This window comes from Plasmodium malariae (assembly GCF_900090045.1).
Source record: "Plasmodium malariae genome assembly, chromosome: 8".
NCBI classification, from domain to species: Eukaryota; Apicomplexa; class Aconoidasida; order Haemosporida; family Plasmodiidae; genus Plasmodium; species Plasmodium malariae.
In genome coordinates this window covers 790131-912586 of record NC_041782.1, presented here as the reverse complement: position 1 = coordinate 912586, position 122456 = coordinate 790131, and the positions used below count along the sequence as shown (strand labels likewise).

At 25.0% G+C, this 122456-nt stretch overlaps 30 protein-coding genes across 30 annotated transcripts; 18 read left to right on the top strand and 12 right to left on the bottom strand.

Annotated features, from left to right (window-relative positions):
- Positions 1-3305: 3305 nt before the first annotated feature.
- Positions 3306-4943, top strand: GMPS (GMP synthase [glutamine-hydrolyzing], putative; the record flags this gene model as incomplete). Its single annotated transcript, XM_029004443.1, has 1 exon — positions 3306-4943. One exon carries the CDS (start codon positions 3306-3308, stop codon positions 4941-4943), a length of 1638 nt encoding a protein of 545 aa, XP_028861132.1.
- Positions 4944-8290: 3347 nt separating this feature from the next.
- PmUG01_08028500 (phosphoglucomutase, putative) lies at positions 8291-10072 on the top strand (the record flags this gene model as incomplete). Its single annotated transcript, XM_029004442.1, has 1 exon — positions 8291-10072. One exon carries the CDS (start codon positions 8291-8293, stop codon positions 10070-10072), a length of 1782 nt encoding a protein of 593 aa, XP_028861131.1.
- A 2108-nt stretch (positions 10073-12180) lies between these two features.
- Positions 12181-13463, top strand: HGPRT (hypoxanthine-guanine phosphoribosyltransferase, putative; the record flags this gene model as incomplete). Its single annotated transcript, XM_029004441.1, has 3 exons — positions 12181-12200; positions 12430-12523; positions 12879-13463. 3 exons carry the CDS (start codon positions 12181-12183, stop codon positions 13461-13463), a joined length of 699 nt encoding a protein of 232 aa, XP_028861130.1.
- A 3011-nt stretch (positions 13464-16474) lies between these two features.
- Positions 16475-17446, top strand: QCR7 (cytochrome b-c1 complex subunit 7, putative; the record flags this gene model as incomplete). The annotated part of the gene is made up of 2 exons (XM_029004440.1): positions 16475-16682; positions 17076-17446. 2 exons carry the CDS (start codon positions 16475-16477, stop codon positions 17444-17446), a joined length of 579 nt encoding a protein of 192 aa, XP_028861129.1.
- A 1122-nt stretch (positions 17447-18568) lies between these two features.
- PmUG01_08028200 (conserved Plasmodium protein, unknown function) lies at positions 18569-19702 on the bottom strand (the record flags this gene model as incomplete). The annotated part of the gene is made up of 2 exons (XM_029004439.1): positions 18569-18802; positions 19103-19702. 2 exons carry the CDS (start codon positions 19700-19702, stop codon positions 18569-18571), a joined length of 834 nt encoding a protein of 277 aa, XP_028861128.1.
- Positions 19703-21751: 2049 nt separating this feature from the next.
- PmUG01_08028100 (conserved Plasmodium protein, unknown function) lies at positions 21752-22915 on the top strand (the record flags this gene model as incomplete). Its single annotated transcript, XM_029004438.1, has 1 exon — positions 21752-22915. One exon carries the CDS (start codon positions 21752-21754, stop codon positions 22913-22915), a length of 1164 nt encoding a protein of 387 aa, XP_028861127.1.
- Positions 22916-24790: 1875 nt separating this feature from the next.
- On the bottom strand, positions 24791-28479 carry PmUG01_08028000 (E3 ubiquitin-protein ligase, putative; the record flags this gene model as incomplete). The annotated part of the gene is made up of 9 exons (XM_029004437.1): positions 24791-25253; positions 25496-25596; positions 25679-25762; positions 25892-25929; positions 26110-26171; positions 26345-26455; positions 26595-26655; positions 26823-26964; positions 27223-28479. 9 exons carry the CDS (start codon positions 28477-28479, stop codon positions 24791-24793), a joined length of 2319 nt encoding a protein of 772 aa, XP_028861126.1.
- A 1384-nt stretch (positions 28480-29863) lies between these two features.
- On the top strand, positions 29864-31978 carry HO (heme oxygenase, putative; the record flags this gene model as incomplete). Its single annotated transcript, XM_029004436.1, has 6 exons — positions 29864-30147; positions 30321-30447; positions 30586-30744; positions 30873-30954; positions 31316-31455; positions 31853-31978. 6 exons carry the CDS (start codon positions 29864-29866, stop codon positions 31976-31978), a joined length of 918 nt encoding a protein of 305 aa, XP_028861125.1.
- Positions 31979-34337: 2359 nt separating this feature from the next.
- PREBP (PRE-binding protein, putative) lies at positions 34338-37472 on the bottom strand (the record flags this gene model as incomplete). Its single annotated transcript, XM_029004435.1, has 1 exon — positions 34338-37472. The coding sequence occupies one exon, from the start codon at positions 37470-37472 to the stop codon at positions 34338-34340; it is 3135 nt and encodes a 1044-aa protein (XP_028861124.1).
- Positions 37473-42186: 4714 nt separating this feature from the next.
- RAD23 (DNA repair protein RAD23, putative) lies at positions 42187-43389 on the bottom strand (the record flags this gene model as incomplete). The annotated part of the gene is made up of 1 exon (XM_029004434.1): positions 42187-43389. One exon carries the CDS (start codon positions 43387-43389, stop codon positions 42187-42189), a length of 1203 nt encoding a protein of 400 aa, XP_028861123.1.
- A 2820-nt stretch (positions 43390-46209) lies between these two features.
- On the top strand, positions 46210-47856 carry PmUG01_08027600 (conserved Plasmodium protein, unknown function; the record flags this gene model as incomplete). Its single annotated transcript, XM_029004432.1, has 1 exon — positions 46210-47856. One exon carries the CDS (start codon positions 46210-46212, stop codon positions 47854-47856), a length of 1647 nt encoding a protein of 548 aa, XP_028861122.1.
- Positions 47857-48340: 484 nt separating this feature from the next.
- PmUG01_08027500 (conserved Plasmodium protein, unknown function) lies at positions 48341-48856 on the top strand (the record flags this gene model as incomplete). Its single annotated transcript, XM_029004431.1, has 1 exon — positions 48341-48856. One exon carries the CDS (start codon positions 48341-48343, stop codon positions 48854-48856), a length of 516 nt encoding a protein of 171 aa, XP_028861121.1.
- Positions 48857-51243: 2387 nt separating this feature from the next.
- PmUG01_08027400 (proteasome subunit beta type-5, putative) lies at positions 51244-52062 on the top strand (the record flags this gene model as incomplete). The annotated part of the gene is made up of 1 exon (XM_029004430.1): positions 51244-52062. The coding sequence occupies one exon, from the start codon at positions 51244-51246 to the stop codon at positions 52060-52062; it is 819 nt and encodes a 272-aa protein (XP_028861120.1).
- Positions 52063-53198: 1136 nt separating this feature from the next.
- Positions 53199-55040, bottom strand: ARV1 (the record flags this gene model as incomplete). The annotated part of the gene is made up of 1 exon (XM_029004429.1): positions 53199-55040. One exon carries the CDS (start codon positions 55038-55040, stop codon positions 53199-53201), a length of 1842 nt encoding a protein of 613 aa, XP_028861119.1.
- A 1292-nt stretch (positions 55041-56332) lies between these two features.
- Positions 56333-57181, bottom strand: PmUG01_08027200 (conserved Plasmodium protein, unknown function; the record flags this gene model as incomplete). The annotated part of the gene is made up of 4 exons (XM_029004428.1): positions 56333-56416; positions 56514-56588; positions 56735-56791; positions 57050-57181. 4 exons carry the CDS (start codon positions 57179-57181, stop codon positions 56333-56335), a joined length of 348 nt encoding a protein of 115 aa, XP_028861118.1.
- Positions 57182-59236: 2055 nt separating this feature from the next.
- PmUG01_08027100 (conserved Plasmodium protein, unknown function) lies at positions 59237-61919 on the top strand (the record flags this gene model as incomplete). The annotated part of the gene is made up of 2 exons (XM_029004427.1): positions 59237-61407; positions 61685-61919. The coding sequence occupies 2 exons, from the start codon at positions 59237-59239 to the stop codon at positions 61917-61919; spliced, it is 2406 nt and encodes an 801-aa protein (XP_028861117.1).
- Positions 61920-65143: 3224 nt separating this feature from the next.
- Positions 65144-66271, top strand: ISP1 (inner membrane complex sub-compartment protein 1, putative; the record flags this gene model as incomplete). The annotated part of the gene is made up of 4 exons (XM_029004426.1): positions 65144-65216; positions 65475-65548; positions 65774-65848; positions 66059-66271. The coding sequence occupies 4 exons, from the start codon at positions 65144-65146 to the stop codon at positions 66269-66271; spliced, it is 435 nt and encodes a 144-aa protein (XP_028861116.1).
- Positions 66272-67381: 1110 nt separating this feature from the next.
- On the bottom strand, positions 67382-69135 carry PmUG01_08026900 (conserved Plasmodium protein, unknown function; the record flags this gene model as incomplete). The annotated part of the gene is made up of 5 exons (XM_029004425.1): positions 67382-67444; positions 67643-67691; positions 67762-67857; positions 68154-68908; positions 69070-69135. 5 exons carry the CDS (start codon positions 69133-69135, stop codon positions 67382-67384), a joined length of 1029 nt encoding a protein of 342 aa, XP_028861115.1.
- Positions 69136-70632: 1497 nt separating this feature from the next.
- PmUG01_08026800 (50S ribosomal protein L22, mitochondrial, putative) lies at positions 70633-71499 on the top strand (the record flags this gene model as incomplete). Its single annotated transcript, XM_029004424.1, has 1 exon — positions 70633-71499. One exon carries the CDS (start codon positions 70633-70635, stop codon positions 71497-71499), a length of 867 nt encoding a protein of 288 aa, XP_028861114.1.
- A 495-nt stretch (positions 71500-71994) lies between these two features.
- On the bottom strand, positions 71995-74047 carry PmUG01_08026700 (dolichyl-phosphate-mannose protein mannosyltransferase, putative; the record flags this gene model as incomplete). Its single annotated transcript, XM_029004423.1, has 7 exons — positions 71995-72057; positions 72251-72356; positions 72505-72650; positions 72819-72940; positions 73182-73242; positions 73720-73771; positions 73989-74047. Coding segments are annotated over 7 exons (609 nt in total), but the record flags the coding sequence as incomplete, so codon positions are not given.
- Positions 74048-75977: 1930 nt separating this feature from the next.
- Positions 75978-76839, top strand: PmUG01_08026600 (eukaryotic translation initiation factor 2 subunit beta, putative; the record flags this gene model as incomplete). Its single annotated transcript, XM_029004421.1, is given in 3 exon segments — positions 75978-76067; positions 76081-76568; positions 76764-76839. The coding sequence occupies 3 exon segments, from the start codon at positions 75978-75980 to the stop codon at positions 76837-76839; spliced, it is 654 nt and encodes a 217-aa protein (XP_028861112.1).
- A 1283-nt stretch (positions 76840-78122) lies between these two features.
- PmUG01_08026500 (ankyrin-repeat protein, putative) lies at positions 78123-80015 on the bottom strand (the record flags this gene model as incomplete). Its single annotated transcript, XM_029004420.1, has 8 exons — positions 78123-78172; positions 78361-78433; positions 78573-78623; positions 78897-78944; positions 79127-79324; positions 79610-79677; positions 79852-79888; positions 80007-80015. The coding sequence occupies 8 exons, from the start codon at positions 80013-80015 to the stop codon at positions 78123-78125; spliced, it is 534 nt and encodes a 177-aa protein (XP_028861111.1).
- Positions 80016-80456: 441 nt separating this feature from the next.
- On the top strand, positions 80457-82980 carry PmUG01_08026400 (conserved Plasmodium protein, unknown function; the record flags this gene model as incomplete). The annotated part of the gene is made up of 6 exons (XM_029004419.1): positions 80457-80634; positions 80872-81606; positions 81782-81904; positions 82113-82202; positions 82430-82536; positions 82879-82980. 6 exons carry the CDS (start codon positions 80457-80459, stop codon positions 82978-82980), a joined length of 1335 nt encoding a protein of 444 aa, XP_028861110.1.
- A 34-nt stretch (positions 82981-83014) lies between these two features.
- On the bottom strand, positions 83015-84060 carry SDH4 (succinate dehydrogenase subunit 4, putative; the record flags this gene model as incomplete). Its single annotated transcript, XM_029004418.1, has 3 exons — positions 83015-83037; positions 83287-83345; positions 83789-84060. The coding sequence occupies 3 exons, from the start codon at positions 84058-84060 to the stop codon at positions 83015-83017; spliced, it is 354 nt and encodes a 117-aa protein (XP_028861109.1).
- Positions 84061-89100: 5040 nt separating this feature from the next.
- PmUG01_08026200 (DNA2/NAM7 helicase, putative) lies at positions 89101-94845 on the top strand (the record flags this gene model as incomplete). The annotated part of the gene is made up of 1 exon (XM_029004417.1): positions 89101-94845. The coding sequence occupies one exon, from the start codon at positions 89101-89103 to the stop codon at positions 94843-94845; it is 5745 nt and encodes a 1914-aa protein (XP_028861108.1).
- A 977-nt stretch (positions 94846-95822) lies between these two features.
- Positions 95823-96683, bottom strand: PmUG01_08026100 (conserved Plasmodium protein, unknown function; the record flags this gene model as incomplete). The annotated part of the gene is made up of 1 exon (XM_029004416.1): positions 95823-96683. One exon carries the CDS (start codon positions 96681-96683, stop codon positions 95823-95825), a length of 861 nt encoding a protein of 286 aa, XP_028861107.1.
- A 1470-nt stretch (positions 96684-98153) lies between these two features.
- Positions 98154-99062, top strand: PmUG01_08026000 (ribosomal protein L43, mitochondrial, putative; the record flags this gene model as incomplete). The annotated part of the gene is made up of 2 exons (XM_029004415.1): positions 98154-98489; positions 98757-99062. The coding sequence occupies 2 exons, from the start codon at positions 98154-98156 to the stop codon at positions 99060-99062; spliced, it is 642 nt and encodes a 213-aa protein (XP_028861106.1).
- Positions 99063-99383: 321 nt separating this feature from the next.
- On the bottom strand, positions 99384-102160 carry PmUG01_08025900 (conserved Plasmodium protein, unknown function; the record flags this gene model as incomplete). Its single annotated transcript, XM_029004414.1, has 3 exons — positions 99384-99485; positions 99782-101069; positions 101169-102160. 3 exons carry the CDS (start codon positions 102158-102160, stop codon positions 99384-99386), a joined length of 2382 nt encoding a protein of 793 aa, XP_028861105.1.
- Positions 102161-105097: 2937 nt separating this feature from the next.
- On the top strand, positions 105098-115276 carry PmUG01_08025800 (conserved Plasmodium protein, unknown function; the record flags this gene model as incomplete). The annotated part of the gene is made up of 3 exons (XM_029004413.1): positions 105098-114705; positions 114888-115013; positions 115180-115276. 3 exons carry the CDS (start codon positions 105098-105100, stop codon positions 115274-115276), a joined length of 9831 nt encoding a protein of 3276 aa, XP_028861104.1.
- Positions 115277-116883: 1607 nt separating this feature from the next.
- On the top strand, positions 116884-120844 carry PmUG01_08025700 (conserved Plasmodium protein, unknown function; the record flags this gene model as incomplete). The annotated part of the gene is made up of 2 exons (XM_029004412.1): positions 116884-120470; positions 120757-120844. The coding sequence occupies 2 exons, from the start codon at positions 116884-116886 to the stop codon at positions 120842-120844; spliced, it is 3675 nt and encodes a 1224-aa protein (XP_028861103.1).
- Between the last annotated feature and the right edge of the window lie 1612 nt (positions 120845-122456).

Below are 122456 nucleotides of genomic sequence, written 5' to 3'. Positions count from 1 at the left end.
ATATATCAAACACGTGATACAGCAAACAAGAAATATAACGAACAAGTAATATAACAAACAAGCGCTATAACAAATAAGCGATATAACAAACAAGCAATATAACGAACACGTGATGTAGAGAACAAGGGATGCAACAAATATGGGAAGAAGCCCCTTTTTATATCATAATAATGAGTATAAAAATATAAAAAAATTTTACAATATAATCAATTCATTATTATTATTATTATTATTATTATTATTATTATTATTATTATTATTATTATTATTATTATTATTATTATTGTTATTATTATTATTATTATTATTAGTCTTAGTATTATTATTTTTATTATTATTATTATTATTATTATTATATATATATATATGTTATAGTAACAGTTAAAAGAAATAACAAAAAAAGAAAAGAGATATTATATTTTCCCCATATTATCAATCATATTATTTTATTACTTTTTTTTTTTCTGAAAAAATTTAAATAAATAAGCGCCCTTTTCTGCGGCTAATATTTTAAATTTTTTGTTTTCAATAAATTCTCACTGTTTTAAATTTATGCATAGTATTTTTCAACTTTGCAATCATTGCAAAATGATACTAACATATTAGATATATATATAATATTTTACATTCATATTTTATAAAAAATTTCAGTATTTTTAAGAGCATGACAACTTTTTATATTTTCTTTTTTTTCTTATTTTTTTTTATTTTATTTTTTTATATAACCTTCCACCTTCCACGTTTTAAGTTTTTTGTTATTTTTTAATTGTAATTTTTTATTATTTGTAATTTGTAATCTGTAATTTATTTTTTGTTTCCTGTTTTTTGTTATTTTTATGTTTTTTTTTTGTTTTATGTATTTGACCTGTTTTTTGTTTTTTGCCGGTTTTATGATATTTGATTGCTTTTATTTGCATATCCTTTATTCTTCTTGTATATTGCTTTTTGCATGCTACTGTTTATATTTTTTTTCTATATACGTTAATTTTCTATTTTAGTTCTTGCTTTTATTTTTGTTTTTATTTTTGCTTTTATTATTGTTTTTATTCTTGTTTTTATTCATGTTTTTATTCATGTTTTTATTCTTGTTTTTATTCTCGTTTTTATTTTTATTTTTGTTTTTATCTTTGTTTATCTTTGTTTATCTTTGTTTTTCTTTTTCTTTGTTTTTTTTTCGACTTATATGGAATAACAGTTTTACAATTTACTCCTTTTTAAAAGATTAACCCACGGGTTTTTTTTACTCTTTTAGTATGTCTTTGTATTTTCATTGGAACTTAAATAGTTCAAGAGTTGGTAAACTTTAGTATTCCCTAATTAGGGTCTACATATTATATTATTTTTACATGTAATTACATTTATATATATATATTTTATATATGAACATGTTATATACACAACATCGCTCATTTTTTTTCTTTTTTTTTGATATAAATACTTCACATATATATATGAAGACACAGTCCAGGGGCATATATAATGTTGTTATTATCATTCTTTCCTTTTCGATATATAAATGAAAAAGAAAAAAAATAAATATTAAAAATATTAGGTACCAAAAAGAACAATGTCCTATTTTTCCATACATTCTTTTGTTTTTTTGTAATTTTTTTTTTACTGTTATCTAATTATATATCTTGTATAATAAAATATTACTTTTTAAGTGGTATAAAATTTTAGGAAATAGGAAAAGACCCTATTTTGGATATCCTAACATAAAGTTTACGTTTTATGATTCGTATTTTTATTTTGTTTTTAATAAAAAAAAAAATGACAAAATAGGAATATAAGGCAAATTTAAAATAGAGATAAAATACTAAATATAAAAATGTATATATAAAGGCTTTTTTTTTTTTTTTTAATATTTTTGAATAAAAAAAAATAATTATTTTCTTGCTTTATTTTTTCACGTGTCTTTGCTGTTACGCTTTCCTTTTCGTTTAAAAATAATTTAAAAGACCAGAGAAAATAAAAGAAACATTCGCATATATTTAAAAAGTATTTGAAAGTGGATTTTTTATGTTTTAATTTACTACAAAATATATGTGTTTTTGAATATACATATATATATATTATTTATATAAGAAATATTAGCAAGATTAACCTCTTTTACCTCATTAGAGTATGTTTTCTTTTGGAAAACGAAAAAAACGAAAGAATGATAAAAAAACAATGGGAGTACAGAGTCACTCGGTTGTTGTATTTACATGTACATATAAAATATATGTTTCTAAAGCACATGGATGATGTATTTATAAAAAATTATCTAAAAAAATAGATTAAAATTACAAAATTTTCACGTCGTTTTTAGTTTCCTGTACTGAGTGATGTTAAATTAGGACAGCACAATATATATGTAGCATATATTAAAAAAAAGGCAAGTTATTTTTTAAGTAGACTCAATTTATAATATTAATATATATAAATAATAATGTAAATATTAACACGAGTACACCTGTAATGTATCATACTAAAGTTAAGCGCGTGTGTAATATAATTATTTATAGGTTATTTACCTTTCTTTTTTTTTTTTTTTTTTATTAATAGTATACGTTATAAAGCTGCTTAAATTTGTTTATTTAAAATAAAAATATTGAAATCGATTCAAAAATAAAATTAAACTATGTATTCAGGATTATAGGAGATAGTAATTTTTATTCATTTCTTATAATTTTTTTATTTTGTGTTTTTCTATTATTTTAAAGCAATATTAAGTTAAAAAAATTTTCTTTATTCATACAGAATTTTTTTTTTTTTTTTTTTTTTTACTTTTTTTTCAATCATTTTATTGCCTCTTTTTTTTTTTTTTTTTGACTAATTTAATGCATCTTATTTATCATATTTAAGATACATCTGAAAAACATGAAATTTGTCTCGCTTTATGCATGTATGTTAGAAATCTTTATGCCATTTCACTGATTATATTTACTATACTTCATAAAAAATAAAAGATAATTTTTTTATAATAAAATAATTTTGTAGAAAGGTAATTAAATTTTTGTGAAATTCGGAGATTTGTTTTCTATTCGCCAAAAATTTAGTTAAAAAGCGATCCTACCGTATAGTAACGTAAATACATACATAAGTACGGGGATAAACAGGTATGCACACACATACATAGTAACGTACACAATTGCGTACACAATTACATACACAATTACATACACAATTACATACACAATTACATACACAATTACATATACAATTACGTACACAATTACGTACACAATTACGTACACAATTACGTACACAATTACGTAAATATAAAAATTCAAATCTACCTTATAATATACGACGTATGCATAATGGGGGAGGACGCGTGCGATACAATACTAGTTCTGAACTTTGGTTCGCAGTATTTTCATTTAATAGTAAAGCGATTAAATAATATAAAAATTTTTAGTGAAGCAAGGGACTACAATATAGATTTGAAGGATGTTGAGAGTTTAAATGTAAAAGGAGTTATCTTATCAGGGGGACCTTACTCTGTTAATGAAGAAGGGGCACCACATTTAAAAAAAGAAGTTCTAAAATACTTTTTGAAAAAGAAAATTCCAATTTTTGCTATTTGTTATGGTATGCAAGAAATAGCTGTACAAATGAATGGTGAAGTGAAAAAATCTAAAAATTCTGAATATGGTAGTTATGAGATAAATATAATAGGACAAGAAACTTCTTCCAGTGAGGAAAAGTATAACAAGTTTAAATTACTTGAAAATAATAGTACATGTGTTTTATTTGATGATATAAAAAATAAAGGCACAACGACAGTATGGATGAATCATACGGAAGAGGTAACAAAAATTCCTGAGAGTTTTTACATAGTAAATTCAAGTGAAAATTGTTTGGTATGTGCCATATACAATAAAGAATATAATATATATGGTGTTCAGTATCATCCAGAGGTATATGAGTCAGTAGATGGGGATCAGATGTTTTATAATTTTGCGTACAAAATATGTAAATGTACAAAAACATTTGACCCAATTAGATATCACGAAATGGAATTTAACAATATAAAAAAATATGCACATGATCATTATGTTATTGCTGCCATGTCTGGTGGAATTGATAGTACTGTTGCTGCAGCTTTTACACATAAAATATTTAAAGATCGATTTTTTGGATTTTTTATAGATAATGGATTATTAAGAAAAAATGAAGGAGAAAAGGTTTATACTTTTTTAAAAAAATTATTTCCTGGTATGAACTTAACCAAAATTGATGCTTCCGAAATTTTTTTAAATAATTTAAAAGGAATTACAGACCCAGAACAGAAAAGAAAAATTATTGGAAAACTATTTATTGATGAATTTGAAAAAGCAGTAAATAATTTGAATATAAATATTGAAAAAACATTTTTATTACAAGGGACCTTATATCCTGATATCATAGAAAGTAAATGTTCAAAAAATTTGTCAGATACTATTAAGACACATCATAACGTAGGGGGATTACCAAAAAATTTGAAGTTCAAATTATTCGAACCTTTTAAATACCTGTTTAAAGATGATGTTAAAAAATTATCGCAAGAATTAAATTTGCCTCCAGAAATTACTAACAGACATCCATTTCCTGGTCCAGGTTTAGCTATACGTGTTATTGGAGAAATAGATAAACATAAACTAAATATATTAAGAGAAGTTGATGATATTTTTATAAACGATTTGAAATCGTATAATTTATATAATGATATTAGTCAAGCTTTTGCTGTACTACTGTCTACAAGATCTGTGGGTGTACGAGGAGATGCAAGATCATATGATTACGTTTGTGCCTTAAGAGCAGTTAAAACATCCTCTTTCATGACGGCTAACTGGTATAAAATTCCTTATGATATTCTGGAGAAAATATCAACACATATAGTGAGTGAAGTGAAAGGTGTCAACAGAATTCTATACGACATTTCTTCTAAGCCCCCATCAACTATTGAATTTGAATAAATACGAGAAATGAGAAAAAAAAAAAAAAAAAAAAAAAATAGCAAACAATAAATGGTGAAGAAAAAGATGAAGCGGTCATTTATGTGCTCTATTCAATGTATATAATTCTTTCTATAATTCTCATAATACCTTTAGTATAATATCTATGAAAAAAATTTCTAAGCTTATAAATGCCTTGAATTAAATAGTCTACAATTTTTAAATCATTATAAGCCTAGCGCTGTGGTGGTAGCCCTATTTTATCCCATCTGGTTTATACCTATCCCGTTCCTTTTCTTTTTGGCCCATTTCAATTCCTCATAAATTTGGTCTTTTACCATTTTACATAATTATATTCTTTTTCCATTACCATTCATTTTTTCCTTTTTTTTTATGCTCATCAGTCTTTATCTTCCCTATTTTTCCCCTGCCTTTCGCCTTTCACCTTTAATTCGTAAACTTTCGATCATAATTTTCATAAAAGAAATCCTTTACCATTTTAGCCCAACTTCGTTAAGCATTTAAAGATAGCGGCTTAGCAGTATTAGCAATAAAACAATGTAATTGTGTAAATTTTGGAATTTATTAAAATTTTGCTCTACCTTTTGTACTTAACAGAGGTGGTCTACCCCTCCGATATTAACTTTTTACACTATCACCTTTTATAAACAAATCATGAGTATTCTCAAAATAGCACTGTTAATAATGAATATTTATTTTTAGCGCATTTGCGTACATGTTTATATATATACGTATGTACATATATATATGTGCCCGTAAAAATATGTATTCTAGTTGTACGTTGTTGTCCAAGGATTTACTTCCTGCTGATGGAATTTAAGATACCATGGAACTACTTACTTATATCGAAGGGGTAGAATATTAAGCTATAAATGTATAGTACATAAAGTTTTCCATTAATCGGCTTAGATATGTAGTTGAGAATAGAATTAACATTAAAAGTATTGCCGAAAATATCAAAGGACGTGTACTTCTTTTCAGTATAAGAAAATTATTCACATTTTAATAATAACGCAAAGGAAATTTTGCTAAAAAGATTAAAAAAAAAAAAAAAAGTAAAAGTAAAAGTAAAACGGATAGATCGTATATATATATATATATATATATTCGTTACTGTTAAATATCATTTACAATGTATCACCAAATTATAATTTGTTAAAAGTTATATGCGTAATGCATAATTAAACTCCCTAAAATTTTAAAAAAAAAGAACATATATACGAACTATTAGAAAGTTTTTAGAAGGACATTTTAAAATGAATACATATTTTTTTTTTTTTTTTTGTTTTACATTCTTCTCAATAAGAATGGAAGTTTGTGTATAACCAAAATAGTTTTTAGGTTAATTTAAGTTAACTATTCCGAATATTACACAATGTATTTTATTGTAATATAATGTATAAACGTATATTTATAACACCGGTAAGAATATTTTATTTTTTTTTTTTTCGTTGGTTTATTCCTGCAAGCATATAGAACCATAAAATTATGACAAAAAGGATCGTTTTTGAGAATATATATATATATATATATATTTTTTTTTTTTTTTTTTTTTTTTTGAAAACTATTAGAACATAAACATTTTCCTTGTATTAAGTAAAAATTAGAAAGAAAGAAATAAAAAGAAGGGAAGTAACGATGAAATGCATGCAATTAAAATATAAGGGCTGAGTAACACTTTTGTTATTTATATTAATATACTTCAGTTGATTCATTGTTGGAAATACCGAGAAGAATTATAAGTATTTTATAGACATATGTGTACCTATGTAACGCACAACTGTATAGATTTATAATTCAAGAAAATTGGAAAAAAAAGAAAAATAAATATATTTGTATATACGTATACATACATACATACATACATACATACATACATACATACATACATACATACATACATACATACATACATACATACATACATACATACATACATACATACATACATACATACATACATACATACATACATACATACATACATACATACATACATACATACATACAAATATACATATATAATATATATAGGTACATACCGCATTTAATGCATGAAAAAATTTAAACACCTTGACGTATAGTAGATCATTTCCCGATAATTTTAAACTTAATTTAGTTTAATGTAATAGCATTAAGAGTAGATGAAAAACTGCCATTATATTTCCCCCATTTAAATCTATGCTTATACATTTGTATGGACATCATTATTTGTGCACATGCATATGTATAAACATTAGCATTAACTATGTGCATGGGTGTTTGTGTGTGTGTGTGTGCGTGCGTGTATGGTTATATCTTTTTGTGCGTATACGTATATATGTTGTTTTTTATATCATGCTAGTAGTGAACGTAATTCTAAGCACTATAACTTTTATAAAATATCAATGTTAAATAGAGTATTTCTACAAAAAGTATGCATGCTTGTCATACTTTTTGTTGTACGACTTTCTCAATAAATCATAATTTAATTTAAAAGTGAATAAAATAAAACAATTAAAAATATATTAACTTCTAGAATGGATAATGAATATAAACATAATAATGTTTTTTTGAACGAAATTACATATGCTAAAATAGTAAATAGGAATGTAAAACTGTTTTATCACCTCAGCTCTGCATGCGAAATTTCTATATCAGTAATTAACGTTGAATTATTTAGCATTTCCTTCCTTTTTTTTTTTTTTTTTTTTTGTATTATTTTATCCATTTGACATTCCTAAGCATACATATATGTATATACACGAGTATATAAGCATGTAGTACATGTGCACATAATTATATATGTCCGTATGTATGTATGTATTTATATAGGCCGCATATATATACTTATTTATGTAGGGTGCATATATGTATGTATTTATGTGCACTTGTACATATATGCCCATATATATGCAATATATCTTATTTACCGCTCATATTAGTTGGAAGCCTCCATTTCGTTTAATTTTTTCATGTCTGTGTGGTACTTTTTATTTTTTTTCCTTTTACTCACCAAGCCTTATTAATTAATAGCCCTTATTTACTAAGCGAAAGCTTATAATTCGTTAATTGAAGTTTTTTTTTTTTTTTATTTTATTTATTCCAACTTGATATATATTTCAAAAAATTTTACATACTTTTATTTTTTTGAGAAAAAAATTCGTAAATTGAATTAAGTCATTCTTATTGCTTTTCCACCCATCGGTTTGCCTATATTTTGGTTGTAGTACTTTTAACAAGGATATTTTTTATGTATCCATATTTTGTCCGTTTCTATTTTGGTAGTATATTTTGTAAGTTTATTTTATTTTATGCTTTTTTTTTTTTTTTTTTGCAAAGCTTTTAAATAAATAGAAAAGCTCGAAATGGATAGGACAAATAGTGAGGAATTGGCAACAATGCTGAATTTATGGGATGTGTTTAAAAAGCCAAAGTATTTAGTTGATAAAACTGAAGAAGTTATAAATAAATACAATGAGGATGAATTAAAAAAATTATTTCTAAATAGGCTAAATTTTGGTACAGCTGGTTTAAGGGGTAAAATGGGAGTAGGTTTTAATGCAATGAACGTAGTAACTATAATGCAGACAACTCAAGGATTATGTACATATTTAATTAATACCTACGGATTGAATTTATGTAAAAACAGAGGTATCATTTTTGGATTTGATGGAAGATATCATTCAGAATCCTTTGCACATGTCGCTGCAGCAGTTTGTTTATCTAAAGGATTTCGAGTATATTTATTTGGTCAAACAGTTGCTACACCTATTTTATGTTATTCTAATTTAAAAAAAAATTGTTTATGTGGTGTTATGGTAACAGCTTCCCATAATCCTAAATTAGATAATGGTTATAAAGTATATGCAGCAAATGGGGCACAGATAATACCTCCTGTAGACAAACTTATCTCAGAGTGTATATTAAATAATTTAAATCCATGGTGTGGAATATATGAATATTTAAATGAAGAATTTTATTTAAAAGATACTTCATTAGTTGAAGATATTTATTTCGAAATGTATGATTCGTTTATGTCTGATATGAAAAATGAGTTTAATTTTAATTGTTATCGTAATTCACGTACAAAACTTGTTATAGTATATTCACCTATGCATGGAATTGGTAGGAAATTTGTACAAGGTATTATGCACATAGTTGGTTTTAATAATTTACTTACAGTACCTCTACAAGCTTTACCTGATGCCGATTTTTCTACTGTTACATTTCCAAATCCAGAAGAAAAAGGTGCTCTTGATTTATCTATGCAGTTAGCTGACCTTGTCAATAGTCCTATAGTAGTTGCAAATGATCCAGATGCAGATAGGTTTGCTTGTGCGGAAAAATTTAATAACAAATGGTATGTTTTTTCTGGGGATGAATTAGGAATTATCTTTGCTTATCATTTAATGAAACAAAATGAAAAAAAAAATATAGATAAATCAAAACATGTTTTTATTTGTACTGTTGTTTGTTCCAGAATGTTAAAGAAATTATGCGAAACATATGGATATAGATACGATGAAACTTTAACAGGCTTTAAATGGTTAATTAATAAGGCTATAGAATATAATGATAAGAATTATACTACACTATACTGTTATGAAGAAGCTTTAGGACATGCCTTAACACGTCATGTAATGGACAAGTGTGGAATATCAGCTTTAGCTTATTGGATAGAAATAGCAGTATATTTATATGAAAATAATTTAACGTTTCATGATTACTTAGAAATTGTTAGAAAAGAAATAGGTTACTTTGTAAGTAATAATGGATACTACACTGTTTTAGATCCAAATGATATTGTTAGTATATTTAATGAGTTTAGATCTAATGGGTCTTATAAAACATCACTAGGTTCTTATAAAATTGTACGTATTAGAGATTTAACGACAGGGTATGATTCTACAACTCATGATAAAAAATCATTAATTGCACCTACACCAGATTCTCAAAATATTACACTGCATTTTGAAAATACAGCTGTACTTACAATAAGGGCCAGTGGAACGGAGCCCAAGGTCAAATGGTACAGTGAAATTTCAAGGGGCAATTACGAAGAAGCGAAAAAAGAGATTGACGCACTAATAAATGAAGTTTTGCCAGTGTTCATGCAGCCGCACAAGTTCAATATTAAAAAATGTTAAAATGGATTTACACAAAATGGGCACACGCAAAATGGAAATTCTTCACCATTTAAATTGAATTTAGTGCGCACAGTTATAGCGCAAGTATACATACATACATGGACGCATATACATATACGTTCCTATACATGCACACATGCGAATATATATATGCAGTTACATATATTTGCAATTATATATATAACAGTTCTTTCCAAAATGCAAGAACAAAAGTACCAGTAAAAATTTATAAGCAAACATGCAAAAAGCCTATGCTCTTTTTTGACAGTTTGTTTAGCCTTTAAAAACAATTTTGTTATTTTGTTCTTTTTTTTTCCCTTCGTCATGTAGATTCATTGTAACTCGCATTTATATTCAAATGTGAATGATTAATTTAAAAAAAAAAAAAAAAGAATCTTTAAAACCATTAAAACATAACAATCGATATAGGCACTGTTTCGATATCAAAAAAGCTGCTACCTAATTATGCTCATCAAAACAAATAATACTACAGTATTCTTTGGAAGGTTTTCATAAGAACGAGAGGCAGTTTATCCATTTTACTATAATACGTATATAATAACTCTAATATATAAGTTAGGGTTATACACTCGAAAAATATGTAAAATCGTTTATTTGCTTTTTGTTCTTTTAAAATTTACACGTTCTTTTTCCATTCTATTGTTTTACCTTTTAAAATTTTTTTTCTATTTTCTTAAAAGTTCAAGGTAATTTACAAAAATTGGTTATTCACTACTACCTACAATACTTATTTTTTTATTGGCAAGTTATGCTAGAGTGATGTTTCGCATGCTACAGCCCCGTATGCATTCTTTTATTATAACAGTATGAAAAGTAATGTGTTAGTAGTATTACACTTTTTTATGGAGTTACTATATGGTATGGTAGTTTTTACATATAGAATGTCACTAATAATATACAAATTAATTAAAAAAATATACAATAAAAGTAATTTTTTTCATAACAAAGAAGCGATATTTACTGTTCAGAAGGAACATATAAAATAGAATTTATAGATGACAAAAGAAAAAATATGAAAGAACAATAATATATGAATGCAATTATTAGTACCTCCTTCAACATAGGATTTTTACATAAATATTTATGTGCAAATTTATACACCTTGAGAATACATAAGAAATATTTTTTTTTGAAGTTGACATTTAATAAATTAATTTATTTCTGAAATCGAGAAATTTGTTTTAAAAAAAAAAAAAAAAAAAAAAAAAAATTGTTTCGCTAAAAAAAATTATTTTTTCATATTACTTTTTGTCGTAATAAACCACAAAGTAATTAAGAGCTAGAATACGTAAATATATCATATGAATACCCTTTTATTAATTACATTTATTATTTTTATATTTTGAAGTAAAAATTCAAAATAAGTAAATTGCTGTATTTTGAAAATATCATTTAAATTTGTGTCCTTTTTTATTTTCTTATATTATTTTGTATGTTTTTAAATTTCATTTAAATTTAAGAACGCACGATATTAAAGAAGTAAATTCCTACGAAGTTTTTAAAACATATATAATATATATTATATATTTTATATTTTATATTCGTACACAGATATATAATTATACAATAACTATTATATTCGTAAGCACATATATATATATATATAATATATTCCTACATAGATATATATATGTAATTTTACATAAAATCACAAAATGTAAAAGGCATTATTGCATAATATAATAGAAATTATTGGCTTCTTTTAAGATAACATTTCACTGTCAAGTATCTATAAAAAATTGAATATATTCATATAATAGGTTTTCCCACCCAAGTTCATATCAAAAAAAGAGAAAAAAATGAAGATGAAAATTCCAAATAAGTACAGAAAAAAATAGAGAAAAAATGATAAAAGAAAAATTATGTACGTATTTTGTATTTTATAAATATATATTATACATTTAGTACGTATTTATTCTGCATTTTTTCAGCATTTTACATGTGCATATTACGCATTTATTACTTATTTATTCTTATTTTTTTAGTATTGTACATGTACTTATTACTTATTTTTTATTCATTTTTTTAATGTGTTTCTATTTATTTTATTAGTTTCATTCGGTGTAAAGCACAAATTAAAAAAAATAATGTTTATGAAAAGATTATTGTTTTAAACACTTTTCATGGACATATCTGTACCTAATATGTGCGTTTTTTGAATTACACATGTATGCTTATGAACAAACGTTTATGTACATATGTATGTTTATATATATGTATATACCCTTATACATGTTAACACCTCTATATGTATTTTTCATCTATTTGACGTATTTGTGTTTGTACTTTTGTGATGTGTTATTGTTACAATGGAAAAATACATGTTTTCTTTATAGTCCAGGAGCAGGAGAAGATGCACTCGACCCAATTTACATAAAGGATGATGATGGTTACGATATTGATACCTTTTTAGTGCCTGTTCACTATAAAGTAAAAACAAAACTACGAATGAAATTTATTAGAACATTCGAATGGAAGTATAACTTTGCATTATACCAAATTTTTACCTACCCTCATATATTACATCGTTCATACGTACATATATACATACAAATATACATACATATATACATACAAATATACATACATATATACATACATACGTACATACATACATACATACGTACATACATACATACATACGTACATACATACATACGTACATACATACATATATACATACATATATACATACATATATACATACATATATACGCACATATATATATACATATGCATAGTTTCTGGTTCTCATATGGTACATGGATGTTTTTTGTATTCGTAGAGCTATCTGACGAAAGTGTTAATTCCAAATGGAATTTTAAAAAATAGAATAGAAAAATTAGCTTTTGATATAAAAAGGGTATATAGAAACGAGGAGTTTCATGTGATTTGCTTATTGAAAGGGTCAAGAGGATTCTTTAGTGCTCTCTTAAAATATTTAAATAGAATTCATAATTACAGTTCGAGTGAATCACCAAAACACTTATATATTGAACATTATGTACGTGTTAAATCGTATTCTAATGATCATTCGTCGGATAGACTTGAAATAGTGAGTGAGGACTTATCTTGTTTAAAAGATAAACATGTTTTAATTGTAGAAGATATAATAGATACAGGTAAAACATTGTTAAAATTTTGTGAATATTTAAAAAAGTTTGAAGTTAAAACAGTTGCAGTTACTTGCTTATTTATTAAAAGAACACCTTTGTGGAATGGCTTTAAGGCAGACTTCGTTGGGTTCTCTATACCAGATGCTTTTGTTGTAGGATATAGCTTAGATTATAATGAAATATTTAGGGACCTTGATCACTTATGTTTAGTTAATGAAGAGGGATTAAAGAAGTTTAAAAATATGAACCTTTGAGGACGCATCTTTTTAACAAATGCTTTTTCCTAGTTAGAGTTTAGGTTTTGATGGAATTTTCAATAAAATGTTTTCGCCTGGAACTATAGTTATCTTGTATATATAAATGTACGTATATTTACACACATATACATATTTACGCATGTCCTTATACCCGCATACTCCCGTACCCACATACCAGCATTTACGCATATGCACATGTACATATGTATCTCCTCATATGCGCTTATATGTTTGCATTTACTTATTATATATACAAATTTGATAACTAAACATATATGAAAATTTAATTACCTACGAAGTTTTAAAATAACAGTACATTTTTCATATATATGAATTCACGCATTTTGACAATTCAAAAAATTATAACGTTAAAATTAACCTTTTATTTTTAATTTTTAAAGCGTTGCCTATTTTATATTTAGTGCAGATACAGTATTTTTATGAGTTTAATTAAAAAAAAAAATAAATAAAAAAAATTAAATGAATGAATAAATAAATGCAGAATAAACATATTAATTAAAATCAACAAAATTGGCAGTACTGATAAAATTGACAGAAGGATAGTACTATAAAGTATAAAACTAGTTACACAGTGCATAAAATGTAGTTTTCTCTTAAAAACAAATTATACATTTTGCACATTGAAATTCTAAGTTAACATATAGTTATCAATTTTCGTATTAGTGTAATATTACATATATTTTTATATTATTCATTATTAATTTGCTTTATTTTAATTTTACTCATACTCCATTTTATGTTACTTCATTTTATTTTTTTCATATAGCAACCAATAAAAAAAAAAAAAAAAAAAAAAAAAAGCGGCCAACACAAAAAGTAGTTAAGTATGAAATACCAGGTTTACCATGTTAAAATTTTTATGTGAAAGTGTATTTGTAAAAATATTTGTAAATATTTATGAACGGAAACAAAATTGTAAATTATTAATTTAACATAATTGAATGTCTTTTCATTTTTTCTTTTTTTTTTTATGTATGCCACTTATATAACCTTTCACAACTGTATATCTTATATTATTTTATTTTTCTTCTTATTACGTTCCTAAAAATTTTGCGTAACTTGACAGACATATATTTTAGTGTTAATGTGCATCAAATTTTCCACTGAGGTATGTAAAATGACAAATGAAAAATTTTATTAGGTAAATAATTTGAACCTTGACTGTTGTTGTGTTGGTAGTTTTATCTGTTTTTTTATGTCTTTTTAGACGTCTTTTTATCTGTCCTTTTTTTTTCATAATTATGTGCTATGAATAAAACAGCTTCCATTGAACAAGTTGTATTCTTTTACGGTAAAACATAACACCACATGGTACCTATTTTTATAACTGTTCAAAATATACACAAAGAAAAAAATGTTTTTGTGTGTGCCTTTCTTTTCTTTTTCATTGTTTATTTGAAATGTTTTTTTATCCTTTTTATTTACTGTTTTGCTTTTAATTTTTCGTAAATGTTAACTATACTTTCCATTGAATGAACCATAAAATAAAAAAAATATATATATAAATAAATATACATATATATACAAATAAATATACATACATATATATATATATATATATATATATATATATATATATATATATATATATATATATATATATATATATATATATGTATAGCAATAGAATGCACAGCGCTGAATTTGTGGCTTTTCAAAAGTTCTTTTATTCATTTCGTCTTTTTAGCTATTTTAATAACTGTACCTATTAAAGGTTATTTATAAATATACAGAAAAATAAAACTTTATTAACAAAATTTTCTATGGACGAATTTTATGTTTACATTATATTATATATTGTTCATATTTAATAATTTTAAAATGTTCTATTTATATATAATAAGTTGTATAAATAGTTCTTTAAAAATCGGGAATAGCAATTTCAAAAATTGCACAAACTAAAGCATTTTGGAATTTATCAAAAGTTTTTAAAGTACATACGGGCATTAAATACAGTACACATCATTATGACATTGTGAAAAAAGGTAGATGATTATGCCTAAATGAAAATAACAGATAGGATTAAAATGTGCAAAATGTGTTTTATATAATATGCATATGTACATATGGACGTGATTATGGGCACATGCTCATATATTTACATGTACATGTGTATGTAACATATGGAAATGTGTCAATTTATTACAGATTTTGTACAACTTAATTTTCAAAAAGAAAGCAAAATAAACACTTTATATTTAGAAGAGTAACCCCGAATTATAGCCAATCATAATTTTTTTTTTTTTTTTTTTTTTTTTTTAATTAATATTTTAATTTATTTGCCTATGAATTGTATTAAAACATTTCAGTATGTACGAACTTGTTTACGCAAATGAGTAAAAGTGTATCGTATATGCATATATAAGTAAATCTATGCATGTATGTACATATACATTTTTCAGTTTTCTTTTTTTTTGAAATTTATTATGTGCTATTTTTCATATTAAGTAAAAAAATAAAATTTGTACAAATAAAAGAAGTTTTGTGAAAAATATGAATTATGAAGAGGGCTAAAAAATTTGGAGATAATTAAAATACATTGTTGTCATTATATAAATAGCTTATTTTAATATTTGAAGAATACTGTTTTTTTTCAGTTTTTAATTTTTATTATTTTTTATTTTCCATTTTTCTTTTCTCCTTTTTTTTTTCTGCAGTATTTTTTTGGTATTTAATTTTATCAGAACGTTTTTGAACATTCTATTGAGATGTTAAAGGTGTGTATATACGTATACATAAAACAAATACGTACATAATGCTTATATATATATGTAGAGGAAAAGGAGAAATTGTATCGAGATTTATTGGATGAAGTGTTTTATTACAATTTTTGACAGTACTCTACGACCGTTTATTCAGAATTACTTTTAGTACTAAATATAACGTAGTATTACATATTAAGTATTAACTAATCATTGTGTGTACTTATATAAAGTGTAAATTCAAATAATGAGTTAAACTGAAAGTATAAATATGTACAAAGAAAGATGTCTCTGCATAAAGAAATTTGTAAATATATTATAAAATCGGGTTCAAAACCTATTCAAAAATTTGAATATGAACCTACTAAGAGAAAAACTAGCAAAATAACAGAGCTTTTTAAGAAATTTATTTTTCCTTCTTATTTTAAATTTATCCGAGCTCCATATGAAAGGTGGCAATTTTGTGCAACAACAAAATTTTTAAGAGAGCATGGTAATTGGAAAAGCCCTCATTATGTATATGTGTGTAATTATGTTAACTTGTTTATGTATATATAGATTTATACCCACAAATAAACATATATATATATATCATACCCAATTGTTCATTTTGCTGAGTTCCACTTTATCATTTTTGTATGGATGCAAAATTTGTAAACAGTAAAAAGGAACTCAGAACTGTATAATAATAAAAGACACTATTGAGCATTTACGAACATCTAACATTCGAATGATTAGGAATAATTTATTTGTAATGGTTACCGTTTGATGTATAACAGTTGTTTTTTCCTTATATTATATAACATTTATTTATTTTATTCTAATAATTTTATATTATTTTTTTTTTTTCTTCTTTCTTCTTTCTTCTTTCTTCCCTTGTTTTTAGGGTTGATGTATGATGATATGTACAGCGATAAAGACCCAGTTATTGAAAGAGCAATTTCTTTATTACCAAAAGATATACAAATAAAAAGATATAGAAGAATGTTAAGGGGTACCCATATAAATTTTCTAAGACTATATTTACACCCCTCAGAACAAAATTACGACCCATATATACCTTACCTTGCTCCATATATTGAAGAAGCAAAATTTCAATTACAAGAAGAAGAAGAATTATTGGGTTATCATCCTTACGATAGAAGGTTATATACTGGTGGTACAACTGGTTTCGGTGATTTGGAGCCTGGTATGCATTTTCTCGTTTCAATTCCGAATCTTTATGGAGCAGCTATTCCTCATACGAAAAAAAAGTAAAAGGTGCATCTCTTCTGTCATACATATGTATGTATCAGGTATATGTATATATATATATATGTATATGCACAAACTGCTATTCCTTTAGTACACAATTTTCCAAGTGCAGAAAGTTATAATTTACATGAGGCTACGTTCGTTATGTGTACACATTAACTTGAGTACACCAGTTTTTTTAGGTAAATATGAGACTACACATACATACGTGCAAATAAAAATGCACAAGAATACAACTGAGAATATATACTGTGCCTTACATATATAAACATGCCATGTACATATATACATATATATATATTATTATATTTGAGGAAAGTTGCAAAATTTTGTAGTGTTTTTTCATTTTCTTTAGCTCTTTTTTTAGCCATTTTTTAACATCTTTTGTTTTTTTTTACGAATAAGAAATTTTTTAATGTGTACATTTTCAAATAAGTAAGTATATGCGTATAAGGATGTACATATGCATATATGTATGTACGTATGTACATATACATATATACACCTTTTAAAGGAATGTGACATTACAAAAAAAGGGGAAAAAAAAAGAAAAAATTTTAACTTCAAATATTTGAGCATTTTTTAAAAATTATGAATGAAAATGCTAAATATTCATTCAAATCATATAAAATCTATAACAGTTATAATTTCATAAATCGATACAAAAAAAAAAAAAATTAGTGAAGAATAATAATAAAAATAAATTTAAATACACCTTTTTGAAAAAATAAAAAAAACAAAAAAAAAAATAAAAAAATCAAAAGCAAAAAAATATAAAAAAAAAAAAAATCAAAAGTGGTTATATCCACCTCTTAGCACCAAAAACATATGCATATTTGAATCATATGGATGTGGGAAAAAGAAGCATTTTAAAAAGCTGTATATAGAGATGTATGTGTGTATATACGCATACCTATATCTGTGCAAACTTGTAGTGATACATGCAAAAAAGCGAATAAGCTGTTTGAAATAAATATAATTAATAGAAAAAGGGTATACTTAGGTATGATAAGAAAATTTAGAAGGGGAAAAGCCTAAGATACAAAATTTAACTTACGTATATAAAACTTCGAGTTTTTTCTTATTTTTTCTCTTTTTATTCCTTTTTTTTTTTTTTTTTTGAAATCACTTATCTGAAACGTATATGAACTTGTTTAACTTTGAATTAAGGACAATTATGGTCATAGTTAATTTTTCTATTGAAAAAAAAATGTTTTGACATTCGGTACTAATATCTTTTAAGTACACATTTTTCGTATCTACTTTTATATACTGTGTGGATAGCTTCGATTCTGGTATAAATTCTAACGTCTTCAAAATATGTGAGCATCCTATTTTCAGGTAATTTGACGCTCTTTCCTGCGCAGTGGAATTAAAAAATGTATATATATATATATATATATAAATATATAGTATGTGTTGGTCTTCATCTTAGAATGTTTTTTCCTTCGTTTTTGTTCTAAATAAGCACTTATTAAATGTACATTATATTTCATTTAACAAATTATGTGCATATGTATACGAAAATGAGCAGTTAGTACCACGTAACTTTTTATCTCAATAAATAAAGACATTTACTGTAGCATTAATGCTGTGTAATAATATATATATATATATATATATATATATATATTAATATGATCAATTCAATGATATTACCAAAGAATTATTTATGGAAAGGATTTCATCTGTTAACGTTTTATAGGAAGGAATAAAATTTCCATCTTTGTCATGTGTACCATATTCTAATAAATTATCTTTATTAATTTTTTTTTCTGGTGGTAAAGATTCATTTGTTTGTTTAGAACTATTTTCTTCATTTTTTTTTTCATTTGAATTATCTTCTTCTTGTTTCTTTTCATTTGCATTATTTTCCTCGTTTTTTTTTTCATTTGCATTATTTTCCTCATTTTTTTTTTCGTTAGAATTGCTTTCTGCATTTTTTTTATCGGGTCCGCTAACATTATTACTACCGCTATTATTATTACTATTGCTATTATTACTATTATTACTGTTATTATTATCGTCTCCTTCCTTTTCTTTCTTTGTGTTATTATTACTATCATTATTTGTTTTTTCATCATTTTCTTTATGTAACATTAGAAAGCTGTAATTACTTCTGTTGTCATTGTTTAAATTGTTTCTTTTCATTAAATTCCAATGTCTTTTTCTCTTAGAATTTGTGTATATGGACGATTTAACATTATTAGTCCACATTATGAAAATACAAATAGCAAAAAGTACAAGTAGCCTTTTCATTATTATGTTTTTATTTTATGTGTGTGTCTTTATCTGCGCATATATTTGTTCTCCCTTTTTTTTTTTTTTTTTTTGTCTGCTTCAAGGGGGGCAGATTATATGTTAATCTGTTTTACTACTTCAAACAAATAATTATACTGTATTTATTCCTCCTTCTTCCTGCGTTTTATACTATGTTTATGCGTTACGTGTTATGTGTTATATGTATATTAATTATGTAGAACTATCTTAATATGATGCACAGTTCAATTTGTTTTTTCGGCATGCAAAGAATAGTTTTGTTCTTTACAGAAAGTTACATCTTTATAATTTTAATTTTAGTTTTAGTTTTAGTTATAGCTATTGTTATAGTTATAGTTATAGTTATAGTTTTATTTTTAATTTTTTTTTTTTTTTTTGTTTTAAGTATTTAATGTCCTTCAGCTATGTCTTTGTCTTTATTTAATAATGAGAAAACGAAAAAAGAAAAACTAAGGATGCACAATGAAATAAAATTATTTTTACCTGTTTTATAATATACTTAAAATATCTTAATAAATAGACAACCTAAACATTTAAAACATAAGGAAATTTTGAAAATACCTCCGAAGTAAGATTGCACTATAATTAAGAAAAAAAAAAAAAAAAAAAAAAAAAAAAAAACTAATAAATGAAGAAGCGAAGAAATGGAGATGTGAATAAACGAGGAAAAAACAAACAAATAAATGAGCAAATATTTTTAAAGGCAAAAGTGCAGCTGTTTTGTTGCAATAATTTTTTGTGTGTAATATGAAACTTGTTATTCCATTTGTTTTTTTAATGCTGTACATTGGTGCATGTATTTTTTGACGTATGAGAAACAAAATTTACAATACCATTTTCCCTTCAAAAAAAAAAAAAATAAATAAATAAAGCAAAAAGATGGAATATTGTAAAGGTGTACTTGTATAACGATGTAATGACTTAACAATGAAGTAGTACGATGGCGCAATACCACATGACGTAAGGAAGGAATAATATGTGAAGATAAAATCGGAAGAAGGACTTATTAGTTATTCACAGTGTTAAGCAACTGAATATATGATACACTGTATAAAAAAAAAAAAAAAAATTTCTAATTTACAGTTAGCTTATTATATATATTATGATTTAAGAGAAGGACGTATTGGCTTTCGTATATTTTACATATATAAAAACAAGCTTTAGTGTTATATGTACATATATGTATTCGTGTATGTATATATATATCTATGTATGTGTGTATATATACCTATTAATGCATTTATATGTATGTATATTCGCGCGTTCACCGCTGAGAATGCTAAAATATTTTTCATATAAATATACAAGTACAACAAATGCACTAACCACGAAATGTAAATATATAAAAAATAAATTCATCCAATTTTAGGAAACAGTTTTAAACTGAAAAAGTTAAGAAAATTGTGAGTGCTCATCCTTCTTATGGTGAAACAACTCTTATATACCGACAATAACAGAAAATGGTATGATAATGTAGAAAATACAATTTTTATAATTTTTAAAAAAATGAATATATCTTATGTACAGTGAATTATATTACTCACTGATGTGAGACTGAGTTAACTGGTTAATCAACAAAAAATTGCAATTCCTCTTTAATAAATAATTCAAAGTAGTATCCTATAATATTGTGTAATATATTATAATATGGTATAGTACAATAAGGTATGGCACCATATGGTACAGTATAATTCAGTATACTATAATGTACTCTTATATAGTATACATGCAAATGACATAACCTCTGTGTATATAAATATTTATGAGTAGGTATATGTAGATATAAGTAGGTATATGTAGATATAAGTATGTATATGTAGATATAAGTAGATATAAGTAGATATAAGTAGTTATAAGTAGATATAAGTAGATATAAGTAGATACACGTTTATATAAATATATATATGTAGATATAAGTAGATATAAGTAGATACACGTTTATATAAATATATATATGTAGATATATGTATAATTGTGTACATATATGTAAATACATGTGCAGTACAAAGCAGGCCCCTTGAGAACACAATGAGTTATATGAATAACTTTCAAAGGGTTTTGTACGCGTCGAGATTTATGAGAGTATTTGGAAAATTCAAAAGAGCGCAATTACGAGAAAAACCACAGAGAAAAATCGGGCCATTCAGCAACCCAGTAAAAAGGCTAGTAAGATTAAAAGAAAAAGAAAGATTATTTTGTGATATTGGTATGCCTCGTATAATTCCAAGGGCCAAGTCAGGAAATAAAGAGAAAATTTTAGAAGTAATAAAAGCCCCAAAGGTAACAAAAGAAGTGTTAGATAGAAGATTAGAATTTTTATTATCAAATGAAAGTGTATATCAACAACTGTATAATAAGATGTATAATGGAATTACTCCTTATCAATGTGAATTATACATGTGGGAAAGACAAATGAGAGATTTACGTAAAATATACAGAGCACAATATTTACATAAATTAAGTGAAGTTACAAATGAAGAGAGAGATAAACAGCTGAAATTATTGTTACAAACAAAAGAAGATAAAAGAAAAAGAAGAGAAAATATTAGAAATAGAATATTAGAAGATAAAAAAAGAAGAGCTATTTTAAAAGATCGTTTATCACTGGAAAAAAAAGTTACACAATCTATTCTATTTAAAAGACAATCTGATATTAAAAAAAAAAATATTTACTGGCTAGCTAAATTGCAGAAAAAAAGTGTATACTCAAATGAAGAGGATTTTAAAAAAAAAATAGAGGAAAATAACCCTCTTGATGATCATTTATTTAATCGTAATATTTCTACAAGTAATTTGTACAAGGAATTAGGGTATGAAGTAAGGGGCGAAAAAAGTGATAATACTAAAATTTTTAAAGTAGACAAAGTTTACAGAAAATTGGTGGAAGATTCATTTGAATTCTTAGGAGAAGATGAAGAACAGTTTGAAGAAAATGTTCAGGAAGATGGTGAAAATATAACACAAAAACAAAGGGCGCATATATTATATTCCTCTTTTACGAATGAGGAAAAAATTAAGCTTCTTGATGATAAAATAGCAATACTTGGAAAAAAAATTGAAGAAAAATCATTTGCAAAAGGGCTGGAAAATAATAACATTATGTTTTATATTCAGCTGAAGGATAAATTGGAAGCCTCAAAGCAGGCCTTTTTAGAGAAAAAACATTTAGAAAATATTGGCAAGTCGGACTAACTGTGTACTATTTTTACCATGCATACCATTATACGTGAACAAATATATAATATACACGTATTCGTTCCCATTTACTACGAACATGCATTCTTGAATTTTGTTGTGATTTAAAGAATTAAATGTGTACTGTGTATACGTATATATATTCACACGTAAACTTATGAGTTATGTAATATTATATTTTAGCTTCATAATATATAACACCGTTTAACGTTTATTCGAAAATTAATATAAACAATTTTTGTTTATACTGTTATTTAGATTTTGATTATTTAACTAATTACTGTTTTTTTTAATTTTTTAAATAAAAATAATGACCTTTTTTTTTTTTTTTTTCTCTTTTTTTAATTTTATGAAATTTGGAGAAATATACTCTAACTATAAAAATGAATTCTTATTCTATATACCCCGGATTTGCGCTTTTTTTTTTTTTTTATAAACCGTTGAAAAGGTATGACCTGTATACTTTTAGCATTGAACGAAGAAAATATTTATGAAAATATAGTTATACATAAGCGATACTGTTATATATATATGTATATGTATATGTATAAGTATATGTATATGTATATGTATAAGCATATGTATATGTATATGTATATGTATATGTATAAGTATATGTATAAGTATATGTATAAGTATATGTATATGTATATGTATATGTATATATATATGTATATGTATATGTATATGTATATGTATATGTATATGTATATGTATATGTATAAGTATATGTATATGTATATGTATATGTATATGTATAAGTATATGTATATGTATATGTATAAGTATATGTATATGTATAAGTATTTTTTTTATTATTTTTTTTTTAATTCTCATTTGTCCTATTTTTTAACAGTTAACGTCTTCCATTTTTTTCTCCTCTAATTCTGTATTTATTAACCACTTAACCGCACTTCTTATTTATTCGTTTTCCTTATCAGCTATGACAAAAGGATTTGGCTAATGCTGCAACGTACATGATGTTCAAGTATGCATTGGGTATCTTTTATCGGGAAACATAAATATTCCGCATTTTTTTTTTTTTTTTTTTCTTACTATTAAAATATGTTGCATATTATGTTTTACACATAAAATAAAAATTTTTCTCGATGTAATTAAAATTTTACCGTTTACAAAAAAGTCATATGTTGTATAGCGTGCGAACACGCCCACACACATACATATATATGTATTTATATGTATATATATGTATATATATGTGTATATATGTGTGTATATGTATATATATGTATATATAAGTGTATATATGTGTATATATGTGTATATATGTTTTAAAACACATTACACAAAAAAGACAGATAATAAAAAAAAAAAAAAAAAAAAAAAAACAAATTGCAATTCATAACTTTTAAATATTCCATTCATAAAGAAAAACAGATGTATGAAAAAACAAATAACATTATGATAAAAGGAGAGAAGCAGAAAAATAGAAAGAAATTTATGCGGCAAAGAAAAATTAAGACCTTGTTTGTAATTCAAAATACATGTCAAAAATAATAGTATGAAAAATGGTGTATGAGGTTAAACATGATGAGTATCCTGTGTTAGGATCTAATAATTTTAAAACAAAAGAAAAAGACAGTAAAAATATATTTATTTATAAAATATAAAAAGACAGGCATAAGGAAAAACATAAATACTTGCGTGAGCAAAGCGAGTTAGCCAATTGAGAAGTAACAATATTATATATTTACATACACGTACATAAGTACAAATATAGACTTATTCGTTTACGGAAAAAAAAAAAAAAAAAAAAAAATTAATTTAAAAATGCAAATTATTAAAATACAAATAGAGATATTATTTTCAGATGAAACAACAGTAATACCTTGACATTCTTTAAAAAATTCCTTATTTTCTTTTTTTTTTTTTTGATGTTTTGTTATTGATTAAGTCTATCAAATTAATGCTAAGTGAGCCAGAGCCAATGGATAACTTTTGTTCTTTCTCTTGGGGAATTTCACATTTTATATTATTAATATCACATTTTTTTTTAGCTATTTCAAGAAAACTCCTTTTTGGCAATTGATTATTTTTGTCCTTTACGTTTAATGGTTCAGAGCTATTAAAATCAGTTTTAATATTCTTATGCTTTCCATTATTCTTATTTTCATTTTTTTTTTTAGAAGTATTATTTATATTTTTCTTAATTGCATTATTTGGAACATAAACCTTATCTTCACTTTTGTGCTTCTCGTCCAATGCGTTCATATTAACCAATCCTTTACTCATTATACAGTGATCATATTGTAACATTGCATCAGTGGGTAATTCTTCATGGATATATTTTTTTTCCTCCATATAATTTGAGTATCTTATTAAAATTCCATAAAAAAGGGAAAAAAACAAATTGTACTAAATATTAACAATATCAGATTTAATTAACCTTGTTGATAGTAATACCCGCATTACTATTCACAAGCACATATATGTGTATAAATGTACGTGTGGGTATATATATATATTTGTTTGTTAATGCATGTATATATATATATATATATACGAACAAACATATATGCATATACTCAGATATTGTCTCTTCATATTCTTCCATACCTCAGAGAACTAGAACTTGCGCTGAGTGAATCATTTTGTATGCTTATTGTGTTGTTGGGCAGGTTCCAGTAACGTTTCTCTTTTCTGTTAATTTCTTCATCCTGTTGAAAACATATTCACGTATTTATATATATGTGTTAAAATTTTCGTTTTCTTTTTTCTTCTTTTATTTTAATTAATTACGGCTAATAGTTTGAAATATTTCTCCTCCTTAATTTTTTTTTTCAAAATGGTAAGGTGTTTCTTTTTCCTTTCAGATATTTCTTTCTAAATTATGTAGACACAAAAGTGACAAATGGATAGAAAAAAAAAAAAAAAATATTATAATAACAAAAAAATGTAAAAAAAAAAAAAAAAAAAAATGACTATATTCTTTATCATAATTTTTTAAGTTACTGAAAAATACGTTTTGGTTCTTTTGGACAGGATATCATCTAAGGAAATAGAAAAAGAAATAACATCAAATACATAATACGCGTTTAAACACTTACATATATAAACATATAAATTGCCTACAAACATATAAATATATCTTTACACATATGAACATATATTCACATGTTCATTCATATGGTAGCAAAATAAAAAAAAAGAAACCTCCTAAATAGTATAACCTATATTTAACGACACAAACAAAACGTTAACACCCAACGGTAAGTGCGATAAAATGGTATTCCTGTTATTACAAAAAAAAAAAAAAAAAAAAAAAAAGATTGTTAATAGAAGGAAATGAACGGAAACTGAAAAGTACATATATATTATATATACATATATACATATATATACATATATACATATATATATGTATGTACGTATACATATACACGTATGTGCATAATTAAGTGATACCTCCTTCGGATTTTTTCATCTAGCTCAAAGGACTCAATGTACGTAATTTGTCTGTTGCACAAGAATTTTGGCATTCTGTTCATGTCATTATCACATTCAAAAAAGAGCAATCTTGTAAAAGAAAAATGGGAGATGTGCAACATAATCAATCTGAATAGTGATATTAAAATGTACATATTTGCATACTTACGCGAATATAAAATCATATATTACGGTATACAAATTGTTACACCATTTCTTCAAAATTTACTTCAAAATAAACGGGTCTAGAAATATACACTGACCATCTATACACTGATAAAAATATATTTCTATAAATAAATGTAGTAAAAATTTTAATATGTGCAAGTATCAATTTTTTGGTGATGCAAATTTTGATACATTAATAAACATATAGCTTTTACTTTACTATAATTTGCTTTAATACAGCTTTTTTTAGCTATATTTTCTTATGTTTTTCTTTCCTTTTAACACTAACGATCTAAATATTTTAAGTTCTCCGACTTTTCGTTATTATTTTTCTCAATTTCCACATTGCATCTGTTATCTGTTAGCTCTTTTTGGTTCTTCAAAAATTCAACTTCTAGCATCATTTCTTTTTTTATTTGTTCAATGCTATCCTGTAAATAACAATGGAAAGGACAAACTATGATATAATAATGGTTAAATAATGATACGAATAGGAAAAATAAGCATGGTGCACCATTGTTAGATCTGCCCTGGGTTACTTCAAATTATGCACATATATATATATATATATATATATGTATATAAATATATATGCATATAAATATATGCATGTACGTATGTGCAAGTTTTTCCTATGTGCACTTCTTTCCGTTTCTTCAAAAAGCACAAAGAGATAAATAGTGTATTACGTAAACGTCATGTGCCAAGTTATCATATAAATAAAAGCAATCGAAGGAGTTTTCATCGATATTCAACTGTGGATTCAATTTGTCTATCGGAATATTTAGGTACTCACTGATTTTTAATTTAATATTTGATATAGCCTTTATTATAACATTTTCATCTGATGCAAAAAATTTCATTTTTTTATTTGTCAGAATAAAATTAAAAATTGTTAAATCCTTTAACCAAATAGAGAGAGGGTTATATATATAAAATAGTTTCGAAAACTGTATGCCTAAATTTAAATTTAATTTTAGTATTTTATCCGAATGATTTTGACTATAAGTAGTTAAATTTTTGTTCATATTATCAATGTTTACAATATATTTATAATCTATATTTTTATTATTTTTTACAAAATTATTATTGGTAATTTTAAAAGTGTTATTGAAATATAATCTATCTGATTTTAAGTTAATTTTCTTATTTTCTGTATATAATAAGCACATATTTATATTATCCTTAATCTTATAATTCTTGACATAATGAAATTTAACAACACGCAAATCATTCTCATTAATTATTTCAAAGCAGATTGGGCATTTTTTCCATGTTTTCTTCTCTTCATCAATAAAATATTTCAAAATACAAAAAAAGCAAAATATATGTCTACATTTTGTTATTCTTGGAGATATAATATTATTTTCAAGACATATTGGACAGGTTAAGCAGGTATTATCAAATGTGATATAATCAACTTTTTCGATTTGTTCCCACTTTATATTATCATCTATATTTTGCATTAAATAATTTTTTTCTTTTACATAATATCTGAAATTACAATTTATATATTGATTTGTATTTTTTTTTACAACAGGGGTATTATTATTTTTTTTAGAAACATGTATCCTCGTAGGTTTATACCTGTTGTATTCAACTATAAAATTTACATTTGTTTCTTTTTTATTTTTTTTCCCTTTTTCGCTAGTTAAGTTTTTATCTTTACTGAGACTTTTATTCTCTTCTTCATTTGGATTTTCCAAATTTTGAACTTCTTCCTCGTGTGTGTTCTCTTCTTCATTTCTATTTTCCATTCTATTTTCCCTTATATTTTTATTTTCTGTCCTATTTAACAATCCACTATTCAAAATTTCCCCATGCCTAACCTGTTCATATTTTTTCAGCTCTTTAACCTCTTCATTTACCTGACCTGTTAATACTAAAATATTATCACTTTGGTTTAAACAATTTTTCTTGTCCTCTTCTTTATTAAATTGAAGCATGGTAAATTTGATATTGGCTTGGTTTTCTTTTTTGTTTTTTTGGTCAAAAAATATTCTTTGTGATTTATAAAAGGGTGTAAATGTCGAAGTTTTATATTCTTTTTATATTTATGGGATTGGCTTTGTTTATAAATATGAACTAATGTGTATTTTAATTTTTTTTTTCTGATTAAGTAAATCCCCATTTTTCATGTTTACCCTTTCATCGTGCATTGTCAAATTTGTGTGCGCTCTTTTTACTGTTTTTGTAACAACTCTAAATGTGCACTGTGCAAGTAGTTTCCCCTTTTTGCTCAGCTGCTTTTTTTGCGTTTATTTTGTCCTTTCTCTTCTGTTTCTACCTTTTGTTCCACTTTTCCTAATTTTTTGGTACAAGGAGTAACTCGAATTGACTGCGTGGAAATGTTTTACCCTGTAATGTAACTCAATTTAATATAATTAAATATCTTAGATTTATTTTAAATCAGGTAAACAGGGGCCTATGCACACTTTCAACAATTGGCTAGAACAAAAACATAAAAAGAAAGAGGATGCATATAAAATATAAATACAAAAACATTAAATAAATTTTTTTGTGTATCTATATAAACTAGATTTATTTTCTTCTTTTCTATTCCTTTCTTTCTTTTTTTTTTTTCTTTTAATCCTTTCCAACATATTGTTATTCGGCATGTTCTAAATTATGTTAAAATAAAGAGGAAATAAGATCAAAATAAAAGCATATAAATTGTGGCTTTATGAAAAAATCAAAATGGAAACAATAAAAATGAAACACGAATGTACTTATATGGAAGAACTAAAATAATGAATTACAAAACAAGTAGCTTTTAAAATATTATTATAAGAATTTGCCTTGAATGGAATATACCATGGTACAAATATATATATATATATATATGTGAATATGTATATACATGAATATGTGTTATGTATACTTAAACGTATTTTCATAGTGAGAAATAAAAAAAAAAAAAAAAACTTGTAATAATTTTCGCATTAAGCTATATATTCAAATAACTGTAATTATTTCAAAATTTTGATGAGCGTGAAAATCAATTACGCAGTACTCTTTACATAATTTATTAGGAAATGGTTACATAAAGATTGAATTGTATGAAAATTAAAAATGAAAATGTATACATATATTCTTGAAAAATCATAATTTCTTACTTTAGTATTTTTAAAAATATATACTTGGAAAAGTCAGAATAAATGTACATTTTTTTTATGGTACAAAAAATGAAAAATTAATATGCCAAGATATATGCTGACATGTTTGAAGTGTCAACAAATTTATTATGCTAACCAATTAACATGCTAACACATTTAAAATGCTAACACATTTAAAATGCTAACATTTACAAGACCAAGGAGAAATTAAAACATGATTAATATAATATTATTTCAATTCTTGATTATTACACTTTTTTCTAATGTACATAATGAAAAGATTTACTATAATTTACATAAAGAAAATACCAAAAAAACTTTACTTTTCATAAAAAAAAATTTTGAATGTAGGAAAAAATATCGTCTTAAAGCAAAAAAATTTATTAATTTTAGAGATATACAAATACAAAGAATAAATGATTATAGAAAAAGAAGTGGGAATGATAAAAATAATATCAACTATAATATAAGGGATGCTTATAATTACCATGAAAATCTGTGAGTTTTTGCTGTAAATATTCTGTTTTGTGTATAATAATGAGTTATAATAGTTCATATTCAGGTTATGTTTCGTGTATGCATATATATATAATATATATATATATATATATACAATTATGCCCATACGTGTGTCTGTGTTATTTTCCCCTTTTTTTTTTTTTTTTTTGAAGCCTTTTCGTTAGAAGTGAAGTACTTCCAAAGCTAGCCAAAATAGAAAATGAGAAATTAAAAGAGAGGGAAAAATTTCGAGAAATATTTAAACACATTAATGATTATAATTCTAATTTTAGCAGACAGGTATATATAATTTAAAGAAAGACCACTTTTTAAAAAAATATGAATATATATATATATATATATATATGTATATATATTATGCACATTTCTGTTAGAAGCAGTTAACTCATCTTCATTTATCTTCCATTACTTTCACAGATCTTTATGCAATTCCTCATAGACTTGTATAACATTTTTTTAAAAATCGATGAATTTTTCCTAAATTGCAAGGACTTTTCTCTCCTTACGTACACAGGACCCATGTTACTAACGAATCATCTTTACGATGATATCATGTATTTGACATCTGTGGTTGAAGTAATGCTTTTTTTTTTGAAAAAAAAAAAAGGATTTCTTCATGAAATTATGTGCACGTGCATTCGTGTGTACGCATATATATGCATTTGTGTTCCTATATAAGTTTCATTTTGTTACCCCTTTGTCAGAACTCGGACGATATAACCGTTAGCCAATATGGTCGAGAATACATTGCACATCTGGAAGAACTATTTAAAAGGGATAAATTAAGTAATAATAAGAACAATATATATATATATATATATATATATATATATATATATATATATATATATGTATATATTCGTATACGTTTATGTATACATGTGTACACATATTAAAAAAGAGCATATTTTAGAAAGACTAGCAAAAAGTTTGCCGGTGATAGGATTGCTATCAGTTCATTTTCATAAATAATTTTTAATAAAGTTTAGTTACACAAAGTTATGTTAAAAATATATAACGTAGACAAAACAGTGGAAAAGCCTTAGTACCCCATTCAAATAATTCATAATTCATAATTCATAATTCATAATTCATAGTTCATAATTCTTAATTTTTTCTTTTTTTCTTTTTTTCTTTTTTCTGTCAGAATTCTTAGCCCATTCATACTTATTCTACAAAAATTTTCATTTAACAAAAGAGCATTTACTGAATAGTATTTGTAATTATTTAAATATAATTAAAAAGTTAAAATCGTCGAGGTATATTCCTGATGTATCTAATTTCGAGGTGACCACATACATATAATATTAAACATTAACAACGTATATGTTATGTTATATAAATGTGTTATAATATTTATGCAGTTATGTTTTTGTTCATGTTGAACATACGAGGACTTTTTTATAATATGAAGTTATTATGGGAAAGTGTATTAAAAAAAAAAATATATATATATATATATATATATATAATCTTTAATTGTACAATTTTAAAATTTATATATTAGTACGATTCATTACCCGCATATATAAATACATGTATATACAATAATGTGTCTATCATTTTATATTTATATATAAGTGTATAAAATTAAGTGCAAATAATGTAGGGGTCTAAATGTGTACATATTTGGTAAACCTATTTCTTTAAATGAAAATATATTTATTATTTCTCCCATTTTCAGTTTTGTCTAAATAAAATGAGTAGAAAATGGAGCAGGTGGGACAAAGACAATTTTTTGGCTAGTCTTCATGATGCCACTGATAAAATGATGATATTAACGAAGCATTTTCAGCACGTTAAAAAATAGCCAGCAATTTTATCAACGCTTTTTATATTCCTTCATTATCAAACATTACTGTGCTTTATTTTATTGCGTTTTGTTGCGTTTCAATATTTTTAAATATATGTTTTAATTTTATTCTTATTTTGCATTATAACTAATTGGTTTTTTTTTTTTTGGTTAATTTGTTTCTAGTTATAAATATAAAAAAAAAAAAAAAAAAAAAATGATATCAGCCAAATATTTTTTCCTCTTTATTTTTAAAAAATTATAACAATAAAAGATAGTGTGCGCTATTTATATATACTAGTTATAATTGCTACTATCCTATACTGTTGTTGTAAAACTTACATTTTTTTTTAATATTTTAATTAAACTTAATTTGCGTTTAAAAATGTTTTAAAAAAAAAAAAGTAAAAATGAAAAAAAAAAAAAAAAAAAAAAGAAAGATAGATAGAAAACTACACAACATATTTTAATTTACTATTTTAAAATACGTATTTTTATATAATAACACCATATTTTTATTTTTATTTTCTAAGTTTATTCCGTTTACTACTTTTTAAAATTTCAAAGTGCGCATAAGTGTATATGACACATGTTTACATGTATACATAAGGTAGTACATATAACAAATTTATAAAATTGTCAGACACCTCAAAAGAGTAAACACATAACAAAAGAGTGTATATCTATATATAAATAAGTATGCATATGTATAAGCATGTTTAAATGTGTAAGTACAAACGTATTTTAAGTTTTCATATCTTTTTACGTGCTTCACTTCTTGAAATAGTGAACCAAAATAAAATATAAAAACGTATGCTGCCAGGTGTCACAGAGAGTTGTGCAAGCTTACATATAAGGATAATACGTAAAAGTATATATACATACATACATATATACATACATATATGCATACATATATACATACATACATATATACATATACATACATACATACATACATACATACATACATACATACATACATATACATACATACATACATACATACATACATACATACATACATACATACATACATACATACATACATACATACATACATACATACATACATACATACATACATACATACATACATACATACATACATACATACATACATACATACATACATACATACATACATACATACATACATACATACATACATACATACATACATACATACATACATACATACATACATACATACATACATACATACATACATACATACATACATACATACATACATACATACATACATACATACATACATACATACATACATACATACATACATACATACATACATACATACATACATACATACATACATACATACATACATACATACATACATACATACATACATACATACATACATACATACATACATACATACATACATACATACATACATACATACATACATACATACATACATACATACATACATACATACATACATACATACATACATACATACATATTGCTTTTTTTTTTTATTTTAATATTTTTCGTAAATTGAATAAGCTCATAATTCTGTATGGAAAAGTTGAAAATATTCTAGTTCAAAATTTATTTTAGTATAAGAATTTATTATAAAAAAAGTGCATTTTTAATTTAAATGTTTAAAATTAAAACAATACAATAAATAAATATGGAAAAGAAATTTATATATATATTATATGTATACATTATGTGTGAATATGGAATATACAAACGCACAGGCCCTTACACACAGCTAAATATATATATTATTTTTTGCTTTTTGCGTTTTTTTTGTTGGCCCTAGCATGTACAATATTTTTGTATTTATACTATATATATAATCTTTTTCGTTTTTTCTATATTTCAATTTTTAATTTTTAACATTTTTTTTTTTTTTTTTTTTTTTTTCATATTTTAACTTTTTTTTTTTTTTTTAATTTTTTTTTTTTTTTTTTTTTTTTTTTTTTTTTTTTTTTTTTTTTTAAAGTTTTATTGCTTTTTCTTTATAGAATTCTTGTTTTCCACTTCTGGTGCAATAACTCAATACGCTTGTATAAAATGAATTGAATGCACATATATGCCCTAAATTTTAAAATAAATAAATATTAAAAGGAAAACACACGTACGTACAGACATATAGGCATACACGGATACACGCACACATACATATACGCATACATGCATACTCGCATACATACGTACGTACATGTACGCACCTATAACAAGTAGTAGCATATATTGACGTATCCACATGCACAAGCATGTGCGCACATATATATGAGGCAACTAATATAAGCAAGGATGTGTAGCGAAGAAAAAAAAAAAAAAAAGGCTAAGTTAGGGAGGGGGAGTGTGTACGCGTATGTGTAATAACTATTTCTGATCAGTTCTCATTAGTAACTTCTGCTTGCTGGTCGTCCTGTCTTTTTATATTTGCTTGGTTAATTGCTTTTTTTGTTTTTTTGGACTGAATATTAGTTACATCGTGAAGACTTGGGAATGCCTTTTCATCACTGGTATTTATATATACACCATTTTTGGATGAGGTGGATCGATGATTTGACCTTCCTCCTCCTCTTTCTGATGATCTTGTGCTTTTGTTATGTGTCTTTCTATGTGATGAGGGGGAATTGTTGCTAGAAGGTTTATTATTATAACGATCATAATAAGCATTATCTTCTTTACTTCTACTTAAAATTTTCAAAATTTCTTTTTGTGCTAAATCTACCGTTTTTTGTGTCCCATGTATGAAAATTTTTTTATTTTCTTTATCAATATGAATCTTTTTAGCTAACGTTTCTTCTTGTATTTTATTTATTGTTCTTCCTTTTCTTCCTATAATACTACCAATTTGTTCTGTATCAACATTCATTTCTACAGTTACATATAAATTATTTGGAATGTATTTAGCTTCTTTCTCTTCTGACTGAACGAGATTTTCTAAAATATCCTTTGCTAGGTGTATGTTATCTTCATGCCCATAAATTTGAGCTACATGACTAGTTTTATTAATTTGTATACTTGTAGATGTATCTTTTTCAATTTCTTTAATTTTTTGTGCTTTGGAGGAGAGTAATAAAGCAATAACTTTTTCGTTAATTTCGACTTGGGTGCATTTCCTTTTTTTTAATAAATCATCAATCATTTGTATTGCATTATCAATATCATTTTTATTACCACTTATATTTAATTCTTTATAATTACTTTTATTAAATATTTTTACCTCTGCACCAGTTTTTGTTTTTATCTGATTTCTATAATTAGCATTAAATAAAAAAGCTTCTTCCTCTGTAAGCTTTTTTTTAACTGATTTGCTTGAAATAATATTTTTTGCATAATCTAAAATCTCTAATGCTTTTTGAATATTCTCATTTTTACCTACTAAACTAATACCATTATCATGACGAATAACAAAAAGATTTAAATTTTTTCTTATTTCATTTAATTCATACGTGCATTTTTTATATAAGGCAAATATTTCTCTTTCTTCAAATTCTACAAATTCGGAATCTAAACTTTTAAGAATATCATTTAATTTTTCTTCTGCTTCTTCAATATCACTATTTTTAGTTCCTTTAATTGTAGCTGAAGCGTCAAAAGTTTTTGCATCATAATTCATTCGTATTAATGTATTAGTTTTATTCTCTATTTCTTTTAATAAACCTTTGTTAAATCCTCTTGCTAAAACTGAATCTAGCTTAATAGTTTTAAATACATTTTTCGTACTAGTATTTTTCTCATTTATAGCTTTATCTATTAATTCCTTTAAATTTTCCACATCATTTTTCATACCACAATAATATAAGGTATCATTATCTATATGAATAAATACATTCGTATCTTCTTCCAATTTTTTAAAACTTCTATCACATGAATTTAACATTATTTTAAATACTTTATTACTTAATAGTACACAATTTTTTTCCGTAAAATCTATATTCTTTATATAGGATATAAAATTTTCAATATCGTCCTTACAACCTGATATATATAAAGATATCTTGTTTTCATAATTGTTGTTATTTACTTTGTCTACATATACAAAATATTTACTCTGTATTCTATTAATAAAATTGTATGGTTTAACTAAGGTAGTATATTTATCATTTGAAAGAGAAAATTCTTTATTAATTATATCTGATTCTTTTATTACGATATTTTGTTTTTCTCTTTTCATTTTTATAATTTTGTCTACATATTTTAATTTTTTTTCTTGCGTTTTTATTTCATTTAAACTTTTTAAATTTTCTTTTAATTTTTCTTCACATGATTTTTTCAATGTATTTAAACGATTTTGAAAGTTTTTAAAATTTTCATAATTTTTTGTTAAATTCAATTGTTCTTCTAAGTAATTTATATATGTATTTACTTCTTCCATTTCTTCAACATTTTTTGGATTTATTTTCTTCTTCTTTAATTTTGCTTCCTTACATTTATTCTCAATGTCGGTTGAAGATAGTTTTACGTTAGTTGGCCTTGGTGTTTGTGTATTGATTTTTAATATGGACGTATTTATACTACTAATAAGCGTTTCAAATTCGCTGTTCCTTTTGACCTCCGCTTCGATTTTATCATTTATATTTTTATAATTATCTTGTTTTGTTAATTTTAAAAATTTCTTATTTAGCTCATTTTCAATCTTCTTTCTTTCATCTTCTTTTAATTTCAGTTCTTTTTTCATGTCCTTCTTATTTCCATCTTCCCTTTTTCCCTCTTCTTTTTTATCTTCCTTGTTCTTTTCCATATTATTCTTATTACTACCTGTACCGTTCATATTTTCATTTTTCTCTTTCCTCCTACCCTCCTCATTTTTCTTCGAATTCTTATTACCTTTCGATTGGGATTGATCTTCATTTATTTTCTTCTCCTCCCCCCCATCTTCATTTGGTTTGTTCACACCTTCGTCCTTCTTTGCATTCTTGTTCGTTTTCTTCTTCTTTTGCGCGGCGTTATTATGTTGAGCGTTGACGTCATTGTTATTACTATTACTATTGCTATTATTTCTATTATTGCTATTATTTCTATTATTGCTATTATTTCTATTATTGCTATTATTGCTATTATTATTATTATTATTATTATTATTGTTATTATTTTTATTATTTTGGTTGGTGCTCTTATTTCTGTTTCCTCCTTTGTCCTTTGCCTTTATTATGCATTTTTCCTCCACGTTATTATTAACTTTCTTTCCTTCTATATCATTCTCTTTTTTTTTCTGAATACTTCCATTTAGTTGCACATTTGCCGTTAGCTCGGTTCCTTTGTTTGTCGTTTTCTTATCATTCTTCATACCCTTGTCATTCTGCATATTCTTATTGCTCTTAGCACTCTTTTCGTTCTTTTCGTTGTTTTCATTTTTTTCATTTTTATCGTTTAGTTTCGATCCTCCTGCTTTTTTATCATTTGGTGCATTTTCTTTTATGTTATTTGTCAAAGTTGCATTTTCATTCTCACTCTTTTCCTGTACTCCCGTTGCAGCGGCTTTTGCCTTTCTTCCCATCTTAGTTATGAAATGCATTCTATAAAAGAGAACAGAAAGTGAAGGATAAACAGATAAATACTTGAAAAATTATTAAAAGAAGAAACAGCGAGTGTACATATGTATACATTTCCACATGTACATGCCAATCTACATCGGTATCTGTATGTATGTATGTATGTTGTGTGCTAATGAGATTCAACTTGATGTTATAACTAAGTACAAAAAATTAAATGGTCAATAAAAATAAAAAATTAACACATTAAACATAATTTCTAATGTAAATATGGAAAAACACATTTAAAACAATTAAGCTCAATGATGGGGTAAAAACAGTGCATTACAAAAAAGATGAGATTCGATTTTCTTTCATTTTTGTAATTACTTGACTACGTTTTGCTTCCTTTAATTAATAATGTTTCGTTTATTTTCTTTCGTTTTCTGTACTTGAGAATTTATATCTTCAGAAGTTATAATTCTTCCTTCGCGTGAGTATATTAGTTAATTATTATAGCTGGAACAAATACTGTAAATTTCCTGCCTGTGTGTGCGTACATATACATATATATATAACTATATATATATAACTTCTGTGCAGACTAACTATGCTCTTTTCTTTCCTTTGCAAGAAGTGAGAAACCTTCATAAACATTTATATATATATAAATATATACATATAATGTCCTTCCTTTTGAGTATAATTTAAACAAAAGAATTATTATTTAAACACCCTTTTTAAAAATTAACTTGAAAAGCAACTCTTTAAATTAACTCTTAGAACAGTTAATTTTTTACAATATTTATAATAAAAGGGACAAATTATTTTTTCAAAATAAGATAAAAGCACAACTGAACATGAAATTAACTATCAACCTGTGAGGGGATAAATTTTTCAGCAATGTATGTTCATTTTAATTTAATTTTTTCTTCGTTTTTTCTTTTTTCTTTTTTCTTTTTACTTTTGTTCTTTTGTTCCTTATATTTGTTCTTTGCTTTTATTCTTTACTTATCTTCCTTATTTTTCTTTATTTTATATGCTCACTTTTTTTTTTCCCCTTCAAATAAGTTCAATTACTGCATAAATATATATAATGTGAAAGAAGGCTGTACACAAATTTTGTTCAATGATTTAACATTTTCTATTTAAAAAAATTTAAATAATAAAAAAAAAAAAAAAAAAAAAAAGTGTATATAAATATAAATATATTATTTTAATATATATTAAAAACAAATAGAATAATTTTTACTACAATTTTTTTGGTTTCTCCATTATATTTAAATTTATATGATTCGTTTGTTGCTTGTTCTTTATTTATAAATATATGTATATATATAATAATATATATAAAATAAAAATGACAAGTGGTGATAAGTTATATATGTATAATATATATATTATAATTTACTTAATTTTTCTTATATTCTATTAAATTCTTTTTAGTATTAATATAAATGTAAGAATTTTAACATATAACTAACAATATTATTATACAAAATTACTTTAAATACTATTTTTTCTTTAAAAATATTTTTTTTTTTTTTTTTTGAAAATGTCGAAGTATAAATTAATCTATAATATATTGATATTTTTATATTGCTTACATAATTATTTTTTTTTTTTAAATTCTCTATATATTACATATATAGCAAAAATTTATTCGTATGCGTTTAATTATATATATATATATATATATATATATATATATATATATATATATGTATATTATATATAAACGTATACCATTTGTATGTACGAACACATATTTAACTTTTATATAATTTCAAAAAAAAAAAAAAAATTATATATAAATATAAAAATGCAATATCTTTTGTTAGTTAAAAGGTGATATTATACGTAAATGTGTTAGATAAAAGTGAATGATGAATATATATAAAAAAAAAAAAAAAAAAATGGGGCCTAAAACTTAAAAGCACACATGTTATATATCAATATCATTTTCATATCCGCATTATATACATATTATTATTATATATATATATATATATATATGTAATATATATTATGTATAATTATTAACTGTATATTGTATGTAGCACTTTTTTCAGTATTATACGTAATATATTTATATATATTTTATATGAAATTTATATAAATATTATATGTAATGAAATTAAGATTTTCCCTTAATTTTATTATATTCATTTATTTTTAAAAATAAATAAATGCTTTTTCGTTTATTTATGTCCTTTTCAAAATGTAAAAATTTCAAGATGTCAAAATAAATTTTTTTTGTTCAATTTAATTTAGGTTATTTCGTGAACAATTTAGTGTATAACAGTAACATGTACAAGATGCTTACATGAAGCATGTGTTATACATTTATAAGCATCTTAATATGCATATGTATATTTATATATACACATATATAATAATATATATAAATACTCATAAACACGGAGTTACGTATTTATATGTATATTATAAATGTGCATATTTTGTATGTACATATATAATGCATATATACATACATATATATATGCAATTCTGCGTCAAATAAGAGCTACCAAGAGTTTGTATATACCTTTATGTACAATGACAAATTTTTAAAGGGTTAAGGAAAATATTATGAAAAAAAATATTTATATTTTTTGTTATGATATATATATATATATATATATATTTTTTTTTTTTTTTTTTATAGCGCTATATATTCTTTGTTTCCATTGTTATGGAACGAAACAACTAAGAACTGCTTTGTTAAAACAAGTATTTTCCTTAAAGAAAAAAGAATGTATAAATCACAATTAAAACTTGAAAAAACATATGTTACAAGATTAAATAATAATATTGCTATGTTACATAAGTATATATATATATATATATATATATATATATATATATATATATATACGTAATTATTTTTTTTTTTTAATACCAAATTAAAAGTCATATACATTATTAATATAGCCATAGCCACGTCAACACAAAAGGTGCACTTTGTCACTTATACTTTTTAGCTGTAAAAAATGAAATGTCAATAGAAAAAATAATATAATAATATAATATTATAATATAATATATTACGTGTTGCTTTCATAACATGTGTTGCTTTACCATCACCACCTTGCAATTAATAAAGAATAAAAGTGGTGTGCTACTGTAATTAACCGATATATTTAATTATATATACATATATAAGGAAAAATATTTTTATGTTACGAGAAATTACGTATTTGTAAGAATTTTTTCTTTATTTCCAATTGCAATTAAAAGAGAATACTTTTTTTCAAATTTATTTAAAAATATAATGACGAAAAATGGAATGTATACGTGTTTTACGTCGATATAAATAGTTTATACCTTGTACTCTCAGGCAAATGTATTTACACATATATATATATACATTTCTGGTAGAATAAAAAGAATAATAAGAATAATATTTTATGCAAGAATAATATATGTAATAAGAGTTATGTCAAAGCGGCTTAACAAATTTAATAGTTATAAATATACACATATAAGTTAATGATTTTTTTTTTTTTTTTTAACAATTCTATGATTTTTTCCAAATTTATCAAAGTACTCTTCTTTTTTATGTATGACTTTATGACCCTTGGGAAAACTACCAAATTGTGAAATTTACATTTAAAAAAATAAATAAATAAATAAATATATATATATATATATATATATATAAGTATATTTGTGTATGTGAATATATGTATATCTATATATTAGGTTATCAATGTTGTGATTTTTCATAAATGATTTAGCAAATCTCTTGATCTATTATTATTATATATACCTTTTATATCCATGATATTATTATAGACTTTCCAGTGCACCTATCCACGATTAGTTCTATATATATACATAGATAAATATATACATACGTATTATATAAGCTCATGAGCGCTAGTATATGCTGCGTAGTTCTAATGGTTAAATTTTGCTACCTGTTTAAAGCTGAAAAAAAGCTTAAATAATTATTAATGGTTATACCTTTTTCTGATGAACACCATTTTGAGTAAGTCTGTATAACTATCTCATCGAAGTAAATAGTAAAATCTTGTTATTAGTGTTAAACGATGAAGCGAATAATTGCGTGAACCAACGCGTGTATATACATTAATACATTATATGAATACATTATATGAATATATATTATATGTATTTATACAAAGTACATTATGCGCGTACAAAATGCAATATTAAAAAAATAAAAAGTGTTAATCATTTTTGCAAAATAAGTTTCTTATCATCAGAAAGAAAAACAAAAAATAGTAAAACTTATTTTAAAAATGTAAATTATTATAATATTTAAATAGCGTCATTAAACAAACATAATATAATCTCACCATTTAAAAAAGTTGTAAAAATGTAATTTATTAAATAAATGGGAATAAAAACTTAAAAAAAAAAAAAGAAAAAATCAGAATTTTTTTTATAAAATTGTCTCAACAAAATATAATTAGAATAAAATAATCTGTTAAAATGGAATTTTATTTAGGGGCTGAAAATTGGGGGAAATACAATAAATATATATATACTGTGTACTGCTACATATATATATATATATATATATATATATATATATACATGTTTAACTGTTTTCTAATTTTCCTTGGTTCGTTTGAACGAAAAATGTTATAGGCAAAAAGGATAAAAGTTCAGAAGTAATGATATGCTTTATGAAAGTTTGTTTTGTTTGTTATCTGACTGCTACCGTTTTCTTTTCCTTCATAATATTTCCTAATGCTACTTACGCTTCTAACTGCTACTTACACTCCCCTACTCCGAGGTGTAATCATTCATATTTTCGAATAAGTAATTCGCTGCCATTTCTTCATTCTTATCACAAGCAATAAAAGCCTCAATCGCTAGGTGTTTTGGAAAACCAAGTGATTCTAATTTTTTCACACTCTCCATTTCGTTTTCATTTAATGGTGTAATAGGTATGTTTAAATTTTCATTAGTCTGATCACTTGTATTTTGAATGCCTTGTTGTGTTATCACATCGCTCGATAATTGTTCGTTATCAGCATTTGGTGTATTTTCATTACTATAATTTTGGATGACTCTTAAAAATTCTGTTTGATTTTCTCTTATATAATCTAAAAAGGATGGATCGGTTCTTCCAATCATTTCTAAAATTTCAGGAATTCTTTGAGGGTTGGATAATGCAACATCTCGTATAACATTAATGAAGGGAGAATTTCTTAACAGTTCAGGATTTTCTGATAAACCTAGTCCAGAGTTATCACCTAATAAATTATAATTCATTAAATGATTTGATAAGTTAGAAGAATTTTCATTATTATCTCTTTCGTACGTATTTTCGCCCATTTCGTTCCTTTCGCCCATTTCGTTCCTTTCACCCATTTCGTTCCTTTCACCCACTTCATTAATTTCGTTAATTTCATTTAATTCATTTATATCTGGAAATCCATTAGTCAAATAATCAATTGCTCTATTGGGGTTGTTATAAGCTAGTATCATTGCTTTCCTAACAGTCTCTCTTTCGAATCCCATAGCACATATGTTGTCTATAGTTTCTTTTAATTTATCGCCTGTTAATAACATTGATTCTGCATTATTTATACTTACATTTTGTTTACCTTCATCTGTTTGTATTTCATTTTTATTGGATAATAACTTATTCTTTTCATCATTTTTATGTACGGAATTATTATCATTAATTTTTGGAGCACTGCTATTAGTTGATGAATCATTCGCATTTTCTTTTGAGTTGTTCTTATTACTTGCAAATATTTTCTTACTTGCCATAACTATAACTATATCATTTTCTTTTAATATATCTACTACTTTATTTTCATCTATTAAAATATTCCCACTAAAAATTAATTTCTGTTTATCAAATGCCATTTCAGGGAAAACGCTCTCTACTTTTTTCTTTACATCAAGTATTGTGTCATCATTGTCTACATTAATTTCCTCTTCGTTATTTTGCAGGGTCCTTACTTTTATTTTCATTTTTTGAATTTATCAAGGGGGGAGGATTAAAAAGTGAATATGTTCTTGGTTAAATGCACACGTGCATACGTACATAAATACAGCCATACAAGCACACATATATGTACGTTTTTAAACACATATGTATACGTTTTTATACATATTTATACATGTTTTTATTCGCATATATATAGACGTTCTTATACACATATATGCACGTTTTTATACATACATATACACATTTTTGTATATATATATATATACACATTTTCATGTATATAATATTCACTAAATACATCTATGCGATTGTGCAATTTTTTTCAATTCGTTAAAAGGATGTATGGTGGTAAAAGAATGAAGTAAACTGATGTATTTAGCAATGTATTGAAAAAATAAAAGGTATATAAATATGTATGTGCATATGTAACAAAACGTACGAAAAGAAATGTTCGTGATGTGAAAGCCTAATTTAACTAAAATATAAAAAAAAAAAAATTTTTTTTTTTTTTTCTTAATTGTGATCAGTTCATTTAATTATATAAATGGGAAATGCCATGAAAGCGAGCGAGATTGTGATATTTGCTTCTCATTTTTTGCTCGTTATATTGTTCGTTATTTTTTGCTGCTTGAATTTTGCTTTTTATATTTTGCCTGTTAATTATTTCTACTTATTTTTTTCTTGTTAATTTTTGCTCCCAATTTTTTTCTTGCTATTTTTTGCTCCCAATTTTTTTCTTGCTATTTTTTACTTGTTATTTTTTGTTTTTATTTTTTATTTCATTACTGAAAGTGCAGAGGAAATGAAATAATTTTATTTTGAATTAAGTTTTGATTATTTCCTTTATTTTGTCATTGGTTGCTTCATCTTTTACTTTTGTTTAAAAAATGTAATAAAAAAACTTTAATTGAAGAGTTTTAAGGCTCACATTTATGCTATAAATTCATTATATTTGTTAGTAATATATATACATAAAAAGGTACTCCCTATTATTCATTTATCATTACATTTGTGTAATACATGTACATTCGAAAATAATAAATTATATATAATGTGTGATATAATTAAATTTCAAGTATCGCAATATTCGTTAATGCGTATTAATGTTATCTATGCAAATTACAAAAAAAAAATGAACAAATTAATGAACAAAAGGATTAAAAAATGTTAGAATATATGGATTAAAAAATGTTAGAATATATGGATAAAAAAATGTTAGAATATATGGATAAAAAAATGTTAGAATATATGGATAAAAAAATGATAGAATGTATGGATAAAAAAATGATAGAATATATGGATAAAAAAATAATTAAATATATGGATAAAAAAATAATTGAATATATGGATTAAAAAATGATTGCATAAAAGGATTGAAAAATGATTGAATAAAAGGATTGAAAAATGATTGAATGAATGAATAAAAAAATGTTTGAATATAATAATTTAAGAACGATGTGAAATAATGAAATGTGAATTTTTGTAGTGTTTATTTCATAAGTTGTGTATTTTTTAGTATAAAAAATAAAGTATAAATTTATTTTTTTTAGTTCATAAAAAGCTTTCTCAATTTTAAAATTATTATTTTTATATTACGAGAGTACCCACAAGCAAAATGAAATAAAGAGAATTTCTTCCATTTTGTATATAATGTTTTTAGAATAAAGAAATATAATTATAACAAGTTATTCGAAGTTTGTATTTATTTTTAGTACTTAAAAGCCTTTTATTTATATACTTTTTATATATATTTCCTGGGTTTGTTTTATACAAACTGTGTGCATGTTTTATATATAAATATATACTACATATATTTTATGCGTATTTTATACATGTTTATAAATGTTGGTATATTATATAGTGGTATATATTGTTTTGTTATTATTATATTTTTTTTTTTTTTGTATGTTATTGCCACCATATTAGTTATACGATTAACGATTTTCTCTTGGAAACAACAGAATAGTTTTAAGCATTTTTTATTTTTTTTTGTGTATATTTATTTTATCTGTACAAGGAATCCAAATGTGAAAGTATGTTCATTATTATAAAAAAAAAAAAATAAGAAAAAAGTTTTATTTTCTTTAATTTATTATGAAACATATATAATAATTTTTTTTTTTTTTTGCAACTTTTAAGAGAAAAATATAAAAAGGAAATAAAAAAAATATAATAAATATAACAAATAAATATAACAAATAAATATAACAAATAAATAAATATATAATACCATAGAAGGATTCTTAGTATTATATAGGGTGTTTTTCGAACGTCTGGTGTGAACAATAATACTTTTGACCCTTTTATTTATTACTTTTGTTATTTCCGTATTGGGAACTGTTAATAAGCAAAAAATAATGCACAAAAAAAAAAGAGAAAAGCTTAAAACAAAAATAGAATAGAACAAAATAGGACAAAATATAATAAATTACAATAAATTAAAATACAATAAAATAAAACAAAATAAAGTAAGACAAAGTAAATTAGTGTAAAATAGAGTAAAATAACGAGAAGGTAAAATCCTACTTTTTACTTTTTAAACTAGGATATAACAACCTATTGTGTTATAAGTGAATTCTTATAAAACAATCATTTAATCTGTTGAACTTCTTTAAACTTGAACGTTGTTTGAAAGAGATATTTTGTAAACTTTTGAAAGAATTTATGGCAAATTTTTAAGACTTAAATGTTCTCTTTTTTATCCATATGTACGTATGTGCATGTATATATTTGTATACGAATGTGTACATATGTATGTGTATATGTATGTATATGTATATGCACACCTCCGTGGGTTTTGATAAAATTAAGACAGTAGCTTGGAAAGAAAATCGTTCGCATCAATGCTTAAGTTTAAGAATGTTATTACAGAAAGCGCGAATGTGAATACAGTTAATTATTTTTTTAAAAGATTTGTATCCAAGGTAAACCATAATATTTTATACAAAAATAAATATGAAGGTGATATAAAAAATGAAAAAGAAATTAAGATAAAACATATGAATTCATCTGTTCTTTGTATTTTTTCAAATATGCTTTTGAAAGAGAATATTAAAAATGATTTTATATGGAAAAAAATCGAAAAAAGATCTTACGAATTAATCGATAAATTTGAAGTTGGGGAAATTGCATCCTTTTTATTTTGTTTGAGTAAAATTCGATATGAAACAAATTTATATGATAGTTTTATTCCTATAATAAAAAAGAAATGTGAATATTTTAACACTTCAAATTTAGCTATGTTAATATCAACCTATTCGAAAAGAAAAAAAGAGAATCTTATTATATTCTTAAAAGAGGAATTAAAAAAAAAAGTTCATACACTTTACAATATAGTGGAAATATCTATGATTTTAAATGCCTTAGTTAAATGTAAGATAAATGATGAAGATTTGTTTGTTAAGCTGAGCAGTATAATTATGGACAATATAATGCATAGTCATGTGCATGTTAGAGATATATGTGTAATTACATACTGCTTTGCATGTATATTATACAAAAACATGAATATTTTCAAAACCTTGTCGCAAAAAATTATTCTGTTAATGGATGATATAAATTTAATGGATTTGTGTAGAATATTATATTCTTATATGAAAATAAATAAAAATTTTAATCATATATTAAAAATTTGTACTTATAAATTAACAACTGTTATGGACAAAAGCAGTATTGATGATGTAATAAATTGTATTCATTTTTTACCGAATATAAAGGAGATTATTGAAAATTACGAGCTTATATATGGGAAAGGTGAATATGTTAAGGACGACAAAAATTTCAACTATTCCATTAACTATATCAATTTATTTAATTACATAATAAATATATTTAATGAAAAACTTATTAGTTACGTAAATTTATTGAACTGTAATCAAATAAGTAACCTATTTTATATATATTCAAGATATAATATACTTATATGTTTGTCTAAAATGGATATTTTTATTTCACAAATAAAAAAAATGAAATTGTTGAAAGAATTAAAAATTTATGTTTTGTATTCATTATCCATTCTTTTAAAAAATTATGAAAATAACAACATGTACGATTTTCATCTTTTGGACGTGAATAAAATTTTTATTAAAGAAAATACTGAAAAATGCAAAACTGAAAAATGTAAAAAAGATAATGTAAACAAATGTTTAAATGCGTGTGAATATGAAAACTTGAAAAATAATTTACTCAGATTATTAAATCACTGGGAAGACGATATTGAAATGTTTATAAATAATTACGATATTTGTTTAATTCAAGACATTATAAAAGTTCTAAACATTCTTTTAATATTAAATTATACACATAATTCCATTATACATAACATAAAAAATTATATAATAATTAATTATAAAAACATAAATGAACATAGCGCCTATACATTATTGTTTTATTTTCAAAAATTAAACATAATAAACGACGGGGAAGATCTTACAGAAATTCTGAAGTGTAAAATGAAACAGTTAAAACATAAACAAGCTACGGCTCAATAAATTAAAAAATATATGCATGACAATCAAAAAAAAAAAAAAAAAAAAAAAAAAAAAAAAAAAAAGAAAAAGAAAAAAAAAAGCTACCTTGTTTTACCTCTTATTGGTTTTTGCACAATTCAGCCTGGTTTGTACATGTTTAATTTTTTTTTTTTTTTTCTTTTTTTTTTTTTTGTTACATTTACAATTTTTTTTAAATATTATCTTTGAAAAATTTGAAGAATTTGAAAAATTTGAAGAATTTGAAAAATTTGAAGAATTTGAAAAATTTGAAGAATTTGAAGAATATAATATATAATTCATAAACAGACAAATAGATAAACAAACAGAAAAAAAGACCAAAAAAAAAGGAATAAAAACAAGAAACAAAAAAAGTAATAAAACAAAGGAGCAAACAACAAACAAAACGAAGAGTAATTATTTCCGTACAATTAACTGTGGAACTGAAAAAAATAAAATTTATATTTTTAACCAAAATTATATCAAAATGGCAGTATGGGGAAAGTTGTCTAAATGTTGCTGTTTCCCATTAGCAGGGGGATGCACAGCAGCTGCCATATTTCATTTTATAGCTTGTTTAGCATGTATATTCACGTCGGAACAAAATTATAAAGTGTGGACTGTTGTTTCAAGTGGATTATTAGGATGTTTGATTGTTCTTGGTCTGATACTTAAAAATTTTATTATATTTTATATTGTTGCAATTTTTACAGCCATTAATGTGTGTTTTTATGTTGTGGCTCTAGTATTTCTTATTATTGCTTTATTTGCTGTTACTGAAATAAGTATACAAAGCAAAGTTTTTATAATATTTATTATATTTGCCTTGCTAGTTGGAGAAGCGTTTTTCCTTAATTTATATTTGTCTATATGCAAAGTTTTTAAAGCAGGGGGAACAGGATGGGAATTCAAAAACTATATGGAGATAGAAAATGACATGCAAAAAGAAAAAAAAAAAAAGGAGAAGGAAGATGCAATGAAACACAATGATTACAACGCATAGCTAGTTTATCACTATGAATGACAATAAAAAAAAAAAAAAAAAAAAAAAAAAAAAAAACAGGGGAAAAGGGGAAAAGGGGAAAAGGGGAAAAGGGAAAAAGCATATTCAAATGTAATATAATCCTTTTAATAACCATTTTATTCATATGTATAATTATACTCATTTTTTATACAACTCTAAAGAAAAAAAAAAAAAAAAACAGGAAAAAACAAAAACGAAAGTAAAGAAAAATACGAAAGTAAGGACAAAAACGAAAGTAAGGACAAAAACGAAAGTACGGACAAAAACAAGTTTAAAAGTGTAAATTATAAACGAAGTAAAATTAAATGTAAAATTAGTTAACCCATATTTTCCCATGTGTATAATTAGTGCATGGACACGGAAAGTTAATTTTTTTCTTTACTTGGTTGCTATTTCATGAATGAACCTTATTCTTACATTATTTTTTTTATTTTATCAAAAAAATTTGCAAACATTATATCTTCTTTTTTTTTTTTTTTAAACTGTTGATATTATAATCCTTTTTATTTTCTTATGAATACATTTTATTCATAGTGAAATAAAATATAAATAATTTCATGTGAAACTAACTAAAACGAAAAAAATAAAAAAGGATCAGCAGATTTTTTCTTTTTTTTTAATGTTTTAAAATTGCAAAATTAGCCATAAAGCATTACTTAACTAAAGTTATTATTATTGTTGAATCATTTTAACTTAACGGGATTTAATAAACTTTATATATATATGTGTACACTTCTGTTATTACATTATTCTAAAAAACATATAATTAATTTACCTTAAATGAATTAATAAAACTAGGAAATGGTCAAAGAGTTTTCCTTTTTGAATACTACTAAATTAGTACATATGTTATAGTATAATTTTCCAGTCCTTAAAAGAAATTGAAGTTGTCTTAATTGAACAATACAAAAAAATTTAAGTGAATACCAAGAACTATCTTTTTAACATAGACATATTTATACATATGAATATGTATATGTATATGCACATATATAAATGTTGTGCACTTATATTCCTTATATGATTCTAAAATAACCCCTTTAATGGTAAGTTTTATTATAATAAATAAATAAATAAATATATATATATATATATATATATATATATATATATATATATATATATATATATTTTAAATTCTACTAATATTACATTTTCTTATGCCTCAATTAGCAAAACTACTGAATTAGTTGAATGAAAATACCCATATATATATATGTATAACGAAAAAACAAAAAAGTATCGTACTGTAAAAAAGATACGTTTTTGTGAAACTTGATAAAACTTATTTTTTTATGAGAATACGGAATAAAAATTAATTAATGATGTATCTAGTTCTGTAATGCTCCCTATGTTATGCTACTATATTAAGGGTAATAATAAAAGAAAAAATAAAAATGTGGGATGAATCATAACTTAATAAGAAAACAGAAAGATATACATGTTATTAAAAAGCTTATTTTTCGATATAAAAATTATGTGTGTCAATTCTATTTTACATGTATGATGCGTCTTGATATTTTTCACATGTTATATAATTGAACAGGAAAAAAAAAAAAAAAAAAAGCTCTAAATAAATGTACACACATATTCATATATATGTATTTAGTTTTAGGCCTATTATACGCTTTTATTATATAGTTGTCATAGTAAACTTTACTAAAAAATAAATATATATTAGCTAATTTTTTCGTTGCACATTATTTTTTTCAAACTTACAATTTCATTAAATACTTGTTTCATTTAGTACTATCTTTTTCTTGAACTACATGACTCATGAGAGCTGTAAATACAAAAATATAATCAATATGCAAACATCAATATATTGAGTACGTGCACGTATATATATATATGCACATATATATGTTTTAAATCCCATAACATAATACTGAGAGTGCCCTGTTTATATAACAAAAAAAAATGAAAAACATCATAATGTTTTAAATGTTTAGTATTTATGTATACCATATTGCTCTTAATTTTTATTAGGAAATTTTTTTACGCATTTATTTATTACTCAAATATAAACAAGAATACTATTTTATAACGAAGTTATAATTTCATAACCAATGGATAATATATGCTATACCATACATTAAAAAAAAAAAAATAGTTAAATATATGTATATGTGCATCTCTAGTTGTATGTAAATTTTAATAAAAAAAGAAATATATATTTATGTATCACAAAACATGTAAATTTTAATAAAAAAAAATAAATAAATAAAAATTAAATTTGTGCATTTTTATAACTCTTTCAGCTAATAGGTAGAGGGAGGTCAATTATTAAAAAAAAAAAAATTGAAATTATCGATGTTAAAACTATAATAAAATATCCATTAATAAATATATAAAGAGAAATAGAAATGATGGAAAGTGATGAAAGTTTTATGAACGAAATTGATAACTTGATAAATGATATAGAAGAAGAAAAATTAAATAGAGATGAATTAGAATTTGCCGTAGCTCCAGTAAGTGTGCCAAGGAATTTTATAAAAGATGCAAAAACAAAAAGAGAAACAAGTAAATTGTTTGATTTTCACAAAGGTACAACAACATTAGCTTTTAAGTTTAAAGATGGGATAATAGTTGCTGTAGATTCAAGAGCCTCAATGGGTTCCTTTATTTCTTCGCAAAATGTAGAAAAAATTATTGAAATAAATAAAAATATATTGGGAACAATGGCAGGAGGAGCAGCAGATTGTCTTTATTGGGAAAAATACTTAGGGAAAATAATAAAGATATATGAGTTAAGAAATAATGAAAAAATTTCAGTAAGAGCAGCTAGCACTATATTAAGTAATATATTGTATCAATATAAAGGATATGGTTTATGTTGCGGTATAATTTTAAGTGGCTATGATCACACAGGTTTTAATATGTTTTATATTGACGATGAAGGAAAAAAGGTGGAAGGACATTTATTTAGTTGTGGTAGTGGTAGTACGTATGCATATTCTATTTTAGACTCATCGTATGATTATAATATAAATTTGGACCAAGCTGTTGAGCTAGCCAAAAATGCAATTTATCATGCAACATTTAGAGATGGAGGATCAGGAGGAAAAGTAAGAGTGTATTATATTCATAAAAATGGATATGATAAAATTATTGAAGGACAAGATGTATACGATTTACATTATCAATATTCAAATCCGGCGCAAAACGATCAATATGTTATGTAATATATATTTGCAGGGATATACACATGTGCACGTATTTGTAAGGTATTTTTGATGAATGGTCTTTTGAGCTTCATTTCAAAATTTCCCTACGTTTAGTATATTTATGTGGAATCCTTTTTTTTTTTTTTTTTTTTTTTACAATTACTTTATATCAAGTAATACTTTTTACACTTTGCATTTTTTTAAGACTCAGAAAAGGCTATCCTTTTGAGCTTTTTTTTTTTTTTTCTTTACGTGGTGGTCATGTTAAAATGAACAATACTTTTTGGGAAAAAAAGTAATTTTTATTTTATTATATTATTTTATTATATTATTATATTATTTTATTATATTATTTTATTATATTATTTTATTATGTTATTTTATTATGTTATTTTATTTTATTATGTTATTTTATTATATTATTTTATTTTATTACTCTATTTTATTATAATACTCTATTTTATTATATTACCCTATTTTATTATATTACCTATTTTATTATATTACTCTATTTTATTATATTACTCTATTTTATTATATTACTCTATTTTATTATATTACTCTATTTTATTATATTACTCTATTTTATTATATTACGCAGTTTTATTTTATTTTATTTTATTATTTTCCTTTTTTATAAACAAAGAAAATAACAATTTTTAATTGTAGGAATGTGCACATTTAACTGTTCATTTTTACTTTACACACACATTTTATTATCTCTTTTTAAATGATTAAACACAAAAAAAGATTTGAAGGTTGTACAAATTTTACAAAAAAATAAAATAAAAAATGAAATAAGACAAAATGAGGAGGGATATTCAAAATATAATAATATATCACCATTTTGTCGAGAATGAGACAAAAAAAAAAAAAAAAAAAAAAAAAAAAAAGACATTTTTACTTGAAAAATAAATTACGGATAACATTGTGAAATGTAACCAAATAAAAAATCTATAAATGGGTGAGAATACATGCATGCGCACAAGCGTAATTCGTTTTTCACATTTACAAATTTTTTATAATTTTCTTTATTTAAAAAGCTTGTATACCATATTGCGTTTACGGTTACATCTCTGCTTGAAGTTACAATTTGTGAACATATCCATTACAAAAAGATCATATGCGTGGCAACTCATAACTCTGTTGTTAATCTAAATATATGCATTTACTTTAATCATGAGAATGTTTTTGAGTAAATAGCTTGTAAGTACAGAAAAGATAGAATAACATACATAATTGTTGTCGCTAGATATGAATATGTGATATGCTATTGTATTGCAAATGATTGTGTAAATTTTTAAATAAATATTTATATAATTGTAATTAAAGACTTGTAAAATAAAATATATTACCAAGGGATAGTTACTTAATACAAAAAGCATAAAAAGATAATTGTATTTTACCATCGTTATATTAACATTGTACTTTCTTTGCTGGTATAACTTAAGAAGGTGCGTGAAAATACATAGTAATAAAAAATAAGTAATATAGTTAATAGTAACGGACTTTAAATTTTTGAGAGAAAATGACGAATTACAGATTTTTAAAATGAATTTTTCATTGTCTAAATCTGAAAACAAAAGCTTAGAATACATGCTTATTTGTTTAATTTTAATATTTTTTGTACTTTTATTTTGTTTTTTTGTTATTTCTTCTGCATTTTTATTGAATATGCTGTTTATTTTTCTTATTAAATTTTTACATAAGCCTTTTAATCCGTGGGAATTATTACCTATGTAGTCATAATCATGACATACATTATCAAAGGTGGACTCTTTACTTTTATCATAACAAAAATCATTGGAGTTTTTATTTATTAAATGTATATTTGAATCACTTTTTATATAATTTTTTTTTTTTAACGATTTATCATAAAAAAATATATTAGATATAATTTTCATAACATAGTTAACATTAAATGTTTCTTTTTCTTTTGTTTCAAGAACTATTTTGTATTCGTGAATGTTGTAATATATGAGAACATTTATTATTTGATATAGACTGTTGTACTCATCAGAATTTTTTAGTGTTATTAGATCATTCTTTAATAGCAAGTTGTTTCTTCTTAGCTTAAATATAGATTCGTATTTTAATTTGCTTGTTAAATATGAAATAGCTTTTCTTGTATACTTTGCTATGTTTGACCTGATCCCTCTACTATTTTTGTCCTCCTCGTTCTCATAGTTTTTGCAATTATTACTGTTTGGAACGTTCTCGTTTTTGTCCCTGTTATGGTATGTCTCACTGTTAGGACTATTCTCATTTTTATCATTGTCACTCTCTTTTTTTTTCTTTTTTTTTTTTTTTTTTCTTTTCCCTTCTTGATCAATGTTAAGACTTAACTTTTTTGTATCCTTATATTTATTGATATTCTGTGAATTATTGTGTAGAAATATATCTATAAGATGCTTGTCATAGTCATATGAGTGTTTATAGTTTCTATTAACAATACAAACATTGCGATGACTTAATTTGTTATTAAAAATGCAGGTTAAGAATTTGTCTTTGTGTATATTAACTAAATTGCTTATGTTTGAATTATTAGATATGTTATATAAACCATATAATTTATATTTTTCATCATATTTATACATAAATAACGTGTAAGAGGAACAATTATAACTTGGAGAGTCATTTTCCCTAGTATATTCAAAATTGTTATTCATAAAAAATATGTCTGATAGAACATTTTTCTCTACATGATCACTTTCAAAATTAGGATGTAAATAAACATTTATTATTATAAATAAAAAAATCATTTTTAAAAAAAATACGTGTATAAATCTGTCATGATATTTTAACCTGTTGAAAACTATATGTCTATATATTTCTGGCTTCAAAAATAATATATTCATAAAAATTAAAAAGGTATTTTTCTCCATATACTCATCACATATCTCATTACATCGATTACATTCATTCAATTTTATGTTTGTTTTGTTATATACAGTGTAAAGGCTAGAATTGCACCTGCCGCATTTTATGCAAATCATCTTTCTGCCCCCTTTTTTTTTTTCTTCCTATAATCTGTATGTGTTTAAAATATATATATATATATATATATATATATATATATATATATACTATATGTACTGTATATAATATATATCCAGAATGTCTTGGGGCATATGTAGATATTATATCCATTCGAGTGCATATATATGTAGTTATACACTCATACTTGATATTTACATGGTTTGAATGGAACTAAAAACATAAATGTTTTTCCTAATATTTGATATATTACCAAGATATCCCACAAAATATTAGTCTGTTCATATATTTGTGCGTTTTCTTATCAGCATTTTACTTTGATTAAATTTTTAAGGAAAAATAAAGGCAGGAAATACAAAAAATAATAAATAATAAAGTTCCATTGGGAAAATTTTTTTTTGGCAGTCATTAAAAAGAGATACTAATAGTAGTAGAATATTTTCTTCACATTTACTTATTAATTTTTATTATTATCATATAAAAGCTATAAGAGAAATTTAATGATAAAATATTTTTTTAATAATAATTAAAGAATATTTTATGATCAACTTGCTACGTTATAATTCACACATTTGATCATGTAACCTTTTAAAATTAGCGATTTTCATAATTTAGAATTTTGGATATATACATTTTTTTTTCTTGCCTTACTCTTGCTTCGTTTCGCTTTGCTTTGTTCTATATGTTTTTATTTTCTTTTTTTCTTTTTTTTTCTCATTGCTGATTTTATTTTTTTGCTTGTTAAAACAATTGATGTTTACAAAAAAAAAAAAAAAAAAGAATGCGAAAAAAGAATGCGAAAAAAGAATGCGAAGAAAGAATATGAAGAAAGAATGCGAAAAAAGAATGCGAAAAAAGAATGCGAAAAAAGAATGCGAAGATAGAATGCGAAGAAAGAATGCGAAGAAAGAATGCGAAAAAAGAATGCGAAGAAAGAATGCGAAGAAAGAATGCGAAAAAAGAAAGTAAAAGAAAATTGTAAATGTGTAATAATCAATAAAGTAATCCAATCTAGAAGAAAACATATATACATACAACACAAGAATATTTATAAGCATGATTAAATGAACTTAAAAAAAAATAAATAAATACAATAAGAGTTGAACAAATTATTTTAAGCTTATTATTTCAAGGCCTCCCTGAAAATAGGGCATTTTTAAAAAATTATACACGCATGCACTTTTGCAGTGCCATCCGTATGACCTTTTCACAACTTTCATAGGCAGCTGTATATATTTATTTATGTATTTACGTATGTACTGTATCTATATTGTCTGCTTGCTTGTGTGTTTCATTTATTTTTTCGGTATAAATAGTTCATAAAAAACAGCAAAAAAAGAAAGAACAATATAAGGTAAAACAAGTATTTATTTCCCTATAAAAAATAAATAAAAAGAAATATGATAAATTAAATAAGTTTTTATTTAATTGGCTTGAATTGGTTTTTGTTGCTTATTTGCTGCTTCTTTTACCTTTGTTCTTAAAATATTTTTGACTCTCCTATATACTCCTGTTAATTTTTTATTTACGCTTTCCATGCGATCGGACTGGAGTGAAACACAAAAGAGGGAAATTAGTGGAGCTTGTGTTAAAATGGGAAATAATAAAATATTAAAAGAGCTATATGAACATATGTATATATCTACACATGTGTATATATATTTATAATTTATGTACGCCTTTTTATTTTTACTAAATTGTCTAGAAGAGAATTGGAAGTCCTAACTTCCTCTCTTAGGTTGGAACCTATCTGCGTAATTTTTTTAATTAAATGGAAAAATAATTTTTATAAGTTGCGGTTGGATAGTTGTTCATGCATACATATATATAAGTGTATATATATGAAAGTACATATATAAGTATTTATTAATATACACACCCATAAATTTATATACATAAAAACGAGAATAAATCTATAACTATGTAACATGTAAAAGTATGCTATGCTTGTGTAATGAAATTTATATGTATATATGACTTTCCTTATTGTCATTAAAAACTGTCTTACCAGTTTTAGGGTTTGAACCTTTTTTTCCAAATCAAGTATATAATTGTCATTTTCTTCCAAATATATATTTATATTTTCATTGTATATATCATCATCTTTTTTCTTTTTTTTTTTTCTCGAATTAAAATCCATATTATATAAATATTTAAAAAACCATTATATTGTATTGTTATTAACGGTAAAGCTGAGAATTATACAAAGAAAAAAAAAAAAAAAAAGCCTTTCTTAACTTTTTTATAACAAAGCGTGTAATTTATACTTTCGTTATGTTTAAAAATAACAGCTTAAGAAAAAGCACTTGAAATTTTCTTAAGTTTTGAATAATTCTTTTTATGTTTATATTTAAGTTTGTGCTTATGTATATGTTTAGGTATATGTTTATGTACATAGTTATGCATATATCTATATATATTTCTATGTTAATATTAATGTTAATATTAATGTTAATGTTAATGTTAATGTTAATGTTAATGTTAATGTTAATGTATATATTTATCCTTCGTTTTTCTCTTTTTTTAATTTGCCAAGTAGATAAAAATTCTAAATTCTGCGAACCAACGTTTAAAGCATATTTGCCAATGGGCGAGTTTTAACTAAAAGGTTTAAAGATTTTTGCGAATTTTTTTATTATATAAGCAAATGAATATAATTACGTGAATAGGTAAATATGGGAGAACTCGTAAATAGCCTAAATATATAAACGGTACAGAAATGCCCATATATATAGTACATATTAATAAATACATATTAGTATATATAAATATATATATACATTCGTTTATGTAACAATATTCGCTTAATGTAAAAAAAGATAAAATTTTTTTTTTTTGCATCGCACCTATAATATTAAACAAACCGTAAATGATGTTATTATATGCTATTTTTATAATATATAAATTATAGTTCTTTTTATTTTTCTTTTTACAAAAATTTTTATTTTAAAATCTTTAACAGTTACACATGATTCATATGGCAATATATATTACATACAAATAATTATACGGTTTATTACAGAGGGACTTTTGTTAATTAAAAAAGGGTACATCGAAAAAAAAAAAAAAAAAAAAAAACACAATATAAAAAAAAAAAGAATCAAAGTTGAATTTTACACAATATTAATTTACAAAATTATTAAATTATTAAATTAGTAATTGAATAAAGTTAGGATTTCCTCCCCTTATTCACATAATAAAAATTTGAATGTTTTTTTTCTTCATTTTCCTTTTTTTTTTTTTTTTTTTCTGTTCATTACCTAGCCGTAAAAGTATACCTTCAAATTTATTTTACTGAGTGTCTATTGTTAATTACAACCCATTATAGTCTTCTATTGTTTTAATGTTTTAATTTTATAGTTTTTTTTTATTTTATTGTATTTTATCATATCATATTTTACCATATTATATTATATTATATCATATCATATCATATTTTGCTATATTTTATTATATCATATATTACTATTTTTTATTATATCATATTTTACTATTTTTTATTATTTTCTTTTTTTTTTTTGACCATCTTTGTCTATGTTTTTACCCCCCTGCGAAAATATATGAAGATAAACACACATGGTTCCCCGCATTATGTATTTTATCCAAAATTAAATATTGCGTTTGAAATAAAATTAAAAAAGTAAGGCAAAGATAAAGGAAGTTTTTAGGGACTTTTTCTTCGAATCATTTAAACAAGATAAAATAACACAGGGGAAGTTATATTTTTAATGTTTTGTTTCACTACGGGGATAAATGTACACATAAATAATATGATATATTCTGTCGCGCGTTCATGTAACCATTATATATTACCCGTTCATGTAACCATTATATTTTGCCCGTTCTTGTAGCCATTATATATTGCCCGTTCATGTAACCATTATATTTGCCCGTTCATGTAACCATTATATTTTGCCCGTTCATGTAACCATTATATTTTGCCCGTTCATGTAACCATTATATTTTGCCCGTTCTTGTAGCCATTATATATTGCCCGTTCATGTAACCATTATATTTTGCCCGTTCTTGTAGCCATTATATATTGCCCGTTCATGTAGCCAGTACATATTACCAGTTATCATCGCCCGTTTACACCTAATGTGCTAACTTTTTCCGCATTTGAGGATCACACTTTTTTGGTGCATTTCATATGCTCAAAAATGACCCAACGTGGCAATACCTTTTTTTTATATATATGAAAATGGATGCAGAGGATATAAAAAAAAGCAGCAAAATAAAAAGAAGAACACGAAATAAGAAGAATTTCAGCGAGTTATTTGGTGATAATAATGAAAGAAGAAATAGACGAATAGATTTTTCTTATTATATAAATAATGAATCAACTATCTTAGAGTTATTGTTGGACAATAATGTTGAATCTTTTAAAAGTGCAGGTAAATTATTATTCATAATATTATCGGGTATAGCTCCTAGTTTTCTTTATTTCAAGAGAGTATTAAATTTAATACATTTATTTTTTTACAAAGGAGGTAAAAAATTTTATCATAGTAACATTCATGTAAAGGTTATGTTATTCCTTCATGATTATATAAAATTAAATCGTGTGTATTGTACCATATATTTATTTAATCTTTTACTATCTAATAATAATATAAAACGTTTTGAGGAACATAAAGATAAATATATGCCAAAACATGTTATAGCTACGCATGTAGATCATTTATATTTTCACGTTAAAGATTTTCTGTACATAGTTAGAAATTTTTTTATTAGTAAAGAAACAGATCAAAAAAAAATAAACATAGAAAAGGAAATAAAAAATAAGGGAAAAAATAGATTTAAGACAAACGTGTTTAATAAAAATAGGATCGTATTATATAAAGAAAACGATGAGGAAATGCTACAAAATTTTATTAAATTATTTCATTTTAAATTTCCCAAATCATTAAGAAAAAAGTTAAAACATTTAATACTGCAATGTACACACGTAAATTACCCATTACATAGTATATATTTAGATATGTACATTTTATACAATAAAAAAAATATTGTAAAAGTTTTAGTTGTAATAGATCAACTTTTTTGTTCGTTATTTCCGTACTATTATTTTTTTGAATTAAAATTAAAGCTTCTTTTACTGCATATACACGAATATAAGGAAAAAGAAAAAGAAAGAGAAAAGGAAAAGGAAAGGCTAAAGGAAAAACAAAGGCAAATGGAAATGGAAATGGAAATGGAAAAAGCAATGAATGATTTGTCAAAAGACGAGATAGATATAGAAAAATCAGATAATATGGGGCACTTAAAATCTATGAAAAATTCTTTTATTAACAAGTCAGCACATATTTTAGAACTTCATAGAAATCCATTTATTATTAATCATGAAGAGACTAGTACGCTTGTGTATGATGAGTCATCACTTGGTAACATAAATAACGAAAATATAAATGTTAAAAAAAAAAATGAAAAATTAAAAGAAGATTTAAAATGCTTATATAGTAGTAGCAGTAGTAGCGGATCGGCAAAAAGTTTTGATGAAATAGCTCCTAAATATATGAAAGCAAATGATGATTCTGCTAATAATTCGGATAATGTATCAGAGGATGATAATGACAATAATTTTTATTTAGATCAATTTATGAATTTATATGTTAACTGTACAGAGAAAATGGTAAAGAGTTTACCATCTGTTAGTGATTTGTATAGTGGTAACCCACTTAAAGAGTTAAATAAACAAATAAGAGGTAAAAGGAAAAAAAGAAACAAACATTTTCATTTGGACCAAATTCAATTATATAGAATGAAAAGTATAACTAAGGATATGATAGATGATAATATAGAAACAGTTAGTAAAACGGATGGAAACAATAAAATCGAAGATACAGTAGTAGAAGTAGAACTAGAGGAAGAAGATATATCTTTACAAAGGGAATACAAAAAACCAAAATTGGGTAATTTGCCACCTATAGATAGTATATATAAAGATACATATAATGACTTAACATACAACTTAAATGAAGTTGTAAACGTTGCTAAAGGATTAATGACCTCTTCATATTATGACTCCATATATGTAAAATTGTTTTATTGTTATTTATTACCGTTTATCTCTTTTGAAAAAAGAATTGAAATATTTTTAATTTATTCTTATGCAAATTATAAGATTATGAAATCTTTAATATTCATTACTTTTTATAATAATTACAAGTCAACATTTATCTTAAATGCTATTAAAACAGTATTTGAAGACAAATATATTTTTCAAAAATACAAAAATACATACTTTAACGGACTTTCACTAAGAAATATACCAAAGAACTATTTTGTTTTTCTCTTTCTTCTTTCCATTTTTTTTTATGACGAAAAGGAGGAATCGTTGCTCTATATGCACAAGCTCTTTTACAAGTTAGTATAAAAAAAAAAAAAGAAAAAAAAAAAAGGAAGTGATAGTGAAAACAGCAAGAAAAAAAGGAAAAATAAAATATGAAGAAACGAAAAAAAGAGAAAAGCAACGAGAAAACTGCGACTGAAACTGCTTTGTTCTTGTGTGCACGCCAATGTATTTTAATTTTCTGAATCTTTGTATGAACTTTTAGTGAACTTTACACATTAATGCAATTTTTATGCACGTGTATCTTTATTCTGTCCTATCATTTTACTTCAATTTTTTGTTTTCCCGCAGTTATGACGTAGATATAATCAGTGACCAAGAGAAAGACATAAATTATAAAAAAATATTTGAGGAAGTGGAATTAGAGAATGATAATAAATATATTGAAGAAAAAAAACATATAAACATAATCATCATAAAATATATTGAAATGTACAAAGAAAAATTTAATATTTATCTTTGTGATTATTTTGATTTTTATAGAATATTTTTTATATTATTTGTTTCGTGCGTTGAAATGGAATGAAAAATGCGTAAAAGTAAAATTTGCACATATGAGTTTCCCATATATCGTAATTAATTAACCAACTTATATTTTGTTTTATTTAATTTTATTTTATTTAATTTTATATTATTTAATTGCTTTTTACGTAATTTTTTTTTTTTATTTTGTTTTGTTTTATTCAATTGTTTTTTACCAATTTTTTTTTTTTTTGTATTTATTTTTCTTTTCTTTTATTATTATTATTATTTTATTTTTTATTTTTTTTTTGTTATTTTGATTTAGTTTATTTTTGTTTTTATGTGTATAAAGAAAAAAATAAAAAGATATGCATTTAGTTCATAATTTCATAATTAGTAGCAGGCATATGTCTTTTTTGTCTTCTATTAGTAGTTGTCTATATTTGGTTGCTAACATTTGTGGCTAATTTTTATAATTAATTTGAATTATATTATTATTAATTTTTAATATTTATTGTGAATATTTATAACGATTATTAATTGGTAATGTCTATCTTATTTTCCATAATTTTATGCATTCATAAATTTGTTTAATTTTTTTTTTTTTTTTAATTCCCTTATTTGTGTACAACCAAAGCTCAACTTAATTGAGAGGAATTTAATTTAAAGTAGGAAGTGTTGCGTAGAACAACTGCAGCATTATTTTTAAGCAAAAGGTAAAATAAAAAAATAAAATAAATAAGATAAATAAGATAGATGAAATAAATAAGATGGATGAAATAAATAAGATAGATGAAATAAATAAGATAGATGAAATAAATAAGATAGATGAAATAAATAAGATAGATAAAATAAATAAGATAGATAAAATAAGTAAGATAAATTAATTAATTAGGATAAGAGAAATGAAATAAAAGAAAGCATAACAAAGTGAAGCAAAACAAAACAATTATTATTAAATTGTTCAGAACAAGTGAAAATTGTTGATGAACCTGTGCATATATACTCTTTGTAAAATTTGTTATTACTTAACTACTTTGAAAGCATTATTACCCGTGTGAGTTATTCATAGGAAACGTTTTAACACCTTTTTGGAAAACTCTATTTGTAAATTATGAACATATAAAATATTTTCTTTTTGAGTTAGTTGTTACAAAAATGATTTTATGTATGTTAAGCAGCGATTAATTATGCTTATTCGTTAATTTAAAACACCAAATTCTTCATAACATGAACAAGAGGAAGCATAGAAATAGGTTTTAATTAATTGTATATACTTTTCTTTAACGTGCAGTTGTATTCCCTTAACAAATGTTTCGGGGGTATAAGTAGAACTGTGAAGTTAAACATCAGATTATTGGATAACTAATGAGTTTGGAAATGCATACGCATGTGTACGTATGTACATACATATATATATATGAACATACACGTGTATGCACTATCTTTTTTCACGTTTGTTTAAAATAATTCTTAAAACCAAAGAAGGAAGGAACTATTACACACAATAAATTATGGTTTAAATCTTTTGCGTAAAACAGAATTTTTGTACCCAGTTTTTTCAATAATTGTAATTAAAATGACATTTTAAAATATTAAAATTTTTCTTAAAATAAATAAAAATACTGTGTGTCTTTTTTTTTTTTTTCTATATAAGGTAAATGCAAATGCACATTAGTACATAATAATCATATAAATGCACACTTCCCTTAAACATGCATTATATATATATGACATAAATAGAAACAAAATAAGTTTTAATCAAATAAGGACTTATAGAAAAAACAAAAAGTAATAAGCGAGTAGTAGCCCATATGGTGCTTATATTTTTATAGCATTTTATTATTATTGTTATATTTCATTTTATTACATTTCATTTTATTTTATGACATTTTATTATATTTCATTTTATTTTATGACATTTTATTATATTTCATTTTATTATATTTTATTTTATTATTTTTTTTTTTAGCACATTTTTAAATTAAAATTCATTTTTAATTCTGTCTTTCACCAAAGAAAGTGAAACAAAAGTTCTTCTTGGTCTTATTATACTTCCTCATGTGCTAGTTTTAAATAAATATCACACACATTTTTTGAAATAAAAAAAAAATAATAAAAGAAGAAAAGAATAGAAATGAATAGTTTGTTTTCTCAATTCTCTTTTTTCTTTTTAAATGGAAGTGTGTATTTAAATATTTTTAAGAATAATGTGAGTGTAGAATTTTTTCCTTTTTGTGAGCTCATTTATGTATGAGAACATTCACTTTTTTTAGAAATTAAAAGGAAAAATATGCAAAATAAAAAAATAAATTAATAAATAAATAAATAAATATATATATAAATAAATAACTATATAAATAAATAACTATATAAATAAATAACTATATAAATAAATAACTATATAAATAAATAACTATATAAATAAATAAGTAAATAAGTAAATAAGTAAACAAATAAGTTCACAAATAAGTAAACGAATAAGTTCACAAATAAGTAAACGAATAAGTTCACAAATAAGTAAACGAATAAGTTCACAAATAAGTAAACGAATAAATAAATAAAAGAAAGAAAGAAAGAAAGAAAGAAATAGCCAAAAAATATTAAATAACAGTCAAATATAAAATTTTTTACTTAAAAAAAAAAAAAAAAAATATATGAACAGGCAATAATGTAAATTTCTTATTACACCAAATGGTATAGTAAATGAGAATTTTAAATGGCTACTTTTTTTTTTTTTTTTTTTACCTATTTGTATCTCGGAAAATAATAAGAAAAAATATAATATAGTGAAATAAGAAAATATATATTTAAAAGAGTAAGCTTAAGGCATATTGCGACACGTGTTTAAAATGCAGGATATAAAAGTGAAATATTAATATACATTCTATCATTAGTTTTAATATATGGTGTGTTTAATTAAAAAAATGTAATATATATATAATGTATCATGACTCGATATAATTATTCTCGTTTGCATTCGAATTTTTAGTTTTACATTTACTATAAAAATATATTTCTATTTGAAATAAAAATATTAAACACCTCTTAAGTATAATTTTACCATATACACTCTTTTACTATTTTTTTACATACACTACACCTTTTATGAGGAAAATAACACTGAAAAATAAAGAAGTATATAATATATGCATATACACATATATTTATGTATACACTTTTTAATATATGCACATTTATCTCTATTATATGCATAATTTAAAGCAAAAGTAGAATTGTTGTTTCCATATATACTTCAAATATTTTAAAGAGCCCAAAAACACCAAAATGGGGAATATTGTATCCTGTTGTTCTCTAGATGAAAATAAAAAATATTTAAATGACGATGAAATATTGGAAAGTAATAATCATGTAGAATAATATTCTTTTCTTTTCTATTTTTTTTTTTTTTTTTTTTTTTTTTTTTAAGTAAAATAATAAACACATTGTTGCATTATGTTAAATAATTATTGTTCACTAAAAGTGTTGAATGCTCAATTAGAAATACACAAATAGCGAATATATGTGTACACACTATAACTATATATATACATATACATATATATAAATATATTTATGTACAAGTTATTCGTCATATCCTTTTCTCTCGTCCAAACAGCGTTTTCAAGCAGTGACATAAACGATTTTAAAAAGCGATTAAAAAATAACATTCAAATAGTTGTTTTGCTACAAGTAAATATAAATTATATTAATCATTAAAACAAATACAAATACTGTGCATTTATATTCACTCATATTTTTTCGAAAAAATACTCATAATTTCGAATTTATCTATAGAAAAATCGCATCTTTTATATAGCACAAATTGTATGGACGTAGTTAAATGTACGCATAAATAACTACTTTTTATTTATTTATTTTTATTTATTTCATTTTATTTTTTTTTTTTTTTTTTAGGATGGTACAAAGTTACCTTGTAATTTACAAGCAAATTTCAACGAAAAAACTTTATGCATATCTTGCCACCAGAAAGTAAACACTTCGAATTATATATATATATGTATATAAATACGTGTGTATGGATTTTTTTTTTTTTTTTTTTTTTTGTTGTGATTGGGGAATTTTTGAAAATATATTCATTAGTATGTATAGTAAGTATGCTACACTGAATTTATTCGGTATAACATTCAAGCATGAAAATGTGTATAAATTAAAATAAACACTTTTCATACTTATTCACAGGTGAGAATGATAAATTTTAGCGACATTCGATCCTTGTTGTATGGGGAAGAACAACTCAAACGAGTGGAAACTCAAGCTAATTTAATAAATGATAATTGCTGTTTAGCATTACATTTAGATGATAGTGGTAATTGTATACCTATAAAATTTGGAGCTGTTAAAGAAAAAAATCTATTCATCTTTATTATGAAAGATTACAAAAAAAATTCATAGATAGATGAATTAATGCTTTTAAAACAATTATTTTATACTTTTTCCTTGGCAAAAATTAATAACAAGTACATGCTTCGTGTTCATAATAATTCCTTGACTACATTTTTTGCATTTTAATGTTTTTATATTTCTTATCCCTAGTTGAACATTCCCCTTTTTTTTTTTTTTTTTTTTTTTATTATCACATTTTAACAATGTACTTATGTAAATGCATATATATATATATATAAAAATACGTGCATATGTATCTCATAATGGAAATATTAATTTTCCGCAATATTTTTTATAGTTTAATATTTATAAAATTTTTCTTTAATTTTCAACGAAGAGTTTTTCAAGTCTCTTCGTTTTATTTAGTTAATTTCTCACATTCGAATTTTATCACTCTTTGCGTTTTATGTAGCTCACTTCGTTTTATGTAGCCCATACTGTTTCATATTTCCCATATCGTTTCATGTTTTCCATATCGTTTCATATTTCCCATATCGTTTCATATTTCCCATATCGTTTCATGTTTTCCATATCGTTTCATATTTCCCATATCGTTTCATATTTCCCATATCGTTTCATGTTTTCCACATCGTTTCATATTTTCCATATCGTTTCATATAGCCTATATCTTTTCATTTCATTAATTCGCAGTTACTATTTAGCTTCATATATTTTTAAATAAATCTGATTTAAAATTTTATAAACAGATTATTTCTTTGTTTCATTTAACGTATGAAAAAATAAACATCATTTAATTATATTATTTTCATATAATTAACGAACTATTCTTTTTGCGTAAATGGAGATTTAACGTCTTAAAAAGCACTTATCCGTGAAAGATAATATAAAATAATGAGGAGTTAAATAAATAACAAATATTGTTATGAGAGATAACAAACCCACATAAAAAAAAAAAAAAAAAGATATAGAAAATAAGCAAAAATGAGCAAAATTGAATAAAAATGAACAAAAAGAAGTAAAAATAAAAAGAACGGGAAAAACTACACGCAATGCAGTAAAAAAAGGAAAATCAAAAAATTTAAAAAAAAAAAAAAAAAAAAAGCTAGTTTTGTTCTCATTCATTATAACTAGTCAAGGGTTATAAAAAAGTACTTTTAATCAATATAACAACTCTACACTTATTGTTAATTTTAGCAACTTTTCATTGAAGTATGCCGTTACCTATTTAGAAATAAAAGATAAGTATAAAATGTATTCTCATAAACGTACCATTTAAAAAGCACAGAGTTTATGTGTATGTGTATGTATAGCGACACTTTACACATGTGTGTGGATACAGGTGTATACGCATACCTGTACATACAAATGTTTTTTTTTTCATATTTTGTTTTTTTCATTTTTTTCTGTTTTTCATCGTACGTTGTCACTTAAGCTCTCTTTGAAGTTTAAAGACATACAATCATTGGAACTGCAAAGAAAGAAAAAATTTAAGGAGAATGTATGGGCTTACTTTATATGGGCAGTGTGCATGTTGTTACCTGTTGGAAACGCAAATATCAATATTATTGTCTTTTTTTATAATTTCCAAATCGTCGTACGAGATGTTATTAAAGGTTAAAATAATGTGAAGAAATCTGTAATGGAAAAGTATTATATATAAATATATGTATATATATATATATAAATATATGTATATATATATATATATAAAAATATATATATATATATATATATTTATTTATATATATGTACTAACGTACAGGTGTATGCAGTATATGTAGGTACACATATATGTGTACAAAACGAAGAAATAGAGAATCTTTCATAAGGCTCCTTTTTCGAAGGGTAAACAAAATTATGCATACATGCGTATCCACATAGGTATATGTATAAAAAAACCATTAGGTGAATAAAAAAAAAAATATTTAACCTGTCAATAATAGAATAATGATAGGACTTTACTTGCTTTGGTATGTTAATTTTATGACTTTCGTTGCCTTTACTTTGTTTAATAGTTTTTACTGATTGCATATCATTCAAAATATTATTGGATGAGTCAAATATTTTTATTTCTTTTTTTTCATCCTCTGTTGTATTATTAATTTTACTTTGCTTTTCATTTAGTATGTTGTAAAATTTGATATCAGTCTCATCTACTGTTGGTTGATTTTCTTGACTTATATTATAATCTGCACAGTGCGGATTTAAATAATGAGTAGTTTGGGGGATATATTGTAATTCTATAAATTTAAAAGAATTCGTATTAATATTTATATCATTGCTAAGCGTTTTTTCAGAGTTATTTATAATTTCCAAAATTCTTGTTATAATTATATTTTTAAAAAGGACATCATTCATATTTTTATATATAATGGAATGAATAACTGCTTCCGCATACATGTCTTTTGAGCTTTCTCCTTTAATTTTACATGTACTTATAAAAATGTTTTCAAAATTTATATTATTTATATTCTTCATAAAATCGTCTGGAAGAACTGGTGCTTTAATTTTATTAGTATAATATATATTAATAAAATAATCACATATTTTTTCTTTATATTCATTAGTCTTAGTTTTGATAGAAACTCTCTCAACATCTGTCACTACACAAAAGCAAAACTTAGGCTTAATAGGTTTCGTCTGGTTTAATTTGTTCATGTGCTTTTTCATAAATTTTTCATAAGCCTGCACAATAAAGGAATGAAGAAAAAAAAAAAAAAAGGTATAAATCGTTGTCATCATTAACCACTGTACTTGATGGTGTTATTGCTTCTATGCGGACACTACTACTGCTGCTGATGTAACTTTCATTTATTTATATTTCTTTTTCTCTTTTTTTTATTAACATTCTTATCATTTTTATGTAAGTCGTTCAAAGCGTCCCAAATACATTCAGCCTTCTTTAAGTCCATTTTAAAACTAATTCTTGAAGAGTTTATTCATTCATTCATTTATATAAATATATATATATATATATATATATTTATGTAGTCTGCTACTGTTATATAACTCATTAACTGCTAATTTGATTTTAGAATTTTTTTTTTATTTTGCATTTGATTATCGTTTGTATGTATTTTCTATACGATATCCCAAGCAAAAAGAAAAGAAAAAAAAAATAATAATAATAAAATAGAGTAAAACAAAAAAAAATCTATAAAGATGAAATATAAATCTCTAAGGATTAAATATAAATCTCTAAGGATTAAATATAAATCTCTGAAGTTGAAATATAAATCTCTAAAGATGAAATATAAATTATTCCTGTGTTCCCCCCAACGGAACTTGTAAGTCGTATTGGTATCATTAAATTAAAAGGAATCTAAAAGGGGCGCACTCGTGTAAATCTCTTAAAATTGTGAGCAATATATTTGTAAGAAATTTTATTTAAATGGTTAAACGTGCACATGCATACAAGCATACATGCCCACATACATACATACATACATACATACATACATTCACATATACATACTTATATACATTCATATACACATACATACTTATATACATTCATATACATACATACATACATACATACATACATTCACATATACATACTTATATACATTCATATACACATACATACATACATACATACATTCACATATACATACTTATATACATTCATATACACATACATACATTCACATATACATACTTATATACATTCATGTACCCATACATATACCCATACATTAATACATACATGAGCAATCGTGTGTGCACTATTTATACACCATTTAAATCATTGCTTATGCAAATGTACACATATAACCAATACTGAAATATTATGGTCATAAGGAGGGCATAAAACGCTGTTATTTTTTTTAGCTCTTTTTAAAAGTATAGAAATGAGAAGGAATATAAAATAACGTAGTTCGTCTTGATATAATTATAAATTAACCTAGTTCAATGTTGTTTTTAAAAAATAGATAAACAAATAAATAATTAAATGAACAAAGGTTAGCTTCTTTTCGCATGATACTATATAACAAAAAAAAAAAAAAAAAAAAAAATGGTAGAATAAAATTACACAAAATGGTATAGTGCATTTCATATAGGCAATTATACTATTACATAAAATGAGAAAAAAAAAAAAAAAAGAATTGAGTGTAACGAAGTAACGAGAAAAAATGAAACGGATCAAAGTTTCATTTCACGAAATAACCAAGCAAAATGATGAAAGATATTATAGCAGCTTAATATGTAAACGAAAAAATACTAATATATATACATTGTGCATACGAAGCAAAACACGCAAAACTGTTAACATTATGTTACAAAGTAGAAAAAATTAAAATCTGAGAAAAAGGAAAAAAAAATTTTTTTAAATAATATTGCAAAAATATGTTCAACAGACAGTATTAATTACATATTATAATAATTGCACGACATTTTTATGTATCATGCTACTATGTAAGTTAGAAAAGATAATTGAAAAGAACTTTTTTTTAATAAATAAAAAATATGTTAATACAAATGTACAGCTAAGAAATCCTTATTACAGGAAGAAGGGGTTTTGGGAATGGAGAAGAAGAATAATTCATAGATATAATGAAAAAAGATATATTAGAAAAGGTATAATACCAAAAATTCGAAATAAAAAAGAAGAAAAAATAAAAAATAGAAAAGACGATGTATTTTGGACATTTAAAGTATATCAGTTAAAAATAAGTTTAAGAAATTTATATAGTTTTGGAAGGCTTATAAAAGGATTACATTTAGAGGATGCTTTAGTATTTTTAGAATCCATACCACAAATCCGGATAAATAATATTCTAAATTCTTTATTAAATTCAAAAAAAAAAATTGTAAACACTTTTAATGGTGATGTTTCAAGACTGTATATTGACAATGTACAAATACATTACAACACACCAATGAAATATATTAAATATCATGCACTTGGACATTTTGGATTGGTTAAAAGTTATAGAAATACTTTTACATATACAATTAAACAAATGAACATACAAGAATTTTATCATAAAATATTCATTAGGGGAAATGTTCCTCGTACCTTATCTCATAATATGCGGTTATATTTACATCAAGATAGAATTAACAAAGACACCTTAATTGAATGGTATCCATACATATGCGCACATTCTAGATATTATTTCAGGGAAAAATTGAGATATTTAAATAATATATACCAGTTCAATTATTATAAATCCAGACATAAGTGGATACAAAATTATTTCAACAACGTCGACCGAAGAACTAAGGAGTTGAAGCTCCAGCGCAGTGCGCTCAGCGAGAAGGAAAATTAGTAGGGATGCACGCATACGCATACGCACACACACATATATATATATATATATATATTTTTTTTTTTTTTTTTCTTTTTCTTTTGAAGCTAGCCAAACGTTTTGTCCCTGCCTTTACCTTATTTTTTATTATCACTGTTTTGTTTTATTTTGATTAACTTATCGACTGCGAAATTTTATGTTTTAATTATGTTAATTTATTTATTTATTTGTTTAAGGTGGAAATACAAAAAAAAAAATTAATATATATGGGAAAAAAGGTAATAAGAAAAGTATAAAAGATAAGGAAAATAGAAAAGGAAAATGGGAAAGGAAAATGAGAAAGGAAAATGGGAAAGGAAAATAGGAAAGGAAAATGGGAATAGAAAAGAGGAATAGAAAAGAGGAAAATAAAATGAAAAAAAAAAAAAAGGAACTTCTATGTAAACATTCTAAATTTACAAGATTTCCATAATACATGTTTGTACATAATTTTTAAAAAAAAAATTGGGAAACAATTCAAAGTTCATCATTAGTATATTTCTCACTTTTATCATAATTAAAATGTGATATAATTACCCCCTACAAATTTGAAGTTAAAAAAATTTTTGGTTTCATGTGCATTGGTACAAATTTATATATATATATATATATGTATATATTTGCATATGTCCAAATTTGTATACGCGTGTTCTCACCCACTGCTTACATATATGCATAAATAAAAAGGTGCACATGCGCATATGTAAATAATATTTCTTTCTCTGTTATTTACCGATTTAGCCCTCCATTTCTGATCGTCCTTTTGATTATTGTATTTCATAATGCAAGCCTCCAAATGATACAAAATGGGGCAGTTATAACAATTATACTGATTGAATCTGTAATAACAAATTAACAAATAGGTATTAACATGTAAAGAGGAAAGTACGTTGTGTAAAGATATACATATATAGGTACATGTACATATGTGTAAAAATATTTACGAAGGTGCAATCTCTAATGGAATATTTCATCTTAAGGTATTACTCGTAATTTTTGCTAGTAGACAAATAACCATTATGGTTTATATTTTTCAAAAAAACATTTTCACCCAATTTCCAATATGATTTATTTTTTTTATTTTCACATACTACTTGGAATTTCCCCGATGAGTTATCCTGATGAACACTTAACTATTAAAAGAAGCAGAAACGTACATAATACACATATACAACAGCTTGTATGGAATATTTCAGGGGGACCACATCATGTACGTATATGTATATACATATATGCATGTACTTGTATTATGTGTACATATGCATGCCCCTTACACATGCAGAAGCTACATTTTTTATTACCTCATAATTGTTCGATAAAATGGAATCATGTGATGACCCTATTAAATATCCATTAGACTTTACATGCTTTAATGTAACAATTTCATCACAGTTTATTTTATTTCCTGTAAAACTTTTCCCTTCTATATTAAGATAAAAAAAAATAATAAAAAATAAAATAATAAAAAATAAAATAATAAAAAATAAAATAAAATAAAATAAAAAAATAAACAATAAAATAAATAATAAAATAAAATAACATTTTCATCGAATGTTGCGTATACATACGCTTATTTTACTTTTTTTTCTTCTCAATTTTCCAAATTATTTTATTTTATTATTATTATTATTTGTTTTTTTTTAATTTTCTTTTTGGCTTTATACCTTCGTAAACGTTAACTGTCCACAATAAATCCTCCTCATTCTTGTTGGTAGTTACTGCGGTCTTTTGTAAAAATTATTCATGTACTTATTATACGAGCAGTTATGCATACATAAACGTAATACACATATGTATATATATGTATATATTTATAACTACAGAAACATATATAATAAAACTTTTGTTCTTTTACTGAACAAGATGAAGATTTTTACACAACTAAACAGTAAAAAAGGTATCTCTCTTTTAATACACATATAAACATATGTACATAAACTTATATGCATACTTTATAACAAAAAAAAAAAAAAAAAAATTTCTTTTAAAGTGAGAAGTTAAATTGTTTTAAGTATTAGAGTGTACGACATATTTATTATTATTATTATCATCATCATCACTACCAATATTATCATCATCATCACTACCAATATTATCATCATCATCACTACCAATATTATTATCATCGTTACTACCAATATTATAATCATCATTACCAATATTATTTATTTTTTATTTTTTTTTCACTTTTAAATGTGTTACCACTAACTGATTCCCTGACCCACTTCCCCATTTCATATCTGTTGAAAAAAGTCTATTAAAAAAAAGGAAAAATGCAAGAGCTAAATGAAAGCGCCAAATGTAAAACATAAATAAATAGGTGTGTAATAAGACATATGGATACGAACATAAAGAGGATGAATACAAGAACAAACAAAATGGCATGCATACTTGAACAGTTTTCTCACATGAAATAAATGTATATAAAAATTATTATTCTCTTTGTCATAGTAAAAAGTATATAATATTACTTGTATTTTGTTCCAATATTCTCTAGAATTATAGAGCTACCATCTGTTACATAGAAACAACTATATACATGAAAAAATAAAAAAAAAAAAAAAAAAAAAAAGCAAAAAGGTGATAACTAATCATCTTATTAATATTAGTTTATTAACTCTATAATTCAGATAAATTTTGAGGAGCTCTTTAAATTTTTCTTCTTTCTTCGTACGATTAAGTAATATATTACATTATATTATATATATATATATTTATTTATATATCAAATAATACATTCGAAAGAACAACAAAAGAATTAGTAAATTGACAATAAAAAAGAATAATTATAAAATAAAGTGGTCCCGTAAACTCCCAAACATTAAAACAATAAAATAACAAGAAAAATGAATGAAAAACAATGTAAGTGTATTATATATATATACAATTATTTAACTATAAAAAATTCTTAAAAGGAGAAATTAATTTAAAAGATAGTTTGACGTAATCTGTTATATCTAGCACAAAAGAAGCGAAACAAAAAAAAAAAATATAATAAAATCATTCTGAATGCTCGTATATATAATAAGAAAAAAGAGGGGCATTATACAGTGCATATATTTTATATATATATTTATATATATTATGTATGTTATTTTCTGATATATGCACAAAATTATTCGCAAAATATTTTTTCTTCTTTTTTCCCCTTCCTGATTTATTTTGAAATGCACTAGAGCATATTTAAAAACACCTTAAAACTTTTTAATTGTTCGTTTTTCAAAAGAAAAACTTAAAATTTAGAATGTACACCAACTTTTTAAAATTTTATTGATTCTTATTCTAGGGGCATACGTTATTGCAAACGTTATATAATATGTAGATAAAGTAATATTATTTAAAATTTTTTCTGTTTTTTTGAATGTTTTTCTAAAGGTACGACTGAATTGAAATAATAAACCCCATAAAAGGAACTGTTTAGATTTTTTGCGCACATCTTATGGAAGCCCCTACTCATTTGTTTTATTCATTTATATGTGTATATATATATATATATATATTTACATGTACGTATTTATATATGTACTATGTATGTATTTACGAAAGTACGTATGTTTAATATTATACATGTACACAATTATGTATATAAATATGCATATTTATATATATATATATATATAATATTTCCATACCGTTTTTCATTTTATCCATCTCTTTTTTTTTGTTCATTCATTGATTTCATTTTTGTGCTCATTTTTAATATTTTTTTTTATACTTGAAAAAGAATATATATACCATATTACCATTTGTAGTTAAGTCATTGCATAAGTTCAAGATTAGTAAGCATGAACGCATTGTAAATTAAAAAGAAACATACATACATATATACATATTATATATACGTATGCATCATTTACGAATATATATTATATATAAATATAACATATATAAAATATATGAATTGTATATTTATATAACATATATAAAATATATGAATGTATATTTATATAACATATATAAAGTATATGAATGTATATTTATATACATATTTATGATCATTTTTCGCGTTTATTCGAGTTTTCTCTATGTTATAATTAAAAATAAGAACATTTCTATGTGAAACTAAAATATTAAGTATACAGTAATTAAAAAAAAAAAACCAAAAAAAAAAAATATATGTATGTATATGTACGTACTTGCTAATATGTATTACTGAAAAAAGTGGGAAATATTAAAATAAGTAAATAGCTTATATATACAAACATATATCCACATATAAATATAAAAATAGTAGATCGCTGTTTGCTAAAAAATTTAAACAGATATAAACATCCTTTTTCACATTACGGCTGAACGGGCATTTTATATCAAATTTTGGATATAATATACTCAAAAAAAAATAAAATAAAAATAAAAATAAAATAAAAATAAAAAATAAAATAAAAATAAAATAAAAATAAAATATATAAATAGATATACACACACATACGCAAACATACACGCGCGTAGAGCATTTAAATATGGAAGAAAAAGTGGAAGATGCAAGCGCGGCTTTTGAAGATTTGGACAAGGTAAATGATGAAGCACAACAATTGTTCGATTTCGGTGAAAAAAAAAAAAAAAAAAAAAAAAAAAGAGATAACAGAACAAATAGAAGAAGTTATAATAGATGGAACAGGTAAAGTATTTGAAAGAGGTGAAATATACTCTTACGAAGAATTACTAAATAGGATACAAGTCTTAGTTAATAAGCATAATATAGATTTATGTATATCAAAAAAGTATACAATCAAACCACCACAAGTTGTTAGAGTCGGTTCGAAAAAAGTAGCATGGATTAATTTTAAAGATATTTGTACAATTATGAATAGAAATGAAGAACATGTATTTCATTTTGTTTTGGCAGAATTAGGAACAGAAGGGTCCATAGCAGGAGAAGGGCAGTTAGTGTTAAAAGGAAAATATGGACCAAAACATATTGAAGCATTATTAAGAAAATATATAACTGAATATGTTACTTGTCAAATGTGTAAAAGTCCTAATACAGCAATGGAAAAGGATAGTAGGACTAGGCTTTTTCATCAACATTGCAATGCTTGTGGGGCCAAAAGGTTACCTTTTTTTTTTTTTGTTTTCTTTTTAACATACATTTTTAAATGTTTATTTTTTTTATGTTGTACAAATCCCCCACTAACGCAAACTTCATATATTCCAGTATGCTTCTTATTTATCCGTTTGTTATGTTTTACTGCCTGCTGTACAACACCATTTATTTTGCGTTTTTCTCGCTTTATTGTTTTTTTCAGATCCGTTACTACTATCAAGAGTGGTTTCCATGCACTTGGAAGAGGAGAAAGAAGGAAAGCAAAGCATATTAATTAAGGTTAAAAGTGTAAATTTATAAACATATAAACTTATAAGCATATATATATATATGTATATGTATATATATATAACTTAAAAATTGTATAATTATATCAAAAAAAAAAAAAAAAGAAAAAAAAAGAATACACATAAAACATTCTTTTTTTTTTTTTTATGACCCCAAAATAAAAAATATAAAATAAAATAAGCATAAAAAAAGCCCATTTTTTGTTTTTTAAATATACCCTGAGATTCATTTGTATAAAATTTAGTTTAGCTTGTTAGTTTTTAAATAATTATATTTATTATGAAGTACATACATATATACGTGTATATAAATATATATACATATGTGAAGTACTAACGAATTAGCAGTATTGTAACAATTATTATAAGAGCAAAAAGGAAAAAAAAAAAAAAAGAGGCAGAACAGTATTTATTATTGCAATATACAAATTATATATTTATGTTACAATTTATTATGTAGTCTATTACTACGAATAAAATCCAAAAAAGTGTGTATATGTATATCTCTGCATATTTCTACGCATACCTATTTTTTATGCCACTCCTACGTAAGCATACAAATGTAAATTTATATTACTCATGCATATTGAGACATATTTATAATTTTTTATTTATGCAGAGTTGATGTTTTGTATTGCGCAATTAAAAAGTTCTTCCAATTTTCCCTTTTTCTTTTTTGTCTCGTATATATATATATGTATATGTATATACATATACGTATGTGTATACATTTGCAAATTTAAAAATAAGAAGCGAAAAAAGTCTTGTTAATATGATAATACCATTTTATATATAAATATATGTATGTTTACACTCATTCATATATACGTCTGACGCAGGCAATAATACATAAGATAATAAATTACATTTCCTCCTTTTCTTTTTTAATTACACCAAGTCTACTTTTCATGAATGCATGTATTTTTGTTTTAAGTTTAAACGTAAACGTATGTATTTATTTATGCATGTATGTATGTATGTATACATATATTTATTTATTTATTCACATATACACACCTGCGGGTGTTGTATATATGTTCACCAATGCGCACAACATCGCCATTTAAATATTCCTATTACAAATTTAATTAAAAATATTATTTTAAATTGCGTTAAAAACTATGAAAATATGATGGGAAACATAATTCCCCAAGTAACTGATAACTGTTAATTGTTCTGATGAAATTGTACAGGTCATCATGTGATCATACCATCATGCCATTATACCATTACACCATTATACCATTTCGCCATTATATCGTTGTATAATATTCTTAATCTATATTTAACGCTCCCTTTGAATCTTTAACAATTATCTCGTTACCTATTAAAGTAAAAAAAAAAAAAAAAAAATGTGCAAAATAAATAGGAATTTAAAATAAAGCTTAAGGGATGTTAAGGCGCGTATATAAAGAGCTAGTTAGCGGTCGTAACTATGGTTATACATATGAGTGCGTCTGTGTGTGTAATAATATATTTGTATGTATTTTTTTTTTTTTTTTTCTCTTGAACTTTTATATAATATATAGGTGGATAATTTTGTCTTTCCAGTGAAGTCCGCGTAATCATACACACTTGCATTATTCTGAAAAAAGTATGGACGATATATATATATATATATATATATATATATATAATAATGAATGTTACAATTATAGTTATACATTTTGTTTTACTTTAGTTGCACATATTTTTAAATTACGAGCAACAAGATTTAATATTACCTGGTCTTTCATTTTCACATCAACACCGCTCTCTATTAACAGTTTAACAATCTAATAAAAACCAGTGATCATACTATTTAATTAGTAGCAGCGATAAAAGTGTAATTGTATGAAGTGAAGAATAAGATACAGATTTGATAGTGCTATAAGTACATACGAGCATGTAATTACATATGAAAGTACACGTGCCAACGTACAAACGTACCACAATTGTACACGTGTCTATGTACATATATATATATATATATATATGTATTTATATGCATAAGGGTACACCCCATGTGAGTGTTATCAAGTTGAGCATAAAGCAAAATGTAACATTACATCATAATGTTTATTTATTATGGCGTAAAATATAGGGGTTTGTCCTTCCTTAAATGAAGAAACATGTGGAAGTGATTTATTTTGTTTATTAAAATGTTATGCGTTATGCTATATTTTGTCTTCTTTTGCCCATATATATATATTTATGTATGTACATTTACATGTGCGCTTATATTTCCCATTGATCTGTTAAAGCGCCAATTTTTACTGTATAATTTTTTCATTCTAACATTATCTTTAATGTTTATATCGGCATTGTTTTCAATAAGAAATTTAGCTATATGTGTATGTCCGTATTTGGAACAAATATGAAGGGGTGATATCCCATTAACATCCTTATGATTTATGTTACTCCCCTTTTTTAAAATTATTCTAGCTATTTTTAAATTTCCATTTCTACAACTGTACCAGAAGGCTGTTCTATTATGCTGGCGTGGTAAAATTAAAAAGGAAATGAGAAAAAGAATAGAAAGAACAAAAAGCAGAAAAAAGTAGAAAAAGATGAAAAAAGTATTTCGTACGTTTTTATTTATAAGAAGCTTATGTCTTGCACTTATAATAACTTTTTACATTTTCTTTTTACATACTCATTATTAAATTTTGTTGTTCTGCAAGCACTGTGCAGGTGCTTATGTACAGTTAAATAGCCATATACACATATAAATGCCCACTATCCTATAAAATTAAACGAACATTTATTTCTTCCATTTTACCGGGGGTTGAACGTAATCGCCTAGTGGAATTTGCAGTTTAGACAAGGCAATGACATCTTCATAAATGTCTATTAAAGCATATCAATATATATTCATAATGGTAAGAGGTGAAAAAATAATGCATGTATATGCTTAGTATGCTTTTTTTTTTTTAAAAATCCTAATAAAAATGAAGGAATACATTTAATTATAGCAGTAATATAATAAAAATGTTAATTGAAAACGTAAACATATAATTCTACCTTTTCTTGCAGCAACTAGCATTTTTACTCTCTCTTCCTATAAGGAGAAAAATATGTATTATTTAAAGAGTTTTTTTTTTTTTTTTTTTTTTTTATATATCAAAAATGCGAAATGGCATATATTATGGAATTTATCTATTTATATTAATATTAACAGTTGCCATTATATTTGAGCATTTTGCATATGAAATTAATCAGAAGGGTCCTTAAAAAAATTGTCTTTTTATGATATATATATATATATATATAACTATTTCTGGTATTTCTTTGTTATGTAATATTTCTTTCTCTTTTTCCCGTTTTTTATGGTCGCTAGTCATGTGATATTATTTTTTTTTTTTATATAATATGTATGTATGCTCTCCCATATATAAATATGAAAATAAAATTACTATTACTTCTTTATGTACATAGATATACAAAGAAATGTGTGTTTGTACGTGTGTATAAAAGTACGTATGTCTGTACGTATGCTTGTACGTACGTATATATGTATATATATATGCACACACATAATAAAGCAAAAATCAAGGCTTCTAATATTTTCAATGTCATATACAAAATCCAGAATTGTGCCTTAATTTTTGCATTATAATAACTTCGAAATGAGTCCAAAAAAAATTTTGAGAAATAAAATAAAACTGTTAAAAGATAATGGGGAATCGTCAAATTCGTTGGAAAATTACACGGGCATAGGGACTGTGATATTTTACCCTCATAACAATTTGAAGACAAAAGAAAAGTATTACGGAAATATCTTACTGGGAAAAAAACATGGATATGGTTGCTAACATTTTTTATACATTACACTTATGCACATGCAGGAATGCACATGCGAGAATATCCATACATGAATGAACTTAGAAGAATATACTTAAAGGAATTCATTTGAATGAATGCATTTCATTCGTGTCTGTTCCCTACTTTATTGAACTACTGAAATTTTGAAATAGTGAAATAGTGAAATAGTGAAATTCAGAAATATTTTTATTTTATTTATTTTTTTTTTTTTATTTGAAGGGGAGTACAGTTATCATAATGGTGATTTTTATCAAGGATTATATGAACATGGCAAGAAAAATGGTATAGGCACTTATTATTATAGTAACAACATAAAAAAAAAAGGAAATAAAAAATTAAGTAAACGTCATGTTAAAAAAGAAAACCAAAGTGATAGCGAAGAACAGCAAAGCGCATACGGAGTAAGTGATGAGGAAAATGAAAAGAGTAGAAGTGAGGAGGAAGGTGAAGATAATGTAAGTGAAAAGGAGGGAAACAACAATGATGAAAGCGGCCAAGAAGTGAGCAATTATGAAGGAAGCGACCTAGAAGAGAGCAATCAAAAAGAGAGCGAAAATTTCGAAAGTCAGGACGAGAAAAGTGAAGATTTCCAAAGTGACTATGAGCAAAACAGTGAAGACACGAGCGAAGGAAATACCAATGAGAGCTCAAAAAACAGTGAAAATAACGAGAATAACGAAAACGATGAAAACGATGAAAACGATGAAAACGATGAAAACGATGAAAACGATGAAAACGATGAAAACAACGAAAACAACGAAAACAACGAAAACGATGGTATTAACGCCTATGAGGATGACGATAAAGAATATTATGAATATGACCATAAAGAAAACAAAGATTTTTATAAAAATAAAAAAAAGTTTTCTAAGAAGTTATTAAAACTTATGAAAAATTTGGATCAAACCAAAATGAAAAAAAACAGCATCAGTCCTGTGGAAGGTACCTACATGAGTACGAGCACGTAGACATATCATTATGTGCAAATATGCATATTTACATATAGATATGTATTTATATAAGCCCATATGTATGTATATATATATATATGTATTTGCTAAGGGGACGGATTCGCTAAATATATATATATATTTATTCATATATATGTGTATATATTGCGCATAAGCAGAACAAAAGAATTACTACTATGGAAACTATGCCAACGGTTTAAAACATAACGATGGGATGATGTTGTATAAAAATGGGGATATATATGTGGGTAGTTGGAAATTCGGGAAAAAAAATGGATGGGGTAATTTAATGTACTGTTATGTTGTAATATATTTATGAGTGTTAATTCACTGAGCGTTCAATATTTAATGTATAGAATACACATATTGTAATTACAGATCAATATGTACATATATACATAAATCTGTGTATGTATATATATGCATATATGTGCAATTTAATTTAAACTCTACATAAAATCACATTTCACTAATGTTTGTAAAATATAGGAAAGTACATATACAAAAAATGCAGAAGCCTATTGGAAGGGTATTGGGAAGACGGATTCTTATCATATGGGAAATGGATTTTGCCAAATGGTTTAAACTTATTATTATTATTTTTTTTTTTTTTCTATGTACTATGCGTACGTACATATAATATCACTTATCAATGTAAACACGTTAATAATAACATATCTATATACAACAAAATTGCATATTCACAATTCACTACGTATCATTCGCAATTCGCCATTCACTGTTCACCATATACCGTTCACCATTAACCGTTTATCAATAATTCTTATTCCCATTTTTCAATTTAGGAAATTATTTTGTTGGGAATTTTAAAAACAACAAACCGATGGGGGAAGGCATATGGGTTTTGAAGGACAGAACACAATTAAACGTTTATTATCAGGAAGTTAAAAAGGTAATAAAAATATAACATGAATGCAACAAGCATGTAACAAGCATGTAACAAAAATGTAATAAAAAATTTACATTTTTTTTTTGTTTACATATTGAATTCTTTATACTTTTTTGAGGAGGAGTAAATATATATCCCCCCTCAATTATGTACAATATGCATATGCACATAAAAACACATAAGCGCGTATCAAAAATTAAAAAAAATTAATAATAAAATAAATGCCTATAAAAAGAGGTCTATATTAATAACATACATGTATTTCAATATAATACATAAAAATAAAAAAATGATATAAAACATACATATATTATAAAATACAAAACACAAAACATTTAATCACAGAATTCCAAAGAAAAAAAAAAAAAGCTTAAAAAAGGAAATGCCGATAAGGGTACAAACAGCATATTAATATATAAGCCACTGTACATAACTTCTACCAGGTGAGAGATCTTCAGAAATGTAACCAAAGACTATATTTTCAATTTTTTTTTTTGCTAACCACTGAAGGGGAAAAAAGAATGATGAGAAAAATGAATGCGAAGTTGCATGTACATGAATGGGTATATATGAATGAGTATATGAATAAGTATATGCGTTGGTTTATGGGTGTATATGATGTAAATATATTTATATGATATAAATTCGTAATGAAAAAAATGTCTACCCAATTTTTTAACACAAAAAAAGGCGATAAAATGCAAAAACAAAATGTACTCAAACATATACATATGTACAGCTACTGTTTTTTACTTTTAACGTCTAAAGGAGAAAAACTCTTTTTCTTATTTTTGGAATATTCGAAATAGATCCTACATTTATATAATTCAAAAAAAAAATAAAATAAATAATTTTAAAAAAAAGAACATATAATTACGGAAATGCTGCATGTACTAAAGGGGAATCCTTCTATGACAATACATCACATGTGTATTTGTGTATGCGTATAAATGTATATATGTATACATGCGTATGTTTGTATGTACATATGCATGTATATGGGTATATTGTATATATATGCATGTTTTTAACATACAAGCACAATCTGTGCAGACATTCGACGTGTAACACAAACTGTATACATTTGCATACTCATCCTCTACATATATTTACAGCATAACGTAATATACATAATTTACATATATAGGCGTATACATAAGCGCATGCGCATACAGATAAACATATTTATATATATAGCATGTACATAGCATGTACCGTTTGCATAATATAAACATTCTATATATGTGATTCTTACCAATTAATACTAATAGCAAACCCCACGAGACAAACTAAAAACCCATAGTACATATATAATATATTTCGATCCTTATTCTTTACATTTCTTATATTAAAAGAATAAATGTAATGCAATACTGTTACAAACATTAAAATAATGGAAATATTTACAGCTTTAAAATATTTGTCAATGCCACTACCGAAAAGTTTACTTAGAACTGATTTACCACTCCCAAATATTGAACATTCAAACCCCTTCTTTTTCTTCCCTAACGGCAATTTGAACTTCATTTTTACTTTATTCAAATTATAAGAAAAAAAGCTATATATATGTATATATAAATTTACAATAGGTATATATAAACACAGTATGTACGAATAAACACAATATGTATGTATAAATACTATGTATATATATATATATATATATATATATATATATACATATACATAACAGCTAAATATTATTGGATTTAGGCACGATAAAAATTATAATTTCTAACGAAAATATTTACATTAATATTTATACAAATACTTTCTTATAAATTAAACCCTTCCTACTTTTAAAAATATCAATAAAAGTTAATATATAAAATTAATTAAAAAAAATATTCTTTTTTTTTTTTTTTTTGTATTATATATATACATATATATATTTTTTTTTTTTCATATAATAATATTATATACAAAATGTAATTCATAAACATACATATTTTGTTCATATGTATGTAATATACTTACGTACACAAGTATGTATATATATTATATAATTTATATATATATATATATTATTTTAAAATTGTAAGGGCTATTTGTTCGTCCCCTTTTTATAATAAATGTATGGAAGTTGAAAATACATATAAAATAAAACAACAATTTAATTATTATAATTACTAAATTATAACTTTTTTAAATAAAAAATAAATATTCAAAAGAATGGTATTTTTTTCAATAAATAATAAATTAATTTTTGTAGAATAAAATTATTCTTAATTAGAAGAATACATAATGTCCGTTTAAAGAAATGATAACAAATGTATTTTTTTAACATATTATACTTCTTGTTGTATGTATAATTTTGTATTGTGTTATTACTATTATATATCCTTTTATTTTATACTTATTTTAAAATTTAATTTAACAATACGTAAAATATAGTAATTATGTATGTATATATATATATATATATATATGCATGAAATAACGGTTTATCGTTCTTTCTGTTTTTTTTGTTATCGAACAGATGCTGATACGACGAGCAGACGTTGTTCTTTTTCTTTCTTATATAAGATAAAAAATAATACCTGATAAATAAAAATAAATGTAATTATTTTATATGTATGCGTAAGAATTTTGTTATTATTTTTTGTTTTTTATATTCCTTTATTTTAATTGAAAATACGGGAATATTATATTATTTGTATTAATAAAAAAAAAAAATAATAAGCGTCTAATTTTATTATACAAATTTTCTTGTTCCTTTTCCTGTTCCTGTTGTTGATGATCTGTTGAAATACACTTTTTACAGTACAAACACAAAAAGAAGATACAATTTTTAGTCTACATATTATCAAGTTATTTTTTTGTTTTTATATTCTTCTCCATTTTTTTGTTGTGGCATTTTGAATGAAATATTGCTTCTAGGATGAAAGAAAAAAACATAGTAGTAGCATTATTATATTTATATACTTTTTCTTCTTTTTTATAAAAGAAGTGGTTGATACATTAATACAACGTATAGAGTGTATACTCTCTATTGAAAATGATAAAGTATTTTATTTTATTCCATTCTGATTTGTTATGAAGAAGAACAATTGCATATATAAAAACTTACATATGTACAAATAGGTTTTATATGCTTATATATGTATAAGTATGTACATATATGTGTATCATACAAGTACCATATATGCATTGAATACGTATTAAATATGTATTATATATATATATATGTGTGTATAATAATATATACGCTTTAGACAAATGCCCTATTTTAAAAAAATAAAATTTATGCTCTAATTTAATTGTACTTTTAACATATTCCTTTCCAATATCATCTTTTTTTTCTTTTTTTTTTTATTATCACTTTTTAATTTTTCCCATTTTACATCCTTTTTTATTATTATAAAAATCGTTTCCATTTGACATTAACATTTGAAAAAGAAATGCTATAAAAAAATAAGATAATCTTTTAAAAAATATTATGTACAATTCGTTAAGTCATAAGAAGCACCAAATATCAGCGTGCTGTCCACCTGTACTTTTACGAGGTGTTGTAATTTTTTTATATAAAGTAGTTAAATTGACAAGTCTATACAAGAAACATGCATAAATTCATATACACATGCTCCTGTAATACATACATACACAATACATCCATAGACAATACATATATACACAATTCATACATACATAGTACATACTTACATAGTACATACAAACATAATATTAACACATATAATAAGTATTTATATATTTACAAATTCTTTATACATAATAATCAAAAAGATAGGTTTTACATAACCAAAATGTTTTATATATATATATATATATGTATATAACATTATTTCCTCCAAAAAATTTTAAAAAAGATAAACTTACCATTTTATTTGTTTATACAATTTATATATTAAGAAATACATACACTAATTTGTGAATATCAGGTTTAAATTGAGTTCAAATTATAATTTATTCGACGGAATATTTGTATAATATTTTTTCAAGCACAGGAAAAACCCCCAAAACTAAAATTGAAATAAAAATAAGAATGAAAACTGAAAAATAGGAATCATAATTGCGCCATTTAGAAAACGAAACTCAAAAAAAAAAAAAATTTTGTAACCGAATAAAAAATATTCAAAAAGAAATATTTTTAAATATTTTTACGCATAAATAACAAGATGGCAAAACAGTGGAATAACCGAATAACTAAATTGGCCATGAACAATAGTGTTATTAACACAAGGATCAAATAGATGTTGTTACAATATAAAGGCTTTCACATGTAAAAAAGAAACAAAATAAAATTAAATGAGGATATTATTTTGAGTAAAAACTTTGAAAACACTATGTATATATTTTTCATTGTTCAGTTTAGCTTATGTACAGCAATTTTCATTCCACATGAGAATATATATTAACTCAAACTTGTTCTTAAAATATGTAATTTGAAAAATGTGCTTAGTATGATACTTGTCAATATAAATACAAAATATATAATGCGTATATACATGCATATATGTTTATGGGCTTTTGTATGCCTATACATCTTAAGAAATTTTTACATTCCTAACATAAAAACTATAAAAAAAACGTCGTTAAAAAACAATAATATAAAATAAAATATAAATGAAAGTATAGTTGTAAGGTGCGCAAAAAAGTATGCACCAGTCATATTCATTTTTTTCAAATGCCTTCAACAAAAATGTCCATTATAAAAAAGCACCTGCTTCAACACACATTCAAAAGAGAGGAAAACAGAAATATAATTAAAAATATTAATGTAATTTCATGATTTAATCCACAAAAATACTCAAGCTTCCCTTTGAACAAGAGTAAACGTTATAATAAGATATCGTAACTGATGTAGTGTCATATGTAGCAATTCGGTTTGTCCATTAGCCCGGTTGTGCTTTCTTTTATTTATTTTTTTTTTTGTTCTAAAAATAAATTATACCCCTTTTCGCTTGTTTAAATAACAAAACAACAGTATATTTTTTGTTTTTTTTTAGAGAAAAAAAAAATAAATGATTTAAAAACAATTACAAAGGTATTAAAAATTAACCACTAAATGTTCATAGGATTAAGTGTGTGAACTGTTCAAAATGTAATTTTTAACCATAACAAAGCATATATAAAATCAGAAAAAAGGTAAATGGTAAATGATACATGGCAAAAAAAAAAAAAAAAAATATATATATATGTTTACTGTTGTCAACATGTTTTTATTTAAAATAGTTACACCCTTATATAAAATATACACGACCCGTTAAAAAAGAATAGTAATTTTATGTGTGTATTTTATTATTTTTTTTTTTTTTTGTCCTAAAATGTAATACAAAAACATTTAATTCGTTTAAAGAAAAAATAATAATTTTGGGTTAAAGAAAAAGGAGGGAAAAGTATTTTAGAAAAAATCCTTTTAAACTATATTTTATTATCTTATTATTTTTTTCTCTTTTTAAGAAAAATTGCACCCCTTTCTTGCCTGTTTAATGAATAAAAAAAAAAAAAAACAACGGTATATATATATATTTTTTTTTTTTTAGAGAAAAAAAAGATGAATGATTTAAAAATAGTTACAAAGGTATTAAAACTTAAGCACTAATTGTTCATAGAGCTATATATGTGATCTGATCAAAATGTAATGTTTAACCGAACCAGAGAATGTATAAAATGAAAAAAAATGACAAATAGTAAATGGATACATGGTAATAAAAAAAAAAAAAAAAGTACACGTTCATAACAACGTATTTTTGTTTGAATTGGTTACACCCAGATATATACAATATACTTATATCTGTTATTAAAAAAAAAATTGTAATTAATGTATTTATATTTATTTTATTTTATTTATTATTTTTTTTAATTAAATATATAATGTAAAAAGTTTAATACGGAAAAAGTAAAAAAACAAAATTATTAAAATTAACAAAATTATGGTTTAAAGGGGAAACGCGAAAAAGTATTTTTAAAAAAACACGTTCACTTATAAGTTATCTTTTTCGTTTTTTCAATAAAAAAACAGCTTTACATATGTAAACATATATGTATACATATATATATCCATGTATATATACCTATATCTATATATATACATGAATATAAATGTATATATATACATACATGTAATATATACAACATATATATATGTAAATATATATATCCATGTATATATACCTATATCTATATATATACATGCATATAAATGTATATATATACATACTTGTAATATATACAACATATATATATGTGTTCAAAACCAATGGGGGGGAAAAGGTAGAAAGGGCAAAATAAGGAGTAATCTAATATAGGCACAAAATGAATAATATCCACAATCTCCGCAATTCTAAATAAGGTGAACAGTTTTTCTGAATGACTATAACTAAAGTTAAGGGATATAATTGTTTATTTTTCATATGCATAAAAGAGGCATTTTTATAGTAAAAATATGCCTATAATATTTTATATGCACATGTGCTAGCATAAAAACAGGTGCTAATTTGTTTTGTTTTCCTTTTTGCTTATTTTATTTTATTTTATTTTTTCTTTTGGCTGTTGTGGTGTACTGCACAAAAGTCTTATGACACCAAATAGTTGGTTAAGGACAGAATGTGGGAAAAATGGAATGATGAATATTTTGTTAAAGTTTTTTTCAATTGGAATATATTCGAGAAATATAACAAAGATAATGAATTTAAATGTTTAGAAGAGAATATAAAAAGTAAATTTCTGAATTCGAAAAGTTATGACTTAAATAAAGAAGAAGAATATAGTTGTAGAACTTATCAAAAAACGAATAAAAACATTTTGACATTAATACGTAGGACATTTATTTTAGAAAAAGGATATTTTGATGTCTCTTACTTTTTAGTTGATATAATATTAAGATGGAATTATTACATTAGTTTAAGGAATGAAAGAGAGATAAATATATATGCGTTAAAAAATAGGTTAAAAATTGATTTAAATATTTGTACTTCCCTACCGGACATTTTCAAAAGTTTTGAAGAATATTTTCACGCCTATTTTCCATTATTTTTAATTGAAACCCAGCAAATGATAAATCGTAACAAAGCAGATGGAAATATAAGAGAATATGAATTAGATCTGAGTAATAGTAATGATAAAATAAGATATATATATGACTCTGAATTTGATATTAATTTGGCATATAGTAGTGATAATTTGCAGCTTTATGATAATATACATATTGGTGATCTTATTCTGCTAAGATTTATACCAAAAATAACGGAAAAAAATGAAGCAGATAGGTTTTGTACTATTCCATTGAAGTCATCAGAAAAAATAGAAAATAATAAAAAGATACAAAATGGAAATAGTTTCAATTATAAACGGGAAAATGATAAAAAAAAGCGACTTGACACATTTTTTCCATACTTAAACTCGTTCAAGTCATCATATGTTGAAAAAATAGATGATGAGTTTTTAGGAAGTAAAATGATAATGCGTAAAAATTTGTTATTTGAACAAACGAATGCTATACAGATAAGTGCTAAAGTGGTTTGTAGTAAAATAAAGAATTGTAAACGGGAAAGTAAAAAACAAAGAAATACATTGAATACGTTTTGTGAAGGTGAAAATATAAATACAACATCACTTGGAATGATTAATTCAAGTAAGCAAAACACATGTAATAACAAAACACTTTCCTCCAAAAAAAAGAAAAAAAAAAGTGATGTAACGAATGAAGAAATTTACATGATTAGAAAGTACTGTGTTCGCCATTTACTAGGTTTCGTCTTTTCAAAAGACAATGAAGCAATTAAAATAAGATTCAATACGAGTTATCAAAATTTTGATATTATTGATAAAGTAAGAAAATGCATTATGTATGAGATATTTACTAAAAACAAGTTAAATGATTATTTTATTCGCATTTCAAAAGTGACCAACTTAACTACTACTCTTCACCAATTCAACTGTTTGGTTTACTTTAGATACTCCCCCCTCTTGCGTGAAATTATTGACATAGATGTAGGTGGGAAGGGAAATTATCGTAAAGGTGACAGAAAAAGTAGTAGAAGTAGAAGTGGCAATGTAAGAAGTAGAAGTAGTAGTAGAAGAAGTAGAAGTAGAAGTGGCAGTAGTAGAAGTAGAAGTGGCAGTAGTAGAAGTAGAAGTGGCAGTAGTAGAAGTAGAAGTGGCAGTAGTAGAAGTGGCAGTAGTAGAAGTAGAAGTGGCAGTAGTAGAAGTATAAGTGGCAGTAGTAGAAGTAGAAGTGGCAGTAGTAGAAGTATAAGTGGCAGTAGTAGAAGTAGAAGTGGCAGCCAAAGTTACTACAAAAATGGCGATGATGATCACATAGATCCCAAGCCATTAGGAGTGAAAGAGCAGGAAAAGACAAACACAACTGACAGTTGTACATTAGGGGAAGAGTCGCAAATGAAACAAAACAAAATCTATAATAACTGTGATATGAATGAAGACTTGAAATACAATGATCCATATGATGCAGAAAGAAAAACGGAACATTTAATAGAGAAGATTAAATATTACTTAAATCAGTTAAAATTAGCACAAGATAGAAAGAGTGAAGAAAAAGACGAAGTCGAAGAAGAAAAAGAAGAAGAGGAGGAAGAGGAAAAACCAAAAAGAAAAGAAAATAATAAGATTAGATTTCTTCAGTATAATCATCTCTTAGAATTTACTGTAAGACATCTAAATGATAAAAATACTCTTAAAAGAAATGAACTAATAAAAAATATAACTGACGTAGAGAATTCAAAGGACGAGTATGAAGGTTTCAATTATATCCCTGAATTATTAAAAAAAAAATTTTTTACCATTTATAATAAATATCAATTAAGAGCTATCAATAATAGCATCTTAAATAGGGGCATTACGTTAATTCAAGGACCTCCAGGTACAGGAAAAACAACTACAATTTTAGGTATTATAAGTTCATTAATGTTTTTTCAAAAAGATAAAATAAAACGAAATAGTAATTCAAATAGTACAAAAGAATTATCTCCAGATGGTTATTTAGAAAGGGAAAAAATAAATAAAAGCCCATATGCTTGGATGAATTATAGTAAAGAAAATGATTACTGCTATTATAATGACGATAACTGCTTTGATGCAATAGAATATGACGATTTTTTTCATCACTCTCCTAAAGAGAATGATGTGGAAAATAAATATGTTATTCACGGTGATAGAGGTAACAACATGCAGAAGAACTGTGCCTGTAGGATACATATTAGTATTATGATTGCTCTTAGTAAGCTAGCAAAAACGGATGATAATGAGTATTATAGTTGTCTTAATGGTACAAACTGTCCAAATACTGGTTGCATGAGTAGTATGTATAATAAAGATGATGTTTTTAAAAATAACGAAAATAGGATTAAAAATCTAATAGAATTGATAAAGCCAATTTATAATCCTAATACATACAGCTCTGCTTCAGCAAAAAAAGATAAAAATTCTTTAGAAATAAAAGTCATCAATGAGAGTTGTCACAACTCTTGTTACTCTATCAACGATAGTATACTGCACACACAAGTATACCAAGATATCGAAGAGTATAGTAGCTATTGGAAAGAAGCTTGTACAGCGGATGGACTGTCAAACGGGGGAGAAAATCGTCTTGTGACAGCTAATAGAACGAAGGAAGGCAAAATTGATAGTAAGCAAGTAGAAATAAAGATGGAAAAAGAAAAAGCACAAAATGTAGAAGCAGTAGCAGGAGAAGCAGAAGAAATGGAAAAGGGCAGAGAAGGGTGTGGGATTACACACAGAAATAGTAACGACGAACTAAAGAACATGAAGAAAGAACCCATAAACAGGTTAAAATTTATAAGGAGTAAAAGGATCCTAGTTTGCGCTCCCTCAAACGCAGCAATAGATGAAATATTAAGAAGATTAATTTCTCTAGATGAAGGTATATTTGATGAAAATGGTGAACTGTTTCATCCAATTGTTACAAGATTAGGTAGTAATATAAGCACAGATTTATTAGGGTTTAGTCTAGAATTCAAAGAACGTTTATTTTATTTTCTTAATAAAGACAAGAAAGATGTAATAATTACAAAATTCCTTTTAAAAACATCAAATATTATTTGTTCAACTTTATCTTCTTGTTTCAATACGAATATACGAAAATATATAAACCATTTTGATGCTATAATTATAGATGAAGCATCACAAGCAGTTGAATTGGATATACTTATTCCGTTATGTTTTTCTTGTAATAAGATTATATTAGTTGGTGATCCAAATCAATTATCAGCTACAGTATTTTCAATGTTAGCTAAAAAAGGGAAATATGGTAGATCTCTTTTTGAAAGATTACAAAAAAAAAATAAGATGAATAAGGTAAAATATAATTTATTATCCATACAATATAGAATGCACCCAGATATATCTTATTTCCCAAACAAATTTTATTACATGAATAAAATAACTGATGCTTCTAGTTTTTTATCTCTTTTACTTAAAGAAAATAAAATAAACGAATATATTAATGAATTAAGATATAAAGACGATACGGTTAATGAGAAAATGTATAATACTCTAACTAATTTTAATTTATTTAAATATATGGAAAATCGTTTTGGTAAATTACCGGAAAATTTGCCTGAACTATTTTTGTGTCAGAAAAATGAAGGAATATTAGAATGGTTCTTTATTCCCTTTTTGCAACATACTGTATTTTACGATATCCCTTTTTCTATCCAAAAGAAAATAAAAACATCATATGTAAATGTTGAAGAGAGTGAAATAGTTATTCATTTTATTGAATTCTTACATTATATTTTTACATCAGAAAATGTGTATGAATGGTATAAAAGAATTGGTATCATAACTCCATATGCTATACAAAAATATTTTCTAGAAAATGAATTAAATCATTTTTTTAAAAAAAAAGGGTATAAAAATAATATTTCGAATTTCATAGATATTGGGACCGTGGATGGTTTTCAGGGGAAGGAAAAAGACATTATAATATTTGTATGCGTAAGAACCACAGGATATATAAGGAGTAAGCATAAGAAAAAGAAGAAGGAAAAGAAACTACAAAAAGCATTAAAAACAGAAGAGAAGCATGAACTAAAAGCATGTGTGCCCAAAAAAGGGGACCAAAATGAAAGGAATTCCGAATATTATACAGATGAAGAAGTAGATGATTCGAATATATTCTTTACGAATGAAAAAAGACTGAATGTAGCTCTTACCAGGGCTAGGTGTAACTTATTTATTTTCGGAAAATGCAAATATTTAAAAGAGTGCGATTCATGGAATAAGATTATTAATCATTATAAAAAAAATAATAAGGTCATTAAAATTGATCATAAAATATTAATTTCCAAGGTGAAAAACATATCAGAAGAAATATTAGACGGCGATCAATTTGATGATAATATTCAACTAATTCATAAAAGATTAGAAAATTCTATTTATAATGAGCATATTATGTATAATGTTTTTTCACAATACAGTGAAGATGAAAGTGAACTCTCTAAATTGAAGAGTTCACTTCATACCAACCCAATTAAGAGAAGTGAAAAGATGGAAATAAAAAATAAGGCTAAAAGTGAAAAGGATTACAACAAAAACTACGCTTACAATAATTTCGACGAAACGAATGTGAACATTGGAAACGTAGTTAACGAGAACGATGTAATCGACCTTTTAAAAAAGTTGTGCATTAATGATTCAGAAAAAGCGAATGTCTTAAATCTGGAAGCAAATCAAAGGGAAGAAGATAACCACGTAGAAGAAGATAACTATGTAGAAGAAGATAACTATGTAGAAGAAGATAACTACGTAGAAGAAAACTATGTAGAAGAAGATAACTACGTAGAAGAAGGTAACCATGTGGAAGATGACCACGTGGAAGAAGATGGAAAGGATAGAAGTATAAGCACAGATGTGACATATGATGACGGGAAAAATAGGAATAATTCTATTTTAGGAAAAACGGATAGGAAAAAAGAAGAAATAATGCTGGACAGTAGCATAATAACTGTAAAGAAATCCAAGTTAACAGGAAAGAAGATTAAGAGTGACAAAATGAGTAGCTACAATTCAGAAGAACTAAAAAAGATTGATATTTCATCATCTCTATTACCATGCAACTCAAAAAATGAAAAATATGGGAATGCTAAATCATGTGCAAACAATGAGACAGAAAAAAGTTATGACAGTGAACATATCAAGAAGGATATTCCGTGTAGCATAATTATTTCACCTTTGCAAGAAAATAATATATATTTAAAAAATAGCAATTACTTTATGGACATGCTTCTAAACCAGTGCAATACGGATAAGAAACTACTTTCAGCAGTGCAAATATTTCTACCAAATTTTTCGAAATTTTTATTTAAATAATATCTATACAAAATTAGTAACTGTATTTTTATATTTCAGCATTTTATTTTTTATATACTCTTTTTTTTTTTTTTTTTTTTTTTTAAATAGTATTAGCTATAATTATTCTTTAAATTTGTTGTTTTTCCTTTACAATAATGTGGATATAATAATGTTACTTTATTTTTTTTATAAACAATTTTTTGAAAATTTTTCCTTTGTTAATATGTTTAACATATCAGTTTGCTTATTTATTTTATTCTTCCAAACATCCATTTTACACACCATTTAACATGCAATTTTGCAGACCATATTACGTACCATTTTACATACCAGTTAACACACCATTTGACATATGTGCATAAGCGTACCACAGAGTAGTAGTTATAATTAAAATAATGATTAAGTTTAACAAAAGGATAATAATATATGGAGTTACTAAAATTTCAGGTAATAAATTTTTTGTCATGCATTGCACTGATTTGCCATCACTCACTTGTTTGTGTCAGCGTGAATAGCTCATTAAATGAGAAGCATCATCATTCTAGAAAAATACATAAAATGGAGCTCGAAATAAAATAGAATAACATGAAGCAAAACAAAACATAAAATAAAATAAGACATTTGGTAAAATAACGTAATGCTCTTTAGGCACAGGGGCTTCTCGCTTCACATCAGTTAAAATGAAAAAAAATGAATAGTGCACAATTTTATCATAAAATTATGGTACACATTTTACATATGCCAAAAAAAGCAAAACTTCTTTTCCGAATTAACACGTAGGATTTGTTACATTTAACACGTTCCGAATCGCAAAAAAAGTTTTCATACGTGTTTGCATATGCGTACCCACATATATATTTACACACATGTATACACACATTTGCAAAACCCATACGTAAACACAAACGTACAAACATACGCCCACCAATACACACATGCATACTACACATTTACATGTGCGATGCGCAGTATATAAACATTTAAAAAAAAAAAAATTAAAAGGGGAAATTATTCTGAAATTCAAAAGGTTTGTTATCAGCATTGGGCTCGTTTCCGAAAGGTCCCATAGGATCATACCGTAAATTTTTTGGGCTAAAAAATTTATTATTTGGTCCTACTAATAACCCATCAGGTTTCAAAACAGAATCGTCTTTTCTAAAATTTGGTATCAAATTCCTTCCTTCTATTGTTGGATTTTTATCATCAAAATAGTCATTTGTGAAATTTTGTAAAAACTGGCTTTCCTTCGCTTTAAACATATTTTCCTTTTGTGTTTCTTGTATATTTGACTCAATAATAAGACTATTATTATTTCTCATGGTATTATAAACATTTGTCTTATTCATGTTATTTAATATATGATTTTGAAATATATTTTCTAATTTTTCTATATTTATAGTTTCTTCAATTTTGTCTATTATATTTTCTTCCTTGGTATTATTTATGTACTCGTTCATATTTATTGTTACAGTATGTACAGTAGATGGTTGTGCAGTATTAATTATTTGAAGAACTAAGGATTTTTCTATTTTTAATATATTTAAATTATATGTATCATCATTTTGTGTAGACTTATATGTAAAATTGTAATTATTTGAACTCTTTCTCCATAGGGGATCTATTAATATTCTACTTATGAAAACTTGGTCCTTTTCATCACCTTGTGTATATTTTATATAGCCATTTGAAATTTTTATTTTCTCATTATTTGATGTTGCATATTTTTTTTCTTCATTTAATATGTAATTATAGCAATTGTTCAAAATACAGCTGTGAAAAAACAAGGCCAGGATTTCTTCCTTTTTTAAGTTGTCATGTAGTCTTATTAAGTCCTTAAACGTGTCGTGTCTTTTCATTTTCCACGAATTAAATTGAAGCGATCAAATGAAGCAATAAATTAATATAAAAATAAAATAAAGGAAAGATATAAGAAAAAAAAAAGAATATAACAAAATAAATCTGTTAAAATGTTATACACGAAAATGCGACGCAACTGAGAACAGTAGTGTCCAGACGAGCGACTTAGTCTTCAGACGTCTTGCTAAACTGGTATATGCGTATGTATATATATGTATTGTATATATATAAATAAATGTTTATTTGCACAAATATACAACTCGTCTGGATAAAAAAAAAAAAAAAAATGGACGAACTTTAGTTTCTATTTCGCTGTTGTTTCCGAAACTATTTCCCGGACGTAATGTGTTCATGCAAAGGGTTAATAAACGTCATAAAAAAAAAGTTTTAAATAGATAATAATAAGTATACACATACATATAGGTACATATACATACGTAATTAAGTACATATATATTCACAGGTAAACATATGGGCCCATGTAATATCAACGAATTAACTGAAAAAAGCGTAAAATATTACTGAATAAGCAAAGGCTTGAAAATCATTTCACATATAATTTTTTACAAAAGTTTATATAATACAATGGGGAGAAAAAATATCAGCAAAAGATTCAAAAAGATTTAACAGTTTAACAGTTTAAGAGCTTAAGAGCTTAACAGTTTAACAGTTTAATAGCTTAACAGTTTAACAGCTAAACAGTTTAATAGGCTAACACTTTAGCAATTTATTAACAATTAAAAAAAACAATATATATATATATACATGCCCAGTACATAGTACACAGTGAATAAATAATAACAATGCAATTGAAGTTTGCGGTGCTCATAATTTTAAGCCTTTATATTTTCTTTCCATAAAATTATGTGTTTACTTCAAAATTATTGCACACGTTTATCAATTTCTTGAGGATATTGACCAAGGAAAATCGCTTTTTAAGGAAATTTTTTTTTTTTTTTTTTTTTTTTTTATCAAAATGAGGTCACAGTATTGCAACATTCAAGTAATTAAATCGAGCTGTTTACAAATTAATAAATAGGAATCCTGAAAAAGAATTATTTATTTTATATAATTAACCTTTTTTTTTTTTTTTTCTTTTTTTTGTAATGTGTTTTAAATATGAGACTGTTTTATTGTAAAAATATAATGTTAAAAAAATAAATTTTTTAAAGGAGTATCTTTTTTAACATTTTGTGTTTAATTCATTTTGTTGCCTGTTATGTTAAAAATGACGTGTGTAGGGACAGATGAATACTAAAAAAATAGGACGAAAGAAAAAAATATAATGATATGTACGAATAATACATAAACATATACGAATGCACGCTTATTTATATGTATATATGTATTACAGACTCATACGTAGGTGTATTATTTACGTACACATATGCTCGTACAGAATAGTGATGTATTACCGCCATTTTCCACTGCCGCTACTTTACGTTACCACCATTTCATTTTAGAGAAATATGTGTTCGAATGGCGTGTATCAGTTAAAAAAAGTTTTATTGAAATACAGTGAAACAGGACACAGCAGCAGAAATGTTCGATTTTTTTTAAGATTTATTTTACCTGACTATAAGGAGGAGAATAAACATTTAAATTTCGAAATTCATCATGAGCAGTATGAAGAACCAGTTGCTATATTTGAATACATAAATAACAGCAAATATGAAATATCTTTAAAAGATGTAAAATCTAAGCACCTCGTTGATATTATTAACTTATACAAAGATAGTGCTGGGAATACCGATTTTTTAAAACATGGAGGGCCTAAGGTTTATTCAAATAGAAGAAGTATTCAAGTAATATAAGCAACTAGCAAAAATGTAAATGCCATTATATATGTAGACTAAGGGGAAGTCACGTATTAGGAATATAATCTGCATTTTTTTTTTTTTTTTAACGTTCCTTTCGATGAATAAATTATGTTGCTTTTTCCGTTACCACTGCTTCATTGGGTTTTTGTTTAATGTGCTAACTTGTTTTGCTTTGTTTTACTGCTTTTTTTTTTTTTTTTTTTTTGCATCATTTTACTCTTTTTTTTTTTTACTTTCCCTCCCCTCTTTTAGGGACTGTGGTGCCCAAGCATATACAGCGAGCTGAATGCCATTTCTTATTTAAAAAAAAAAAAAAAAAATAATATTAAACTACCAAAATACACGAGAGAAAGCTTAAACTTAAATCATGATGTCATAAAAGGAAATGGAAGATGGGGAAATGAACATTTATTTCCAAAAGGTTTTGACCAGAGGTATTTAAAAAATATTTTTTGTTTTCCTTTTAAAGATAGTGTACAAAAAAAAAGTGAGAAGCATGGAACATGTACATCAAATGAAGCGCATATAAGTTCGTTTTACAAATTTTACAAAAGTTAGGCGGTGTGTAATTGGGGCACATAAGGTACGTGTTTGTAAAGCACGTATATGTAAGGTATGTGCACGCTTAAGTGTCCATGCTGTAATAGGTATATGTACATTTTTCGCTATATGAAAGGATTCATATGAAGAAGTAATTATATGCTGTAACAAATTAACGATTCTTTTTTGTTGCTAGTTTTGTTGCTAGTTTTGTTGCTCGCTTTGTTGCTCGCTTTGCAGTTCGTTTTGCTGTTTATTTTTCTGTTCGCTCTGATGTTCTCTTTGTTGTTCATCGTCATGTTTGTTTTTACCAGCAGTTAATATGCGCTTCTCCGTTCTTTATTCCTCATCACAATAAATCTCCTCCGTTTTAAAGTTCCGTTCACTATTTTTCTTTTCTTGCAGTAGTACATCCTCAATTGCTTTTGGAAATATGTCCATCTACAAAGAGAGAGAAGAAAAACGGGGAAATGGTGAATTAGCACAATGACAAAACATACAAAGAGAGCATACATTTAACGAAACAGGTCGAAGCATGCACACTTGTCATTAATTAGGTAAAAGGAAAGCTTCCCGATATAACCTCCCCATTTTGGACATATGAACTTACATATGTATATGAACGTTTGTGCTAGTGTGCTTATGTACTTATGTATGTATGCACGTCTGTGTAAGCTATTTATTCCGTGGAACGCTTCACATTAACGCGCATGTGAATATCTGATAGATATACAAACCTGCAGATAGAAGGATGCTATTGTTGAAATGATTGAGTAATTACAAGTTATATTATTTTTCTGAACTGTTAAGGCAAATAAGGAAAAAATGTTAACATGCCGGAATTTCATCGATGTAAAGTATTTTAATATATAAACAATATCGATCAAGTTAAAACACTGGTAATTCTTCTCAATAAAAATGGAAACATTATTAACTAAGTCATTATGGTAATAATGAAGATTTATTAATCCCCTTATTATGTGTATTACATCATCTTTAGATATAGTTGGAGCTTTTTTATTTATATGTTCAATTAAATATAAATGAAAATTTGAATTATTTTGTAGTTTTTTTACAAAGGAAACGATATAAAATAAATAAGAATTATTTTTTACACTTGTGTTTGAAAGAAAGTTATTTTTATAATAATCTAAAACACATTTCCATACATCTTCTTTTACATGTGGTAACAAGGACAGAGATCTTGATAAATTAATAAGTTCATAACTTTTATACATATTTTGTTTTACATAAATAATAACTAATTCGAATATATTATGATATAGTTTTTTATTAATAGACATTTCAATTTTTGCTATACCATATAACACATTTTTTAAGTCATTGTAATGCACCTTATTTAGAAAAAATATTAGATAATTATTTATTATATATATAATATCTTTATAATAATTCTTTTTGGTATGATATTTTACTATTTTATTATTTTTTTTATTTTTCTCATTCGCATTATTATTAAAAATATTATTATTTTTTAAAATCTTTCTAGAAATATCATATATGTATAATGTATCTAGTGGTGCATTGTTAATACCTTCTTCTATATTGTAACTATTCATTATATAATTGTACAAACTTTTGTCAAAATTAATATGATGTTTCATATATGTTCTTTGTTTGCCGTAGGAATAAATAATTGATGGTATTACATTTTCATATTTACATCGACTATTAGGATTAATTTGAAAATTCAAATTGTTTGTATCTTCAGTATTATCACATAAGATGTTTGTGTCCTCAGATAGGTTATCTTCAAGCATTTCATCTTTAACATATTCTTCACAGGTGCTACGACTGGCATGTCCACTACTAACTGTGCCGCTATTAACGTTGTTAATATCTGTACATTTTGCTTTATCAGAAGAAACAATTTTATCCCTCAAATTATTTTTATTATTCCCATAGTACATCCCCGATTCACTTTTTTCTGTATTACCCTTTTGAGAGCTTACAGTTAAGCTGCTATTATCGTAAGAGTCGCTATCTTCATTATGCGTGCAGTTCCTGTTATTCGTATCCCCGTTTAAGCAATTTTCATCATTGTTACTTCGGTTACCACTACTGACACGGCTACCACTACTGACACGGCTAACTACTGACTACGGACTACTGACACGGCTACCACTACTAATACTGTTGTCACTACTGACACGGCTACCACTACTAATACTGTTGTCACTACTGACACGGCTACCACTACTAATACTGTTGTCACTACTGACTCTACTAATACTGTTGTCACTCTTGCCGTGGGCACCAGTGGTGTCTTCTTGCCCCCTTATGTGTCCTTCCCTAAGCAGCTTCTTGTGCATAAGTAGGCGCAACCTTAAGGATAACAAAGCGAAATATTTTTCCGCTTTGATGTTCGCATTGCTGATGCTCCATAAGATAGATCCTATACACTGTTCATTAAAAGAAGAATAAAATGTTAAGGATTTATTTAATAAAATTTCGAATACACGTATATTTATATTTTTACATTTACTATGTGTATTTAAAATAATACATATATCTAACAAGTTAAGTTGATCAGTAATATTTAATATTCTTTCATATATTAATGAAAAGATTTGCTCATTGTCATAATTTAAATTTTTCATTCCTTTTAATATTAAGGAACAATCTCTTCCTGTTAATTTTGATGCCCATTTTTTTATTTCTTTTTCAAAAAATAAAATCATTTCTTTATTCATATATTTTATTTTCCCCATACTGTAAATAATAAGTGCTAGTTCTTTACAATCCATATCATGCAACTTATTTATTATTTGTGTCCAAAGTGTATTATAAAATTGATGATTGTTATAATTTATAAAAGTATAATGATGCAAAATCATTACTATTTCACTTGTCCTTAAATATTTAACATACGGTAATATATCATTAGCATATTTTAATAGTTGATATTTATCTATTCTAAAGATATTATGAAAGTCTCTACATAATGAAGATAAATTAAAAATGTCTATTCGTTTTAACCCTAATACCATTTTGTAGTTAATTATTGAGTCATCTTCTTTACTTATCCTTTCAGCTACACTGCTGTAACACCTTTTCCATTTCTCATTTATTCTGAATCTTGTTTTACTTAACATGTTTCTCATTTTATGCACAGAACGGCGGAAAAAATGGGTGTTATTTTTTTCAAAGCATTTAATACGTAAAAAGTCATCAAATTGGGGTAAAAAATAAATAAAAATAATAAAAATATAGGAAATATAAAAAATAAGTATAAATTCAATACAAAAACATAATAATAAATATAAATATATTACAAAAACAAAAGAATAAATACAAATGTATTACAAAAACAAAAGAATAATTACAAATGTATTACAAAAACAATATAATAAATACTAATGTATTGCAAATACAAAATAATAAATACTAATGTATTGAAAAAACGAAATAATAAATACAAACATACTGCAAAAATAAAATAATAAATACAAACATACTGCAAAAACAAAATAATAAATACAAATATATTACAAAAACAAAATAATACATGCAAATATATTTCAAAAACAAAATAATAAATGCATATATATATATAATGCAAATTCAAATATAAGTTTTCCCCTGCACAATCCTACTATTTTTTACTAAAAAATGTTGTAATATTTTAAGTATTTTAAACGCCAAAAAAATTAACATATGAAATACGTGATATAAAAATGCATATAAGTAAATTGAAAAGCATGAACCCTGTTGTGAACATTTAATATGAAAAGAGAATGTACCTTAAAACAAACTACATATGTGTATACATTTTATCATAAGGCAAACCTCAAATATTAAAGAAGCAAATAAAATGCTACATAATAAAATGTAGTATGTAACGTGACATAACAAAATAAAGCCAAATTACGTAAATATATAATATATCCTTTTGTGAAAAATCCACAATATGTTAAGTGGAATTACATAGAACAGTTGTGCATATGTTCAACCACTTCATTTGGCACAATTTTCCTACATTGTTAGTACATTGTTGATACAATGTTGCTACAGTGTTGGTACAATGTTGGTACAATGTTGGTGCAGTATTGGTACAATGTTGATACAATGTTGGTACAGTGTTGGTACAATGTTGGTACAGTGTTGGTACAATGTTGGTACAGTGTTGGTACAATGTTGGTACAATGTTGGTACAATGTTGATACAATGTTGGTGCAGTATTGGTACACGATTGAGAAAAATTTCGTGTTAACATTCTTAGATAAAACGACAAAAAAATTGCCTTTGTTATAGCTGTACCTGTAATGTGTTTTCTCTTTCAGGAAACGAGCTTTTGGGAGTATGTTTTCTTTCCGTTTATTCTCGTATCTCTAATTTTTTTTTTTGTAACGTTAAAGCTAGTGTTATGAATAGGAAAATATAAAGAGAGATGAGAAAAAAAAAAGAAAAAAAGAAACAGATTAACCGATAAACAGATGAAAAGATGAAAAAATGAACATATGTACAAATGAACATATGAACAAATGAACATATGAACAAATGAACATATGAACAAATGAACATATGAACAAATGAACATATGAACAAATGAACATATGGACAAATGAACATATGGACAAATGAACATATGAACAAATGAACATATGAACAAATGAACAGATTAACAGATGAACAAACGAAAAAACGAAAAAACGAAAAAACGAAAAAACGAAGTACGGAAAAAGATGGCAAAACAAAAAGGAAAAAAGATAAAGCATGTATTTTTTTTTTTTTTTAGTCTTAACGCTCTCGAACATTTCGCAGAAACGCATAAATAGCTGTGCTATAGCTACAATTATTTTTATGTAAAAATTTGAATGCCTGAAAATTTTTTTATTTTCCATGACACACACAAGTGGTTCTTAAGAACATATTTAAGTATTTTTACAGGTGCCTTATTTTTTCACAATATTTTAAATAAATTTTAAATAAGAAAAAAAAAAAAATTAAATTAAAAAATAAATTTAAAATTAAATTGAATTGAATTGAAATGAATTGAATTAAATTGAATTAAATTAAATTAAATTGAATTAAATTAAATTAAGGTAAATTATATTAAAATAAATCAGATTTTTTATTTGTTAAAGCGAAAATTTATGTTTCTTTCTTATACCAAGTCGGATATATTCGCCGTTTGATTGTAATTTAACTGCGTAGATATCTTAAAAGTATAATGCATATATATTATATATTAAGTGTATAACTTTGTATAAATAGTATATATTCAAGTACAGTACGTACAGACATAGCATTATGTATGTTTATGTATATAACAAGACATATGCCTGTACAAATTCACTATTTGGCTGTTAATTTTTCTGTTAAGAGGCATATTTGTATTTTAAAATTACCTAATTGTAATGTTTATATTTGAGCAAAGTACATTTTCAGTAGTTCTATCCGCATATTATGCATAATAAAACGTCTTTTGAAAATTCAGACAGTTTATTCAGAGTTTGGATACTTTTTATGGACTTCATTTTTAGCGTTATTCTACCTTTTGTTGTGTCTTCCCATACGTTGAACATTCATTATGTCGGCGTAATAAGTAAGTATTTATCTTTTTACAGTTTTATGTTACGTCAAGAGGTGAAAATAAATAAATAATTTAAAAAAAAAAAAGAAAAAAAAAAAAAGCTGTTTGGTTAGATATTTTATTATTTATTTATTTATTATTATTATTTTTTTTAATTAAATGTTTTACAAACATTTGAATTTATAAAAAAAATCTGATCACTATTTGAGCTGTTTTATTGGATTTACCTATAATTAAAGGCTACCGAAGTGTTAGTGTAATAATAATATTTTTATAATTTAATATCACAAAAATAGTTGAATTACTTTTGCATTTATGATAGCAGGTATACGCAAATGTGGGCATAGGTGACCACCATTATTATATACTTACATATGTATACCCTTTTATATACACATATGTGCGCATATGCAAGTGTATTATATGCGTGTAGCATACTTACCAGTTTAGTATTATAGATGAATTTTTTTTTTTTTTTTTTTTTGATTACATAAGTATGAACGAGTTTGTAGTAGTTAAAGACACAACTTTCCTTAAAAAAAAAAATCGAAAAGAAGCAAATGATGAGAATAGTTTGAAGATTTATAGGGAAAGAAGTAAACAGTTAGGTACTCTTAGTCGAAATGATGATTTACTTTCTTTAAGTAAAGATGATGGAGACCAAATCAGGTCTAACAAACATTACAGTAATGTTTCATCCAATGTAGCCAAATATGACAGTAATGGTAAATGTACATTTTTGAGCATAACGAAAAATATGAGCACAATTAAGAAGTGTAATAATGCAAACATAATAGTAGAGGGAAATGATTATGAATTTGAAAAGGACGATGTGTTTTCAAGTGAAGAGGGGTTTTCAGAATCGATAGGTAGTAATAATTTAAGTTCCGATGATGAAGAAGTCCCAGATCTAATAGGAAAGGTGCACAATAACAAAAACAACTGTGCTTATAACAATGCGTGTAGTGGTGATAATAACAATGCGTGTAGTGGTGATAATAACTATGCGCGTAGTGGTGGTAATAACAATGCGCATAGTGGTGGTAATAACCACTGTGAAGTACTTATACGAATACGATGCAGGAAAAAAAGGAGCAAAATAAATGAAGATGACAAAACAGAACAAACAAATTGTACGGAGGAAAAAGGTATAAAATACGATAATAACTATCTTTATATAAATAATCAAAATTTCTTATTTGATAAAATATTTTCCGAAAAAGCGAAGCAAGAAGAAGTATATTCCTATATATCAGATAAATTTTTAAATAATTTATTTCAAGGTTATAACTGTACTATTTTCGCTTATGGTCAGACAGGGTCAGGTAAAACATTTACTATGGGCTTTGATTATATGAACCAATTTTCACATACTGTTGGTATTTTACCAAGATTCTTAAATGATATATATAATATTATCGAGAAAAGGAAGAGCACAATAGACTATGATGTATCCTGTACCTACATCGAAATATACAACGAGGAGATTATCGATTTGATTGATTGCGTTGAGGAAGACTACAACGACAAATTATACAGTAATGGCGAGGGCAATGGTAACGGTAATGTTAGCACCAACATTAGAAGCAACATCGACAGTAACATAAACGCTAACATCAATGACAATAATCAAAGTGGAAAAAGGGGTAAAAGGAAAAAAAAAAAAATAAATAAAAATATATCCATAAGAGAGGATACTAACACAAAGGAAATAATATTAATGGGGGTGAAGAATGCAAAAGTGCAAAATGCAAGAGAAGTTTTTTCAATTTTGCATAGAGGGAATTTATTTAGAACTACAGAAAGGACTTTTATGAATGACAAGTCAAGTAGGTCTCATGCTATTTTTACAATAAATCTAATACAACGGAAAAAATCAGTGAAAAAGGAAAATGAAAAAGATAGTGTTAATGGCATGGATTCAAGTGAAATAGGTGGAAGTGGAGGTGGAATTACGAAAGCTATCGCAAAGATGGGGGAGAATAAAACTGATGATAGGGGTGATGAGGTGGATTATAAAACTAAAGAATGCGAAATAGTTAAAGACTTATATATCACGGAAGGTTGCAACAATAATACTAATGAAGGTGAGGTGATATGTTCAAAGTTTCATTTTGTTGACTTAGCAGGGAGTGAAAGAGCTAAAAGAGCAGAAACGAAAGGAAACAGACTTAAAGAAGCAATTAACATTAATTATGGATTGTTATCATTAAGTAATGTTATTTATAGTTTATCTAGTAATAAAAAGAGTCAGCATATTCCTTATAGGAATTCAAAATTAACAAGAATATTACAAGATTCTCTCGGTGGAAATAGTAAAACTATTATGATTGCATGTATAAGCACGGATGCAGCAGATTTTTATGAAACATTTAGCACAATTAAGTATGCTGCCAGAACAAAAAAAATTAAAAATAGCCCAATAATTAATTATGATATTAACAGCTTAGTTATTAATGATCTAAGGAAACAACTATACACCTTAAATCTAGAACTAAAAAAAAATAAAATTGAATGTAAGAACAAGTATAACACAATAGATGATACAAAATTGAAAGTTTTAACCAACCAAAATAAACTATTGATGCAAAGAATTAAAAAATTAAAAATCAAAAGAAAAAAATTAATTTGTCTTATATTTTATTATTTAACTTTGTTAAGGGATAAAAATGAGTATACACCAAACGATTCAAAAAACAATTATTATAGCATTGTACAGAATACGAATAGCTGCCCTGTGGATCCATCGAATGGTAAGGCTTATACTACTAAAGCTAAAGCAGCATATGTTCGTGGTGTTGCACTGGGAAAGGAAGCTATTCACTGGGGGATGAAATCGCATGAGCAGGGTACAAAATTCGCAAGTGTTTATGACGCCCATGGACATGCAAGCAGTTACAACAATGAGAATAACGGTAGTAATGGTGGTTACAAAGGTGGTAGTAACGATGGTAGCATCAGTGGTAATCGTAGCAGTAATAATCAATCTTCCTGTGCTGTTCCATTACAAAAGAGTAGCAAGTCAGACAATATTGCGACGAATAATTTCCTGGTGACTTCAGATCCTATTTTGTTCCAAAAAAATAGTCAATCATACGTTCAAGAAAAGATAACATATAAAAATTATGATTTCACAAACTATTCTAATACGGCAATTGAAGAAGGTACAGCAATCAGCCTTAGTAATGATTGTAATGATGCATGCAGACGAGGGGAAAAACACTGCTTTACAGTTAAGAAAAATGATACCCTACACAGGAGCAATAGTGAGACTACTAGCAGTAGTATTCGTGAGAACAGTAGTAACGGTGCGAACAATAGCAAAGATGCGAACAATAGCAACGATGCGAACAATAGTAACGATGCGAACAATAGCAAAGATGCGAACAATAGTAACGATGCGAACAATAGCAACGATGCGAACAATAGCAACGATGCGAACAATAGCAAAGATGCGAACAATAGCAAAGATGCGAACAATAGTAACGATGCGAACAATAGCAACGATGCGAACAACAGTAACAGTGGTAATATCTACAACAGCTGGGCAGTTAACTCCTCCGAGAATAAATCAGAGGATGGTCAGAACAGCAAAAAGGAGAACAATTTTAGTGTTGTAAATGGTTGCTCTTATGACTCATACAAACTCGATGTATGTCCCCCCGCATGTAATGAAGCTATTTCTTTAACAAATCAACACAAAGAAAATGAGAATAAGAATGAGAACGAAAATGGACATATTAATGAAAATATATGTGTTGAAAAAGTAGAAGAATATGAAAAAGATATGAAGGAGAATAAGGATCTTGTTACGGCTTCTAGGGAAAAAATTTGGGATAAATTATTTAACGCGAAAAATGTACCATTAGAGGGGTTATTTTATGGCAAAACAGAAAATTCGAGCAAACTTTGCGGAAGGAAAAATATAATGGAAGGATGCAAAAAAGTATATCACTGGAAGAACGGTCACAGTGATAACTGTAACGATACATGTAGCGATAAGTGCAACGAAGATCTTGATCTGGATCAGTACCTCCACCACGACTTCACGCCTTTCGAAAGTAAATATCTCTTCCTTAATTTAGAAGAAGATAAAAAGGAAGTCGAACGCATATTCAGACAGTACGAACTCAATCGCTATAATGAGAAAAGGCTGAAAGACCTAAATAAAAAATATAATTCTATATTTGAAAAAAATAAAGCATACGAAAAGAAAATTGACGAACTGAAAAAAATGGTTAAAAGGATGAAAAAAAATACAAAATTGACTATAGCATATGGGAAATACAAACATAAGAAAAAAAAGTCTAGGGTTAGCAAAAATATGAGAGAGAAAAAATACCCTTATAATTTAAGTTTATTGAAAAAATCAATTTATTATCCTTTAAATAATATTTATATGCCATCTTTTTCAGAATGTAAGGAAAAGAATTATTTTAGTGACATACCGTTTGAAAGAGAAGTGAAAAATAAATTGGTAAAAAATTTTATAAAAAAAAAAATCTATTCAGATACAGAAATTGATGTTAATAAAAGTTATAACCCTTTTGCTAGTTATATAACAAATAGCCAAAATGATAAAGGGCCAAATGAACTTACACGTAACCATATTTTGTGGAATAAATACAAAAAAGGGAAATTTGTTCTAATGCACAAAAATTATTGCAACCCATTATTATATATGAACAACTGTGTAAATGGTAAGCCGATATATTGCTCAAGCAAAATTGACAACGCTAAATGGGCTGACAGTATTTCGTCTGATATTTTATGTGTCAGTGATGACACTGTTAAGGTTGGCAGCTTGTCCGTGAGAAGAAGTGGTAGAAAGGGGCTGCAGAAATGTAGACACAAAAATTGGCTTAATGAAAACTTCGAAAAGAGCGAAACGCGCGAAATGGCCGGGGGAACAAATAATGCCAGTTCCAGTGATCGTTACAAGCAAAATGAAAGGAATGTTGACGCAGATCTAATTAAATGTGCAGGATGTAAACTGCATATGACAAGAAGCAGTCAGGATGACAATGAAGAATATATATATGAGGAAAGTAACTACTCAACTAATGGAAGTAGCCCATATAATAGTAGTAACGTTTCTCCTAAATTTCTGAAAAATAAATTGAACAAATTGCATAAAATTATAAAAGACGATATATGCAAATTTAAAAAGGTTAACAAAGAGAAGGAAAAGTATAATGCAAAAAATGAACTTTTAACGAACAGTATAATGAGTTTAAAAAAAAAACTGCAAATGTTACAAGTCAATAGTCAAAATGATAAGAACTGTAAAAAAATAAAAGATATGAAGAAGGAAATAGTAAGAATAACAAATGAGAAGCAAAAGATTCAAAAAAAGTTAGTTGATAATGAACAGGTGATAAAACACTTAAAGGTGGACATCACCAAAATGAAAAATAATTTTTTAAAAACAAGTACACTCCTAAAAGAAGAGCAAAAAAAGCATACTAATATTATACGTAAAAAGGAAAATATAATAACCAAGTTACATGAGAGAGAAGAGCATTTTATTAATAAACTGAAAAAAAAAGAAGAAGTAAGTAAGCAAGCATATACTAAATTACTCAAAAGAAATCAAGAATTAAATGAACAATTAAGAAAATTAAAAAAAAAAGGCATAAATGCTAAGGCAGGAAAAATTAGTAGAAAAAAAGGGCACATCGCTCACCCACGTTCCAAGAGTGCTAATAATAGCCATAATGATGATAATAATGATAACACTAATGACGATAAAGATAATAATTCTGATTATAATAATGATAACAATAATAATGATGATTATAAGGGGCCTAAATTGACAGGTGTTTCAAAATTTAGCGAGCAAATATTAGGCAAAGTGTTCTCCCCTAGAGAGCTGGACAGTCGCAGCAAAAAAGGAGAGAGAAGTAGTAGTAGTAGTAGTAGTAGTAGTAGTAGTAATTGTAACAGTAGTAAAAGTGGCACTGGTGATAATAACTGCTTAACGAAGGACGATCTCAATATCCTCTCACTGAGCAATCTTCCTTTAGGTGAATCAAACGTATCCGTTTGCGACATCCAAAACAGCCGCTTTTTGGATCACTCTTTATGCAAGTCCAATATAAGTCAGTATGCGATTCAAAATAATTTGAAAAATAATGTTAAAATTAACAAATATTTAAAGGAATTTTTCAAAAAAAAGAAGAAGCTTTCGTCTACAAAAGCAAAACTGGAGAGGGAAAAAGGCATGAACAAGCAAGTTAGGAAAATATTGAAAGCCTTATACGTAAAAAGGAAGAATGAAGACGAAGAGCGGGGTGGAAGAGTAAGGGGAAGTGAAGGAGGCATCGGCTGTGGTAAATGGGGTGAATGTAGGAAAGGGAGTGAAGAAATCAATGTAGAGAGGAGTGGAAATATTAGTCTTCTCGTGGAAAAAGTAGAAGAACCACTTGATGGTAAAAAAATACATATTCTATGTAATAACACAGAAGGGAAAATATGCAGCAATTCAAATGATGAGTGGGAAATAGTAGCCCTTAAGAAACATACAAATAAACAAAAAACGGGAGAAGCAGGACATAAAGGAGAAAGAGGTGAAGGTGAAGGCGGAGGAAGTGAGGAAGAAAAGGGCGAAAACGGAGGAGGAGAAAACGAAAGAGGCGAAAATGGAAGAGGCGAAAACGAAAGAAGCGAAAACGAAAGAGGCGAAAATGGAAGAGGCGAAAACGAAAGAAGCGAAAACGAAAGAGGCGAAAACGAAAGAAGCGAAAACGAAAGAAGCGAGAACAAAGGTTCAATCTTCCCGAACGTCCCTCTTGATGAAAAAACAGATGAAGACGTTTTGTACTATGAAAGGAAGCTAAGCGAGTCGAACGAACTGATCAGAAAACTAAAAAAAGATATGAGAAAAGAAAAGGAACAGTTCATATTGCAAAAGATAGTAAAACATTTACTTAGCAAGGTACAATACAATTTAAAAAAACGAAAAGAAGCAGAACGAAAGATAATATCGTTAAAGAAATTTATATATTCCGAAAATATGTTTATATCAAAAATTTATAATAACTATTTTTATCTAAGTAATGCACTCAACAGTTTTACAGGACCAATTAGTACTAATTATTTGAATAAGCCTAATGGTCAATTTTACTCTAACCGAATAAATACCGTTTGTGGTAGGAAGTATAACGAAATTATTGATTTACTTAATTTTGAAAATTTGAAAAAGGGAAAAGGAACAAATGACATTATGGATTTATACATATATGACAAAAATAATGGGGATCATATGAATAATGGTGCATTTATTTTTCCTTATGATTGTAAGAGAAGAAATACATTTAGCACATCAAGGGAATTATTCACAGACACAGAAAAGAATAGCAATACAACAAATATAAAAAAGAGAAGCTTTGGAAGTGGACTAATGGGAAGTGTTTATTTAGATCATTACAATAAAAAAAGAGTAGTTTTATCAAAGAGTAATAATATTATTGTTAAAAATAATTATTCAACAAAATTGGTGAACAGACATTTAGACCCCTTTGATTTAAATCAAAATTGTATTAACATTGATGTTCAAAAAGATTTATCTATTGAAAGCAACTTAGATCAATTATCAGTCAATTATGATCATGTAAATTGTAGAAAAAAATTAGAAGATGAAAATTTGAAAGTAAAGGAATTGAACTGTTCATATGGAAATGACTTGTACATTAACAGAGTAAGGGGAAATTTTGTAAATGATAACAAGGTGATGGTGCGCAGTACCATCCATTTGGATGATCAAATGCATTATGATATATTTTCAAATTTTGGCATAAAGAGGAAGAGTATTGATAACTGTTATATTTATGCCAATAAGGAAAATAATGGTAGCGGGGTTGACCATAGCATTGATCCATCACTTCCATATAGCAGTTGTAGAAATGGTGGAAATGGGGAAGGAAAGGGAAAGAAAAGTAATATGAACAATGCCGATTTCAATGTAAATGGAATTGATAGTGGCAGTAACAGTCGCAGTGACAAGCACAACGTTAATATCAGTACTAATGAGCTTGCGGGTGGGGAAGATTTAAAGGCTGTGTACAAGGCCAATGCTCTTATTGCTCTCAATGACTCATGTGCAAACGGAGTGAAGAACATACAGCAAAAGGATTGTTGCCTTAAATCTAAAAGTTGTGACAGTAAAGAATTAAATAATAGAAATGTATGTATTAATGATGTATGTAAGGAAAAGAGGAAGAAGATGTTAAGTGATACCACATTTAGCGAAGTACGCATTAATAAAGAAACTAATATAAACGATGGAAAAGTGAATGATACGAATAACTTCGAAATTAACAATGTGAAGGATAAATTGAAAGTCAGAAAAAAAAAAAAAAAAAAAAACTCCATTTATACAGAATCAAAATTCATAGAGAGGGAAAATGTAAACAACATCGTGACAGAACATACTAAGGGAAGTAGTAAGCATACAGTTTTGGTTGGACAAAATAGTACAGGGACTAAAACATATGATATAAAGCCTGAAGTGAATGCAGTAACTGCTGCTTCGTGCAGTTGCAAAAAGGATGGAAGTTATCACAATGATGGTGATAAGCATGGACAGGTATCCCAAAAAAAAAGCTTTGATGACCGTACTAAATATTATGATTTGAAAAAAATAGAGAAAACACAGGACGAAATTATTAACATGTTCAGAAATAAAATGAATGACCTAACTATAAGTGGTGAAACTTTAGCTAATATAAACATTATGGAGGAACATTTTAAAGGAAGAATATTTAGTAATAATAAGTATGATAATGAGACTAATGCGGATACTATATATTATAACAATTTAGGAAGACAGAAAAAATATAAAACGGTATGCATAAAAAATTGTCATAAATATGGAGTTAGTGGTTTATGTGTGAAAGAAACGAATGATAAAGGTTTACAATTCTTAAGTAGTTCTATAAATAATATAAAGTTATGGGATGGTAAAAAAGCGATATGGAATTATGATCATTTGAACATAAAAAATGAAAAAAGTTCATTCATAAACAGTTTACTTATTTCTTTTCAAAATACTTGTTTTTTTGCTGGTATAAATAACTACGTACATTTGTTTGATATAAGAGCATATCCTAGATATGTACAAAAATATTATTATAGTGATAAAAATGATGGAAGCTTATTACTTTCTCTATTAAATGATAAATCTAATTACATACCTCTCATGTTTAGAAATACACATACATATAAATCCAATAAAGAAGATGGGTGGGCATCAAATGAGCAAGGCCCCTTTGTGGTTAGTAGCTATGAAGACTTAAGTGAAAATATAGATAATACTAACTTATTTAATAATAAGAAGAATGCAAAAAATTATTATACAGGAATGAATTATGAATCTCCCATGGATGATGAAAATTTTGTACATCGTAAAGAGGATGAGATGAGCGAAACAAAAAATAGAATAAATAATATTAGTACGAAAACAGATATGCTAGATGAAGAGGTAAGAGACAAAATAAAAGTAATAAAAAATGTCGAAAATTTTGAGTCAGAATATTGCATATGTGCATGTGGAAATGAAAATTTTATAAAAGTTTTTGATATACGAAAAAATGATGATAACATGTGGCTAGCCAAAATCCCTATTTCAAATAAAATTGAATATATTACACATATTCCAATAAAAAAAAATGGAAAAAATGATATAAAAGATTCCAACATATTAAAAAATATAATTATAGCTAGTAGAGATAAAACTGTGAAAATATGGAAAAAAGGATGGGTATCTTTTTACCCTCCTTCGTATGATTGGTGTACATCTCTTTGTCATTTTAATCTTAATGATTTAATAAAAAATAATCTCAATATGGATGAACAACTAGATGATTACAAAAATTACATTCTAAATTATGACTCGTTAATTGTATCTGGAAGTAGGGACTCACATCTTCGTTTTTGGCTGTACTCAACAGATAACACAACAAATGAATATAACAAATTTATGAAAATTATTAAGAACGCTCACATGGTTGATATAACGAGTGTATCCAAATATCAGGGAAGCAACCTCATTACAACGGATAGGTACACGAGGCGGTGCTACTACCTTTTAGTGGTGCTGTCACTGTTAAGCAGTGCTCATAATATATATATATTTTTTTATTCTTCTAACCATTTTCCTTTGTTGCCCGCTTCGTATTATATGTACAACAATTTGAACAATTTGAACAATTTGAACAATTTGAACAATTTGAACAGTTTGAACAATTTGAACAGTTTGAACAATATTTTCCTATTCACATTTGCAGGGACGGATTCATTCAATTATGGGAATGCAATCTTTCAATTAATGAAAATAAAAAGTCTTTATTGGACATGGAAATTTATAATAACCAATTAAAATTAACAGTAAACAAGCTGGGAAAAACATTCAGGTATGATACACGTATATATGTACATGTATACTTATGCGCATACCCATCTGTGTCAACGGGCAACATGTCCTTCTCAGATACAGACTTGCATTTGAACTATATGGATCCGCATGAAATCTTGTAAAGCTCTATAAGTAATATGCGCTATAATAATTTTCTTTTTTAGGCATTCGTCAAATACTATCAACAAGGTTGTAAGTCACGAAAGCAGCTTTTTAACTGCGTCTAGCGACGGATCGATTAAACTTTTTTATGAAAAATAATATTATATTTTCTCTTTTTAACATTATGTGTATATTTATATCTGTGCATGTGTATATATATAAATATATATATATTTATTTATTTATTTTTAAATATTTTAAATATTTATTTTGAATAGCGCATTTTTAAAGCCATTTTTTATTCTCCTAAGAAATATAATATTATAAATATGTCTACAAATGTATTAGTAGCCTTATATATATATGTGACGCTTTAATGAATTTTTGGTCATTTATTTTTTTCGGCTTTTTTTTCAAAATTTTTTTCATATTTTTTTTCGGATTTGTTTTCAAAATTTTTTTCATATTTTTTTTCGGCTTTGTTTTCAAAATTTTTTTCATATTTTTTTTCGGATTTGTTTTACTAATTTTTTATTGTTTGTTTTGCTAAGCCTTTACATTTGTACAAATTTTATATATAACTTTGTATCACTGTGCATGTATGCATAAAGAAGCAAAATTAAATTATATTAAAACTGTTCCATTTGGAGGAAAAAAAAAAAAAAAAAATGTACGTATTATATGTTATTATATAGGACTCATTCTTCATAGTATATAAAACATTTTTGAGTGTTTAGAAAAAGCAAGCCATTTTTTTTTTATTTCATAAAAATATAAAAGCTAAAATAAGATCCTTTTTTTTAACTTGCTTGGCTTATTTTGTAAGCCCTCTTAAAAGTTGTAGAAAGGATAAAAAAAATAAGAAAAAAAATTTATACTATGAATAATGTACCAAAACTTTGTTCTATATAAATATATCACATGCAAAAGGAGTGGTAGAATATATACAGTACTACATATGCAGTATTATATATACTAAGTATACTTCATGAGAAAGCGATTCACAATTATGTATTTTAATTTTTCATATGAAAATGAAGGGTATGTATATATATATATAACACATATGCAACATGATACCGTGAATACTGACACTACTTTTATTTCCTTAATATAAAATTTTTTAATACATGTTTTCTACTTTTTTCTATATTTTCCTACACTGTTAAACTTTTTTCGTTTATGTATTAATATTTGCTATAAGGCAGTTCAACCAAATGTAAAATTCGTAGTATTATACATGTGCAGTACTTGCATATGTTTACAGGAAATGTTAAGCAAGCGTTTTATGTATGTTTTATGGTGCACTAGTGATAGCCGCAAACTTTGCGATTTTATAATTTTATAATTTTGCTTTTTTTTTATTTTTATATTTCCTTCTTTATTTTCAAAGGGAACTTCAAAAATATAGAGCACAATGAGTTCGTGAATATGCACATATGTATATGTATATGTATGTATAAATATCTTTTACAAACATTCGTATGATCCCCATAGAAAGCTTCTTTTTTCATAGGACCTTTTTCTTTTTCCTTGTTTTAAAGTTAATTCGTCCATTTAATTTATTATTGTTCCCATCTGCGTGTCAATATTTCGCCTATTAGGAGAAGTAAAAGCTTATATACATGTAGATGCACGATTATATATATCCGTATGGACATATACCATATACGTACATACTTATATACACACATATATACATACGTAAATAAATACGTACCTAAGTACGTAGGAATCTACTTCCATACGCACCTGATGATGCCAATATGGGTGATAAGAAGAGGGGCGCAAGCTTAATAGTTGAAGGGAATTCCTTCAGTTGTGATAAAAAGGAAAATGCAAAAGGGAGAGAAGAATACATAAAGAATTTAACTGGTTTATTACATAACTACGCCAGCCATAGTACTTTAGAAGATGTAAGTGATTTTTTGGCTAGTTCATATAGGCATTTTTTAATGGATTATATACTTGAAGACTTGAAATATTGTCCATCTCGAGATTTGAATTTTTTAATAGGTATTTGTTTAGATATAATAAAAAACAACCACAAGACATTTAAGTATCAAAATATTTATTTTATATGTTTGAACACATTATTTTTGTTATTAAATAAAGTAAATAATGTAAACGGATATATGGAATTTCTGTCGTTCATAATTTTCTGCGATTTAATATTTACAAATGAATGGACAAAGAACAGTCACATTGAAATATTTGCAAAATTAAATTACATTAGTCTTTTTATCATTTCGAATACTTTTAAAAAATACGCACTAGCAGAAGCGGCAGAAAGAACAAATGCAGCAGCTACAGTAGCGGCATCTGATGGTACCGATATAACTGTTTTCCGTTTTAAGCAAATTATAAAGCATGTATGCACTGAAATTGTAGCTGATGAAAGAGATAATGATAATGATAATAACGACAATGTTGATTGGAGCAGCATTAAAAACGAAAAATTAGAAATTCAAAATAACGAATTTAGAGAAAATCTTGAGCATGATAATTCTGACGTAGACACTTATTTTAATCGCATCCCACCAGTTCAAAAACATTGTTCACTTAATAACAGTAACAGCATATTTGAGAAGGAAAATTATAAAAATAAAAGAAATCGAGTAATAGTGTTTAATGATGAAAAGGAAGTAAATAAGCAATCATTGTATAAAAAAATAAAAACAGCTAATTGTAAAGAGATAGTAAGAAAAAAAAGAAAAATGATTACACACGTTAACTATAATTTTAATACCATTTCAGACACTATAAGTGATGAATTAATTTTTAAAATATACAACACAGTTATCCATTTAGCTATTAAACATGACTTAACTATTTATATCATACATGAATGCGTAAATATAGTTTTAAAATTATGTAAATTATGTAATCACGAATTAGTAGTCTTCGATTTTTTGCAGTTATATACATACTATATTAAAGATAATAGGAAGAAATCAGAAAGATTTATTGTCTTTGTATTGGAGTTAATTGCGAAATGTAAAAATGGAAATCATAAAAATCTCTTTTCAAATTTAATGAAAAATTTTAATCTGCTTATACATTTGCTTTATGTAGAAAATTCAGATATACGTCTATTTGCTAAGAATTGTTTATTATCAATGAATTTTTTATCCTCACACGTGAAATGTAACAATGAAAAAGCGGCACTTGCGCAGGGTAAAGATGCCATTATTAGGAACACTACTCCTACCAGTGTTACACGAATAGAAAAAGACATATGTAGAATATTAAATGTAGAAAATGAAATAGATAGAGTGACTAATTTAATTCTATTCCATATGAGCTATATGCATGATGTAATCTCAAACAAATATGCACAAGACGAAAAATGGAGGGACATAGCAAATAAATATGACAATTTTTATAAAAATACTTCAGGTCAAAACTGTTTACTTAAAAATTATATAATTGATCAAATTAAAACAAAAAAAGAAAAATTATTTTATAAATATAATAATATGTTCGATAAAAAGACCATAATTAGGAACAATATTATCGAAATAGAAAACATGATAAAAACGTTTGACTGTCTTTTCAGCCTGCTCTCTGATAGGAGCTGCTGGAATGTTTACTTTATTTTTTTTTTCATAAATATGTTAAAGTCAATTAAAAAATTAAGTAAAAATCAGCCATACGAATTTTCCAATGAATTTTCCGATGAATTTTCCAATGAATTTTCCAATGAATTTCCCAACGAATTTCCCAACGAATTTTTTTTTTTAATAAAAAATATATTTATTCAAGCAATATACGTATTTGAAAATATAGCAAAAATGGAGGAAATATGGAACGACCAGAACATACTTACAACTGTTGAATATTGGTACAGTGAAAAGAAGAATAGATGTTATAATGAAAGTAGTAAAAAATTATTGTTTATGCAAGAAATAATAAAAAAAGCGTGCAGTCATCTTAAATATGGTAAATATAGCAGGGCTGAAGGAAATTCTAAACGTGTATTTATAATACTGCTCGAGGATCTATATCTTACTATTATAGTGTTTTTAATGCCAAAAGAAAATAAATGGGTCTTCTTTAATTCATCAAATTTTTATTTTTTTAAAAATCTTTTATTAAAAATATCTTACTTTTATTATAAAAATTGCGGATCTACAAAAACCATGGAGTTCGTCTTTTTTAAAAACTTTTTCAGTAGAATAAAAAAAAGAATAAAATTGAAATACCATTTGAAAAAAATTAATACGGATAATTTGTACACTAACATATTTTCAAATTTTAAGAAGAATAAGAAATATTTATGTTCACAACATAATTATATATCGCAAGAAACAAATGCTCATTTCACATTCTGTTTAGATTTTTTAAAAACGCTTCTTATTCTATTTGATAAAACTCCGAATTATGGCGAAAAAGAGCATAAATATAAAAAACTTATTATAAACATTTGCAAAGCTCCAATTTTTACTTTTAAATTTTTTTTAACTTCAAGAAGCACAAGTAACTGTTTTTCGTTATCCGTCATAGTTCTTTATCATTTATATGTGAGCATATATAAGAGTGGAAAGGATGAAAAATTATTACATGAAATCTGCGTTTTACTATTTTTATGTTGTAACAAAGCACTGAATACTATAAAAAAAGATAATGTTATTTTCTATAGTAATAAATTAAGACATGGTAAAAAAAAAAAAAAAAAAAATTATAAAAAGGGAAGAAATGAATATACTTCAACATCGGAGAAGTGTAAGACAGAAAATGCAAATTATGGAGATTGCATTATAATAAAAAATGATTTTGAAAAACCTTTTAAAGAATATTATTTGAATAGTTCTTTATACATTTTTATAACCTGCTTAAATGTTCTTACTGATATCGTTAAATTAACCATTCTAAGATGCAATATCTTCAATAAGGATAGTGCAATAATAATCAAGAGATCAAAATTTGAAAAACAAAAAAAGAAACAATATAAATTTTTAAGATGCAAGAAAAGTTTAATTTTGATTAATTATAAATATATGTGTAATATGTGTAAACGTTTTATGAAAAAAACACACGCAGATTTTTTTTATAGTACTAGAAAATATGTATTAAATTTCATTCAGCATTTTATATCATTAAGTACTATTTTAATTTTAAAATATAAACTTAAAAATAATTTAAATATACAAAGAATTTTCAATTTTTTATTTTACAATCTTTTTACCGATTACGATGTAAGCGTTTTTACAATAATTTATTCTATAGCCTTTTCCTTGAAAAATTACATAAATCTTTGTGGAACAAAAATTAAAAAGTCTAATAATTATTTAGAAGTGTGCGATGACTTAATATCTCAAATTCTTGATGAATATTACACCTATGATTTTCCGTAAGTACTTATAAAAAATAGTAGGTCGTGTGAACTTTTAACTTATAACACTTGAATATAATATTTTAGTACAATATTCGTTTTGTTAAGAAGGGCACTATATAATACTTATATATGTATTTATTTATTTATATAATTTTAGCATATTTTTTAGTTTTTTCTCATTTTTATACTATATTTATAAGTAATATGTTTATTAAAAGCGAACTGAGAGAATTATGTGTTCATCAGGTGTTCTTTTATGTATTTACGGAATTATCCTTTTGTGTATTTTTAATTTTTACAGCGAAACGAATTTATGGGAGGAATACACATCTAAAACGGTAAGTTTTGATTCTTTAAAGCAAACAGTCGTAGATTGCCCAGGCGAATAAATTGAGACAAAGACATAATGGACGCCTTAATGGTATTTTACTTATCCATACATATTGCTGTTCGCTTTTATTTTATTCATTGTTTGTTTGTTTATTTATTTATTTATTAATTTATTTATTTTATTATTTTTTTTTTTTGGTACTATTATTTATGTCACATTTTTTCTATTCATTAATATTACAATTTTCTTGGAGTTTATTTTGCATCATTCGATTCACAGTAAATGTGAAAGTTTAAAATATACATGTATATAAGTACATATATATATGTACATATTCCCTTCTTAAGAATTATTGCTAATCTAAAAACTCATTGTAATTACCATATACAAAAAACTGTCCACGTTTTCTCCAAAACGCGCTTCTAGTATATGTGCGTAAATTGCGATAAATAAAATGTGAACTTTAGATATTCATTTCCTCTTAAAATAGAGAACAATTTAAATATATATATATATATATATATATATATATATATTTATGTATAATATAAAAATATATTTTTTTTTTTTTTAATTGTTCGCTTATTGTGTGTGTTCTTTCGCTACTTCAAATTATGAAGTTTTATAAAACTATTGGTTACTTCTTTTTCTTGTAACTTTTTAAATAGCTTCTTTTTCCATACATAGTGTATAAAGGGGGGAAGTAAGTATTTATGGTGCTAATACTACATACAGAGGGGAAAGTTGATGATTGACAGTTTTTTTTTTTTTTTTTTTTCCATATTTCATTTCATTTTTTGTTATTATTTGTTCGCGTGGCTATTATATCAGGAAAGAACCTATGCATTTTATGCATTTAGTGTTTTGTGAAGACATATATTTTTTTTAATATTTTGTTTTTTTTGTAATTTTACTTATTGATATTTCCTATGCACACATATGCATAAAAATGGCATTAAGGAAAATATACAAATATCTTCAATGATTAGGCGAAAGGTACAAATGTTATGTTGTGGTATATCAGTAAAATACGCTGGTGTGTTTTATTATACACAGTTTTGTTTCAATTAAAAAAGACACTTCTTATATTTTATCAAACATTATATCTCCATTGTCATTCTGTATTAATTGCTACGATGGCAGCAAAAAAAAAAAAAAAAATATATTTTTATATTATACATAAATATATATATATATATATATATATATTATACATATATATATATACACGCATGAATATTCCACATTGCTGTTCATATTTTTTTTTTTTTTTCCATTGTATTATAACGTATATGCGTACACAGAAAAGTGGTGATTCGCATGACCAGGCAATAATGTTATTATGTACATTTATCTAAAAATAAAAATGTTCACATAATCATAATTTTTAACTATAATTAAAGTGGGAAAAAAGTTCCTATAAATTGAATAGGATTAATCTATAGGTACAAATTGATATACACACTTTTACTCAATTTTCTCCTTTTTTTTTTTTTTTTTTTTTTTTTTCATAGTAAATTTATATTTAATTATAACTTTTTTTTAATGTACTACTAATTGAGAAATGTTATTAATATTATATTTAGTATTACCTTTTTTAATAATATTCCAAATAAAAATAAAAAAATAAGCTGAAAAAAAATACACATACAAATAAAAAAAGGAAATAT